We start from the raw sequence: 107968 nt of genomic DNA, 5'->3' as shown, positions 1-107968 counted from the left end.
AAAAACATTTTTATCAGTCTTTCAAAAAACGTTTTTGGCCCAAACACGAATTTGGGTCTGTTCGGTTTGAACCCCCTGTCTGCGACCCACGTCCGTCTGGCCCATATCTGGTTTCGGGTCGAGGACCTCATCCTGGGGATCATTTCATATCGGGTTACTACAACGATCTTGTAGCATTTCAGACAATCATGTTTTCGAAAATAAACAACATCGCAAACTATGATAAAAAAGAGCCAAGGAGATGAGAAAATGACTGTTACCTTTTGCAAAATCTTTTTTTTCTGGTAAACTAGAGATATTGACAATTAACTTCGTTAACAAGACTATTTTTATCACAACAACAGATCAACAGTTTTAATGACTCAATTTTCATCAGTCCATTTCATTTTTCCTCACATGAATACATGTTTTTATTCTCACCCCTTTGGTCAAGTAAGAACAAAAACTGCAAATAACTTAACAAATTCAGTTATCTTATTCCCAGTTTCCGTCCGAGACAGTAAAATTGATTCACCCTTCTCATCCAAGGCGAATGACAAAAAACATTAGAACTCATGGAATGTTTATATACTTTTCATGTTAGAGCCACCCGATTAAAAGTTTGTCAGCCAAAAGGTAGCAAAAAAATCCCTTCGAGTGAAGAAAAAACTTTGTTGATTCCAAAAAAGTAAATTAGAGAAAAAGACGAAAAAAATCGATAAGCAAGAAAAAAAACTAACTTCCTTTCACAAAAATTGCTATTAATATCATCATAATGTTTAATATGTAAGTAGATGCTGTACAGTGGCGCGTTTTCGATTATGTAAAGGAGACTTCTTCACACCAAAGTGATATGAAAAATCTGGTATAAAATTGTACAAAAAATTATCCAAATTGCAATTATTATTAGTGCAAATTCACTTCAATTAGACATTAACAAGCCTCATGTAAAAAAGGACAAAAACTGAACCAAACAACCCATTCGAAATCATTTCAACATGCTTAATTTTTTACTCTGCTTAAAATGCCTTTATTTCCCATGCAAGCAATCTTAGAACATTCTACAATTGTTAGACTACCAAAATGAACTTTTTTGTTTCAATGATTTTGTTTCGAGTTTACTCACTTTGTGTTTCAGACTCCAGAAACAAGGCAAAGTTTAGCTTTTTGGAACAGAAAAGATTACTCAGCTAAAATTCCTTCTGAAACAGAATCCATACACACTTGGGATCTTTCATACCCAGTTCGATTGGATTTAAAAAAACTCCTTGACCTCAGTGAAAAGAGACTTATTAGATCAATTCCGTTTCAATCCCCCAATGATTTTTCCATCTTAAACAATGCCATTTCAACATACGATTTTTCCCAACCCGACATTTACCCCCACGTCGTTTTACCCAAAGCCAACTTCCCCAGTTTTCCCTATAATGACCGGTGGGATTGATATGAATTAAACAACACGTTACTATGTAAAGATATTACACGCGAGCTTAAGGGGCGCAAAAGATATAAGCTCATTTAGCTGAGGAGGGAATGAGAATATATCAGGGATTTCTAAATAAGATTTAAATATTAGATAAGAACGACAAACTAATAACAATCTCCTATCCATAAGCTGATTTTCTATCCAGACTTTGATCCTTTATCAGTAAGCTTTTTTTGTGCTTAATCTGATCCTCTATCCAAGATAGGATCTTCTTTCCCCAATGTTATCATCTATCCATATGCCTTTAATTGATAAGCCTTCGGGAACGAAAAGGCAGCATTTTAAATTAAAATTGAATATAAAAATACCAAAGCTCTTGAACAAAAAACCCAGGAATAACCATTAATTTAAATTAAAATATAAAACAAGTTCATTTTCTATCTTAAAACTGAACTTCTATCCATAAGTAGATCTTCTATTCATCCGCGGATCTTCTGTCTTTATACTGATCATCAAATCTCAAGCCTTTAACGAATTTGATAAGCCTTCAAAAACGGAAAGGCGGCAATCTAATTTGAAATTGCGTTTAAAATTATCGAATATTTTAAGAAACCACGGAAACCAAAAATTAGCATAATAAAAAAGATATAATAGTGTGGCTTTTCCTAGCTTCCTTTTTAACCGATCCAATTTGAAAAACAAAAAATTTTATCGGAGGTAAAGAAATGAATATTTTAGTTTTCATTTAAAAAAAAATGCTACGTTTTTGAGTCTAAACAAGGAAAATTTCAACAATCAATTAAAGTTGCTCAAATTTAGAAATGCTTAAAAAATTCATTGGCCCTGATCAACTTATAAAGATTAACAACTATGTTGGTTGAAGAAAACGCCAGCTACCATCTTTCACAAAAAAATTAGCCGAGGCTTGAACCGCACAATGCAATCCTTTCCAATTTTAAAGAAATAACCGTCCACTTTTAATAGTTTTGAAATGTTTTTTTTTACAAGAAAACCATTTTTGAAGATTTTTTTTACAAGAAAACCACTTTGAAAAACCAGTGAAAATACTATTTCCTATCCAAAAACAACAGTGCCGCAACCTTTTCTTTTGTTATTGATTATTAACCCTGCAACAATTATTGAATAATTTAAGAAAAATTATATTTTGCAAAATTGAACTATTAACAACTTTCATAGACGGTTCTGGTGAAGGTTTTATTATGCTTGCAGCATTTCTTCCAAATAATAAATTTTCACTTTTTTCAGAAAGACGTTGGATCTGAAACATGCTGAAACCAAACAAACTCTCTAGGTACCTTGAGAGACGCCCGCAACCAGCCCACAAATCAGAATTTTAAAAAATTGCGTTTAAAAAAACCAATTTAGTCTCTTGCGTAAGGAAGCAATTAATTTTAATCACAAATACATACGAGATCACTATGATTTTACTATGATTTGAGTAACTGGTTGGTCCAATTGAAAAACAAACATATATGAAAAAGACACTTACAGATCTTACTAATAACAGCATAAAAATTGAACGTTTTTCCTAGAATTCACACCAAAATTTTTTTTAATTCAAACTCATTACACACTGGGGATCTCTCATGCCAAGTTTCCTAAGCAAGCCACTCCCACCTTTCCTCTGATTCTTACTCTATACACAATGGCATTCTCCCTTACCAAGCGTCATTGGATTTGAACAGCTCCTTAACCCCATGAAAAAGACATATTGGATCTATAAATACAAAAAAAAACTTATCCGAGAGCTTATCTTCTATGAATAAGCTGATCTTCTACCAATAAGCTGATCTCTTTCCCATATTCTGATCATCTATCCGTAAGCCTTAAAATGACACAAATTTGGGTGAAGCTAAAGTCCAGAATCAATTTCAGGTCGAACTAAAATTCAGTATCAAATCTGGTGCAAGTTAAAGTCCAGCAGCAAAAATTTTGGTCAAGCTAAATTTGAGCTTAGATCTAAAGATGAGCTAAAGTTCTATCATGGACTATTTGAGTCCAGTAGGGTCTTTTTATACCATTTTTGGTCGAGCATGGTCTTTTCATAAATCGAGACCTACATGTGCGCGGCTCGAAGTGCAAGATCATGTTTTTTTCCAAGTACACTAAATTTTAGACAGTGGTCTGGAAAAGCTTGTGCTATGATCAATCAGTTATCTGGAGAACACTATTGATCTGAATTAATGATTGATCATTTTAATCAAGTTCAGTTTGATCAGAGGTCATTTTCATTTGGAATTTTATCGAACCCCCCTCCCCCTGCTTCATTAGGATCATTATTAAATTCCTATGTTCAGACTGAACTGCAAGTCAAGTTTGAGAATATCATTAGTCTCACTATATTTAAACACAGTCAACAATCAAGCTTTGTGTGATGTAGCCAAGAAGCCATAGGCCGACTGTCGTGTCAAAGGAGCGACGCTCTGCAGGGGGCACTTACTTTTTCCTCTTTGAACTCTAATTCCACTAAACTCCGTATTGTATAGTTTATATAACTATCCCATAAAGATATCTTCCGAAGTTATTGAGTTTTTCTCGAATAACCAAAAGTGTTTAGAACCCAATCTCAAATGCGGTGAGTTGCTATAATAGTTCCGAGAGGAAATTTCGCCATTGATATAGCACAGGCTTGACATTAATCAAAATCGAGGGAAAATATGACGTCATCATTTATTCGAGCTGAGTTTTATGTTTTTGTAAATTTTAGACAACTCAAGTATCTATCAAAGAAAAATTAAAACGTTACAATAGTTGACTGGGCTCGTGAAATTTTTAGTGTAGTTAGGGCAAACAAAGAACAGGTTCTGGAAATTAACGCAAATAAATAAATCATTAGACAAAGTAGTTCACACCTATATAAACGTTGTTTTTTTCTTCACTTTAAATCGTACAAAAAATTGCATTCAAAGTTTTCTGTGGAAAAAATAGCTTTTTCCGTGATAAGAGTGCTAGGATTTATTAATTTTTCATCTCCATTAAGCTTTTTTAAGCTATATATTACATAAATTTTTAGAAGTGGCAATTGTGGATGAGTTAATTGTTACCAAGATGTAATTTAGTTGAGTTGTTTAAGAAGAATTGACTTTAGCATTTCAAAAATGCAATCTTTGGTATCAAATATTGTTCTTATTCAAATATTTATTCAAAAAACGAAATCGCATATTATAGCAAAAGTAAAGCAGAGGTGATCTCGACGCAGCGAGCAAGGCAACTTAAAAAAATTTCCTGCCTGTCAATTGAAACAAGTAGTTCATTGTGAATGAATATCTATGCTAGAGACAAAAAAAATGTTCGTTGCAGAAGCTAAAAATTTACTCTAAGAGAACAACTGGTTTGACAAAATTAGTTTTGAAGACAATTCCCGGTTTAAACACAAAAATCCGGGAGAAATTTTGGTGTGAAAATTTTTGCTTTTCTCGTTTTATTAACTATGTGAGAGTTGTGGGGAAAAGATAACAAAATTAAAAAAACTACAATGTCCATGAATTGAATAAGAAAAACTCTATGAACGCTATGAACAAGGTCAAAGTTATTCTGAGCTGTAGCTGAAAAAAGGTATCAGACCACGCACAAGTGCTGACATTTTTCGAAATGGGCAGATGAAAATAATCAATGAACAATCTTTTCTATTCGACACATCAGGAGTTACATTAAGGAAGCATCACGCGCGACTAGGACAAGATTTTTTGTTTTATGTGTTTTATGTGTGTGGTTATTACACTTATTTATTTATTACTATTGACAAACGGTTCTTATCGCCATTGAAAAATTATCAAACTTCACTGCGAAGCAAAGCTGAGCTGTTGAACAATTGAAGGTTGGCAATGACATTGTGGCCATGTTTTTGATCAACTCTCGTCGTTATTAAAACAGTTGCATAACTTGCGCCACACTGCAATTAATTAGGCTATCTTTTCCCCCACTCTTTCTATAGCAAGAGTGTTGAAAAAAAAGCGGCAGAAAAAAATAATATCTAATAACAAAGCGGGATTTAGTCACTCTTAAAATCTCATCAGCCGTTAAAACGTTACTTTGTCGATATTTTCACCAGAAAAGCTATGTTAGGTTGTCAATTAAATAGCTAATCTTGCAGACCAATTGTTTATTGATGATTAGCAAAAAGTAGTAGTAAAAAACTATTCAATATAGAACAGTTTATGGTTTTCAAATCCGCAATTTCACCGCAAAATCAATGCTGTAAATTTTCTGATTGGTTAATGCTAGTTACCAAATACCTTTGTAACTTTGTAAAAAAAAATCTCGTTGACTCAACAGTTTTTGAAAGTGAAAGTTACAAGGTGTTGAGCAAGAGCTGGATAAATTACCTAAAGAGGCAATTGAGAATTGATGTTGAAAATTGAGAAAATTTTTCTCGAACCATCAAACTGCTAACGCGTCATAAAACTCAAGTATTCAAAACCAAATTTTCAGCAGGCACAAAATTTTTTGCGCTAGAAGACAAGGATTAGGGGGTTGATTTGGAAAGCCGGAAATAGTCTTCATACGTCGAAACAGTGATTCTTTTAACAAAGAGACTGGAGTTGTGTACGGGACATATAAAGTTATAAAGGTATAATTAACAAAACTGTTGTAGTTGTTGAAGGAACGCACGTTCCATATATTTCCGCACCCAAGCGCACGTTTAATATTTTTACATATTTATATACTATGTAATTGCACATGCTCTATAACGGGGGTTGCATAAAATACTGTGTCACAAACGGATAACACCCCAACAATCCTAAATATTAATTTTTTGAAGGAGAACTGGAATTGACATATTTGTGAACTTAAGCCAAAGATCATTTACTCAACCCCGTCGTAATGGAATCTCTAAAAAAAAGCAAACGTCCAAAATCATGGAGATTTCTGTTTCAAGTAAGCTAAATTCTGGACAGCAATCTGGAAAGGTCTGGACCACAATCAATCAATGATCTGGAGAACAGTCTTGAACTGAATTAATCATTGATCATTTTAATCGTGTTCAGTTTGATCAGAAGTCATTTTCATCTGGAATTTAATGGAGTTTCTTCCACTGGAACGAATTTCAAAATGATATGGCTGACCAACGCGTGCTAGTGTTCGAATACAAATTCTTTTTGTTTTACAATTTGGATCAAACAAATTGCAACACAGATTTTTCCCCCGCAGTTTACAGGACAAATCAGAGAAAACGAGCAAGAAAATGATTAGGAGAAACTGCATCGTTGTATTGTGCAAAATCTCATTAGAGAATCAGCGGATATTTTCCGTTTGTGCCCCCACCACCCTATAGCTTAGTGGGCGCATATTATTTGCACCCCCCAGACGCACGTCCCATATTTTTACATAATGGTTTAGTATATAATGGCACGTGCTCTGTAAAACTTGGGGCGCATAGCAAACGTGGGGACACAAACGGAAAAGATCCGAATCAGCACATAATTTTTTTCTAAAGATTGCAATAGATGGAGAATACCTAAAGAGTGCGTGACTTTATCGAAAAAATTAAGAAATTGTTTTCAATGATACATTATTCGAAAATATAGATGCAATCCAAAATTTAATCAATGCTTTCTCAAGTTTGCAACAATAAGGAGACATCAACTCATCGGAAAGTTTTCCTTCGAATTGAAGTAACAAGAAGACGTTATTTGATACAATTAACGTCAAACCTAATTAATACCAAACATTTACCACCGGCTAAAAAACAATCCCTCTTAAAAACAAGTTTTTTGGAAAAAATGGACAATATCAATAGTATCATCAAAATAAACTTGGTTGAACATACCAACTTAAGCAAAACTTTTGCGGACTACAAATGAAATGTTTTTGTGGACACTTATAAATAAACGCTTGAGAAGAAATCTTTGTGCTGTTATATCAAGGTTTTTCGAACAAGATTGAAGGAAATCCATTCCTAGTTTGCTATCATTTGCGCCATTTTTCCAGAAACTAGGGTTCTCTGTTCCACTACGTACTGTCCTTCGTTATCGGAAGATGCAATTGGAACTAACTTTCCGGGAATTTTGAAACATTCACCATTGACTGCAATAGTGCTTGAATTTTGTTGGGGTGATTATTGATTTTTGCACATTACAAAGGTTTTATTAATAAATAGGAGTTTAACAAAGAACAAGTTCCACCAGTGTCTACAGGAAACTGAGTTTCATAACTGTTGTATTTTGTATCGTGCTCGACAGGTAGTTGATACATAACCATGAAAATGGGGGATTTATGAATTTTTGCAGACCGCTCTAGTTTAAATTGAACTCATTCCTGCCTGGGTCCTGAGCTTGCACACGCTCTGATTGTAGATGAACAGTTTTCTGTCCCTACTTGAGCTTCTCGAGTCGTTTAAGCTTTGTCGCGATCACCAAGGGTTATCTACTCTGTTGTGTCGAGGTCGATAATTTTCTCTACTGTTATCTCGATGAACTTCATTTCACCCGTTCGTGGATTCAAAACATTGTTAACGTGATTTCCATTCTGCCATTTTGTGCAACACGATGTTGGTGTCGTGAGTCAGGATATCTTTGAAACAATAGATTTGATGAAGAGCGAGCAGGGTTATGAAAATGTAATTATCATCATTATTGTAAATATTATCCAAAAAAATCTCTGTGTCTGTTTTGTTGGGGATTATTTATTGTATTCCTTTGACCGAGAGCGTCGGTAGTTTTCAGTGAATCCGTCCTATATCCTGGAGGTTGTCTGTTTTGTTCATCACGTCTCTTTTTGTCAAAGTCATAAGCAAAATTGTGCCTTGATCTTCTACAAGAGATTAAAAAAACGTAGTTGAGTTTGCCTACTTCTTGAGCGGTTGGAATCATAAGTTGTCTTTTTTCCATTCATTAACTTTGTCAGCTCTGTCAGCTGAATTTTTAGTGCTTTAATTTCCAGATTGGTAATCAAAACTGGAAGAGCAGGCGCAAGCGTACGCACTCTTAACTGTTTAAGTATCGCCTGAATGCCCAGTTTGTCGATGGCGGGTTTTTTGCTTACAACAGGGGGAAGTAAATCTGCGCACAGAGAATTCCATTTTTTGGTCATCTTTTTTCATATATGAATGTTTCGGGCCATTGTATACACAATGAAAAATCTGTTTTTTTTATTGATTAGGTTTGAAAATCCTCAAGCAACCACCGACGAGTCCAGACCGGTAATTTTCCTTTGCTTAGTCGGGATAAACAACAGCGTTGGCAGTGACAAAGTGTCTTTAGCGAGACAAAAAAGAAAAAGAACTGTTTGTTTTACTTGTTTTCAGACAAATAGTACAAAAATCTGCACGATAAGAATAAGTTAAACGTAAAAATTATAGAGTTATTCATCTTCAGTAATACACCAGAAATTATAGCACAGGCTACGTTAAAGCTTTTTTTATTATTGCAAGGTTTGGATATTTGTTCCATTTTAAGAAATTGATTTTTAACTGAGAGTTAACTATTTGCTGTGAAAAATATGTTTTAATTCCCCAGTGGATATTATTAATTATAGGACAGAGGAAAAAAAATTAGCAAAACCACTATTACTCGATAAACACTGTGAGATTAACCAATATTACTCGAGAAACACTGTAAGAGTGAAAGGCACGCGCAATTTAGTTAGAGGGCAACGAGTAAAATTTTTCAGGCTATAAATGGATGTACGATGGAATTTTCAGTTTGAGATTAGAACACATTTCACAGACGGGAAATTGTCGTGAGCCATGAGCAAACTTGAGGCGTGATTCAAAACAAGGGTTCTGGTTATTCACTGGGGCTGAAGTCACAGAGACGATGTGGAACCTGAACTTTTAGTTTGCAGGGTTCAAGTCCTTGGTTCGAACATCTATATTCTACCACCTAATATTGTGGACTATCTGATTTTAAAGCATTGAAAGATTAGGAGAAAAAAGACTATTAAAGTCAAAGAATGTTTAAAGCCGATTGCATTTTGATCCTAAAATGTGGCTAAAGTTCGTCTGCTGTGGCACCAGATTTATCCGTTGAAAAGTTTTAAGTGTAATATACTGTATGTACTTGAGTTCGCGCAATATTTCTTGTTATATCTACGGGTAAATGGTTTTACTAATATTCGTTAAGCTAGCTATTGATCTTCAAAGTTTAAAAATATAAAGTTCCTTATTCTCGATCAAGTATTATAAAATGGACAAAAATTTGATGTTTATCATTTTAAGCTAAAATATAATCCTAAATGAGATGTCGTATTTCTGGGAAAAAAATTTAAACATAAACAAAGCAATTAACAAGAGTGGGAACTTACCTGGACAGAGAGTAAGATTTTTATGGAAAACGAAACTAAATTTTGTACTTCATGAGAAGTCATAAACTTCAAGTGTTTTTCAGTTTTGCCAATTACGATATTTCAGTTTATTTCGTCAGAGTGGATTTAAAAATTGCAGTTCCGAAGCCCTTCGAAGCAAACCATTATTACTCGAGAAACGCTGTGAGAGTAAAATGCTAGCGCAAGTAGAACAACAACAACTAGGATTTTTTTATAATCAAATTTTTTTAAGTGGATCTAAAATGGAGCTTTTGGTTTCAGATTAGAACACATTTCAAAGACGAAAAATTGTCGTGTGGCAACTCAATAGTTATCTTTTTCTTCTTCCATTTTACCTTTCTCTACCTCGAATTTTTAACCACAACAAAGCTCAGCCATACTTATCTGATTCATCATAACAATTTGTGACACCCCCACGTTTTATCTTACAAGTGATACCCACATTTTATCAAGCAATCAGCTTTCAAGTGTGTAGAACCAGAATTATGCGAATTTTTAACAAACTTATTCTGATTTAAAAATTATTCTTTTCTTTATCTATTTAAAAATTAGATTCCAAGTGACAGTAAATCTGATTTTTCAAAGAAAAGTCCAAAAATCACTTTTCTGTTACTTGGTCGAAACTGTAGTTTTGTTTTATAGCAGTTCTAGTTTCTTTGTTTCGTAAAAAAAAACTTTAAATCAGTCTCTGCCTGTTCTTGGTTTCCTAGTTTAGCGCACGCTTGGTGGTTTTGTTTTACCTATGTACACCACAATTAATAATTTCAGGTTTCATGGTACCCGTTTGAAATCTTCATTGCAAAGTTTTGGTAGTGAGATTATTATTTACTGATTATTTAAAGAAATGGAAACTTTCTTGGAAACTTTTGCGAGCTCTGATAGCAAGATTGGCTTTAAATTATTGCATAAAATACCGAACATTTTCATTTTTACAACCTCTTCTATCGGCAGAAAAAACCATCCATTGTTGACATTTTCAATATTAGATAACAACGACAATGGATAGTTTACCGCCTCGTACGAGGTTAAAGAAATTCAGCCTCTTTTCTGTTTTTGCCCCCGTATATAGGCAATCTGTTTGCACCACCAGATTTCCAATTTTTGTTACTTCTCGATATTTGTGTTCATAACGATAGTATTTCGGCATCAGAGGTAAATCGAACAGAATTTGCTCTCGATTACCAAAAAAATAGTTTGATAAAAGCAACTTTTAGAAAAGATAATCATCGAAATGAAAAAACGCCAATTATTCATTTTACATTATATGCAAATTGAAATTTCAAACATACGCGTTAATTTGAAAACTTAAGCATCAATTTGAAAACAATATGCTATTACATATTCATAAGTTGCGTGAAAAACCTCTAAATCCATTTCACAAATTCAGCTCCATTGCACACAAAAGAAATAATAAATAATGAGAAATAATAAAAAAAAAAGAAATAATAAAAAAATAATAAATCTACCTTTTTCCTCCAGGTAGATCAAAGTTTGCTTTAGAAGACGCCCATAGAGCCAAATGAATGTAGAGCAGAGTGCCGTAGATTAAGATTTATTGTGATATGGACTCAAAAACTCTAAGACAATTTTTATGAAGGATTTGTGGTCGCCATCTCTCCTCTCCTCTTCAAACTCTTAGCTCTTCTAAGCCCAACCTTCTATAGGCGACAAAACCATCTAGGTGTGCCAAAACTAGCATTGGTGTCACACTGTCACAAAAAACATTTCCACCAAAAAATTTAAAAAATGGTCACGGGGAAGTGAAGAGAGCTGCAAAAATAGAACCAAAAAAACGATATAAAAAGTGGAAAAAGGTGTATTGTGGCTCTGTAAATAATATCTTTTTCATAAATACTTAACAACCGGAAAAAAACTCAGTTGAAATGTGAATACTAGACGCACAGCACAGGCTGCTGTCGTATTCGCTATAAAAATAAACTGGTCTTATTTGCGACAACTATCGCCCTCCCACGCTGCCCAAAATCTACTTCATTAGTATATCTCAGAGCCACATTTATAAATATGTATACGGAAATAAATGATCTGCGGGAGTACAAAGAGTTATACTCAGTTCTAAATGATCCTGAAAAAAATTGTTAACCACAAAACTTGAAATTTAATTTTGTAATCCAATTTCTTGATTTTTTGAATATTTGAATTTTCTTGCCAGGATTGAATTTTTTTTGCCGGGAATATATGCGTTTCAACAAAAAGCAGACCTCCGTAAGCCTAATGACAAATTAATAATAGTTCATTTGTATTTTTCGTGGGTTTTTTTTTATAAATTATCACAACTGTCGGATTTTTTGCTCTTTTTTTAATTTATCTTTTTCACAGCCTGCAGGAGAATAGTAGTCAATTAAAACAGATAAATTTATTTGATGAGTTCGAAAAACAATTTTTTTTCTAAATTGCTGAAAAGTATTGAAGTCAAAATAATGCCATCGATATCAAAGAAGGTTGTAATTGACTAAAATTAAGCTGAATTGATCACATACGAGAAATTTGTAACATGAAAAACAGAAAGATGCAGTGATTTGAGTAAAATAAAGAATACAGTTCTTTTCCCCACCACACAGCTCTTCTCAACGCATGGTTGGTTTATTTCAAAACAAATTTTCTCCAATTACCTCAGAACTTCATAATCTTTTTATAGAGTTTTCAAGCAAGCAATGACAATATATTTTCTGTTTTCTGTCCAGATCATAAAATTGTCCCAATATAAGACAGTTGAACTAAACATAACTTGAAATAAACTTCTTGCCAAACAAATAATAATTCGGCATTAGAATTCACTCTTCACTCTATTTTTTAATGATTTTTGCATGCGGTGAATTTTTTAGGCAAATATTTGATTGAACCATGAGTCAAACTGATTAATTAAGGTTTTATCATTTTGTCATATTTTTCACTGAGAAACAGATGAAGAAAATTGAAAAAGCAACTTTTACATGTGATTCTAACTTTTAGCCTGCTATTGAGTTGTTTTGCTAACTATCAAGATCGTGTCATGTGTTGGATGATTTTTTCAGAGTGTTCACTGATCGCAATTTGTTAGGAAAATAAACATTTGATCAATTTGCTTTCCGACTGAATGCTCGTGTTGACCTTTAAGCTTGAGCGAATAGTTTTATATTGCAAAATTTTACATATGTATGTGGTTTTTACATCTGGTAACATTACATTTATATGAGGTTCCTGAATATTTTAATTTTCAAAATAAAGAAAATCATACTTAAGTTTGACGCACAAATGGCTTTAGTTTGACCGGCGCAAAACTGGTAGCCAAAAGACTTTTCCCTCACAGAACACAGAAAAGTTTTTTAGAAACTGGGAACGCATGTTTGAACATTCTGTCCTACGCACTGTCTCGCACGAGCAGTCTTGATACTCATCTCTAATTGGTTCGCTCGCTTACTTATTTTGAAGAATTGCTGGGGGGGGGGGGGGGTGCTAAAAATCACAGCGTAAAACAATATTGTTGTAATTTTGTGCCGGTTATAAGGATGCCAATATTACATTAAGTTTTTCATCCTATAAGTTCCCAAAGCAATCACTTTAACTGAAATAAGAGTAAAATTTTTGAACCAATCACAATGAAATGGTGAGATCTTGGGTTTTATCTTTCATTAGGACAATATAATTGGAGGAGAGAAACCTAAAGCAAACAATGATCATATTGCACCCTGACCATGCGTGAGCAGCCCATGGGACTTGATATGAATCTTTTACAACCGAACTAGTGGTCAGCGTCTCCCAGTTGCATTGAAAATCATTTCAGCAGTGTTTAAACCCGGGTTGAAGTTTCCTTGATTTCATACAAGGATCATATATATGATTTCATACTGTCCATACTTTATTTCTTAGTATGATCCTTGTATGAAACCAAAGAAATCATACATGATCCTTGTATGATTACCCAGAAATCATATATGATCCTAGTACGAATACCAAGAATCACATATATATTTTTTGAAAATCTTTAACCATTTCTGTTTTTTTTTGTTTTTATTCGGAGGGGCATTACCTATATGATACCCCGGCATCACATTGTGATCCGCCAAAAGACCCCAACGTACAATATCAATTGCAAGTTGCGCACAAAATAAAAGAGTAATTCCAAACAGATAACAAAATTTTTGACATACTCTGAAGCCAGTTTATACACACAAATGCTCTTTTATAAAAAAAATTAATCAGGAATAAAAAACTGCATATCACGTCAAATTCGTTTTCTGAATATGTTTAAACCACAAAGTTATTCTTTTAGCGCACACAAAGAATCAAATGTGGTTTGCACATAAGATTTAATAATTTAATAAGTCCTCTGACTACATTATGCGGGAATTTGTGGCACCAGTCAATGTATTATGTGTCATATATGACCTTGTATGAAATCCAAGAAATTTTTTCAACTTCAATGGAAAATCAAAATTAAACAGTTTTTTGTCTTTGAATTTTTTTGCATGATCCTTGTATGATTTCTAGGAAATCATATATGGTCATTGTATGACTACCAAGAATTCATACAAATCATATATGACCTAGTATGATAACTAAGAATCATATATGACCTAGTACGAAATCAAAGAAAGTTGTATGATCGTTGACCCGGGAAAATAATTGATATTGTCAGTTTCGGCACTTTCAATATCAGTGCCACTTTCGGCCTACTATTACGTCGGCCTAGTTGTACGTAATCGTTGAAAATATGCGCCTTACTTTAACGTCGGCTTTCCTTCCATTTGCACAAAGATGATGTTTTCTTTCGACAACTGTAAATCGTTTTCGTTGCATTGTTTCCTGAGCTTTAAAAACAAACTAAGTGAAACGACGCTAGGAAAATCGGCCGACAGGGCGTTTAGCCGACAAGAAATTGAAGCCGACAGTTTGAGGCCGACTGAGAAACTAAGCCGTTTTGACATAACGGACGCAAAATCTTAACGGACGATAAATCAGCAGTCCGATGGACCATCATTGGTGTGCCTTCGGGTGTCGCACTACTCGGTCTCCTTGGCCGCACCTCTGGCGGGGGAGGGGTGTGGGTGCAACCACAGAAAAACCTCCTTCGTTACACCTGTTGATAAAGTGTGCCCTATTTGCCCGTTTACGAAATACCGTCGGCCAATCGCACCTTCAGAATTACTAGCGCATTTTACGTAAATTTTCGGCTAAATTTCTCATTTTTGGTTGTCGGCTAAACGCCCTGTTGGCCAATACGGTGTCCACTATGTGAAACCTATAGAAACAACACAATTGTTCCATAAATTTTGGTGTTATATTACATCTGCTCGCTTTAATTTGGCTTGCTAAAAAAACTGCAGGCTCAATTCTTCTGTTGATGTGGTTGCTTTAGAGTTAGCAATTTTAGCCGAATGAGCTTTTTGTAGAATGAGCTAAACTGAAATTCTAAAAAAATACTGTCGATAACGCACAATTTCCGGCTGTCAGAAACTTCGGCTTTCTCAGCGCACACCGAATAACCTAATTGGTTCATATTAAAGTACAAGTGTACGAAATGGAGAACAAAACTATTGTCGCTTGATTAAGGGTTGCGTACTTTTCGACTTGTACGCGACAGAGTAACATAGATTCTATATTGAAAGCTTTCTGCTACACTCTCATTCGACTAAGTCAACGTGCCACGGTTTTCTTGTCCAATCAATTTGCATAATTCTGCGTTCAAGCCGTGTATATATTGGTATATCGACGCAACATCAAGTCGACAACAAAAATAGCCGAACAAAGAAAAGCGCTGAAGACTTCGAAATTATGATGTCAAAGGGGCCACGGTACCTTTCATTCTCACGCGTACGATTAAAGATTGAAGGCCTTCCAACTATCTTTTCAATCAGCGAATAAAAAATGACGTGTGCTATATTTGAATATTAGCCATAATTTTACAGTACTAAGAACTGGACTCAAAAGGGCGTAAAGCCAAATGAGTAAATTTGAATTGATGATCGAGTAATTGCGGATAAAATTTGCGTTTAAAATAATGTATTTAAAGGCGACTGAGAGCTGGACTGTGTTAGTCTTAGTATGAATTCTGCTGTAAGCACGTTCGGCTTATCCGCCATTATAGCTCTCACTTTGGCGTATCATTTTGCTATTTCTGAGAAATAGAACGCGTATGTCGAACACACTTTAAACCGTGCCATAAGAAAATATCATTTTTGAAAACAATTGCAGGTGGATATGTGTACATAAAAAAACCTCTGAATTCCATTCAAAAACTGAGCTCCATTGCACACAACAGGGTAAGTAAAATATTTTTCGTTAAATATATTTAATTATGTTGACATTGCCGCCGTGGGAACTATTCTATTTAATCTGAAAAATACAATTAGATTTAGGTGAATATACTTCTAGTCATACTTTTGCAAGCAACCCCCCCCCCCCCTATCCACTTGCACACTCCATTTATACATGTTATAGCATATTCTCTGCATTTCATACAGTTACATATTGTTTGCATTTCATACACTCTAAAAAATGTCTAGGTAAATTTACCTGCAACGTTTGCAGGTAAGCAAAATTGCAGGTAACATTACCTGCAAAATTACCTGCAAAAAAATGATGCGTGCAAGTTACCTAGAATACGTTACCTAGAATTTACCTGCAAACTCAAACAACAAAATTATATTAAGTATGTAGCTATAAGTGAAAAAAACATCTTAAAAAATATTATTGAAGTTTAGATAATATTCCTCAATGGAAGATTAGAAGGAAACAAAGTCAGTCCGAGCAGAAAACTAGAAAAATTCAGCAAAAACTAAAATGCCCTATATCATCTATAATCCTTGCTGTCGGTAACCAGTTTTTGGCGTGCTCCTCTTGAATTTTCATTTTGTGTTTACATGGCTAAAACTGAGTGTTCAGATAATAAGGGGTGGGAAAGTATTGTATGAAATTGTGACCACATATCCATTATCTTCCTCTGTATTTTCTCTTGCGGTTTTAAAAAAGACCATTTTGCGATCTTCAAAAAGCTATCCATCGACCCCAAAAACATCTCTGTCATAATTGACAACAAGGTTAGTAGCTATCGGTAACCCATCAGACTAAGTGAAGGACCATCAGATATTGTCCAACGACTCCACAACCAAACTTTATATGTTCAATGTCGAGAATCGTTATTCAAAGCAATCCGATTCGCAAAACGCAAAAATAAATGTTTATAAGCACAAAATCAAACAGAAAAACCTTCAAATGAAAAACAAGAGACAGTTTTGGGCCATGAAATCAGTTTTGAGATGAATAGAATGTATCCGCTTAGCAAAACTTTTTCGAAGCACAAAATTGGTTTTTGGGGAAACTTGGATCATTTAGGTAAACGTCTACTCTCTAATGCGTTAAATAGGGATAACTTGCCACGTAAACAAAACTATTAATGTGTTTATGAATCTCGTTGTTTGAACTTGAGGTTTGAAAAGGTGTCAAACCACAAAAAACGTTGAAAAATAAAATCAGTCTGATTGAAATCTACGAACAGTTTCCATTAGTTTCAACTCATGTATTATGCATGTAAAACATGTAACTCAGCTTGTAACAAATTGTGCTTTGCCTAATTATAATTGTTTGTGCTTCAAAATGGCCATCCTTGATCCTAGTGTCGAAATCCTGTGGGCGCCTTCCCGTTGGTGGTTTTGTATAAGTCGTGTACTATGTACATGGCGAGCTGAGACCCACGTAAAAATTAAAATATAATGGGAAATGCAAAACTGATAATCTGGTCATACCAGGTTTTTTTGCACACCCGACAGAAGCTGCTTACTTATGTCTTTTCAGCCTAATTTTTGCATGTAAATTGATTATGATTTGCAGGTAAATTTACCTAGATTTTGCAAGTAAATTGTTCTTTAATGCAATTCACCTAGAATCTACCTGCAAACGCATTACATTACCTGCAATTGTAGGTAAAATTTCCTGCAAGTTACCTAGAATTTGCAGTTATACCCTCCTAGAATTTTACCTGCAAAAAAAATTTTCTAGGTAAATTTACCGGCAAAAAACACGCGCAAATTGCAGGTAAATTTGCCTAGAATTTCATTTTTGCAGGTAAAATTCTAGGTAAATTTAAATGCAATCTACCTAGAATTTGCAGGTAAAAACACCTAGAATTTTACCTGCAAAAAAGTTTTTTTAGGTAAATTTACCTGCAAAAAGCACGCGCAAATTGCAGGTAAATTTACCTAGAACATTTTTTGCAGGTAAAATTCTAGGTGTTTTTACCTGCAAATTCTAGGTAGATTGCATTTAAATTTACCTAGAATTTTACCTGCAAAAATGAAATTCTAGGTAAATTTACCTGCAATTTGCGCGTGTTTTTTGCCGGTAAATTTACCTAGAAAATTTTTTTTGCAGGTAAAATTCTAGGAGGGTATAACTGCAAATTCTAGGTAACTTTCAGGAAATTTTACCTAGAATTGCAGGTAATGTAATGTGTTTGCAGGTAGATTCTAGGTGAATTGCATTAAAGAACAATTTACTTGCAAAATCTAGGTAAATTTACCTGCAATTTATAATCAATTTACCTGCAATTTTTTTAGTGTGTATACTTACATAAACGGGTTATACAATTTAATGATGCAGCGAAGTTTTGAAACCAACACATATAAAGTAATACAATTTTGCTTATAATATAAGCAGACAACGAAAAATGCGGTGTTGTTTACTATTTTTGCGCTTATTTCGCAGAATAGCTTTATGGCACTAATTTATTCGACAACCGGTAACGAAAATCCATCCAATCCTGTAGCGAGGCCGGCAATTTTTTCTGACTGACATAAAGGATCTCTAAGGACCATGAAGTGCATATTGGGGGTGCAAACAGCCTGGTTACAAAGGACTGGGGGCAGAAAGATTCCCCATTTCTACATGTTTACCCGTACCTTAAGTTCAGTGACAATCAGTACTGATTCAGAACCGTTTCAGAACTAACTGCGAAGTAATTTCTGATGTATAATTTTGTGTTTTTATCATTAGAGGTTTCTAGCTGGGGATTGGCTGGTGCCCAAAAACCCAAAAAAGTTCGTCTGACAATTAAGTATAGACTGTTGTCCCCCCGTTGCTTTCTCAAAGCTGTATGTAAAAGATATTTTATGCGCGCAATATTTAATTTCTTTTCAAGGTAATGAAAGTAATACTTCACTGAAAAATAGCTCTTAAAATAACCAAGTATATACTGGTTCTTTGAATCAATGAATTGAAGCTAAGGATTATCCCAGAATGAGTAATTACGGAGCATATAATTAATGAACACAATCAATTATTATCATGTTAATCAAACTAACACTTAAATATAACTTGCAACAATTGAAGGAATCCCGATACCACTAAGTCAGCGTAATTTAACTTAATCAGGAAAGTCGATTATGCACTTTTTCAACACACATTTTTTTCCTAAACAAGTTGAATTCACGTGTCAAATTCGTCTCTCAAACTATCACTAACTTGTTCAACGAACCACATCTTTTCAGATTCGCAAATCGCTCTCTCAGACACGCTCTCAAGCGTCTGAGGGTTTTTCTTGTGCTTAAGGGTACTCAACCTTATCAACTCTTTATCAGCAAAATTTAACGTGTCGTTCTTTTTAGAACAATTTGACCTAACGTATAAGTGTAAGAGTGGGCGTAGAAGTTTGGTCACGCGTTGCAGTTGATCTTATATAAATGTTTGCTTAATATGACAGAAATTTTGTGGACAACTCGTTTTGCTAAGTTCAGGATCCAACAAATTTATTTTTCATGTTCAACAGTTCGTATTCAAAAACAGGCATTCTGTTTTTGTCTTTTTCCTCTTACTGATACTTGTCTGATGTTGCCTTTTAATACTTTTGCTCTCCTGTGGACCTATGTTTGTTTTAACCGACTTTCAACTATTTTCTTATAAACAAAAGGATGGAAAAATCAAGGAAAACTTAGATGTTTCCGCATTTTTTAACGAGTATTCTTCATCGTTATTAGTTGGAAACTGAACGATAACTAATTTGCTAATTTGCGTTCACAAAGTTTAAATGTGGTTTCGGGTGTATGTTTTGACTCTGGTAAAAGCATTGCTTTTTTCGTGGAAGTACATAAAACAATCAGTTATCGCCCCTTTTTTGTTTGCTTTAAAAGCAAAATAAACAGCTCGTTCTTTTTCTCAATGCATATGCAGTTACCCAAAGAGTTTTCAGTTAAAGTTTGAGGTCAATCGAACTTGAAGTAGGGTATTAAAGACTTATGGGGGGTTGGTGAAATTATGGACGCTTAATTTTCTAGCATTTGATTTTCTCTCTATCAGAATTTCCTTCACACAGCCCGTATATACTTTCGTTCGCTTCAATTAGGTCTCAGGAAGAGTTCCATCTGGCAATTTGTCCATTCTTTTTTTATCAATTATCAAATTTATATCATAAATCATTATTACTACTAAAAACTCCTGTTTAACATTTTTTGAACTTCAAAAATTTTAAATGCTGTGACAATACTGAGTCCATGCACTGTACAATTACCAAAATTGTTTAAGAGTTACTCCTTCCTAGGTTAAGTTTCAATAAGACACGTTGATCGTCCCAAGTACTCCCTAATAAATTCTACTTGACCGTTAAAATTTGAATATAGGAACTCAAACAACTAATTTCGTTAAATGCCAAAATCTATATCAATTTTCTTCTGCAAAAACAAAATTGCTTGTGGAATATTACTCAAACTAGTTCACCTTATTACGAATTACCGGGCTGGGTTCCAAAAAGCTATTGCAATAAAAAAGAACATTTTTGCGTTTCATTTTCTTTTTTTTTTCCATTTCTCCATGCATGTCCCTCCAACCACCCTTCTTTTCTTCTTAAAATTGTTATGGGACCAAGCCCATCTAGTTGTTGTGCCTATAAGCCAAATATCTTTTGAATTAGACCATTAAATTATCAGGTCTTAATCATTAAAAGCCCTTGCTCCGACCATTCGTAAAATAAAAACAATTAGTAAGTGCGATTTTTTCCGTACAGTACGCTTTATTATTGACACAATAAAAATAGTGAAAATACGTTCATCTGTGTTTCTTTTTTTCCTACTCCTCTTGCTGTGGGTAATCATTAGTGGCAAACAATCATCCCTTTTCTCATTCCAAAAATGAAAAAAAATAGCCGTTAAGTCCCTCAAAGCACAATTTTTCCCCGTTTTTATGCAGCATTTTGCCCTAGTTAACATAACCATTATATCCCTCTTGAAAACACTAAACAGTTACCTTAAAATTGAGGCAATTTATTGGGAGTACCTACTCAATTTTCATCATAAAAAAGGCTTTTAGGGGTGCATTTTGGGGTTTGGGGGAATTTATAAGTAAACATCATTGTTTTTTCCAAGCTCTTCCCTTTTTTTTCTGCTGTAATCATACTTGGTTCCTTTAGTTCATTGGCCTCCGCGTTTCATTTTGACTATTTCTGACAACTTCATCACTATGCGAAGCTAGTCTCTTCTTTGTTTACTTAACAATTAAAGACAAATTCCAATACAAGTTACATCGCTCATGGTTGTTCCTTTTGTTTACATAGTCAATACGCTCAAGATTAGGTCTTGAACACTGCAAACTAATTAACCACCCAATATTGAATGTTGGGCTTCGTTGTCATGTGAGTTCACGGTTCTGAAGTAGAAATTCCACATCTGAATTTTTCTGGATCAGAGCAAAATTCAGGGAAAGTATTCTGTATTCTTCTGAATCAGAAGATAATTCGGAATGGATCACTGAAGTAGCTCTGACTCAGACAAATTCAGGGCGAAATTTGATCTGAAATAGAATCTGACTCAGTACTGAATTCCGCTGTAAACATACCGTTGAAGATAGTATACAATTTAGTATCAAGTTTAGTTCATACATACAAATATGTACAAAATATTTCGGTTCTATATGATCTTAAAAAGATTCGTAAAACTAAATTTGTAATTGTAATTCAGGAAACCATATTAATTTGCAGAAATGAAGTTTTTATTCACATTTTATGCACATTTTTATGCAAGTTTTAACAAAAAGCAGACCTCTGTAGCCTCAATGATGAAGTAGTATAGGGACTTTCGTATAGTGTATCAGAGTTTTTAATGTTCTCAGAACTGTCGCAAAGTTGTGTGTTAATTGTTTTTGGATTGTATTTAAAAGGTGTCTAAAAAAATTTGGTGCAGCTTAGTTACAAAAATAATCTTTTTCCGGCTCATCAATTCCGGGGTCGAGAAAAATCAGAAAAATATGCAAGATAAGCGAAAAGTTGTTTTTTTTTCATTTCGTAAATAATTTTTGCGGTGAATGCGGTAAAATAATGTGTTTTCTCCACTAGAGTAAGCGGCGAACTTACTAAAATTCACCACATTGCACCGCTCACTACATGTTACCGTCCCTGCACGGATTCGAACCTCTTACCTCCTGCATCTCAGCCACTTCTTCTTCCACTTCGCAACGTCTCACTGCAATATAGCATATTTGTTTTGATTTTAATTCAAATTCACTGTACTTTTTGTAAAACATACGCGTTGAATTGTTGTAAGATAAGCGGTGAAATTACAAATTTTAGCGGTGAAATGTGGTGATTTTTTGTAAGTTCACCGTTACTCTAGTGGTGAAATTACATAAATTCACCGATGAAAAAATGTTTCAAAAAGATGTATAATTTTTCGTGGGTAAACTTTCCGAGCGTCTTTTAATAAAGGTATCTTAACTTCGTTGAACAAAAGACAATTCGAGGCGTTTTTTCAGCGGTGAAATTGTGTAATTTCATTGCATTCAATCCTGATCTCACACAATTTTAGATGCTTTTTCTAAGCGGTGAATTTATGTAAGTTCACTACTAAGTTAAGCGGTGAAATTTTGTAATTTCACCGCCTGATTTATGTAATTTCACCGCGTATCTTGCAAAAATTTCCGCATTCACCGCTTATCTTACATAATTTTGCGTTGAATGGCGGTGACACCTCGAACCGGTTTTCACCGTCTGCCGAAAAACGGTCCCCTTCAAACTCCCATTTTGTGGTAAATGATTCAATCACAATGTCCTAAATTACTTTTGATACAAGATTGCAACAAAACAAGATTAATTTGACTCATCGCACTTCTGGTTATTGCTCGGCATTAATCATTCAAAAAAATTTAGTTTTTTTTTGGCCAAAGATGGAGAAGTTTTTGCATTTCGAGGGCATAACAGAGCAATCTAAACACTAGAGGTACACAATTTATTATTTTGGGTGCAAAACTCAAAACTTTGAAAAAAGTTTTTCAATTGCCAATTTTTTGAAGCTTTGAAGACCAGAATCTATCAGTGGTTTTCCTCTGTTTTTATATCGTAACTCTTGTCGAAAAATTTTCTTTTCAATCTACCAGGGTTGAGGCGTCAGAGACGTTTGAGCTCAACTTAACAGGAAATGCGTTGAAAATATGTAAAAAATGCGCTTCCTTTTTATTAAATTTAGCCTCCAATCTTTACATAATAATGCGCTGACACTTTCTAAAGAAGTGCGTTGAATTTGTAGCGTTTAAAACTAGTTCTAATGCGTTTAAGCGCTATCAAACTTGACTGTGTCTATCCGATATGCTGCAAAATGATTAATAGAAGCAAAATAAATCGAAGTACCAAATTAGGGCCGCAATAAGGACTGCGCAGATAGGGATTCTTTTTCATGTTTACAATCGCAAAGATTCTTACACAATCCCGTCATAGCTATTTGAGCAATTGGGTATCTGAAGTGACTTATCTACTAAAAACTGTGAAAATTGATAACAAAATGCTTACAGTATAAGCTATATCTATTTCTGATTTATTTTTTGAACTGATAATGCTTGTCATTATTTCGTGATTTTTCCACAAAATACAAAGTTTTGTAATATCTATGCCAAATTTTGTACAAGTTGTTCCTGATGGCTTTTGTGATGGTTTTTTGAGGAAAAAAACGATATTATAAGAACTCATAGGTGTCGAGACCGATGTAAACAAAGGCGTAGAAGGCAACGTTAGATAAAAAAAAGTGGGCTAAACAGCTTGCACAAAAAATTATTGAATTTTGAATATGCAAATTGCACTCGAGATATTTTTTTAATATTTTTTTTCTTGTCAGGTATTTGGGAGACAATTACCTGATTCGGGAAATTCAGAGAATGAAAAATCTCCTTGTATTGGGTTTTAATGCGGATTTTTGTGTAAAATCTTAATTTTCCACATTAAAAATTGTTTTTTTTTTCAAACTTTATTTGCATTACCGTTACCATTTTTTTGACGTTAACAAACAAATTTTAATTCCGGTTATCAGCAGAAAAGTCTTGAAACCTCTGAGGCAAACGATTTTGAGATTTTGAAAAACTATGGCTTACTGTGACCTAAAACGTACAGGTCTTCTTCTCTTTTCTATGTATTGGTATAGCTAATTAAAATGTTCACCTGAAAATCCGTTTACCGAAATATTATCAGCCAATAGTTAACAAAATATTCTGAATATAAGCTCTAAAGAGTGTTCTACGGTCCCGAATAGGCCAAATTGTTTTTGGATGTCTTCCAGCTAACAAAAATTCTGAATGGAGAGTTCTTAGCAAAATTGATGCCATGCTAGAAAAAATAGGGACTGTTTTTACCTCAGAATAAAATTGTCGACTCAAAAACTAAAAACAAACCACTACTATCCCCTGGAGTTTTTTACATGAGATTTTCCTGGTAAAACATTCATTTGCAAATTTTTGCTCAAACTGTGGAATCGTAATTTCTATAAGATAGTGTGGCAGTTCAGAAAACTCATGTCTTATCAAAACATTTTTTGTCAAACGAGATAAAAATGCTTTTCTCTGTTCTATAGTAGTTCAATCTTGATCAAATTCATAAAACAGCTGTTAAATTTTTTTTCTCCACGTGAAGATAAGTTCCATAGGGCATCGCCAACTAGCCAAAAAACGAAAGCAGTTTTTCTCACTATATGATCCTAACATAACAATATTGTCAGGGCTACCTTCGTTGTCGTTTTTCGATCGAAATTGTCAATGTTTGTATATGGTTCTTAAAAAAAAGTATGTGGTTCTTAAAAAAAAGTTCGTATATGGTTCTTACTACTTTTACAAAGATCATGTATGACTCTTAGAAAATATCGAGAGATAAAGAATGAAAAAAGTGGCAGAGAGGGATACTAAGATAGTGATTTTTTATGTTTCCGATCATAAACTAACAGAATTCCCGTAAAACTGTTTAGGCATATTTAGGTATCGTTTTTACGACATCTCAAGACTGTATTCTATTTAAAAAATACCGTAAAAATTGATTAACAAGGCTAACGGTATACCTCTGATCTTTTTTTGACAGAGGTTTTGATCTGATAAAGGTAAATGTTTCACTGACATCTGCATAAATCAAAAATTTTCAATTACGTGTGCCAAAACTCATTCAAGTTGTTCCTGAATGCTTTTGTCAATGCGTTTTTTGTGAACAGCAATATTAAAAGTACTGATAAGTTTCGAGACCAAGGGCGACAAAAAACAACGGTACATAAAAAAGCAGGCTAGATAGCAAAACAAGAAATTTTCTATTTTTAAGATATAAATTGCCCCCTGGAGATTGATTTAATCATTTATTTCTGGTCGGAAATTTGGAAGACATTTACATGAATCGGGCAATTCAGGCGATGCAAGCATTCCTTATTCAGGATTTTAGTCCCGATTTTGTCTTTATTTCTAGTTTTGCCCATAAAAAAAGGTTTTTTCGCTGAATTTCATTTGCGTTAACTTTTAGAAACAAATTTTAAATCTGGTTATGAGCAGAAACGTTTTGCTGCCTCCGAAGAAAACGATTTGGAGATTTTGAAAATCTTTTGCTAAATGTAACCTGAAAAATTGAGCTTTTCGTGCCTTGAAAAATTGTGCCTTTGCTCTAAAAAATTGTTTTCTAGTCTGTTTCTGGGTATCCGACGGCGGGCTCGCCAAATATACAAAATGCAGTTTTTTTAAGCAAAATTGGGACATTTTGTTCACCAGAATAAAACTATTCCCTCGCAGAATGTCAGCCTCTACTTTCCCTGTTGCAGTTTTTTATTGAACTCTTTAGCAAACGCGAGTTTCGTAAGTGGATTAACGCAATTTGAGCTCGAAATCATTAAAGCAATGCAAAAATATCTTTGCCATGAGGTTCACCATAATGCAGTCGGCAATAGCTGACCTGAAAAACCGATCAACATCTCGGCCTAATATTAGGGGCAATCTAGATACTGGCGAAATTGATAAGAGCGATAATTTGAACTACTCTAGACCTCAATAGTGAGCTGACAACAAATCAGTAATTTGAAAGTAATAATTTAACGTTGTGCACTGTCGCCGTTTTTTTGTTTTAAAAAAACATGTAAATTGACTTTGGTTTCTTACTGTTCACCGTTATTTGCTCAGCGTCTCTCCAAATTCCTATCTTTGAACAATTTTTTAAAGGAATTCAGCACCCACGGTCATACAACATATTTTAATTTTATGAAGAAATTAAAAAAACTGCATTTTTTAACTAGCGCTGTTGATCCAGCTTTCTTAAAAAGATAATGTTCAATAATTTTATGAAATTGATGTTGAAATGAACCACTACCAACACTCAATAAACAAAATTATGAGGTTTTGTGAGACAAATATGTATTTGAGACAACTATGGATCTCGCTTTCGAAACTGGCAGAAAATGATGAAAGAAAGGTGACGTGATTACGCAGAATTGTTTGGATCACGCTTTGTACAAAACGTTTTCAAATTAAAGGTCAGAAACCAAAAAATTGTATCAAGTGAATGAATTAACCTTGAAAATGAAAAAGGCAAAAATACACAGATTCTAGTTGCTTCCTGTTTTTTTTATTTTGGAATGCGTGATTTTATTCTTGCGTTTTTTGCCCTTAGTTATTTGATAGCGTTTCATTATTTTATAGATTTTTGAAATCTCAACTGATCTTGAAATTGTTTTTTCGTCATTCTTCGTACCATAATTTTTCCCCTGCTAAACAAAAAAGCTAACCACCGACTTAATTTTTAGGTTGACTATTTCATTGCCCGGGTATACACCTTAAATTAGCAAAGTTGAATTAAACAATTGATACCAAAAATGAACTTCATAGTGAATAAATGAAGTTTTAGTATAAAACGGATCATAAGAAAATTAGCAGAAAAATGAAAATCATGGAAATTTTTTTGTGCCTGCAAGACAAAAAGATTTTCGTATTCAAACTAACTTAAGTCTTTGTGCTCACAATGGCATCATAGTTGGCATACGGTGGTGGGGAAGTTCAAAAGACTCAGAAAAAAGTCTTATAAAAGCTAATTTTGTCAAACAAAATAACTTCAAAAATGCTTTTCTGTGTTCTAAATTAGATCGATTCCGATCACCTTAGTACGTTTCTCTTTAGTGTTTCTACTTTACGTGGAAATTAGGTGTAAACCGGTATCACCAATTAGCAGAAAATATTGTTAGCTGTTATCTTCGTTTATCATTAACTGTTCCAAACCTTCGGTATACTTAGCGTTCCATGGATAACGCAATTTTGGCACCAACTCCAGACAAAACGATGGGCAATCTATTATTTAAATTTTCCTAGAATCCTGCAAGAAAAAAGTATTATTTATACTTTTATTATCGATTTTGAAATAATACTTTGTCAAGCGCATTTTGACTTTCTTAGCAGTTCTTTACTCTCGGGTAATTTAAATGACGATTAACTTTGCAGGCCTTGGCACAAAATGCAAAAGTTTGCCAATGAAGAGTCTTCATTTAATTTAGTATAACACTTAGCGATTCTTTTCCGTTTGTGCCCCCCAGCTTAGTAAGTGAATATTAGTTGCAACCCCCAGACGCACGTGCCATATTTTTACATAATGATTTTCTAAGTAATGGAACGTGAGCTGTAATTGGGGATGTGTAACGTACTGGGGGGACGCAAACGGAAAAAACCCCACTTAACCTATTAATTTAACTTTTACTTAACTTTTCTGTTAAGGAACGTGCTGTTTGTGGTAATGGATTTGAGCAATTTGGTTGAAAGGGGTCGAGAGTATGGCCAACATGAACCCCTCACTAGACGCATTAAAACTCTTCTCAAGGATTACCCCGATGGACTCCCAGTACCCAAGGAGTTGCTTCAAAATGCGGACGATGCACAAGCTACCAAGGCATGTCTCTTCTTAGACCTCAGATCACACTCTACTGAATGTTTAATCAACTCCGAGTTAGCTCAATTTCAAGGGCCAGCCCTTGTATTTTGGAACAACAAACCGTTCAGGAAGTCAGATTTCGAGAATTTGTGTGAGTTTGGTGGCGGAACAAAGTTGAACGATCGAAAAAAGTTGGGAAAGTTTGGTTTGGGCTTCAATTCCGTTTACAACTTGACTGACGTTCCCCAGTTTGTAAGTGACGGGTACTATTGTATCCTGGATCCACATCAGAAGTTTTTGAATGGACTGCGTGGTGTCCAATTTCCTCTGACTGATTGCGACGACGATGGTGTCTTTTTAGCCGATTTAATTAAAGGACATTTAGAGCCTTTTGATAATCTTTCTGGTTTTCCTCTCGAAAAAGTAAAAAATGGGACGCCTTTTGAAGGAACTATTTTCCGATTGCCTTTACGAACAGTTGAACAAATCAAATGGAGCAAAATTAGTGACAAGGAATACACTTTACAAAGCGCGCGTGAACTGATAGAAATGACTAAGTCATACGCAGATCTGTTTCTTCTATTCCTTCAGTTCGTAAATGAATTTGACATTTCAATCATCCATCAAAGCTTCTCTGTCGAAAAAGTAGCCTGTTTCAAGCGAACTTTTGTTGACGGGTCAGATCCCAGCATGGCTCGAGTGTTGTTCCGAGAAGATGAAATTTTTCGGAGCAGCTATGAAATTGTAATCGAGGAATCGATTGCAGAGAAAACTTTCTTCTGGGATATATTTCTGTCTGTACCTGGACTCAGATCTGAGCTAGATGGTACTCGATGCGTTGGAGCAATTGCATTCCCATCTAATGATCTAAAGTTGGAATCGAATACCAACAACCGTCTCTTGTTCTGTTTTCTGCCCCTTCCCCATCCCCCTTCTACTGGACTTCCATTTCTGGTCAATGGGAGCTTTGCAGTCACTTCGTCCAGACGTCATCTGGAGCTGGATGCTGTTGACGATAAGAGCGATCAAAAGAGAATCGAAGGACAGTGGAATCGAGACATCCTGCAACATGCAGCAGCTCCTGCATTGTGTGATGCTGTTCTCGCTAAATCATTGGCCCACACACAAGATCAGTTGTTCAACCTTTTCCCGAACTATGCCAACGAGACAGACCAGCTAGGCCGGATTCTGTCTCATACATTCTATCAGAAGTTATCGAGTGACCCTGCGATGAAAGTGTTTCAGTCTCGGAAAACAGGAGAGCTCTTGGCATTTACAGATGGACGATTCGTTGTCATTTCAGATGATATTCCTGAGGATATTAGAGCTAGTTTGATGAACTGCGTGGGTTATTCTAGAAGTAGTCATATATGGTTTGCGCTACCAATTAATGTACAGATAGCCTTGAGACATTTTAATGCAGAGCTTCTTAAAGAGAAAGAAAAAAGTTTTCAGTATTTTCTCAACGATCTGATTGTCAATGCTGAGCTGCTGTTTCTTCACAACAGATCTGATTATTTGAAGATCATAAATCATGCATTATTTCTTAGATACCAGAATCTTGAGATAAAGAAAATTTTGACAACAGTTCCCTGGGTCGCAGTTAGTCCGTACAATGATAGCGAAATAGTTATGAAGATACCAAATCAACTAGTCCATCCAAATTCAAAAGTTGCTGAAATTCTTTATTTCAGTTCAAATTTCTTCCCCTCAGAATTGATGAAGTTGACCGAGGAAGAATTGTCGCTAATGTGTCAGTTATTTGGTATGAACAGTACAGTATTGCCCTCTGAAGCTATTCCGCATGTCATAGCCAATTTGAATTCGTTAACAATTGACGAAAACCCTTTTGGCCATTTGAAGCAGTATCTAGAACATTTGAATTTAAACGAGCGGTGCTACAACAGAGATCATGCTTTAGCTGAACTCGTGGTCAAGGATCTACAGATTCCCAAATTGCAGACAAGTGGTTAGTATTTGCTTTCATTTAACTAAATAATAGTTCTTGGATGGTATTTTTTAGAAGTTGTTTCCGATGAGTGGTTTTGAAACTAATCGAAATTTTATTTTGAGCCTCTTAAACGCAAGAAAAGGGAATTTTTATAGATTATGTGAACAAGAGTGAAAACGTCATTGCGAAAGACAAAAGTTGAAATCCCGACGTTCAAATTCTTGCCGAAGACTTTCTGGCAACTTAGTTGATTTTTTCTATAATCTAGTTTTCCCTACTTACTACCTTGATTTGAAAATCGTGTTTTGTCAATGCTTTTCTAATCTATGTCTGGTTTAGACGTTTTCTTTTGAATATTGCATTGTTCTTCGTAAGTTCATGAAAAACTATAAGCGGTATAAAAAAAGTAGTAAATCTGGTTAATCAAATCCGTCCCAATGTTCCATTTTGAGCTTTTCGAGAAATGAAATTAAAGCAGTTGCTGCCTGAGAGAAGTCAGATCGAGTTGAAAAAGCTGAATAATTAATACTTCAAATAGAATGTGGCCTGTTCTGCTATCGACATTAACGTAATTAGTTTGCGCCAATTGAGTGAATTTTTGCGGGAGTCGTTGAGACACTATTGCGGCCAATCATTCTAAGCTATGAGGTTGTCAGGTAACTGTTCTTGGTTGATTTCAACTTGGTGCTTAGGAAACTCAAATTTCATTCCCCAAAACCAAATAATCTCAGAGCTTTTTTGATGTTTTTCAACTTCTTAAACTTCAGCAGAAATGTCAAGTGCGCTTGAATTGAGCGTCTCTGCAAAATGTTGTTGACTGAGGGTACTCCATTGTCTCATTTGTAAAAGTAACAACGTCAACGTTGTTTTTGGTTTCATTTTTATCATAAAATTCAGTATCTGCTGTTGCCAATTCGTATGGGAAATTGAGTTTTTTTCCTGCTTCACGTAACATAATATCTCCCTAAAATCTTACATTTCGGGACTTAGTAATCTTCAAATCCCTCGAAGCTTCACATTTATATGTTACTTGATGATTCAAAATGTCAAACAGTTGTGTTTAGTCTCCCGGATATAGAAGAAGAAATTGTTATCCAACTGTACGTTCCTCACTGAATTTACTCCAATTGAGATCTTTTCTTTATCAAAAAATCATTGTTTTTATGGAAAGGCAGGTCATTTTTGTTTTATTTTCTTCCTTTCACGGAACTTCCAGTTCAACTTTTTGAGGTGTTGTTGATTTGCACTGAGAGATAATATTTTTTATGGAGAGATTCAAATGTGATTTCATTGGAAAGCCGTAGAAATTATGAATCGGTTGTTGGAGAAACATTTTGATTGATTTGATTTCTCGAGTAGATGTCGAGGTTTTATTTTCATTTTTCGTTTTGCCGTTTCTTTTTTCAATATTCAATAAAAAAAACTTATTTTTCTCACCTTTCCACATTCAATGTTCAATATGCTGATCTATTGAAAACCATTTTCAAATTACATTTCTTAAATCAATTTTCTAAAAATTATTTTTTTATGACGATGTGCTAATTTTTCATTTTTCGTTTTTTCTGGACGCCAGACCGCCTGAACTCGAATTAGTTTTCATTGTTCGTTTTTTCTAGACGCCAGACCGCCTGAACTCGAATTAGTTTTCATTGTTCGTTTTTTCTAGACGCCAGACCGCCTGAACTCGAATTAGTTTTCATTTAAACGATCTTTTCTTGGTTTTCTTTAACTTTGATTTAAATGCAAGAATTTTTTTTGAGAATTTCGAGGAGAATAAATAATAAAGATGCTCAAATAATAAAGATGTACAATTTTTTGAAGAACGTTTTAAATTCAATTGAAATTTGAGAGATTTACAAAATGTTAAAAAAAAGCTAAAAGAAATCTCAGCTAAGCTGTCATTCTTGAAAAAAACGCAAGCCTTGCAAATTTCAATTTTCAAATAGCTTGTTGGAATATTGTCTGGCTGTTCTTTCCTCAAAGGTAAGGTATATTTTCCAAAAAAAAACAAATGATTTTGTGTGAACATATTTGTTCGCACGTTATGACTTTGGAAACATTCATTGCTTTCTGTGGATTTAACATCTACCACAAATTTTGTTTATTAGTATTCCAACTAAAGCCGCAGATTATTTGTTAGATGCAAATTATTTGAATGAGATGCTTCCAAGTTTATTTTTGTTTTTAAAACTATCGATTGTCATCAAATAAAAAATTAATCAATGAGAATCAAAATTTTCACAATGAGTTTTCTTTTTTCGTTCTCTCTCCCTTCCACATATGATTTATTGTCAGAGTTATTGACCTCCTGTTTTTAAAGTTGTCATTGGCATGAAGGTAGCAGGTTGGTTGAAAAAGTTATTTTAGAGAACTTGCAAAATGAAAAAGAATTTTTTAAAAAAAAAGTTCTTTTGTCAATGAGGGCAAAAACTTTGTCCAAGCGTCACCAACCTTTACCTAGAGGAAAAAATGTTTTGTCTTGTTTTGGCTATCAACGTGTTTTCAAATCCTCCTACTAGGCATCAATTCCCAATTTTGCTCAGCGGAAAACCATGAAAGATTATTTTGCAATAAGTTTTGAGATTTTTTTGGGAATTTTTTGAGCTTTAGTTTTTTGGAAAGTGGAATGCAACAATTATTCTGACGTATAATGAGCAATTTTATTACTGGAGACGCATAACTATGGACGAAATGCATACATGCATAAATAAAGATGCACATTTTCGATAAACAGTTTTCGGCTAACATGTTTATGCCAGTTCGGTAAATGTATGTGACATTCAGTGGTATCCGCTTTGGCAATTCCAATGGGGTCCTATTTTGACGTTACGATATATCGCCTGGTAATGACGCTGACTAAAATAAGTGACTCTGACCTATATTTCTCTCAATTTGTTTCGAATAATAATATAGTTTTATAATAGAATAATTTTTGGAACCTCACAAAATTTTGTTTAAATCGCCGATTTTGTCGAATTTTATCCGTACAAATTTTTTAAGGAGGCGGTTCCCTTTTAAATAGTTTTTTGTTCGACAGCCAAAAATCTATTACGGATTGGTTACATGGCAATTTACCCAATGCCGTTATACCCAATGCACTGTGCGATATTTTCGTTCAATAATCCGAATACAAATTAACGGTCGCTCTTACATATTTTAACACTGTTTAACTTACTCGTTTTACTATATATATTGGCCACGTAATGAAAACTTAGAGCTCATTTTTTTCGATGTAGCACAATTTCTAAGACTTGTTTTTGTTTGTGCAATCTTGTGTGCGATTTAGGCGAACTGACAAAAGTTGAAGCAAATCGAGTCTATCCGATAGAACTGGAGCCAATCATTGGTTACATCTACCCTGCGTGTGACTTTTCCCAGCTGGGAGTTTATCAAAATTCTTTCGTGGATAGACAATTGAAGTTGTACAAGAATGCATCGTTGCAGGATGTGTTGCAGAACTGGCGAATGTTGATTGCAGATAGTTCTAAGTTATTCAGCACAAAATGTGAGCAAATTGCAACAATTGTTGACTACATTGCTAAATCTTGCTTGAGCCTCATAAATCAAAAAGCAGTTAGAAAAGTTCTGAGTGAAGAAGCGTTGATCCCGGCATCTGTCAATGATATCTTTTGTACCCTTAATGAGGTGTGCATCGATCATAAAGCCCCCGTTCTCGATGGGCATCTCTATCGTATTAATGTTTGTCTGACACTAACATCTAATACCTCAAGTTTCTTCAAACAACTAGGTGCTGTGGGTTTTTTCAACTCAAACAAGTATGTGGAGGTCATAAATAACATTCAAGCTCTTGAAACTGAAACCCATGTTGAGCAATTTTGTAAAATTATAAAGTTTTTAAAAGAGAAAAATATTACGTGTTCGAAGCTCCCCGATGAAACAGGCGCAATGCAGAACAATGATAAACTGTGCCTGAATGATTTCCATTTAGCTGAAGAGCTGTGTGATCTCAAACCACTCTATTGTCACAAAATTGTACCTCATTATCTAGCGACATTCTCCGGAGTGAGAACAAAACGAGCAATGTTAGAAGTATTAAGTAGCGATCCATCTTTCGAAGCGTTCTCACAGGAAGAAACTCTTTGCAATCGCTTGAGACGCATTGCTGAGAATTATTCAAGTAATATGGATGTTTTCAAGGAATTGATTCAGAATGCGGATGACGCCAAAGCTTCTCAAATTCATTTTATCCTGGACGAAAGAGTTCTGGAAAAAGCCAGAGTTGTGAACGATAACTGGGAGAAGTTGCTAGATCCAGCGTTGCTAGTGTTCAATGATTCCTGCTTTACAACTGAAGACATCGAGGGAATCAAAGATCTTGGGAAAGGTTCGAAGGCTGACAAAAAGGAAAAAATTGGACAGTTTGGTATAGGGTTCAGTTGTGTTTACACATTGACTGACTTCCCTTGTCTGTTGACGCAAGTTGACGGGAAGGGAATGGGCAACTTGTGTCTGTTTGATCCCACCCGTCAGATTACCCAAAGGCGTGGTGGAAAACTCAACCTCAACAAGGACAATTTGAATAACTTCCCAGACACGTTTAACTGCTTTCTAAAAGAAATTCCTGATTTTGACGCTACAGATGGCAAGACTATGTTTAGGTTGCCCCTGCGACAAAAATCGTCTCCGTTGAGGAAACAAGCGATCACGATTGATCAATTTAAGGCGACTCTCTATCAACTTTCAAGCCAGATTCCAAATTACCTCCTATTTCTCCAAAACATCAACAAGATAAGCATCTCTCATGTTCAGCTAGCGGGTCAAATGTACCTTCTGAGATCTGTAACAAAACAAACAGAGATTCTGTCGGGAGCTGAACAAATATCAATCTTCAATGATGGAGCAGACAATCAGTTGTTAGGCAAGTGGATTGTTTGTGAAGAGAAACACTCCCCACAGAATTTGCCCTTAATTGTGAGGCAAAACTCGATTGATCGTAAGTTGCCATGCTGTGCTTCCGTTGCCTACCCGTTGTATTTGGATTCCAGTCTCCGCAAACAGTTATTAGCAGTGCCTGGCGTGTGGTGTTTTCTCCCTTTGGACGGTGTAAGTTCTCAGATCAGAGGTAGCAGCTCAAAAGTATGGCAAGAGGGAACGGGATCTGCTCTTCCAGTAGCTGTAAACGCTTCTTTTCTCCTGGACGAGTCCCGAAAACGTTTGTCTTTGGATATAGCTGAGACCAGGGGCGCCTGGAATGCATACTTGTTGGAATATTTTGTGGGCGCAGCGTACGCTTCATTGGTAAAGTTTTTTATTAGCACAATCCAGAAAAACACAAAAATTGACAGCTTTAATTCAATATTGCCTCAGCAAAAATTTTCTGCAGTCACGGCACAGAACTCACTGCCTCGTTTGGTCTGCAAGGGTTTTCTGAGGTGTCTTTCAGTTTATCCGTGGATTCCAAACGTTTCTCTCGACAAAACAATTGTCAGTTTTGAAAGTTCCAATTCGGTTCTAAATTTTGTCGTCGGAACACCAACGGATAAAATCATTTACAACATTTGTTCCAAGCTTGATATTCATCTAACTCAGTTTGAGGCCAGGTTCACTGATTACTGGAAGCAATGTGGCCTAGCTTTGAACCGTCTTAATGCTGCCAGCCCTCTGCATAAATTAACGCAACACCCGCATTCAGAAACCAAAAGGATCGAAAATTCTGTTTTTGGATCTCGCGAAAACCTAGTTGTGTTTTTGAACTGGAGCGCCAACTTTTTGTCAAAATACGAGAACCCTAACAGTCTGCCTATCTTTCTGTCTTCAGATGGAATCTTGCAGCAAAATACATGGAAAAAACTGTACAGCAGTCAAATGCATATTGCCGACATTTTCCCCCGACTTCGCCATCAAATTCTCGACTCAGAGGTTGAAAAGTCTCTTAGATCTTTGAAGATAACGTGCGATTTGACAATTGATGAATTTCTTGAATTAATCAAAACTGATTTTGAATACCTCGTGCGTGGCGAGAAGTTGAAATTTAGCGATGTTGATGCTATTGACGCTAATTGGATCAAGTTAGTTTGGGAATTCTTAACTTTACACGAGAAGATTTTGCTGTCCAAATGCAAAAATGTGTTGGCTAATTTTTCAATCTTAATGTGTCACAACAATAGCGGGGAGGTGTTTTTACTTCCTCTGAACTTGGGAAAATGTGAAGTATTCCAAACCCTAGAAAGTGTGAACATTGGGCCTGTGAGTTTGAATTTGAATGGTTACAGCTCTTTCTACGAGATAGACGGATGTTTAAAGGAAAACAGAACCAAGAGAGCCGCGTTTGTGAAACAATTTATTCTTTCTGCTAATCTCACTGTCACTGATCACATCAACATTTTATACTTAGCGAGCAAAGAGTGTAACTTTGAATCGTTTGATGAAAATCTTCGAAAACAGTTGTACACTTACTTCAGAGACTCCTTTGTTAACAATGAAGCCCTCTTTGACGATAAACTTCTAGAGAAATTGAAAACCCTTCCAATTTTTACTTTAATTTCGGGAGGAACAAAATCACTGAGAGGCGAAATTGATTTAGTAGCAATTCCGAGTGATATACCAAAAGGAGGTGTCAATTTCTCTTCACATCCGAACTTTGTTTATCAAGAGATCGGACGCGGACTCAACTTACAGCGTAAAATTGGTTTTGCTGTCCAAATTAAAGCCGAATTCTACAGCAATTTTCTGATACCTGAGCAATTCCCTTCGATGTCAGAAATTCAACTCAAAACGCATCTGATGCACCTTGAAACAGAATTGAAGTCAATGAACGGCACCGAAAGACAACAAATTGCAGATGCGTTGAAAGCATCTAAATTTCTACTCGACTGTACTGGTAAGCAGCAACTTCCCGCTGATGTATACCAAGATGAGTTGCGAAATGTGATTGGGTACCAACATCCAACATGCAATTTCTGGATAATCGGAATTACAGAAACCAGTATTTTGAACAATATTGTTAAGTTCTATAAAACTGCCTCATTCGACGATATAATGAGCAACTGGCGAACTTTGATCGCAGATGATTCGAAAACATTCGATCGCAAGTGTTCACAGATAGGAGAAATTATTACGTATTTAAAAAGACTTGATTTGCAGGCGGTGAAGAGCGTTTTCGTAGACTTTCTCAGAAATTCAAATTTGCTACCTGCGAACAATGTTGAAAGGTTTTGTTCAACGTCTTTGCTTTGTCTCAGTGACTCTGCTCCCGTTTATAATGGACAATTCTACCGTTTGAATGCTCATCTAGCGAAAAACCCGACCATTAAAAGTTTCCTCCAAGATTGTGGAATTGTGGAGTCATTCGAAGATGCGGATTACGTAAATTTTATTAATGAATTGCCTGAAGTGGAATCAGAAATCCAAATGGAACAAATTTTGACTATGTTGCAATCTTTGGGGAAAAACAGTGATGTTAAAAAGCTCCCCGATACCACTATGGTTATGCGGCCTGTTACGGATCTGTGTTTAAATGATTTTGAATTAGGTCCAGGTCTGTTGGAAAGTTCGCTTATTTTTAGCCACGAGAAATTGCCCCACAAACTATGCAAACAGATTGGGGTCAAAACTAAGAGAAGCAAGTTGCAAGAATTGAACAGTTTTTCCGGCTTTGAACCCTTTTTCCAACGTGAAGACCTCATTCGACGACTGGCGAGAATCGCTGAAAATTACTCAAACCCTATGGACATTTTCAAAGAGCTCATTCAAAATGCTGACGACGCAGGAGCTTCAGAAATACATTTCATTTTAGACGAGCGAAAGCATAAAAAGAAGTTTGTCATTGGAGATCGCTGGGAGCAGTTGTTGGATCCGGGGTTGTTGGTGTTCAACAACACCTTCTTCAGATCCTCAGATGTAGAAGGAATACAAGACCTTGGGCACGGGTCCAAAACTGACGAGGCTGATAAAATTGGACAGTTCGGTGTTGGGTTCAATTGTGTCTACAGCTTGACAGATTTTCCATCAATTCTGACCCAGGTAGATGGCAAAGGACTCGGAGATCTGTTTATGTTGGATCCTTTGAGAAATATTGACAAGAAAGGTGGAGCCCGAATTAGATTAAGTCAAGACTACCTGCAAGGCGTTCCAGATAGCTTTAAGGGTTATCTGAGAGAAATTTTGGATATGGATGCCGCTATTGGCCGAACAATGTTCCGGTTTCCTTTTCGCACACAGAAGTCCAAACTGGGAGTCAGTGCCCCCTCAATTTTGGTTTTTAAAGACACTCTGCACGAATTGGCGAGAAAAGTTCCCAACTTTTTGGTGTTCCTTAATACTATCCGAAAAATTCGCGTCTCAGAGATTGATATTTCTGGAACTTTCATAAATATCAGTTCCCATATTAAAAGAATGAACTTATCAGATGAGCAAAAACTCAACAGCTTCATGAAGCGCTCTCTCTCAAAGCTCACTTCTGCATGCGAGCGGAACTTAATTTACAGAGTTAACATTATTGATGATTCCAATAGCACCGAACATGTTGTCTCCTCATGGATAATAAGTCAGCAGAACGGCTCTGATTATCACATACCAAATTTATTGGCAAATCGACAATACTCGACAATCATCAAAATCAATCAGAGTGCGGCTGTTGCCCTACCAATTGAGTCATCGGAAGCTGGTCTCAAAAACAATCAGTTTGATAATTATAATCCTGGAGTCTGGTGCTTTTTACCATTAGAGGAAGTATCGGCTCAGGTGAGAGCAAATTCGAAAATTGTTCTACCTGTGGCTTTGAATGCTCATTTTCTGCTTGATGAGTCTAGACGAATGATTTCACTTGCGACTAATGAACCCAAAGGTGCCTGGAACCAACATGCACTAGAGCACTTAGTTGCACCTGCTTACAAATACCTGATAATGGATCGGGTCAGACTTTGGGACAGCTCAAAGACCTCCTTCAGTCTTTCAAACTTCGAACAACTTTTTCCGAGCTCATTTGCCGCTTCTAAAGCGGACACCGATTCCCCGTCCATTGCATTTCACGTGATCAGAGGTCTTTTGAACGAACTGAGTAACAAAAATTGGCTCCCAGTGCTAACGTTTGAATCTGAATTGATCATGTTCTGCTCAGAAACTCAAGTTAAAAATTTTGTGCCTCCATTCCCGGACAATGAACAAAATAAAGCAATCTATGAAATATCAAATAACTTGGCATTCAATTTGACTCAAATTTCGCCCAGTGTGAGAAATGTTTGTGTGGAAAACGGACTACAGCTGAAAAATCTTGAACCTATTGATCTGGTGACTCAGCTTCATCGGCTAAAATTTAACACAACTTCAATTGACCAATCCGTATTTCGATCTGTGGAGAACTTGGTAATTTTTCTGGTGTGGTGCGTAAAAGCTATTATCGAATTTCCATTCCCAAAACAACTTCCAATTTATCTCACCGCAAATAACTACCTCACAAAGGCCAGCGAGGTTAATTTTTACAGTAGCTGTTTAAGTGTTGCTTCTATTTTCCCACCACTGCAGAATCAGATTATGCACCCTGAAATTGAGTCGCGATTGACAGAACTGGCTGATATAACAAAATTAATGAGTGTTAAGGAATTCCTATCTCATTTGAAGACGCACTTCCCGCAGTTATGCGAGGGACGAACAATAGAGCTAAGCGAAACTGAATTTGGTGGCTTTTGTTTGTGGGTTCAACATGTATGGGACTTCCTTGCCCATTATTCTGCAGAAATCTTCGAAAATTATGCAAAAATTCATTTCAACGATTTGACGATATTGCTGTGTCAGGACAAACATGGCAACAATAACATGAAGCCTATATCTTGCGGAGAAAACGAAGTTTTTGTCAATTTTTCTACACTAAAAATTGGGTCTGTCGGAATAAACATTTCAGACTTCACGAGTTTCTACAAACTTCATTCCTGTTTGAAAGAAAAGCTAATGCCTCGGTCTGATCTCGCTGCCGGGTTTGTACTCTCGGATAACTTAACTGTCGACCAGCAAATCAATGTTGTTCATAAAATCAAAGACGACATGACAAAAATACAGGAATTTCACAAAGTGCAACTTTACGAGCACTTCAGAAATTCGTTCACCAACGACGATCAATCAGTCAGCCTTTCATCTTTCAACAAATTGAGAGAGGTTCCAATTTTTGAGATAATTCCAGACAGCTTGGAAAATCTTTTGGGAGTCATGAGAGTTTATTCTATACCTTCTAACTTGCCAAAAGCTGGATTGAAGTTGACCAAAACTTTAGCTGACAAGTACGTTATTGAAGAAAATTGTCCGAGTGGTTGCGAGTTTCAGAAGCGTCTTGGAATTATTGCGAAAACAGTGGAGCAGTTGTATGTGGAAACCCTTATACCGGTAATGTTTCCGAGGTTTGAGTTTGAGGACCTTTCCTTGCATTTAGAGTTCTTGGCCTCTCATTTGAACACTTTGAGCCAGAACGAGCAATTGTCACAGGCCATTCTGCAGTCTTTGAAAAGCAGTGCATTTATCGAAGATGATACAGGTGAAAAACACATAGCAGGTTATTTCTTTGACCCTTATTGTGTATTATTCACCATCTTTAAGGAGAGGCAATTACTTTTAGAAAAATATTGGCATTTTAAACCTTTACTAAAGCAGTTTGGGCTGAAAACTGTAGTCAGTGAAGACAATTTTTGGAACTTCATCACTCTTTATTCGGCAAACGAGGTGACTATGAAGGAACAGGTGTTTGAAGAGTTTTTAAAGGCGTTCAGGATCTTAGGTTCTAACAGTTCACAATTTTGTAAGATTGGGACGTTGCCCATATTTGAGACAATAAATCATGAGTATCGGAAACTTAGTGATGTATTTCTGAACCATAATGGAGCTCTGGTGGAATTTATGGCGCCAGTTCTTACAGATTCATACAGCCAATTACTCACAGCCAAACCGGATGGTGGTCAGCTTAGCTTTTGGCAAATGTGGTCTCAACAAAACAACAACACAAAACCAAGTCCGGAACTGGTCATGAGCAACATTGAACAAATTCTTGCACGAAAAGATCCCACCTTTGATGCTAAAATTTCAAAATGTTTGAACTATATTGTCAAAGAAGCATCAAATAACGCATCAGTTGATAGAAATATCTTGCAGAAACTGTCAAAACTTCCATGTGTCCGAGCTAAAAATGGAACTCTACTGCCTCCTAAGCAAATTTGTTTGGTTTTCAAATGCCCATTGCACTCAAATGAAGACAAGAACGCCAATACAAAACCATTGTGCGAACTGGAATCTTATGTTTGCGAACCTACGGACACTTTCGTTACAAGTTTACCTCAATTGGAAATCTTGGGAGCAACTAAAATGGTGTCTCTGCAGCAAACTGTTTTTGCATTGGAACAGTTTTACAAAGAGTCTGTTGGGGCTGTTTGGGAAGGAAATCCAAACTTGAAAGGGTTCAAATATCATAACCTTTATCGCCATTTCAGGTTCTTTGCCCTCAAATCATCGAGGGAAGTTGCAGAATTAAGCCGAGAATGCCCGTTATACCTTAAAACACAGGACGGAAATCTCCATAACACAAATGAATGTGTTATCATTGATGATGATAAACTATTTGGTACAATCAGGAAAACTGCTGATGCTGGTGAACGACCTCAGGTGGAAATTTTTTCCCATTCCCAGATTCTAGATTTAAAAGCTCATGACTCGGTATTAAATGTGATGAAACGCTTGCCATTGCGACTGCGGCCTCGATTCTTGAAAGATATTTGCGATTTTACGATTGATGAAAGGACCTTCGAACCCCAAAATTTGACATCAGAAGCCTTCCAAGTTCAACGAATTGAATCCAAATTGGCAGACGATGAGATCTTGTCAAAGATTGCACATATCATTTCAAACGAGCGCCAAATCATTTCGACATTTTTTGAAAGGTGTATGACACGTGAGAGAGAATCAGTTGACAAAAATGTTCTGAATAAACTCAGAAACTTCAGCTTCATTCCTGTAAAAACAATATTCTATCGATACAGTCTGGATGTCAATGGATCTCAAATTCAAGGAACATTTGAGAAAAGTTTCGAATACATTGAAAACTTTGAGCGACCCACATTCATTTTCCACTACGAAGAAAATTTCGACGAACAGGCAAAAACCAGTTTGCGTACCGAGTTAGTTAGTGAGATGTTTTTGAAAATAAATTTCAAGCAAGATTCGAAAGTTATCGAAGTTATTACTAAACTTTTATTCTTGGATTCTGACGATACAGGCGCTGCTGAAAATTTGCTAATTTTGAGTTATCATCTCCCACCTTTTGCCTTGGACGAAACTTTCTCAAACCAAAACGAGAAACTAGTAGGATCTATCGTACCTTTCTCTGTTTATGCATTGATCGACCGTGACCCGAAACGCAAGTTCAGAAAAGGCGAAATAGTTGTAATCGAATCTATGGGTACAGACAACGACCCTGTGTACAAGTACGGGATGTTTGTTTCTACGAGACTTGAATCAAACGATAATGTTGACACAAACATACCTCCAGTTCTTATTATTCGAATTAGTCAATATTCACCCAAAATTACAGAGAAGCCGAGTGAAGTTGTTTTTGGTTTGAAAGAGAAGTTCGAAAGTGAGATGGAAAGTGGAAATGATCAATTATTGGCTGAACAGGAATTTGAGCGGGATGTGGAAGAACTGAAGCAGTTGATATGGGTCGCAGTTACTTCACAGAGAGCAGGCGATACTTTAGAAAGTAACATGAATAAATTAGAGAACCGTTTATTGCAGAGTATTCTGCAAAAATATCCTGACAAAGAGAAGCAGAAAATTCTCACCCGAACAGTCAAACAATCAATTGAAAGTGAGATGGAAACGAAAAGAAACAGAGCGACATCGAATGGCGAAGATAACAATGTGCACGGTCCTCACATTCAAAGTGATTGTAATGCGGTCGAGGAACTCATTTTAGAAAACTTTGAAAGAATGAATCTAGAAATTGAGACACATCAGCAACAACTGGCTACCACGTGTGAACGCCAGACAGGCTTTTCTAAAACTTCCAGAGAGAAGCTGGCTCTGCACAAACAGATTCTGCAGCAACCCCAGCCACACCCGCCCCTTGCAAGACTGTGGCTGAAACAAGCACAAGAACACGTGTATATGCTTGACAACTGGCCTACTGCTTCTCAAATTCCACCTTCATGTCGTAATTGGGCGCTGGATATATCAATGAAGGTTAGAATTACAGAAACTAAACTTAGTTTCCACTGTGATTACGTTGCAAAAATGCATTTGCTCGAGTAAGTTTAGTCGAGTTTCTTACTCTTATTCACAACCAACTTTTAAGAATAGGGTTACAATGCGCATGCGGGCATTTTTGCAGTGTCTAATAACTACGATAGTGCCAACTAGACCGAAATGAAAGGAATCCTAATTGCTGATTAATTTCACAAATGTCCCTAGCAATACTAATTGTGGATCCAGAAGAGAATTAGTGGTTTTGAAACTAGCCATATTACAGTTCAAACGAATAAATAAACCTGAATTGGGTGCCAGGTAGTTACTAACAGAATTCGATCATTAAATGTCACGCTAATTATATAGTCAAAGTCATGAAAAATGGTTACATTTACCCGTGAATACAAGTGACAAAATTAATGATTTTATTGTGAATAAATATGACCAACTATTTTCAGCATGTATAAATACGACCCATAGTGAAAATTGATTACGATGTATTCTCACTGCTGTCCCAGAAACTCCGAGCAAAATGCTGCTTTGCCCCGTAATGGTTAATTTCGTGCAAAATGGCAAAAATTTTTAAACTGGGAATTATAATTTCACCTGTTTTGAATGTTTCAGTTATTTTTTCTCAAAAAAGTTTAGGAATATTATGACTTCGCTTTTATGGTGACTTAAAAATCAAATGCAATTAAATTTCAAACCAAAAACAAGTTTCTCCGATAACGTTCCCGTCAGGCATACATTCTCTCTACGGATCCGATTATAGTGAAAAATGTGAATTGAAAAACAAGTTGTATTTTTACAATTAAGTTGAATTAAATATGTTGATTGAATTGATTTCAATTGATTTTTGTAGTAAGAATTGAGAAATGTAAATACTGAAAAAATGATGTTCAATATACAGGGGTGAATATTTTAATTTAAAAAAATGACGCGTGCAATATTTCGTATTAAGCTGACAGACAGTCGCTTTCAATTTTTGTACCCAATTGCTGTCCAACAGTACAATTTTTACTGTACAAATTGAAATTTGGTCTGCTACACAAAAATACAGAAACTGAGGGTTCGTCTATTATAGAAAACTATTGTCAGCCAAACATTACTTTTCTCCAGAATTTTGTCCGTTAACCTTCAGTATGCATCTTTATTGTTCCAACATTTTTTAGAAAGGGGGAGTATATATGCCAGTCTGTCTTTTTCTTTCTTCAGTAAAGTTAACAGCGCCTGTTAAATTTTGAAAAGATAAGGGTGGTTAGTAGTAAGAGAATCTGCCATATGCTTGTAGGGGGGGGGGGGGTTCGGACCCCCCCCCACAAGACTTTTTACCACCGAAAAACTGATTTTCTCTTTGTGAAATAAAGTTTTTTGGCTAAGCTTTGCCAGCTTGTGAGAAGTTCATGGGTTAAGCAGTCTGACGAACTTTATCCAAAAAACTTTATTTCACAAAGAGAAAATAAGCTTTTCGGTGGTAAAAAGTCTTCTAGGGGGTCGGGGTCCGAACCACCGCCCCAACAAGCAAATGGCAGATTTCCGCTGTAGCATTGTTTGCTGTGTATAGAATAAGGTGTTACTTAAGTTCTAGACTCTCATCAAATGTTTTTGGTGAAAATTTAAAATATCCAATATAAGACATCAGAAGCTCAAAATTTTCAAAAATTTCAAAATTTTTTTCGAAAATTTTTCAAAGTTTTTCAAAGTCCTAAAATGGTCTGAAATGGATTTTGCGCTATGACAGAGCACTCAAAAATTATTTTTTGTTCACTTGAAAATTTTTTCAGTTGAAGTCTCTACTATAAAACATAGAAAAATTTTCTTAAAAAGTCAATTTGTTAACTTGAATATTTTCATACATAAAAAAGCAACTTTTGTTCATTTATTTATTTCTCTGTTTGAAAATCAGCATGAAAACAATTGCGACCATAGATTTAATGAACATTCATGAAATTTATGAACACAAAAAAAAGTTGACTATCCGGATTATAGTGAACGGTTTGTATACTTTTTGGCAGCATGTCTTTATCTGTACCCGGACATTAACTTGGAAATAGTTCTCAAGTTCAGACCATATGGTGGCCTTATTGGTATAGACAACTCCTCGTTAGACACTTACATTAAATCCTATAAATTCCTTCGATTACTTGCAATACTTCATGACGCTTCAGGGTTTATTGCAGAGCATAGTCAAAAAGGCCCTGGATATTCACACGTTTTACCATGTCCAATCACAAACGCTTATATTGGTCACATGTCAGGCTTACTGTTTTGTCTTTTTGTGAAAACGTTTTAAAGGAATTTGTTTAATTTGCTGGAATGTAGAATTCTGAAGTTATTGTCTTAGATTTTGAAGGTTTTCGTCACAAAAAGACCGGTTTTATAATTAAAGAGTTATCGATTTCCTCAAACAATTATTCAGACACAATCTTGTTCCTATTACCAGTTTCATACAACTCACTATCCGCCAGTGAGAGAAAATCTCATCAGTGTGTTAGCAAGTTTTTGTACGGCTTGTCGTGGAATAGTGGCAATTATCTTTACTGGTTTCTATCTCAAATTTTTATTGCAATTAAATTTCGATTTCCTTCAGGAAAGTTTTATGCAAAAAGAAAAGAGAAAACAGAATCACTGCAAACAATTTTACAGAAAGAAGTGATAGATTTGGATACCCTTTTATGCCCTAAAGTTGAGGAAACTGCTACCCCAATTAGACATTTTACTTGTGCTCTATACTCTCTTTACTTGCCTGAGAAACAAAAGAAAAGACATTGCTCTAAAAAAACACAGTTATAATTCTATTGGCTAACATTGCCTGCCAATGAACCGTTGAGTGGAGAAGGTAGCTCCTTCAGTTCTTCAAGTGAATTTATCTCCAAGTTTGACAGTATGCAATTGCATAACGAATGATAATCAAATAACACTATCTTTGGTCAGAGAGGAAACAATAGAATCACGGAGGCAATCTATTCTGAGGAAACAACAAATTCTTTGCAATCTAGCTGAGATTGAGATGTTGAAAAATATCTTTCATTGCTTGAATATTTTCAAATGTACCACGTCTTTACAAGAGAAAAATGAAAAGACTGAAACTAACCCCTTTACCTATGCACAAGTCGCCAACCCCAGTTCAAGTGAGCCTGGAGGAAAGTTTCTCTGATGAAATCAAAGAAGTAGTCAGCGAAGGCAATGTGGAGTCAATTCATTACTATGCGATTGGTGGTGGTATGCAGGGACACTACAAAATGACATACAAAAAGGACGAAAAAGACTCTAGATATATTACTTATGACTTTTTTATGACTGAGAGAGTGACTAACAAAATAATGAGCTAACATTAAATTTGAAAAAAATAATTTCATTTTTATGAAAACTTCTTTTCAAATGAGTAATAAAGAAGATGAGATAGATTCCGCTGGTGGAGTGGTTTGAATGATTTAGTTTTCAATGAAGAAAATCAAGAGAGACGGTCTTGGAAATTATGTAACCCTAGACTACCACGATCAGAAGTAGTATACTTTACTCAAATCATAATAATACTCTTTCTTATTGGTGTGTCTTTGATCAAACTTGTTTTTTCATCTTTTTTGTGAAGAGTCAACATTTTGGTTTTCACTGCTTTCATGCACAGTTGGCTACGCGCTTCCTAATCCGAAGCTATAAACAAAATAATTTCAACAAGCGATAGACTATTCATGGCTGTTTGCGGGCCGTCATGCTGTGGTAAAACTGAGCTCATCTTCCAAATGTTACTGAGAAACACATTTTACCCAAAATTTAAATCCATTTATTACTTCTATCAACATGAGCAACCAAAAATCAGCTCTATAGAGCGTAACTTGAACATTTTTTCACAACGTTTTCTGGATTTGAATTCATTTCACAGCTGGAAAACTGTCTACTGGTTTTTGGCGATTCTTGTGAGGAAATTTTCCAACATGAGGAGTTTTCTAAAATTGCAACTGCTGGACGTCATAGAAATATTAGCGTCATTTACGTGAATTATAACTTATTCCAACAGAGTAAATGGTCAAGAACAATTGATCTGAACACAACCCACATCATTTTGTTCAAATCACTTAGAGACATACAGCAGATTAACTTCAATTGGAGACTAAGTTGAAAAAAGAAAAACAAACCAAGTTTTCAGATTTTAATAAAAGAAGCAATTTTTAATTGAAATATTGACAAAATCAAGATTACATGTAAAAACTTTAAAATCAAAAATTTATTAAGAAAATTTTTGCTTTGGATTTAAAAAAATTTTTTGCAATTGGTACACAATCTGCTTTTGATATAGGTTACAAAATCAAAAATCGTATTTCCAGTTTTAGAGTGAAAAGCAAAAATATCATGAAATTTTGGTTTTTTTTCTAAGTTTTTTCTAAGTTTTACCATTCAGTTCATCGGCTTTCAAATTACGCTTGAAAAATTGAGACAAAATTGTTTAAAATTTCTGATATCAAAAATTTTTGCAAAAACAGGAATATATGTAAAAATTTTGAAAAGTGAAAATTTTGTTAAGAAAATTAATTCTGTTGAATCTTAAAAAATGCTTATTGGTGCTTGCCGCACATTATTCTTTTAGTTCCGGCTAAAGAATCAACAATCGTTAATCAAGTTTTAGAGTTTACGACAAAAATCTGCTCAAAAAATTTTTTTTTGGGTTTTTTGTTCAAAAGTTTTTGATAACTTAAAAATGTTTTAGCGATGCCTTCGTTTTTTCCTGGTTGAATCCTTAAATTTAGTTCAACTGCTTTCATAGTATGCTTAATAATTTGAGATGATTTTGAGAAAATATTACAAAATCGGTTTTTCTCAGTTCTAAACACAATTTTCTTTTCAAAAATATTCCTTGAAACTTAGCTTTATTAGACATTGAAAAAACTGTAATATGATTTTTCGTTTTAACTTTTAAGCACTGCTTTCCCATATAACTCTCACCTCTAAAAAGTGGTACAAAATTTGTCCGTGCTTCTAAAGAAAAATTTGTTTTTTGTTTCTTTCTATGTCTTCGTAGTCAAAAAGGCTATCTAGAAAAGTATAAATTACAAAGAAATAAAATCAATTTCAGAAATTCAAATGTTAGAAACATGCAGCGAAAGATAAAGAGCACTGTTAAAGGACTGCTTTTATAACAGTTTAATATTCACTTCAATAAAAAAGTTATCCAGATTTGTCAAAGAGTTCTCGCATTGCTGAAATTTGTCTCTTTTTCGGAGCGTTGACAACAGAGGGGGTTTCTGTGTTCTAAGGCGTTTTTGGGAAATTTTTGGTCGGAGTATCTTCCTGCTCTTGGTTTCTGGCGCCGTGTAGAGGAGTTTCAAAATTGTCGCCAGATAGGTTGCACAGTAGATTATCGCTCACAGTTTGTGAGCTGTCATCAAAGTTGATCCACAAATTGTTGTTTTTTCAACTTGAGAAAAGAGATGGGCTTGGCTGTGGGCTGTCTGGGCTCAACGCGGGGCTAGGGTCTGCCCTAGGAGTGCATACTGGAGATGGATTGATGGGTGATTCTGGAGGTTTTGGAAGCCCCCAAAGATCTGCTAAGTTGTCACACTCTGGCAAAACACCGAGCTGGTTTTCATAGAAAGGAACACAGGTGCAATCGTATTTATAATTAATTTGCTTTGATCCCTTTGGTAAATTCGATATATCGTAAGTTTGCAGAGGGTCAGAGAGTATTGAAGGTGGTACAATACACCCTGATGTAATGAAACCCCCGAGTGGTTGATTGAGGTTTGTCTGGCAACTGAGCAATGAAATTCAAAAATTTTTGGAAGCATACAATGATCCTTCGTTGTCCAGTCCTCTTGTTCGCTTAAATGTTTCTGTTGTACGATCACAACAAAGTTTTCGTGCATTGTTTGGTAAACGATTGTGCGTTCAAATGAGTTTTCTGTTTCTGATAAAATATGGTAAGACATTGAGAAACACTAAAGAAAAAGAAGATAAAATGTGAATGTGTTTAAGTTAAAACAAACAATATATAGAAATTTTGATTAAAAATTTGAAGTTGATATTTTGGAATATGTTTTTTGGAAACTTGATTAACTTTGAAGTAAAACTTGAAGCGGTCAGTGAACGTACATTTATTTTGCAAAAAGCAACTATTTAAAGTATTTTGAGCAAGATCTTGAATATACAACTGTATTTCAACAAGTAGGTACGTTGTTCAAAATTTTAAATTGGAAAGGGTTTGGCTCACAGTGTAGCGCACTTTTATGAGCAAATGTCTATCGACACACCCAGGGTCACACATGTAGTCTTCTAGTTGGTGTTATGTATTAAACCAACACTACAGGTTATAGTGTTTACACACAAATCCCCTCAGGTAAAGCCTACATAGCAATTTCATTGTATACATAATACAAAAGTGTCTGCCTACAAAATTTATGTACAACTACTGTTCCCTCAACCAACTCACTTGTTTCTATGCTACTAACAAAATACACTGTTTTTCTTATCAGTACATTAATTCTATTTTTAGTGTCCATGTTTCTCATTTCTATGTACTGAATGCAAAAAAACGTTGACACACATATTCTCGAAGCAAAACAGTTAGTTGAATATATATTGAATCAGAAAAGTAAATGCCTTCTACTGCAGATAAAGACGCAGAGTTCGGAGACGCTCATTTCGACGTTTCCAGAAATGAAAAACGTTTGATCAGAGTGACTGTCAAAACTTATGAAAAGACGGGAACCTATATTTTTCTCAAACTTTTCAAAAAAACTGAAAATGAATTTGAGTTTCAACAGCGATTAACGCTGACATTAGAAGAATTTGAAAACCTGACAAAAAAATCAAAAATTTGATCGGCTGCCGCCAACAATAATTCAAACGGTTCAACAAGTAACCCACCCTCTGCAAAGAAATTTAGATTGAAACAAAAAGAAGACGAACACGAAGTTTCTGATTGACCGAGCGCTGTATTAAAGAATGGTTGAAGCTATGTACGAGCGGTCCCCCGCTTACTTTAAACAATATCAAAAGAATTTCAGGTTCTTCGTCACAGAAGAGAAACCATCTTCAATGTTTGCTAGGAATTACGCTGTATGCATGCATTTTGAAAACGGCTATTGTAAAGTGTTACCCTCTAACCATTATCATGTGTTGTTTGATGTGTCTGACGTTTCTACGGAAATATTAGAACGAAATAAGCTTTATGCAGTTCCTTGTTTGTACACAACCTTCAAAACTTTTTTCTCAAACGGAGCCACAGTGGAGACAACTGGAGAGATTTTTGAAAAACTCAAACTAGCTGTAGAATACAACGGTTCAGCACCGCCGAAAAAAGGAGAAGCAACCACCATTCAGAAGCGCTTACCCAATTTGAGCAATGCCCTGAGCAAAAATCACCGTCAAAATGGAATTGTTGCTTACAAATCTCTGGATAATGCTGAGAAAACATTGAATCAGCAATTGCAAACTGACAGGTTATCAACTGAAACTCTAAAGAGATTTGAAAACATTTTTTATGGTCCTCATGCTGGTGCTTTTTGTCAAATAATGGATATATTTGTAAGTGGCTATGGGAAATTAGATATTGACAAAGATGTTTTGTGTGTACGCTTAATTTTTGAAGAGAAAATAAAATTTTCAAAAAAAATTTATTCCACCAAATCATGTTAGTAGTGTTAGAGCATCATATGAAGCGCAAAACGTATCAAATCAACATCACTCATCTTTACAATTTTTTTTCACCAAAAAGGTAGTGAGCAATATAAATACAAAATAAGCCACACAATAAAGAGTTTGGTTTTTGAATAGGCTGGTATCTTAGCAATTCATACACAGTTTGAATATTATCAGCAGAGGAAGCAAATCTATTATGTAAATGTTTGTATGAAGCTAAGTTTTGTCCAAGTGGATCAGCAAAAACATATTTTCCCTTTCTGCGAAAAAAAGTTGTCCAATGTGTTCCAATTGACTGAAAGGTTGAAACATTCACTATGATGAAACTGTTGTGAGATAGATTAACAGGGAAGTTGTCAGCTGCGAAAACACCTCGGAACTTGTGTTTCAAAAGTTTACATGCTTGAACAAGGTTGTTTATTTCATCTTCATCCATCAGTTTGTATGAATGATTTTTTGAAACTCTTCGGGCAGAATCGATGAAGATAGTGCTTGCTTTTTCCTCAATAATAAAAATTTCTATATTGTTTGGTAATGCCGCTGAAAATTTAAGTTCAATTGAAATTGAAAAATTTGTAAGTTCAGGATGAATAAAATCATGTGAAGCCTGCTGAGTGCTGGTGAGATCAAACACCATAATAAAATGGTTGGGGTATTCAGACAAGCTAATTCCATGCCCATTATCGATATAGGCTAAATCTGACATTGTGTTGAAGTACAAGCGTTTTACGTCAGCTGTATTTATGGGGCTGTCAGCAACGGAAAGTCCATTTCGATAAATACAAATCTGCTCCAGATTAAATTTACGAAAGTGAAAAGGATTGAGTTGTTTGCTTCCTAAGAAGGCTTCGTTTGTGTTAAGACAAATGGCAAGACGTCGAATAGGCTCCCTGCTAAAATTATCTTCTTGTTTCCAACTTTGCAAACCAGTGGAAGCCAAAAATGTTTTAGTTATAGTTTCCAAGTAAGGATAGGACGCTGGACTTGATAGTAAAGTTTTTTCTATTGCAGAGACCACGTCATCGTTCAGCGTCATTTTTCTCACATACAAATTAGCTTCAATAATTTTAACCTTGTATGATTTTCCAGCATCGGTAGAAATTATAACAAAATCATCTATTGATCGTCGAAACGAAATTCGCAGAGTGACTCCACTAAAAAGACGACCACATGTAAAAAAAATCTACTGCCACTTTTCCATAAAACGTACATTCGGCAGATTGTCTAACCAAAGCTTTTCGTCTGTTAACTTCAGCTGTTGCTATTGCTCCAGGATTATCCTCGTAAGAATAACCTTGGCAAGCCAACCAAGTAGCTTTTGCATCCTTGCTGTGAGAAAATTTGGTTTCAATGAAACTTTTGTGAGCATAAATTCCATTTGCATTTGAAATTTTTAATCCGTTGGCTGATACTGTACAGTCAGAAAAGAGTGAATGTAAAACATTATTACAAAAGTAAGGGGCATCTGTTTTGGTTAAATCTGCTGCAGCTCCAGCATCATATTTTAAATCAGCTTCAGATGCCTGAACTATCTTGCATTTGATTTCATGGAAAATTTTTTGCAGATCAATAAAATTCATTCTGTCTCCGGCAACCTCAAACGCAAGCATGGGTCCGTTAGGACTGTAAACTGGTCCTACTTTTTAACAAAAGCTGCCATCAAAAGTTACTAGAAGCGCTGGTTTTTCAAATAAATCCAAGGAACTATGTGTTGCCTTTGTTGGTAACATATTACCGATCATCTTTAACTTTAGCAAAGAAATCCGACCGACTTCTCTTTGGCTGTTTGTGTTTTGAAATTACAACCTTTCTTTTTTTTCTACCTTTTCTCGCTTTTGAACCTGAACGTTTAGATAGTCTACGATTCACTCGTTTTTGTCTCATTCGCAGTGCCAATGAGCCTCCTGTTTGCTTTTTGACTGTATTTGATATCGTGTTTTTCAGCGCTTATTTTGGATATTTTTTTTACTGACAACGTCCATTAACTCTGGTACGCTCTGTAACAGAAGTTCTTTTCCAACACGTTTTGATGCTGGTATAACAAATTTTCTTGCAAGAGGTAGAGCGATTCTTCCAAGACCACTAGCTAAGGCTCCAGAGCCGCTACCTCTTTGCCTATAATGCCCCGAAAAATAAGGCAATGCAGATGCTTGATTGGTATAGTATGATTCCATTGCTTTTACTCACCACATTTTTTTGAATTGTAACGTCAGACTGACTTTACAGGTCTCTTAAAAGGGGACTAATTGACCTGTTTCGGTGCGTAGTTCTACAGAAATTGACTGAATCGTATTTGAAAGAAGTCTTTTGTAGTCCAAATTCGAAAAAACTATTCCATGTGTTGGTTCAAGCTCGCAGACGCTACCGTTTTTCAACCGTTGTTTTGAATCAATGACTCGTAGTAAAGGTGCTTTTGCATCGCCAATGTATTGATACTCAATAATGTTTGTACAAATGTACAAATGAATATCAAATGTTTCCCGGCGCAAAGATCAGCTGGAAAGTCCCCCATAAAAGCCTTGGTATCATCTTTTTTCATCAGTTTGTTTGCGGTTGTGTCCATTTCCAATTTATAACCAATGTGTGTTCCTCGTCCATCAGGGACGCCCTTGAAACCAATAATACTTGGAATTTCATCGCTCGGAAAGGTAATTCCCTCATATTTTCCAAAGACAATTTCAAATTTACTGGAACTTATAATTTCTCTGAATGAGAAATTTGGCAAACCAACAGTTCTTTTAATGGTAGCTAACAACTGTGGCACAGTATCAAACGTTCCTGGCATGAAAGCTAATCGCTCACCGTTGTATGGACGTGATATGACATTGGCTCCAGAACTATTCCGTTGGTGATCTTCTAAACCACCTAAACTGTAAGAAGTTAGGACCCCGTTTGTGATGTGTTCTATTTTAGTTGGAAAAATAATTTCACTCAAAGCTACTCTCCAGTCTCCCGACAGTTGTATTTCATCATTGAAAAAATTTCTGACTGAAGCCAATGTGTTTTGATCGGAGATCTCCATTGAAGCGGAGGAGATTACATGTACCGTAAATTCATCTTCAAAACGTTTACTTATCATTTTGCAAAGGAGATTCTCGTACTAATTCGAGCTCGGGTTGATAGAATTTACCCTGAATAATTTCCTTATTCGTATCAATAAGAGAGTAAGTTGGAGGGTTGAACGTTGGGATAGACGAAATTTCAAATATCTCGTCTGTAAAATACTGTTTGTAACCCTTTCCGAACGGCTCCCGTTTTTTCAGTATTCATACAATATCACCAACATAAAATTTTGGTTTGTGAGAAAATGGTGTATTCGCAATCAACGATACAAGCCGCGGAACGTCTTTTTTTGTGACTTTGTTTGGAGCAAGTTTGATTGTTCGATTAATTCTAGTATTGATAGTTTTAACAAATGAATCCAGTTTATCTAGATATGAATAGGTCCATTTTCTTCTTCTAAGTATCTGTGTATTATATTTTTGAGGGAACGTATATTTCTTTCAGCAAAAGCAGACTTTTTCTTACTGAACGTACTGTATAAATGAATTCCGCCTTTGTTGCAAAGGTCTTTGAAAGCACCGAGGAACTCTGTGCCATCATCGACCCAAACTTTTTTAGGTTGCTTATGTTTGATCATCTTTTTGAAAGCCTCTGCAGTTTCTGTAGCATATTTTGTTTTTAGTGGTTCAACCCGGAGATATCTTGAGAGACAGTCAACTGCAACAAGAAGATATTTTACACCACGGTTGTACTTTGCAAGTTTATCAACCAATTCTAGATCTACGGACCAGATCTCATTTAGGTTGTTAACAATTACTTTAAGCCCTGGAAATCTGAGGCGACGTGAACGATATTTGGTAAAGGATGGTTTCGTTTCCAGATACAATTTTACTTTTTTCTTTGAAAATTTACTCAAAGTTTGCAGTCTTTTTGCGTTTCCAAAAGACGCAGGTCCTTTTAAATAGAGGTTGTCAAGTTTCTTCACATCATCTATAGACAGTCCACTCTTTTCTACTCGTGTCTTCGTCTGTCTTCTTTTTCCTCTCATCGACTTTTGGTTTTGCGTTTTTTTCTTTTGTTTCAGATCTTCTTCTTGGTTGTTTTTGTTGCTGCTGCTGTTTTTGTTTTCGAGTCGGTTGCTCTTCCTCTTCTTCGCTGTAAAACTCATCGAGAACTCTTTTTGCATGAGTATTGTAAACCAAATGGGCTGCTATATCAAGTTCACTCAATATTTTAGAATAGTTTTGCACGTCAATTTTTTTGGTAGGTTGTTGTAAATTGTACAAGAAAATTGTCACCTTCACTCCTTGAGGTTCATCTTCAATATGGAGGACGTTATTCTCTACACTAATAGAAACAGTATCGGAATCAAAAATTTTTTTCAGGATAATTGCAGCTCTTTTTGTTTTATTTTCATCCATTAGTTTTAGTTCTAGCATTATTGAGTCAAACGCTGAATCCTTCCGTTTTTTCACTACGAGTTCGATTTCACTGTCATCACTAACAAATAATTCTGATTTTACGTCATCTGGATCACTTGTTCCATCACTGGTACTCTTCGTTCTCGTGATCAATCTATCAGCGCTTGTGTCAGCATCTTTTAATTTGTTCCACTGCTTTGCTCAAAATTTGGATTAGCTCTTTGTAGTAGGGATAACTGAGTGGCTTTTTGTTGATATATTGGATTATCAAAACTTTCTTCCTTTCTTGGATTTTTTGACATGAACATTCTCTTGGGTATCAAAACAAATTCTTCTGCATGCATTATTTGACTTTTAAGTAAAGATAGCACGAGAATCCTATTGCCTTGATAAGTTCTGATTTTCTTCCCAAAATATATCGCTTTTTCTTCAGACTTGTTTTCTTTGATAATAACTGCTGAAATGAATCCTCTTGATTTTTAAGTAACTGCTTTCTGTCTGGAACATTGCCATTGATTACATTCAGCAAGCACTCACATAAAAAGTTTATAAAACTATTTGGTGCTTCTTTGAGGAACTCTCTAAAATTAATCTCAGACAGCTCGAGCATTTGCTTTAGCATACATAACTCTTTCTCTCTCATCTGTCAAATTAGGTATAACTGTTTTGGAGGATGGTAGATAAAAAATTGTTGGACCTGGTTGTACAATATTTGAACAATAACGCAAAGAGTCTGAAGTTTTCGGATCCAAATTGATGAGTAAGTGTCCAAAGGCTAATTTTGTTGCTAATTCGTAGCTTTCTCTTAAAAAAAATTGTGTTCTTTAACTGTTTGCCAATATAGGTAATCTGCTGTATGTCTCTAGGTGATTTGAACAAAATGATGTGGGTTGTGTTCAGATCAATTGTTCTTGACCATTTACTCTGTTGGAATAAGTTATAATTAACGTAAATGACGCTAATATTTCTATGACGTCCAGCAGTTGCAAGTTTAGAAAACTCCTCATGTTTGAAAATTACCTCACAAGAATCGTCAAAAACCAGTAGACAGTTTTCCAGCTGTGAAATGAATTCAAATCCAGAAAACTGTGAAAAAAATGTTTAAGTAACGCTCTATGGAGCTGAATTTTGGTTGCTGATGTTGATAGAAGTAATAAATGGATTTAAATTTTGAGTAAAACGTGTTTCTCAGTAACATTTGGAAGATGAGCTCAGTTTTACCACAGCATGACGGCCCACAAACAACCATGAATAGTCTATCGCTTGTTGAAATTATTTTGTTCATAGCTTCGGATTAGGAAGCGCGTAGCCAACTGTGCATGAAAGCAGTGAAAACCAAAAAGTTGACTCTTCATAATCAAGATGAAAAAACACAAGTTTGATCAAAGACACACCAATAAGAAACAGTATTATTATGATTTTAGTAAAATATATTACTTCTGATCGTGGTAGTCTAGAGTTATATAATTTCCAAGACCGTCTCTCTTGATTTTCTTAATTGAAAACTAAATCATTCAAACCCACTCCACCAGCGGAATCTATCTCATCTTCTTTATTACTCATTTGAAAAGAAGTTTTCATAAAAAATGAAATTATTTTCAAATTTAATGGTAGCTCATTATTTTGTTAGTCACTCTCTCAGTCATAAAAAAGTCATAAGTAATATATCTAGAGTCTTTTTCGTCCTTTATGTATGTCACTTTGTAGTTTGCCTGCATACCACCACCAATCGCATAGTGGACAATTGACTCCACATTGCCTTCGCTGACTACTTCTTTGATTTCATCAGGGAGACTTTCGTCGTCCAGGCTCACTTGAACTGGGGTTGGCGTCTTGTGCATAGGTAAAGGGGTTAGTTTCAGTCTTTTCATTTTTCTCTTGTAAAGACGTGGTACATTTGAAAATATTCAAGCAATGAAAGATATTTTTCAACGTCTCAATCTCAGCTAGGTTGCAAAGAATTTGTTGTTTCCTCAGAATAGATTGCCTCCGTGATTCTATTTTTTCTTCTCTGACCAAAGATAGCGTTATTTGATTATCATTCGTTATGCAATTGCATACTGTCAAACTTGGAGATAAATTCACTTGAAGAACTGAAGGAGCTACCTTCTCCACTCGACGGTTCATTGGCAGGCAATGTTAGCCAATAGAATTATAACTGTGTTTTTTTAGAGCAATGTCTTTTCTTTTGTTTCTCAGGCAAGTAAAGAGAGTATAGAGCACAAGTAAAATGTCTAATTGGGGTAGCAGTTTCCTCAACTTTAGGGCATAAAAGGGTATCCAAATCTATCACTTCTTTCTGTAAAATTGTTTGCAGTGATTCTGTTTTCTCTTTTCTTTTTGCATAAAACTTTCCTGAAGGAAATCGAAATTTAATTGCAATAAAAATTTGAGATAGAAACCAGTAAAGATAATTGCCACTATTCCACGACAAGCCGTACAAAAACTTGCTAACCCACTGATGAGATTTTCTCTCACTGGCGGATAGTGAGTTGTATGAAACTGGTAATAGGAACAAGATTGTGTCTGAATAATTGTTTGAGGAAATCGATAACTCTTTAATTATAAAACCGGTCTTTTTGTGACGAAAACCTTCAAAATCTAAGACAATAACTTCAGAATTCTACATTCCAGCAAATTAAACAAATTCCTTTAAAACGTTTTCACAAAAAGACAAAACAGTAAGCCTGTCATGTGACCAATATAAGCGTTTGTGATTGGACATGGTAAAACGTGTGAATATCCAGGGCCTTTCTGACTATGCTCTGCAATAAACCCTGAAGCGTCATGAAGTATTGCATGTAATCGAAGGAATTTATACGATTTAAGGTAAGTGTCTAACGAGGAGTTGTCTATACCAATAAGGCGACCATATGGTCTCAACTTGAGAACTATTTCCAAGTTAATGTCCGGGTCCAGATAAAGACATGCTGCCAAAAAGTATACAAACCGTTCACTATAATCCGGATAGTCAACTTTTATTTGTTTATAATTTTCATGAATGTTCATTAAATCTATGGTCGCAATTGTTGTCATGCTGGTTTTCAAACAGAGAAATAAAAAAATGAAGAAAAGTTGCTTTTTTATGTATGCAAATATTCAAGTTAACAAATTGACTTTTCAAGAAAATTTTTCTATGTTTTATAGTAGAGACTTCATCTGAAAAATTTTCAAGTGAACAAAAATCACTTTTGAGTGCTCTGTCATAGCGCAAAATCCATTTCAGAGCATTTTAAGACTTTGAAAAACTTCTTTTTTGTTTCGATACCATACTGCATACGTGAAAAAAGTGAAGTCAACAAAAAATCACTTTTGAGTGCTCTTTCATAGCGCAAAATCCGTTTCAAACCATTTTAGGACTTTGAAAAACTTTGAAAAATTTTCGAAAAAAATTTTGAAATTTTTGAAAATTTTAAGCTTCTGATGTCTTATATTGGATTTTTTTAAATTTTCACCAAAAACATTTGATGAGAGTCTAGAACTTAAGTAACACCTTATTCTATATACAGCAAACATTGCTACAGCGGAAATCTGCCATTTGCTTGTTGGGGCGGGGGTTCGGACCCCACCCCCCTACAAGACTTTTTACCACCGAAAAACTTATTTTCTCTTTGTGAAATAAAGTTTTTTGGATAAGTTTCGCCAGACTGCTTAGCCCAAGAACTTCTCACAGGCTGGTGAAACTTAGCCAAAAAACTTTATTTCACAAAGAGAAAATAAGTTTTTCGGTGGTAAAAAGTCTTGTAGGGGGGGTCCGAACCCCCCCCCCCTTACAAGCATATGGCAGATTCTCTTACTACTGTGTTTACTTCTTAACGCTTTTTGAGAGTAGATAACAATTGCAAAACGCAAAATGCGACATTTTAGTCCAATTCGGGCTAGTTCTTGTATAGATTTCCAAGAACTATTTCCAGAGTTTATAAATAATGCATTTAATCAATCTTTAAAAAGTAAATAGTCAGAGTTAAATAGTTAGTAAATTGTAAATAGTTATATAATTAGTCTTGCATCGTTTAAGTTCTTGGTCCAATTTTTAAAATTGAGTCAAAGGAGAGAGATACTAGCGCATTTTTAAGCTGAAATTATTCTACTTTCAGTCAAGGTGTTCCCTAAAAACTTATCTGAATCAATCTGATGATTTGATCAGTAGGAGCACTCTAAGTGCAGCAGAATCGTGATACTCTGCTCTGTTTGTTTTAGAACCAAAAGAGTTGAGCTTGAGGGTGCTGTTTTTTAATGAGATGTGTTCACACTTTTTTTGTCAATTAGTGGTTAAACATGTATTTTGATCTTTATTCGCGCTGGAGTGTTCAAAACAGAATATTGATTAGTTTGAGAGCGTGAGCTTAATTTTTTTTGCCCTAGAGTTTGAAAAATTATTTTTGGTGGTTTAGAGAAATTTTGCTGTGTGGGGCCATTTGACTTCTGTTTTCAATGCTTTCCTCTCAAATTTTTTTTTTTGCGAATTTTCATATAGGTGATATTTTTGCTCTAATGTTGCATAAATTGTAATGCTTTGAATTTTCTAAGGGCAATCAATGGTTAATATGACATCGACACCATTTGTTTTCTGGAAATATGGTTTAATTTTTGTATTTTGGCCTGTGTTTTTATAAAATAGGTTGAACACGTTTAAGAAGATGATACTCTCCTTCCTTCTTCTAAATTCATCAACACGATCATGAGAAATGCATGTTGATTTATGGATTTTAACAGTTGTTTTCTACATATTTTAAAATTGGATCTATGTCCCACAATTGTCATTGTGACCTGCTTTCGAGGAATAAATGTTGCAAGTTTTTAAGTTAAAGATTTGTACACAAAGATAGCGGGTCAATATGATCAAAAGAATGCTCTAGTGGTGCGATTCCCCATTCGATTAAATTCGAATAAAATTAGTTACTTGATTTGTTTACAAGAAAAGGTTGCTATTCTTTTGCAGGTGTTGGAGAGTTCTCTGGCGTCTCTAGTTTTTATGCAAGATGGGAACTCAAACATTCCAATTGGAAACAGACACAACAATATGCCCTCATTCAAAACTGCCCTGGAGGTTCTTGGCACACTTCGGAGCAAGACAACTCACTTCAACAATCAGCTCAACGAAGTAGAAGCTACTGTGAATAAACTGAAGAGCCCAAAAGAGCTTCACAGACCAGATCAAGGTCAAATGTTGACATCCGGACCCCAAATTGATCCCGAGATATTGCAAGAGTGCGTGTTATGCGTGTTGAAAGTGTTTAAGCTGGCTCAAAACTCAGTACCCAAGCGATAACGAGCTCATATTTTGGTGCCAAAGTTGCCATAGATTTCGTGTTCAAAACTAAAATTAACTAATAAAATAGCTGTTGTAATGATCAGTATACTATAGGACTCATCAGGGTAATTATTGTATAGTTATTGTTTTATTTATTACAATAATTATGCTGAAAAGATAGATAAGAAATTTTGTTGGTAAATTTTGTCTAAATTTGAGGGAAAGTTTACTGACTAAGCAAGTTCTATCCTAAACTAATGTTAATTCCTAGACGAAAACTAGGAAGACGACTCTAACTTGTAGAGAGCAATTTATGCCGAATAGCAACTGAATAAGCCCAATTACTTGTATATGAATAGCACTCTGAAACTTCGTTTTTATCGTATGTCTCAAATACAATTTTTTAAAAATAAATTGTTGGATTTCACATTTTTTGGACTTTTCGATTTTTTTAGTGTGATGTGATAATCAATTACACGATTTCGTGCAACCAAAATAATAAGGAAGATGACTGGTGTTACTTAAAATTGCTGCGTTGTATGGCCATCTTGAATTGATGCAACATCAACACTGGCCGACGTCTTGAATTTTTCGAGTTCCTGAGTTGCTGAATTACACGGGAATTCGTGTTAATTTAAAAGATTTTTTTCTATCTCATTCTGTTTTATCGTTTGAGTCACACGGAAAACTATGTTGAAAGTAATGCAAGTTTATCTGTGAAAAAAACTGAAATTTCATGTAAAATTAGCAAGAACTCTGTTAACACTCAAGAAGTCAATCATATACATTCAACGTGATTTTTTGGGTTTGTTCGAACGAAAGTATTGTGTGTTACAAGAAATTTCAACTCTCATATTAAATTAATGCATAATTTTGCATTGTATAGTCAGTCCCATAAAGTTGCAACGCTATCAGACATTTCAAAGTTCAAATTTAAAACGCACAGAGATCAGTTCTTTGTTGTTCACTTGCATGTTGAGAGTTTTCCGAACGTTCGCTTGCGTTGCAACTTTATGGGACTTACTATAAACCGCAGTATTACATGGCCCTAGTGAAAATGGGAGACGTACCAAAGTATAGAAATTCTATTGCTGGCCAATCACAATTGAGAAAATTGGAGTGTTGTTTTCTGATTGGCTGATTGCTGAAAAAATTCTCCGTGTTTCAAAATAGGATAAGAATGTTAACGTAAAGTTGCTCAGAAATCGCGATAAGCCCAAAGAGAAAAAATAATTTGTTTTGGGGGAAATTGGTCTCAAGTTCGGTTGTGATAGTTTCATATCAAGTCCCACGGGCCGCTGAGTCATGGCCAGATGCGGTAAAAGATATCATCTAGAATTAGGCTATGTCCAACTTAGGCTAATTGAACGCATAAAGATATAGTGTTTTAAATTTGTCAACCAATCACATCCGTTGAAAATTCTATATTTTGGTACGTCTATTTGTTAAGACGTCACCAACAAAACCATGGGACTTTTTCTTTGTCGAATAAGCGCATTGTAGAATGTTTCAAGTCATTTTACTAGGCTATGGAGAGGCTGAGCAGTGCGCAGCCCTTAATCAAACGACAACATTTAATTCTACAATTATTACATATGTGGTACTTTCTTTTGAACCAATCAGATTATTCGGTGTAAGCTGAAAAAGCCGAAGCAGCCGGAAATAGTAAAAAGGGATATCTTCAACAATTACCCCCCCCCCCCTTTGGTACTTAGTAGAGAATCACCACCCCCTTTGTGCTATATTTTACCACGATATTACTTGGCCTACAGTTTAGATAGCCGAATAATAGTTTAAGCGCATTTGCGGACCGCTGTTCATGGTCATGCCTCTCATGCGCTGTGGGATGTAATCCGGAAATCGTGGTTCAGTTACCGCGCCGACGCGCGCGAAACGCGCCCATCGACCCGCCAGTGGGAAATTCTTTTCGCTTTGTATTCCGGTTCGGCTAGTTGCCGTACCATGGCGTATTTTATTCTCTTCAATTTAACATATTATGTGCATGCATGGAAAGTTATTAGTCGTCTCTGATTGGTTAAGAAATGGCTCACTTAAATTCTATTCAAGAATAGCTACCCCTTTTGCAAGGGGGGCAATTGTTGAAAAAATCCGTAAAAGTTTATTGAACCAATTTGATTCGGTGGTTTCGCTAATCAATTCTTGTATTTTAAGTATTCAAGATTAAAATGACCATTTTCCACCATTGAAGACTGTATTAGTCTGGAGAATGAAAAAGCAAATCTGTGATATAAAAATATTTGATTTGAGCATCAGCAGAAGTTATCATGAATATTCGGCACGCCTGAAATTCCTGGCAAGCATTTTCTCGCGTGTAAAATGTTGCAATTTTTGTTGAGTGGCAATATAATTAGTAAACTGTTCTGAACCTCGGCTAAGATTGTTCTGAACCTCGAAATGTTTTTTTTTGGGGGGGGGGGGTTTGAGCATGGTTACAGCTTTATATACAGTTTTCTGCGTCACTTTGCTTTTAACGTGAAATTAGATCCTGAACTTCAAAAAAGAATCGATTGTCACGAGTAGAAAAACATGTTTCAAATCTCCAATCAATCGTCCTGAAACAACTATAGTCTGAGTTTCGCCATTATCAATTTAGAGCGGGCTGCAACAGATCACAATACAAGATATTTTTGTGTATACCGATATAACTTGACAAAGGATATAAAAAATCGAAGGCAAAGATGCATGCCTAAGACCTGTTTAAACTATAAGTCTCAATTTGAAAATTGGGGCTGAAAGCGAAAGCGATAATTAATGAGAGAAAGAATATAAATTTACACGGTTATTAATTATCTTGTTTATCGGGTTGAGCTGGGGTTCTTATTCTTCCTGTTCGTAGTAGGAATTGTAGTCTTCTATGATCAATTTTCAAAACAAAGCTGGACGCAAAAACTTGTTAGTAATTGAGTTTGAAAATGATGCATTTTTCTAGCTTAAACTAGAGTGTTGTTTATCGGAAAAGGCTAATTTAGAAAAAAGGAAACACTTGTTTGCAGTTTAAAACTATCACAATAAATTATTTTTTCTCACTTCGCTGAGAACAACTTACAGATTATTCTCAGCACCGTTTGGGCCGATAGGGGGTGATAAACCAATGTTCACATTCAAAGTGAAACGGTTTCCTAATTTTCCTATTGGCCGAGAAAGCGAGAGAACTAACTCTGCTCGTCTCAGGAAATTATTTTTGTTCTTCGTTTTAAAAGAAATATTAAAAACCGAGAGATTATGAGCCTGTTTCATCATTGCGTAGGCGCCTTAATTCTTCCCCTGAGTTGCAAATTTCAGTCAAGTAGCAGGGAAATTGAACAATATTACCGGCGCTTACTCATATTTAGTTCTAATTCCAGTTTGAAATTGGTCCTGGATAATCCAGGCCTAAACTGAGGCTCGTTTGTTAATTAGTAATGTAAAGGCTCAAAAGCTAATACATTGTTTGTTTAAGCCCGCGATACTTTGTTGGGCGGGTGTTAAAAGTGGTGGTAACTAACGCTTTAAAGTATGTGGTCGATGTGCGGCATAAATTAATTGTTCATTTCTAGCAGCTAATTTTACAGCATTTGTATTTTTAAATTGCACTGGGTATCAACATTGCATTATCATTTATCTGCTTTCTTTTGGAATTTTAAATTTTTTAGCGTTAGTGAGTTAACATAGTCTTCTTACAATATATAAGAAACCATTGATTTAAAAAAAATGATTATTGGAAAATAAAAAATGTATTGTGACTGATTTATAAGTTCTGGGTTAGGTACTCGTTCACAGGGAACCGACCTTTCATTAAATAAGGTTAAAAGCAGTAGGTAGAATATCAAGCAAACTGTTTTTTGCCGTTTGTTATCTTTGAAATCAAATCTTCTAAATCGATTTGATAATCATGATCGATGAAATACTTAGGTAAGGGATCAAAGTTTGCTCATTGTTGAGGAAAAGGCTCCAACTAGCCTCACTGGTTTTGTGATTGAAACGTGTATAAAAAACAGATAAAAATTAAACATCTGACTTTTTCTAAGCCGCCACATTTTCAATTGATTTGATAGACCTGCTGAATATGAGGACAAAATAATTTTGATATGAGAACAAAATAAAATTGAGGATAAAAAAAGTTTGATACCAAGCCTAACTAGCATTTACAGTGAACAAAATAATAACAAAATGGACTAAAATGTGATTGATGACCGGTTTTTATAAGTTTTATCCAGCTTGTTCCAATTTTGCGCTTAAGACCTTTAACTTGATTACTGTCAAGCGTAAATTTGTTAGAACAATTCTTAATAACCTTCAATTTTGTTACTGACAAGTAGAATACCAAAGTGACATTTGTAAAACAATAAACGAAAAAAATAAAACAAAATACAACAAGTCTAAACTCATGTGAATTAAAGCATAGCCGGCAGATTGCCTGTAAATAACGGCGATAGAAATCCTTGACTTTCTTTGGAGTTGAAAAATCAAATGATAACGGTAAATAATTTTTAACCTGATATTTTTAAGAAGAATTATAAGATTAGATATCGAGTGTAAATATTACATGGAACATGTAGGGAAAGTTATATAAGGATAAAGCTGAAAACTAAGGAAATAGTTGCCAGAATAGTTGATGGAGACGACGATTTCTAAAAACATGGAACAACTTTTCGGATTTCTTATCCAAAAGATTTCATCAACTAACAACCGGACATCATTTCTCTTGCAATATCATGCTATGACAGTCAACGACCTAATCAGTGACCTAATCCTATTTGCGCAAAATTACACGAGAACTCGTTAAATGAATATAATTTTTTTTTAAAATCTAGTTCTAAACACCAGTACAAAAACAACAATTGATTTAGACATTGACACTATGAGTTTTTCGAATGGGCACAAAAAACAAAAAAAATGTGAAATTTATAATCAGAAAAATTAAAAGGGGCGGAGCTGAGAAATGTAGCGAAATTCAGAATTCTTTTAGAAAATTAGTGACGTCAAAAAGTGGGGCCATTTGACTTCTGTTTTCAATGCTTTCCTCTCAAAATTTTTTTGCGAGTTTTCATATAGGTGATATTTTTGTTCTAATATTGCATAAATTTTAATGCATTGAATTTTCTAAGGGCAGTCAATGGTTAATATGACATCAACACATCTTGTTTTCTGGAAATATGGTTGAATTTTTGTGTTTTGACTGTTTTTTAAAAAATAGGTTGGGTTAACACGTTTAAGAAGATGATACTCTCCTTCCTTCTTCTAATTTCATCAAAATGATTATGAGAAAAGCATGTTGACTTATGAATTTTAACAGTTGTTTTCTACATATTTTAAAATTGGATATATGTCCCTCAAATCTCATTGCGACCTGCTTTCGAATAATAAGAATTGCAAGTTTTTAAGTCAAAGGTTTGTACAAAGATTGCGGGTCAATATGATCAAAAAAGAATGCTCTAGTGGTGCGTTGTTTTCCCCACTCGATTAAATTTGAATAAAAATAGTTACTTGATTTGTTTACAAGAAATGAATTGCTATTCTTTTTGCAGGTATTGGAGAGTTCTCTGGCGTCTCTAGTTTTTATGCAAGACGGGAAGTCAAACATTCCAATTGGAAACAGACACAGCAATATGCCCTCATTCAAAACTGGAGGTTCTTGGCACTTCGGAGCAAGACAACTCACTTCAACAATCAGCTCAAAGAAGTAGAAGCTACTGTGATTAAACTCAAGAGCCCAAAAGAGCTTCACAGACCAGATGAAGTCCAAATGATGACATCCGGACCCCAAATTGATCCCGAGATATTGCAAGAGTGCGTGTTATATGTGTTGAAAGTGTTTAAGCTGGCTCAAAACTCAGTACCCAAGCGATAACGAGCTCATATTTTGGTGCCAAAGTTGCTATATATTTCGTGTTCAAAACTGAAATTAACTAATAAAATAGCTGTTGTAATGATCAGTATACTATAGGACTCATCAGGGTAATTATTGTATAGTTATTGTTTTATTTATTACAATAATTATGCTGAAAAGATAGATAAGAAATTTTGTTGGTAAATTTTGTCTAAATTTGAGGGAAAGTTTACTGACTAAGCAAGTTCTATCCTAAACTAATGTTACTTCCTAGACGAAAACTAGCAAGACGACTCTAACTTGTAGAGAGCAATTCATGCCGAATAGCAACTGAATATGCCCAATTACTTGTATATGAATAGCACACTAAAACTTCACGTTTTTATCGTATAAGTCTCAAATACAAGCTCTTTAAAATCAATTGTTGGATTTCACCTTTTTGGACATTTTTTGAAACTTCTAGTGCGATGTGATAATCAATTACACGATCTCGTGCAACCAAAATAATAAAGAATTTGACTGGTGTTAATTAAAATTGCTGCGTTGTTTGGCCATCTCGAATTGATGCATCATCAACACTGGCCGACGTCTTGAATTTTTTGAGTTCCTGAATTGTTCAATTACATGGGAATTCGTGATAAATTAAATGACTTTTTCTATCTCATTCTGTTTTATTGTTTGACTCACACGGAAAACTATGTTGAAAAAAATACAATTTTATCTGTGAAAATCTTGAAATGTCATGTAAAATTAGCAAGAACGTTTATGAATATGAATTTTAACACTCAAGAAATCAATCATAAAAATTTAACGTGACTTTTTAGGTTTGTTCGAACAAAAATATTGTTGTGTGTGTTACAAGAAATTTCAACTCTCATATTAAATAAATGCATAATTTTGCATTGTTTAATCAGTCCCATAAAGTTGCAACGCTATCAGACATTTCAAAGTTCAAATTTAAAACGCACAGAGATCAGTTCTTTGTTGTTCACTTGCATGTCGAGAGTTTTCGAACGTTCGCTTGCGTTGCAACTTTATGGGACTTACTATAAACCGCAGTATTACATGGCGCTAGTGAAAATGGGAGACGTACCAAAATATAGAAATTTTATTGCTGGCCAATCACAATTGAGTAAAAATTGGAGTGTTGTTTTCTGATTGGCTGATTGCTGAACAAATTCTCCGTGTTTCAAAATAGGATAAGAATGTTAACGTAAAGTTGCTCAGAAATTGCGATAAGCCCAAAGAGAAAAAATAATTTGTTTTGGGGGAAATTGGTCTCAAGTTCGGTTGTGATAGTTTCATATCAAGTCCCACGGGCCGCTGAGTCATGGCCAGATGCGGTAAAAGATATCATCTAGAATTAGGCTATGTCCAACTTAGGCTAATTGAACGCATAAAGATATAGTGTTTTAAATTTGTCAACCAATCGCATCCGTTGAAAATTCTATATTTTGGTACGTCTATTTGTTAAGACGTCACCAACAAAACCATGAGACTTTTTCTTTGTCGAATATGCGCATTGTAGAATGTTTCAAGTCATTTTACTAGGCTATGGAGAGGCTGAGCAGTGCGCAGCCCTTAATCAAACGACAACATTTAATTCTACAATTATTACATATGTGGTACTTTCTTTTGAACCAATCAGATTATTCGGTGGAAGCTGAAAAAGCCGAAGCAGCCGGAAATAGTAAAAGTGGATCTCTTCAACAATTACCCCTCCCCCCTTTGGTACTTAGTAGAGAATCACCACCCCCTTTGTGCTAGATTTTACCACGATATTACTTGGCCTACAGTTTAGATAGCCGAATAATAGTTTAAGCGCATTTGCGGACCGTTGTTCATGGTCATGCCTCTCATGCGCTGTGGGATGTAATCCGGAAATCATGGGTCAGTTATCGCGCCGACGCGCGCAAAACGCGCCCATCGAACCGCCAGTGGGAAATTCTTTTCGCTTTGTATTCCGGTTAGGCTAGTTGCCGTACCATGGCGTATTTTATTCTCTTCAATTTAACATATTATGTGCATGCATGGAAAGTTATTAGTCGTCTCTGATTGGTTAAGAAATAGCTCGCTTAAATTCTATTCAAGAATAGCTACCCCTTTTGCAAGGGGGGCAATTGTTGTAAAAAATCCGTAAAAGTTTATTGAATCAATTTGATTCGGTGGTTTCGCTACTCAATTCTTGTATTTTAAGTATTCAAGATAAACATGACCGTTTTCCACCATTGAAGACTGTATTAGTCTGGAGAATGAAAAAGCAAATCTGTGATATGAAAATATTTGATTTGAGCATCAGCAGAAGTTATCATGAACAATCGGCACGCCTGAAATTCCTGGCAAGCTTTTTCTCGCGTGTAAAATGTTGCAATTTTTGTTGAGTGGCAATATAATTAGTAAACTTTTCAGAACCTCGACTGAGATTGTTCTGAACCTCGAAATGTTTTTTTTTGGGGGGGGGGGGGTTGAGCATGGTTACAGCTTTATATACAGTTTTCTGCGTCACTTTGCTTTTAACGTGAAATTAGATCCTGAACTTCAAAAAAGAATCGATTGTCACGAGTAGAAGAACATGTTTCAATTCTCCAATCAATCGTCCTGAAACAACTAAAATCTGAGTTTCGCCATCATCAATTTAGATCGGGCTGTAACAGATCACAATAAAAGATATCTTTGTGTATACCAATCTAACTTGACAAAAGATATAAAAAATCGAAGGCAAAGATGCATGCTTAAGACCTGTTTAAGCTATAAGTCTCAATTCGAAAATTGGGGCTGAAAGTGGTAATTTATGAGAGAAAGTATATAATTACACACGTTTATTAATTATCTTGTTTATCGGGTTGAGCTGGGGTTCTTATTCTTCCTGTTCGTAGTTGGAATTGTAGTCTTCTATGATCAGTTTTCAAAACAAAGTTGGACGCAAAAACTTGTTAGTAATTGAGTTTGAAAATAAAGCATTTTTCTAGCTTAAACTAGAGTGTTGTTTATCGGAGAAGGCTAATTAAGAAAAAGAAAACACTTGTTTGCAGTTTAAAACTATCACAATAAATTACTTTTTCCCACTTCGCTGAAAACAACTTAACGATTATTCTCAGCACCGTTTGGGCCGATAGGGGGTGATAAACCAATGTTCACATTCAAAATGATACGGTTTCCTATTTTTCCTATTGGCCGAGAAATCGACAGAACTAACTCTGCTCGTCTCAGGAAATTATTTTGGTTCTTCGTTTTAAAAGAAATATTAAAAACCGAGAGATTTTGAGCCTGTTTCATCATTGCGTAGGCGCCTTAATTCTTCCCCTGAGTTGCAAATTTCAGTCAAGTAGCAGGGAAATTGAACAATATTACCGGCGCTTACTCATTTTTAGTTCTAATTCCAGTTTGAAATTGATCCTGGATTATCCAGGCCTAAACTGAGACTCGTTTGATAATTAGAAATGTAAAGGCTCAAAAGCCAATACATTTTTTGTTTAAGCCCGCGTTACTTTGTTGGGCGGGTGTTATAAGTGGTGGTAATTAACGCTTTAAAGTATGTGGTCGATTTGCGGGATAAATTATTTGTTCATTTCTAGCAGCTAATTTTACAGCATTTTAATTTTTAAAGTGCACTGGGTATCAACATTGCATTATCATTTATCTGCTTTCTTTAGTAGTTTTAAATTTTTTAGCGTTAGTGAGTTAACATAGTCTTCTTACAATATATAAGAAACCATTGATTTCAAAAAAATGATTATTAGAAAATAAAAAATTCATTTTGACTGGTTTATAAATTCCTGGTTATGTACTCGTTCACAGGGAACCGAAATTTCAATAAATAGGGTTAAAATTAGTAGGTAGAATATCAAGCAACCTATTTTTTGCCGTTTTTTCATCTTTGAAATCAAATTTTTTAAATCGATTTGATACTCATGATCGATGAAATACTTAAGTAAGGGATCAAAGTTTGCTCATTGTTGAGGAAAAAGCTCCAACTATCCTCACTGGTTTTGTTATTGAAACATGTATAAAAAACAGATAAAAATTAAGCTTCTGACTTTTTCTACGCCACCACATTTTCAATTGATTTGATAGACCTGCTGAATATGAGGACAAAATAAATTTGATACCAAGCCTAACTAGCATTTACAGTGAAAAAAATAATAACAAAATGGACTAAAATGTGATTGATGACAGGTTTTTATAAGTTTATCCAGCTTTCTTTAATTTTGCGCTTAAGACCTTTAACTTGATTACTGTCAAGCGTAAATTTGTTAGAACAGTTCTTAATAACATTCATTTTTGTTACTGACAAGTATAGTATCAAAGTGACATTTGTAAAACAATGAACGAAAAAAAAGTAAAACAAAATACAAAAAGTCTAAACTCATGTGAATTAAAGCATAGCCAGCAGATTGCCTGTAAATAGCGACGATAGAGCTCCTTGACTTTCTTTGGAGTTGAAAAATCAAATGATAACGGTAGATAATTTACAACCTGATATATTTAAGAAGAATTCTAAGATTAGATTTTGAGTGTAATTATTAAATGGAACATGTAGGAAAAGATATATAAGGATAAAGCTGAAAACTAAGGAAGTAGTTGCCAGAATAGTTGATGGAGACGACGAATTACAAAAACATGGCACAACTTGTCGGATTTCTTATCCAAAGGATTTCATCAACTAACAACCTGACATCATTTCTCTTGCAATATCATGCTATGACAGTCAACGACCTAATCAGTGACCTAATCCTATTTGCGCAAAATTACACAAGAACTCGTTAAATGAATATAAAATTTTTTTCAAAATCTAGTTCTAAACACCAGTACAAAAACAACAATTGATTTAGACATTGACACTATGAGTTTTTCGATTGGGCACACAAAACGATAAAAATGTGAAATTTATAATCAGAAAATTTAAAAGGGGCGGAGCTGAGAAATGTAGCGAAATTCAGAATTTTTTTAGAAAATTAGTGACGTCAAAATGAGGGGCCATTCGACTTCTGTTTTGAATGCTTTCCTCTCAAAATTTTTTTGCGATTTTTCATATAGGTGATATTTTTGTTCTAATATTGCATAAATTTTAATGCATTGAATTTTCTAAGGGCAGTCAATGGTTAATATGACATCAACACCCCTTATTTTCTGGAAATATGGTTTATTTTTGTGTTTTGACTGTTTTTTATAAAATAGGTTGGGTTAACACGTTTAAGAAGATGATACTCTCCTTCTTTCTTCTAATTTCATCAAAACAATCATGAGAAATGCACGTTGACTTATTGATTTTAACAGTTGTTTTCTACGTATTTTGAAATTGGATATTTGTCATACAATTCTCATTGTGACCTGCTTTCGAAGAATAGGTGTTGCAAGTTTTTAAGTCAAAGTTTTGTACAAAGATTACGGGTCAATATGATCAAAAAAGAATGCTCTAGTGGTGCGTTGTTTTCTCCACTTGATTAAGGTGATAGTTTTGTTCTAAAATTGCATAAATTGTAATGCATTGAATGTTCTAAGGGCAGTCAATGGTTAATATGACATCAACACCCCTTGTTTTCAGGAAATATGGTTTAATTTTGGTGATTTGACTTTTTTTTATACAATAGGTTGGGTTAACACGTTTAAGAAGATGATACTCTCTTTCCTTCTTCTAATTTCATCAAAACCATCATGAGAAAAGCATGTTGACTTACGGATTTTAACAGTTGTTTTCTACATATTTTGAAATTGAATATATGTCCCAGAAGTCTCATTGTGACCTGCTTTCGAAGAATAAGTGTTGCAAGTTTTTAAGTCAAAGGTTTGTACAAGGATTGCGGGTCAATATGATCAAAACAGAATGCTCTAGTGGTGCGTTGTTTTCCCCACTGGATTATATTTGAATAAAAATAGTTACTTGATTTGTTTACAAGAAAAGAATTGCTATCCTTTTTGCAGGTATTGGAGAGTTCTCTGGCGTCTCTAGTTTTTATGCAAGACGGGAAGTCAAACATTCCAATTGGAAAGAGACACAACAATATGCCCTCATTCAAAACTGCCCTGGAGGTTCTTGGCACACTTCGGAGCAAAACAACTCACTTCAACAATCGGCTCAAAGAAGTAGAAGCTACTGTGATTAAACTCAAGAGCCCAAAAGAGCTTCACAGACCAGACCAAGGTCAAATGATGATATCCGGACCCCAAGTTGACCCCGAGATACTGCATGAGTGCGTGTTATATGTGTTGAAAGTGTCTAAGCTGGCTCAAAACTCAGTTCCCAAGCGATAACGAGCTCATATTTTGGTGCCAAAGTTGCCATAGATTTCATGTTCAAAACTGAAATTAACTAACTAAATAGCTCTTGTATTGATCAGTATACTATAGGAATCATCAGGGTATTTATTGTATAGTTTTGTTTTATTTATTACAATAATTATGCTGAAAAGATAGATAAGAAATTTTGTTGGTAAATTTTGTCCTAATTTGAGGGAAAATTTCCTGACTAAGCGAGTTCTATCCTAAACTAATGTTAATTCCTAGACAAAAACTAGGAAGAGGACTCCAACTTGTAGAGAGCAATTTATGCCGAATAGCAACTGAATAAGCCCAATTACTTGTATATGAATAGCACTCTAAAACTTCACGTTTTTATCGTATAAGTCTCAAATACAAGCTCTTTAAAATCAATAGTTGGATTTCACCTTTTTTGGATTTTTTTTCGAAATTTTTATTGTGATGTGATAATCAATTACACGATTTCATGCAACCAAAATAATAAAGAAGTTGACTGGTGTTACCTAAAATTGCTGCGTTGTTTGGCCATCTTGAATTGACGCATCATCAACACTGGCCGACGTCTTGAATTTTTCGAGTTCCTGAGTTGTTGAATTACACGGGAATTCGTGTTGATTTAAATGATTTTTTTCTATCTCAATCTGTTTTATCGTTTGAGTCACACGGAAAACTATGTTGAAAGTAATGCAAGTTTATCTGTGAAAAAAACTGAAATTCCATGTAAAATTAGCAAGAACTCTCGTTTTTGAATATGAATTTTAACACTCAAGAAATCAATCATATACATTCAACGTGATTTTTTGTGTTTGTTCGAACAAATCATTGTTGTGTGTGTTACAAGAAATTTCAACTCTCATATTAAATTAATTCATAATTTTTCATTGTATAGTCAGTCCCATAAAGTTGAAACGCTATCAGACATTTCAAAGTTCAAATTTAAAACGCACAGAGATCAGTTCTTTGTTGTTCACTTGCATGTCGAGAGTTTTCGAACGTTCGCTTGCGTTGCAACTTTATGGGACTTACTATAAACCGCAGTATTACATGGCGCTAGTGAAAATGGGAGACGTACCAAAATATAGAAATTTTATTGCTGGCCAATCACAATTGAGTAAAAATTGGAGTGTTGTTTTCTGATTGGCTGATTGCTGAACAAATTCTCCGTGTTTCAAAATAGGATAAGAATGTTAACGTAAAGTTGCTCAGAAATTGCGATAAGCCCAAAGAGAAAAAATAATTTGTTTTGGGGGAAATTGGTCTCAAGTTCGGTTGTGATAGTTTCATATCAAGTCCCACAGGCCGCTGAGGCATGGCAAGATGCGGTAAAAGATATTATCTAGAATTAGGCTATGTCCAACTTAGGCTAATTGAACGCATAAAGGTATAGTGTTTTAAATTTGTCAACCAATCCCATCCGTTGAAAATTATATATTTTGGTACGTCTATTTGTTAAGACGTCAACAACAAAACCATGGGACGTTTTATTTGTCCAATAAGCCTATTGTAGAATGTTTCCAGTCATTTTACTAGGCTACTAACTTAAATTCTATTCAAGAATAGCTACCCCTTTTGCAAGGGGGGCAATTGTTGAAAAAATCCGTAAAAGTTTATTGAACCAAATTGATTTGGTGGTTTCGCTAAGCAATTCTTGTATTTTAAGTATTCAAGATTAAAATGACCATTTTCCACCATTGAAGACTGTATTAGTCTGGAGAATGAAAAAGCAAATCTGTGATATAAAACTATTTGATTAGAGCATCAGCAGAAGTTATCATGAATATTCGGCACGCCTGAAATTCCTGGCAAGCATTTTCTCGCGTGTAAAATGTTGCAATTTTTGTTGAGTGGCAATATAATTAGTAAACTGTTCTGAACCTCGGCTAAGATTGTTCTGAACCTCGAAATGTTTTTTTGGGGGGGGTTTGAGCATGGTTACAGCTTTATATACAGTTTTCTGCGTCACTTTGCTTTTAACGTGAAATCAGATCCTGAACTTCAAAAAAGAATCGATTGTCACGAGTAGAAGAACATGTTTCAATTCTCCAATCAATCGTCCTGAAACAACTAAAATCTGAGTTTCGCCATGATCAAATTAGAGCGGGCTGCTACAGATCATAATACAAGATGTCTTTGTGTATGCCGATCTAACTTGAAAAAAATATATAACAAATCGAAGGCAAAGATACTTGCCTAAGACCTGCTTAAGCTATAAGTCTCAATTTAAAAAGAAAAAGATATATGCCTAATACTTGTTTAAGTTATAAGTCTCAATTTGAAAATTGGGGCTGAAAGCGTTAATTTTTGAGAGAAAGAATATGAATACACACGGTTATTAATTATCTTGTTTATCGGATTGAGCTGGGGTTCTTATTCTTCCTGTTCGCAGTTGGAATTGTAGTCTTCTATGACCAGTTTTCAAAACAAAGCTGGACGGAAAAACTTGTGAGTAATTGAGTTCGAAAATGTTGGATTTTTTCTAGCTTAAACTATAGTGTTGTTTATCGGAAAAGGCTTATTTAGAAAAAGAAAACACTTGTTTGCAGTTTAAAACTATCACAATAAATTATTTTTTCCCACTTCGCTGAGAACAACTTAAAGATTATTCTCAGCACCGTTTGGGCCGATAGGGGGTGATAAACCAATGTTCACATTCAAAGTGAAACGGTTTTCTAATCGAGAGAACTAACTCTGCTCATTTCAGGAAATTTTTATTGTTCTTCGTTTTAAAAGAAATACTAAGAACCGAGAGACTTTGAGCCTGTTTCATCATTGCGTAGGCGCCTTAATTCGACCCCTTCTGCTCATATTACATTGGAGTTTGTGGGGAAATTAATTGCTTTTCTTCAGATACATCTGCTTTGCTTTTAGTAGTGTCCCTGTGTTGCAAATTTCAGTCAAGTAGCAGTGAAATTGAACAATGTTAACGGCGCTTACTCATATTTAGTTCTAGTTCCAGTTTGAAATTGGTCCTGGATAATCCAGGCCTAAACTGAGGCTCATTTGTTAAATAGAAATGTAAAGGCTCAAATGCTAATATATTGTTTGTTTAAGCCCGCGTTACTTTGTTGGGCGGGTGTTAAGAGTGGTGGTAATTAACGCTTTAAAGTATGTGGTCTATGTGCAGGATAAATTATTTGTTCATTTCTAGCAGCTAATTTTACAGCGTTTTTATTTTTAAAGTGCACACTGGTTATCAACATTGCATTATCATTTATCTGCTTTCTTTCGGAATTTTAAATTTCTTAGCGTTAGTGAGTTAACATAGTCTTCTTACAATATATAAGAAACCATTGATTTCAAAAAAATGATTATTAGAAAATAAAAAATTCATTTTGACTGGTTTATAAGTTCCTGGTTATGTACTCGTTCACAGGGAACCAAAATTTCAATAAATAGGGTTAAAATTAGTAGGTAGAATATCAAGCAACTTATTTTTTGCCGTTTTTTCATCTTTGAAATCAAATCTTTTAAATCGATATGATACTCATGATCGTTGAAATACTTAAGTAAGGGATCAAATTTTGCTCATGGTTGAGTAAAAAGCTGCAACTGGCTTCACTGGTTTTGTGATTGAAACATGAATAAAAAAACAGATAAAAATTAAACGTCTGACTTTTTCTAAGCTGCCACCTTTTCAATTGATTTGATAGACCTGCTGAATATGAGGACAAAATAATTTTTATACCAAGCCTAACTAGCATTTACAGTGAACAAAATAATAACAAAATGGACTAAAATGTGATTGATGACCGGTTTTTATAAGTTTATCCAGCTTATTTTAATTTTGCGCTTAAGACCTTTAACTTGATTACTGTCAAGCGTAAATTTGTTAGAACAGTTCTTAATAACGTTCAATTTTGTTACTGACAAGTAGAAAATCAAAGTGAGCTTTGTAAAACAATAAACGAAAAAAAAAATAAAACAAAATACAAAAAGTCTAAAATCATGTGAATTAAAGCATAGTCGGCAGATTGCCTGTAAATAGCTACGATAGAGCTCCTTGACTTTCTTTGGAGTTGAAAAAAGCAAATGATAACGGTAGAAAATTTACAACCTGCTATTTTTTAAGAAGAATTCTAAGATTAGATTTTGAGTGTAATTATTATATGGAACATGTAGGAAAAGATATATAAATATAAAGCTGAAAACTAAGGAAATATTTGCCAGAATAGTTGGTGGAGACGACGAATTATAAAAACATGGCACAACTTGTCGGATTTCTTATCCAAAGGATTTCATTAACTAACAACCTGACATCATTTCTCTTGCAATATCATGCTATGACACTCAATGACCTAATCAGTGACCTAATCCTATTTGCGCAAAAATATACGAGAACTCGTTAAATGAATATGAAGTTTTTTTTCAAAATCTAGTTCTAAATACCAGTACAAAAACAACAATTGATTTAGACACTGACACAATGAGTTTTTCGATTGGGCACAAAAAACAATAAAAATGTGAAATTTATAATCAGAAAATTTAAAAGGGGCGGAGCTGAGAAATGTAGCGAAATTCAGAATTCTTCTGGAAAATTAGTGACGTCAAAATGAGAGAAACCGCAAAAACTAAATGCTAAAATCCCTAATCTTAGCTTAATTTAAGCTCTAGAAGTCATAAATCAACCCTTAGCAATACTATTGGGCAAAGAAGCATCAAAGAGAGAGACAAATTAGGGCAAGATTCAAAAGGACACCAAAATTTTTAAATGATGAATTCAATTGAATGACATTTACACAGTACTGGAAAGTCAATAAGAACTAAATTTTTCAGTCCATATAAAACAACTATTGGAAAACGACAAAAACAGGGATGACTTAGAACTCCTATATCTTAAAAAACAGTTTAAACTAATCAAAACCACTGCTATGAAATCAAGTCAATAGTAAGTTTTAATTATGCCTCATTAACAGCTGATGACAATTGTCATCAATAGGACCAAATACCTAAAATAAAATACAGAAAATGTAGTAGGCGAAAACTCAGAAAATTGTAAACATTTTTATAAAACTTTATAGAAAGCATTAGCTATGAACTGAATTAAATCATTCGACTATTTGAGCTTCACTAGCACCGATGATTGATCCCTATATTTGACCCTATGATCAATCAGATTAACGGAAATAATTTAAAAAATGCGAAACAAAAACTGAAACTTAAAGGGGCAAACGATGAGAAGTGCCATTAATGAGAGTAAGTGCTAACACAGCAAAATTAACTTCAAAAATGAGCACTGATATGTTTTGAAAACACGCTTTAAAATATAAAACCTAAATGTACATTATATTGATAATAATAATAATAATAATAATAATAATAATAATAATAATAATAATAATAATAATAATAATAATAATAATAATAATAATAATAATAATAATAATAATAATATTAATAATAATAATAATAATAATAATAATAATAATAATAATAATAATAATAATAATAATAATAATAATAATAATAATTATTATTATTATTATTATTATTATTATTATTATTATTATTATTTTTATATTGAATTAAATGATAAATTGGAATGCGATGTAATACCAATTTGTTGCCCCACTTTGAAGGTAATTTAAGAAAACATCACGCTTGAGACCAATCTCAGTTCTTGTCTTTGACATTAAAAAAGTCGAAAAAAGTGTAAACAGATCCTTAAAAGAAAAAGGAAGCGCGCAAATACGATCCGCATTTTTTATTGTTAAAAAACAACGAAATCAATCATAGCCAGGTCGCAGCTTTCAAAACCGTTTAAAATAGAGCGGAAAACATTAAATGTTGCAAGAACCTTAAATTTGGACGTAAGTTTAGCTTTTTTGTGAAGCAAATTATGTAGGATTGAGTAATTTTGTGTCATCTACTAATTGACTGCGTCCTTTTGATGTGCTATAATAATAAGCAAACAAGCTCTTTCATTACCCTGCCCAACAGTAAACAGCAACAAAAAACAACAAAGTCATCAAAAGTTTTGTCAAAAATTCTTTCCATGACGTCAATTCCCTTAGCTAGTTAATCGAACCCTTAGACAGTTAAATTAACACATGCTTTTTGGGAGTCAAAACCAATTGTTTATTGATGTAATTAATTGATAATTTGAAAAATTGAACAAAAAATGGGCACTAAGCCAGTACACAAAAGTTCTCTTTCGAAGTATTTTTTCGAATATAAATTATGCGAAAGCAGTATGAACAAATAGTCGTATGCCAGGGACTTTTGATGTTTCATTTTTTGAGTACGGATAAAACTTTTCATCAGTGAAACTACATCACGATATAAGTAACAAAAAAAAACAAAAAAGCGAGTGAGCTCAGAAAATCAATTTTTTAAAGCAACGGTAAAAATAGCTGTAAGTGAAAAAGTTTAGAGCTTATTACGTTTTTCCTTGAAGGAATGTACTGTTTAGCATTCATCTGATTAGCAATTAAACCTATAAGAGTGAAAAAGAAAACTGCAGCGAGAATTAAAGAAATCGTTGAATTTTTTGGCCTGAAAAAAATGCTGTCTCAGAAAAAAACTATTGGCTGATCAATCCATCTTATAAAAAGATCTGAAAATTCTCAAAAATGCGCTTTTTTGACAGAGTAGTTTTAAAAATGCCCTCAAAAACTGAAATGCTCCTACACAATTTTCGAAAACGTATAGTTGCAGGTCAATCAAAAAAATTAACTCTATATGGACGCAGATGCTACCATTTTCAACTTTTTTTTACGACATCTCGTTTAAGTCATTACGTGAGGAAGTGAAATTTTCAAAAAATTACCAGTTTTTTTAAACTTAAATGCTGTCGGCAACATGAACGCAATAAGCTCTTAATATCTTTATTTCAAGGTTACCAAGCAAAACTAGAAGACTGATGGCGACAAAAGCTATCAAATTTTTCTGTTTTGCAGCCCACATGATGCAATTGCGGGTGTTTTTGCTAAGCAACAAAATTTAAACATTCAATAACAGTTTTTGCGTAACAAAGAAAATTATATTCGTTTTTACTATATTCTGAACGTGAAACAAAAATTTCATACCTTAAAGTTAACTAAATAAAAATTAACCTTTTAAAAATTACCTATTACTGGTACATGTTTTTTGATAATCAAAAAATGGTTTGATATAAGTGTTTTTTCGGCTGTAAAATTGGGTGAGCAGTGTCAAGATAACAATGCTATGTATTTACAGCTCTATCTTGATAATATCTCCATTTTTTTTATTCCAAATAAGACTAATTTTCAAAGCCGTTTTCTGTACTTCATTCGTCTATGACTCCCTCGTATAACAACTGGTATTGTAATTTTTCTTTTTCATAACCCATTGGAAACAAACCAATGTGTTTCGTGTTGGTTTTTTGTTTAGTCGTTCTTGTTAATTTTTCGTTTCCACTTCAAATATTTTTCACCGTTCGTTAGATTGTTAATTTTGTTTGAACTTTTGAAAAGTTTTTAATATAAAGTTCCTGATTATGTTCATTTGAAATTTAATTTTCAACTCAATTTTTTAAATGAGTGTCTTGAATTGCCCGTTATTTTTAATACCAAAATGTTAAGTTTTCTTACTCGTTTTACCAACTGTTTTCAAGATTTTAAACTTACAGGATATCAAGAGCAAAATAGCTGCATTTCGTCTGTTTCCTTGAAAAATATGATGATATTTTTTTTGTGATAAACTATGAAAAATGATATCATTTAGTTGTTAGATAGGGGAAGGTGAAAACCTGCCCAAAACTGCATGTAATCTCATTTGTTTGTTGTATTTTTATGAATTTATTTGTAGATTATGCTCACGCATGATGTCTTTATGCACATATGCACAAATGACTTAATTTTTCTTTTTTTGTGCATTCAAACTTTGTTTAAATTAAAAATTTCTATCTATGAAACTATGCTGCATTTGTGATAATAAAATATACGACCCTAACAGATGCGATTTTAAACCAAATTAGTCGTGCGTCAATAAATTTCGCTCTTAACCACTTTTTATTGTCCTGGCTCAATGTCTGCCCACTTTAGTGAAATTTTACCAGTCGGTATTTATAGCAACTTTTTGATTTGAGTGTTAAAGTTTATATTGTGTTGAAGATCATAGTTTCCATTTCAACTGCAAATGTTTTAGAAAATGGAAAAAAAACCAAAATATTTGTCAACATGTGTGTTTCTTTTGTCAACGGATGAAGCGAAAGGGAAACAGAGAGGGCTACTCGTGTTCTGCGCGATAAAAATTCATCAAATTGCTCTATCTATTTTATATGCCAAATAGATGTAAACTGTATGGTTGATTGTAACAACGATACTCTTAAATAGCACAGCAAAATTGTTTTCCTGTATTGGCAGTATTAATAGGGTGAGCAAGGCTCCACGGGGAGGGTGTATACCCCGTGTATTAAGATAGGGTTTAGAGGAAATTTTGACAAAGGGTCTACCCTAACAAATTAATATAGGGTACAAATCTAGGAACGCCTACACGTATTAAGGTTATTTATATTTCCCATGTGTTAAGATTATGAATAGCCACCGCAACGTATTAAGATTAGGAATAGCCGCAGTAGTGTAGTGTGAGCAGATCAGGCCCCATTTTCGGATCCGGTGAATAACGATTCCGCGAAGGGAAGTGTAAAGGCAGCGCTCAAGGGAATTGTACAGGCGGAGAATTGTACAGGCAGCGCGAACGGGAATTGTACAAGCGGGGAATTGTACAGACAGCGGATAACTCCCTTCGCAGTTAATTTCAACATTTTTATTGGTATAACCAGCGCAATGTATTAAGATTAGATAAACCCGCTAAAATGTGAAAAAATTGAAAAATTTTTAGACAATGAATTATAAAGGTAGAAAAATACAGACACAGTATAAATCAAGTACATTATAAGTAATTTTAAACAAAACAGAGAAGAAAAGCAACAGTATGAAAAGCAATTAAGTAGCTTACTAGTTCAAGGGTACAGTATGAATTTCATCAGATAACACTTTTCGTTTAGGATAAAAATATGAAAGTCCTTTCTTTGTTTGTTCATAGGTAGCGACGCAGTGGTTGATTGCCCGAAATCCTCTAATTGTAGATGTCAAATTGATAATTGCTTCCATCACTCGCCGATAATTTTCCAATATTCCATCTTTGGTCTCTTCCAATGTTCGTTTATTTAGTCCTTTGCTGCTGAATTTGTACTTATCCGATTTGGCATCGTAGCATCAATAAGTTTTGTTACAATGACAAATCATTTCAGTACATCTAAACACTTCCTTGAACAAAGCCTGTTCACGCTTATCATGCTTTTTATGTTTATCATGCGTTGCGGTTGCTTGAGTAAATCGTTATCAATCGTTATATTCCCTCATATAATAACCAATATCTGCTCGACCAACATTAAGTTTTTTAAAAATTGGTGGAAAATTCGAGAACTTGTATTTCAACCCATCTGGAACTTCGAAACCACACTGAACGAAACCAAAAAATTCATCTTCTCTTATCTTAGCAAGTAGAGATTCTTTAGTCAGAGGTAGCTTGAATGGGAAATTGTTTTTCACATGAATTTTTACAGATTCACTGCCTTTGAGATTTTCCCACCAGTTAGATTCCCATATCTCAACAACTTTATATCCTTTGTTCCGCAACAACAAGTTTCGTCTCAGTTCATCGTATTCCCTATTTTTTGAGTCCTATCTGGGTCTCTTCCTCTGACATGCTTGCTCTTTCTTCCTGACATGCACAAAAGTGAATGTACCAACCCATTGCTTCAAATAAAGTTTTACATTGAGCACAAAATCCGTCTACATTAAAACAATCAATCTTTTTCTGAGTTCCAGTTGTGTAGTAAATTGTAATAGTGCAGTTAGGACGCAGAGATTGTAGGTACGACATAACCATGTTATCAAATTTCCTCGATTTATTTTGCCTAGCTCTAAACTTCTGAGAGTCTTTAAAGCCCAGTGGGCATTTCTTGACATTTTGAGATTTGGTAAACTGACTGGCGTCTATTTATTTGGAAAAGTTTTCTGAGTTTGGAATATATGCTTGATCCACAACCGCTTTTCTAGTAAAGACAATAGAGGGACCAACAGTCAGTTCCTCGCGTATTTTATCATGTAAATCTTTGTCTGCTTCAAAGAAAGGATAGAATTTGTTATTAGATGATTTTGTGTATACAAATGTTTGTCATATTAGGTAGTATGCAACCAAGTTTCAACATATCAATCCCTTTGTTATGATGGAATTCCATCATTTTCTGCATCGCTTCTGCATTTTCTGTGTCGGGACACCATCCTTGTTGTTATACCACCTAACAGGGTCTTGAAAAGTTGTCATTTGTTCCTGCTCCCACACACTTTTCAAGTAATTGTAGTTGTCAACTCCCGAGGGGGCCAACTACCTTCAACCAAATTTTTTTCTGTTTGGAAAGGCCGCTAATCAATAATTTTGTGAAATCCGTAATTTCTTCCTCCAAGAGATTGTGATCTCTAAACTTACTATAGAAACGTTCGTGAAGGGGATGGAAAGTTTCATCCATTTTTATTGGTGAGTCGAACCATTCATAGGTGAAAAATCCTTTGGTCTCATTTGTCTTGTAAGCTTTGAGGAACGAATGTAGTGATGTTGCTCCGCCAAGAAATTTAGAACATCGAGAAACTGTATATCACCAAATTTAAACGATACAAAATGATTAGCTTTTTTAATAACGGTTGGTTGAAAATCGTGCTCGTGAATGAGGTATGATAGTAAATAAGACTTGATAAGATTCAGATCCCATTTCCCGCTGTTCAATCCAAATACAGGTGAAGTGTTGACATAACATTCAAAATGTTGTTGTAGTTCGAGAAATTGATTTTTCTGAATTTGGAGGAATTGAGTTGACATATCGATTTCTTCTTCTTCGATAAATTGAAATTCAAACATTGTAGTACTCCCATTTTTCCTTCCATTCAATTTCTCGAAAACAGAATTTACTCTGGTTTTAATTGCATTTTCAACGGAGGAAAGGTTTTGCAACCTTTGTCCTTAAATTTTGCTATCTAGTTCTTCTAGTGCTTCAACAAAAGATACAATCATTGTCTTGGGGTCTTTGTTGCATAGGAAAATAGGTTCTTGTAATCAATTAGAGGAAATTGACACATAGAATGGTTCATGTTTTCCTATCCAAGTGGTTGTATTAGTATCTTTTAGTTCTTTAGATGTAACGCAGATTGATTCGAAATCAAATGCAGCCAAGTTTTCGAACAAACTTTGATCTTCCTCATGTCTAATTCCAAAAACGTCAAGTTTATCGGACAAAGTATCTCTGAAAGTGTAAACAGTCTTCGGATAAACGTGCTGTATCCTATCTTTACAATATCCTATCCTACCTATTTCACCCGACGGTGGAACTGACCAGCACGCTTAATAAAAGTATCATTGTTAGGACAGCGGAATCACTTGAAGAACGTGTTGATATCATCAGCACAGCAATTGTGGTTGTTGTATTGCAGTAGATTAATGCTGTTCTTGTACATCTCAATACTTCTTCTTGCAAGTTCACCTACAAAATCTCCTTCCTCAATGTTAATGTCATAAATGAAATTGTTGTGTTTTATAGCGTTTTCAACAAACACAAGCTGATCCATCGACACTCCTCTAAAGTTAATTGCTTCATGACTATACTCGTGGAGAAAGTCAATGAACAACTTAGCTGCGTTTGCTTCCAGCTCAGCTGATCCACACAGGTGTACAGCTACAGCTCTAATCAAGCAAATGTAGTCCTTGTGGGTTTCTCCATGTTCATGCGTAACAACACATATTACATCTGATCTTCTCAACAACTGTTCAGGTATAAGCGCATCTGAACATCCAATTGGGATATTGTTGAGAAGAGCACAAAAAATTTTAACATTCGTAGTTAGTGCATACCGCCAGTTTGTATTTGTCCTTTCTTGAGCACAAGTCTCAACCAAACCCATTTTCTCTACTCAGTCCTGAAGTGAGACTAAGTCCTCCTTAGAGCAAAGTAAAAAAGAGTTCTCAAAGAAAGCTTGGTTCTCATGAGCATAAAAGTATCGGTATCCGTCTGTGTCCACACTTCGTAAAAAATATCCAAGAGCTAAATCGAATTTTGCAGCGCAGTTAAACTTTTCAAACAACTTCCTTCAGTTTTCCTTTGATTTTGCTGGGATCAAGTTTCGACAACTTAAAATTGAATACTCTATGTCTCCCATTCTCCATCTCAGTATTGTCAAAGAAGTGTTAACAGGCACTAAGTTCCTGCTGTAACTGTTCGTTGTTCTTATCCAGTTCTTCCCATTCTAGTACTTTTTTCAAGCTTTCGCTGGATATGGTTCCAACTTTGGTCGATGTTCGAGTGTTTCCGTCTTTTATGTTGTTGAAGAGAATAAAATCTTGGAAATTCCTCCAAGCATATAGTGCACACTGTACTAAGCTTCTTATCTTGAGGAGCGTGATGCTTGGCGAGGTTGTGGTTCAAGTCCTCTTTCCTCTTTGTATAGAATTGTGGACACTTGGAACAATTTGAGTCCCACTGTCACAAGATTTTTTGTGTCGAGTTATTTGCTGCTTGACAACCATTTTCTCGCATTTTGTGCATTTGACAGGTAGATCTCTATCAAGAGAAGGTGTTGTTTTGTTTTAATAATTTGAATAAAACTCAGGTAAAGGGCCGAGCAAATGTATCTGAAAACAAAGTGAGATTGAATACAATTTTTGGTTTGTTAGTTAAAATTACTCGTAAGTCTCACTATTTCAATTAAGGAAATGACGTAATTTCTATATTTAGTAATGTGTAATTTTAATCCATGGATTATTTAATCCGAGGGTTTTATTTAGTTGTCAATTTGCTGATTTGGGTTATTTTTATACAAAACAAAACTTTTCATCCCAAAACAGATTTTTTTAACAAAATCTACCTGTCAGATTCTTGCTCACATAAAGAATACAAATGTTATTGTAAACGACCTAATTTTGTCATTTTATTGATAGTACACTAAATGTGTTTTTACAATAACATTAAAACATTAGAGAAGAAAACTCCGACTATAATTGAAGATAACTTATATACAACCAACCTTTACTTCATTTTATTACAAAGGACAAACCAAACAAATTTTAATATTAAGAAACTTGTTGTAAAAGTTAACAATATCATTTTGTTCATCTCGTTTTCTTTTTTAACATTTTTACATTTTCATAGATTAATACGTGAAGTTTTGCTCATTTGTGAAACATGCTGATCAAAAACCACTTAAAATTTCTGGAGAAGAATTACAAGAGAAAAGAAGGTATACCTGATGCATACAAAATTGACGAAATCGATTTAGATTCACACTTTTTTTACAATCTCTTTGACATTTTCACAAAATCCAACAGAATAATCCGATTTAGTAAAGATCTTGCGTATGCGACGTTCTCTATTAAAAGAATTGAATATGAAGATTTTATTGCGAAACAGTCTTTCCATTTATCCTCAGAATTGCATGTAAGCAAATAGGAATTGTTGCTCATTTTGAACTCCGTCTCTGATATATTGGAGCAGTACATAAATATTTCACAAACAAATTTTGTTCCTCTCCCAGACCCAATAACAAAAACTTCTTCACTACAGAGTGCTTTGTATTTCCATTATTACAACAAATACAATGTAGTGGGAAAACGGATCAGGCTCGGAAATCGTTTCCCTAACGCATATATACAAAAATTTGATTCCCAAATGGAACTTCTTCCGAGATTGATCTGAAATTTGACGAATTGGAAAAAATTTATCAACGCTTGAATTTTTTTGGTAATTTATGAAACGTCATTTCAACTAAAATAGACCATTTTAGATAAAAACATAGTCGGAAAATTGTACGTATCCTTCAATTCCTACCCTGTTAAAAATTTTACCCCCGGTTTGGATTTGAATTTCAGTTCTTCCAGAATTTTCAAGCTCAGCGTCTCTTTTTCTCATAAAATCTTCCATCTTTGGTTACTATGCTCTGATTGGATAAAGTACACTTTATATAGAAGTTGTTGATTTAGACATTATAATTTGGTCCCAACTACTCTGAAAACATCATCGCTACTGTTTCTCACCAGTATACTAACTACTCGTCAACACTTTATCTTGCCATCGAGCTCCAACATTCACATTTTTTCACATTTTTTTTACAAAAATTTACTTAGTTCTAAATTTTGTTCAAATCTAATTTAGGTAATCTGTTTTCTTCCTAAAAGCTAAATTTTGCTACCTTCTAACTTACTCTCCATTGATCACTTTTATCTCATTCCCAACTAGCATCTATTGTTCCAATCTCACTACTTTGTCACAAAAAATCTCATCTATCATTTAATCCAAAATAGGGTTCACTGTTCAAAACAATAGCCTTCTGTACTCAGTTTTTCTGGATAGGAGTTCGAGATTTATCAGACGGACCGTATGAGTCTGTGATCACTTTACCCATTACTTTGTGGCACATTTTTGAGCACCGGCGACAGCAGTTTGATACACATCATCAGGGACTGATTCCAATCACAGAGAATTAGATTAAAATACAAGCGATATGATAACAAGTTGCTGTTGCTAGTAGACACCAATATCCTAACGTTAATGGATCTGATTTTCCCGGTAATTACGTAAATGGAAGCATTCAGTACACGTTTCCTTGGGGGAAGGCCAAATTCCAAACAGCTGGTTCACTACACCGAAGGTATGTTATGTATCAAGCCCCTAGCTGGAAAAAAGTCTTCTCCAAATAGATTCAAGAGCTCATAGTAGAGAACAAAGCGAGCTTTGTATCGATTCTAGTACCACCTCGTCATTTAACGATCTGGAAAATTTTGATCCAGCCCAGTACCATGATCTACTGATATGTCAACTACACCTTCGATGACAACTTCTTCGACTGAGGAAGGAACAGGTCACAACCCTATCTTTTTGAGTGACATACTTAATATCCCAGTCACTGTTCAACCAACACAACTACCTGGAAGAATTGAGCGACAAAGAGGTTTCGGTAATTAATTTCAGAATCTGCCACAATATGTTATTGAAACTCCTTTTGATTGATTTCTATGTTCAATTTTGTAAACTACTTTGTATTTGTTCATAAAAATAATAAAGTTGTTGAACACCTTTTAGGTGTTTCGTTTTAAATTTACTTTTTCAATTATATAACTTCTATAATCCTTTTTCAAGTTTTCAGAATAAAGATTAACTGGAGAAGTTAGTTGATAATTTAGGTGTTTGGTTATTATTAAAAACTTTGTTTTTCCACAATTACAAAAAATGGCGAATTTATTTTTGATATTTTACAAAAAATGTCGAGAATAAATCGGACTTCTAAGAAAAAATGTTTTTTTTTCAACTAAAATAGACCATTTTAGATAAAAACATAGTCGGAAAATTGTACGTATCCTTCAATTCCTACCCTGTTAAAAATTTTACCCCCGGTTTGGATTTGAATTTCAGTTCTTCCGGAATTTTCAAGCTCAGCGTCTCTTTTTCTCATAAAATCTTCCATCTTTGGTTACTATGCTCTGATTGGATAAAGTACACTTTATATAGAAGTTGTTGATTTTGACATTATAATTTGGTCCCAACTACTCTGAAAACATCATCGCTACTGTTTCTCACCAGTATACTAACTACTCGTCAACACTTTATCTTGCCATCGAGCTCCAACATTCACATTTTTTCAAATTTTTTTACAAAAATTTACTTAGTTCTAAATTTTGTTCAAATCTAATTTAGGTAATCTGTTTTCTTCCTAAAAGGTAAATTTTGCTACCTTCTAACTTACTCTCCATTGATCACTTTTATCTCATTCCCAACTAGCATCTATTGTTCCAATCTCACTACTTTGTCACAAAAAATCTCATCTATCATTTAATCCAAAATAGGGTTCACTGTTCAAAACAATAGCCTTCTGTACTCAGTTTTTCTGGATAGGAGTTCGAGATTTATCAAACGGACCGTATGAGTCTGTGATCACTTTACCCATTACTTTGTGGCACATTTTTGAGCACCGGCGACAGCAGTTTGATACACATCATCAGGGACTGATTCCAATCACAGAGAATTAGATTAAAATACAAGCGATATGATAACAAGTTGCTGTTGCTAGTAGACACCAATATCCTAACGTTAATGGATCTGATTTTCCCGGTAATTACGTAAATGGAAGCATTCAGTACACGTTTCCTTGGGGGAAGGCCAAATTCCAAACAGCTGGTTCACTACACCGAAGGTATGTTATGTATCAAGCCCCTAGCTGGAAAAAAGTCTTCTCCAAATAGATTCAAGAGCTCATAGTAGAGAACAAAGCGAGCTTTGTATCGATTCTAGTACCACCTCGTCATTTAACGATCTGGAAAATTTTGATCCAGCCCAGTACCATGATCTACTGATATGTCAACTACACCTTCGATGACAACTTCTTCGACTGAGGAAGGAACAGGTCACAACCCTATCTTTTTGAGTGACGTACTTAATATCCCAGTCACTGTTCAACCAACACAACTACCTGGAAGAATTGAGCGACAAAGAGGTTTCGGTAATTAATTTCAGAATCTGCCAGAATATGTTATTGAAACTCCTTTTGAATGATTTCTATGTTCAATTTTGTAAACTACTTTGTATTTGTTCATAAAAATAATAAAGTTGTTGAACACCTTTTAGGTGTTTCGTTTTAAATTTACTTTTTCAATTATATAACTTCTATAATCCTTTTTCAAGTTTTCAGAATAAAGATTAACTGGAGAAGTTAGTTGATAATTTAGGTGTTTGGTTATTATTAAAAACTTTGTTTTTCCACAATTACAAAAAATGGCGAATTTATTTTTGATATTTTACAAAAAATGTCGAGAATAAATCGGACTTCTAAGAAAAAATGTTTTTTTTTCAACTAAAATAGACCATTTTAGATAAAAACATAGTCGGAAAATTGTACGTATCCTTCAATTCCTACCCTGTTAAAAATTTTACCCCCGGTTTGGATTTGAATTTCAGTTCTTCCAGAATTTTCAAGCTCAGCGTCTCTTTTTCTCATAAAATCTTCCATCTTTGGTTACTATGCTCTGATTGGATAAAGTACACTTTATATAGAAGTTGTTGATTTAGACATTAAAATTTGGTCCCAACTACTCTGAAAACATCATCGCTACTGTTTCTCACCAGTATACTAACTACTCGTCAACACTTTATCTTGCCATCGAGCTCCAACATTCACATTTTTTCACATTTTTTTTACAAAAATTTACTTAGTTCTAAATTTTGTTCAAATCTAATTTAGGTAATCTGTTTTCTTCCTAAAAGCTAAATTTTGCTACCTTCTAACTTACTCTCCATTGATCACTTTTATCTCATTCCCAACTAGCATCTATTGTTCCAATCTCACTACTTTGTCACAAAAAATCTCATCTATCATTTAATCCAAAATAGGGTTCACTGTTCAAAACAATAGCCTTCTGTACTCAGTTTTTCTGGATAGGAGTTCGAGATTTATCAGACGGACCGTATGAGTCTGTGATCACTTTACCCATTACTTTGTGGCACATTTTTGAGCACCGGCGACAGCAGTTTGATACACATCATCAGGGACTGATTCCAATCACAGAGAATTAGATTAAAATACAAGCGATATGATAACAAGTTGCTGTTGCTAGTAGACACCAATATCCTAACGTTAATGGATCTGATTTTCCCGGTAATTACGTAAATGGAAGCATTCAGTACACGTTTCCTTGGGGGAAGGCCAAATTCCAAACAGCTGGTTCACTACACCGAAGGTATGTTATGTATCAAGCCCCTAGCTGGAAAAAAGTCTTCTCCAAATAGATTCAAGAGCTCATAGTAGAGAAAAAAGCGAGCTTTGTATCGATTCTAGTACCACCTCGTCATTTAACGATCTGGAAAATTTTGATCCAGCCCAGTACCATGATCTACTGATATGTCAACTACACCTTCGATGACAACTTCTTCGACTGAGGAAGGAACAGGTCACAACCCTATCTTTTTGAGTAACGTACTTAATATCCCAGTCACTGTTCAACCAACACAACTACCTGGAAGAATTGAGCGACAAAGAGGTTTCGGTAATTAATTTCAGAATCTGCCAGAATATGTTATTGAAACTCCTTTTGAATGATTTCTATGTTCAATTTTGTAAACTACTTTGTATTTGTTCATAAAAATAATAAAGTTGTTGAACACCTTTTAGGTGTTTCGTTTTAAATTTACTTTTTCAATTATATAACTTCTATAATCCTTTTTCAAGTTTTCAGAATAAAGATTAACTGGAGAAGTTAGTTGATAATTTAGGTGTTTGGTTATTATTAAAAACTTTGTTTTTCCACAATTACAAAAAATGGCGAATTTATTTTTGATATTTTACAAAAAATGTCGAGAATAAATCGGACTTCTAAGAAAAAATGTTTTTTTTTTACAAATCCGATCCTTAAGCTGCAAGAACAGACTCACAATTCGTCATTTTAAAAATTATTAAAATTTTTCTTTTTGCTTAAAATCATACCGTAAAACTAATAAAAAACGAGGAAAAATTTGCACATTTTGTACGCATAATTTGGTATCATTTTTGATTTTTAACGAAAAAACTGAGGTTCTATTTTTGGTTTTTAACAAAAAATAATGTTTGAAAATTCGACATTTAACGAATAAAAAGAGTTCAAATTTCGACTTTTAGAATATCCACTACATTTCAAACATAATATGAAAGCTGATAAAAGTTTGATATTTTTAAACAAAGACTGTTTTATTACAAACACATTATTGCTTTCTAACTTCAAAGAACAACATGGGGTTATCAATTATTCCATGACCATCTAGTAAACAATCAACAAGTTTTACTAATTCACTCTTATACATTGAGTTCTTAAGTGTCTGAATTGGGTCGAAGAAGGATGATCTCGATGTTTGTGTGCTTGCATTTTTTTGCTCAGTTCTCAGTAGATGTCTCTTGAACTTCTTTCTACTCAATCTCTTCTTGGACACGCTGGGTAATTTTTCAACAAATTTTTTTTTACGAATTATCTTGTACCGCTCTCCTCAATTGAGTAAAAACAATTCCTGATTCGTCCATCGTGTGACCAAAAATCTGATGTTTGTATAAGGTGTATAAGCAGTCCACTCTCTGATATTGAAAAGATAAATCATACATTTTTTGGAGTAATTCATTAATGGAAGATGATTTGAGAATTTTGTGATGAGAACAATTTTCCAGAGGACAAAAAGTATAATTGTGAGACGCAACATAGTATTCACTAGTAAGCAATTAAGGTTTATAAACCTTAATCGATACGCAAGTGAACAAAGCTTTCTCGCAAAATTTTTTGTAAAAGTCAGGTCACACTTGACAAATAACTGCTGCCATTCTGTAACCAAACTGATTTCGGATTGATTTTTTTAAACTACCGTATAAGGAAGTAAAGCAATTCATTTCACACAAAACGAAATTTTTATTTGAAAAATGACACAATTTGAGAGACAGCAGCTCAGAAAAATCCGTTGTTTTACTTTTTCTAAATATTTCAAACACTATTACTCGCTAATGCAACACAGACGCGCTAAACGTCAAGATAAATATGCTGCTCTAGTTCAAATGTTTGCTGAACTTTAAATTTCTGACTAAGTTTCTTTATAAAGGAACTGCTGCAAAATGACGCAATTTAATTTGCCATATTTGGAAATGGAAGAAGGATAAAAACATCATTACCAAAAAAAGTTGCTCTGAAACAAAGAGGAAATTAAATTACATTTCAAATCATTCAAATAATTTCTCTCTGTCAGATCAAGTTGATATAATGTCTTTCTCTGAAGTCTCTCCGTTTAATCTAGCAAACTCGAGTGCTCCTTCTATGTTTACCGATTCCAAAAAAAACGAAGAGTACGAGAATTTACTAGAGCATCTCCCTACATTTTTATTTTTTATTAAAAAGTTTCAGGAAACTTGCATTGACTTGGACGAAGGAACGCAAAGTTGATGGCTATTGTCATTCTTGTCAACATATTCAATTGCCACAGAAGCTTACTTTCAATAATTTTCGAAAATGAAAAACGCGAAAACTGTTTTTTAGCAGCCTGTAACATTTGGGACGAAAATATAAATTTGGAGGAAATTTATCAAAAATTTTCTCATGGAGGACTTACTGGCTATGGAAATTCATTTTTAGACTTTTTCATTGCTAGATTAAAAGTTTTTCGATTACATGCGATACTACACGATTCTGCTGGAGCTGTTAAGGCAATTACAAACAAGGGTCCAGGATACTGTTACATGTTACCACATTTTCCAAGGTCATGTTTCTTGGGACATTTAACTGGGTTAATCTTTTGTGTTTTTAATAAAATTTTTTATCCTCAAATTTTCAAAATGCTAGACTGCTAATCATTTTTGTAATATTCTAATCTAAAAAAAGAATGTCTCTGTATTTAATATTGAGTGCTTGGAGGGAAAAATCTTTAAGGAGTTGGGTATTTTCAGTGATGGAATTGTATTGAGATACAGTTTCATCCCTCCCAAAGACTATAAACCAACTTTTCAAGCAAAGTGCAGCACTTAAAATTTACATGGGATTAATTGGAATCCTTCACCAGCATTGTTAACCTACAACATAGTACTTTGCAAAAAAGGGTTAGAGAAGTGTAATCTCCTCTCGAATGACTTGTGTAAGGATGTGGAGAATCTAGATAATCTTAGTTGTCCGAAAGTTTTCAAACTCCTCAACAATTTGGATACTGACTGGGTTTGTAGCAACTATCCGTATCGACACAAAAACGCATTTCACTGTGCAGAGAAGAAATCTTATGCTTACGGAACTTGGACTCTTGATTTTTCGATAACGTATAATATTTGTAATTTCTAATTGTATTTGTGATCGTTGTGTAATTAATTCTTTTTATTTTACAACATTTGAAATCAGAGAAAAGTTGCATTCACAGTTGGAAAAATTGATTTTCCCATTAAAAAAGTGAAAATGACCGAGAATACAGATAACGGTTTAAACAGTTTTTTTGTCTCAACTTTTTGTTGTATTGTAAATATTAGCGTGCTGTATAGTAAAAATAACTCTTCCCAAATTCTTGAAGAAACCACAGTTTGAATTGCAATCTTATCTAGTACAGTTGGTTATATTTTACCTTCTCCTAAACTATGAACAAAATAATTCCCACTAAAGAATGCATTTTTATTATCATTGGTGGGAGCAAGCAGGTCTGGAAAATTTCATCTTATCTTTGATTGGTTAATTATTGGAACTTTTCAAACCGATTTTGATAAAGTGTACTATTTTTATCAACCTTATCAATCACTTTACAGACTAATCTCCAAAAACATTAAGAACTTTCATTTTATTCAAGGAGGTGATTTTGAGTTCATTCAAAGTCTACACAATAATGGAACAAAGTGTTTGCCAATTTTTGATGCTTTTTGTGAGAAAATGTCAAGCTCGAAAGATTTTGTCAAAATTGCAACTGCTGGAAGGCACAAAGGACTTAGTACAATATATATAAAGCATAATCTTTTTCATCAGAGTAGGTTGGGAAGAGATATTGAGTTACAAAATACACATATAGTTTTATTCAAGTCACCTAGAGATGTTCTCCAGATTAACACTCTTAGTCGACAGCTCGGTTTAGGATCACAATTAAAAGATTGGTATACAAAAGCTACTTCGATACCGTATGGTCATTTACTCAATGATCTGACTCCGAAAACAGTCGGTTCTCTTAGATTCTGCACGAACAGTGGTTCTAATCCCATTTTTTCTTCCTATAACGAAACAAGAGATTACTTTTTTGGACGATGAAAACACAACATCTCTCCACCTTGATAACGTTAATGTATTCCAAAACCTCAAAAAAACTTTGCCAAGAAATTGTCCAAAAGACTTCATTCAGTTTCTAAATGAATGCATAGTAAATCTTCTCGGAGTACAACTACAGGGAATCCCAAAACAATACTCAAAAAAGTACAGAGACAAAACTCATCAACTCGTGCTAAAAAGAAGCGGAATAAATAAAACAAGAGGAATTTTAAGTTCACGAAAAGAAATAGAGCTCATATCAATTTTGACACCATCTATCATTATTCGATTGTCTTAAAGTTGAACAGTTTTTTTTATTGCTCAACACCTTTACGAACAAAAATTTAAAATAGAAGTTAAAAAGTTGAACAACTTTGAGCAGAAACCAGTTTCTTTCCCAACACATTTGAACCCTAATTACAAGGAAATCAGCAACAGAACCAGATCATCAAAGAACGAATCAATTGTAGATCAAATTTTGAATATGCCGCGAGTCAAACTATCTCTCACCGACACAATTTTATTAGATGGAAGAGATACAGATGTAGCTTTCGCAGATTTTATTTTGGCCTTAAGAAGAAAGAACGCTGATTTTCGTGATATATATTACACAATAATTGATGCTACCGGAATAAGCAAAAATTAATAAACAAAGATGCCAAAAACAAAGACAGAGGGAGCTGGATTCCTTTCAAAATCTGAAAAAGCCAAGCTACAAAGACTGTATAGAGATGGAAAAGCCGCATATGGGTCAACTCAAAATCTACAAAAAGCAAGTGGGTTATCCAAAAAAAGGTTACCTACTTTCTGCACAGTAAAGATTCCTACACAAAGTATTGTCATGCAACATTTCAACAGATTACCAGCATTTGCTAAGCGAATCAATGAGATCTGGTGTCTCGATCTGGCTTTTATAGATAAATTATCGGACTGTAATAATGGAGTGATGTATTTATTAGTATGTGTTGACGTATTTTTTTGCTTTGTTCGTGTGCAACCAATGAAGTCGAAGTACTCAACCCATGCAGTTGTAGCTTTCAAAAAAATGTTGAGTAAAAAGAGTATGCCAACAAAAATATGGGTTGATCAGGGAACAGAGTTTAGTGGTGAGTTCCGAAAATTTTGTTCGGACAAGAAAATTCAAATTTACTCTACTAGAAGTGAAACAAAAGCTGCTGTAGCAGAATGAGCTATAAAATCTCTGAAAAACATTATTTTTTTGCTATATGGAAGAAAATGGTGACAAATACATGAGGAAAATGGATTCCTTTCTCAAAACTATGAACACAAGAGTTAATCGATCAACAGGTAAAGCTCCAAAAAAGGTAACAAACAAAGATTTTTGTCCATTTTTCATTTTTCACAGAAACTCAATTAACCAATATAAGCGACAACGTTTTACCGTTTTAAAGTTGGTAAAAAGTTTCGTATATCAAAAAGAGACATTCCGTTCAAAAACTGTTACAAATCTCAGTTCACAAATGAAATCTTCAAGATTGTTAAAATTGCTACTTATAAACCACCAACCTATAACCTTCGCGGAGAACAAGGTGATTAAATTTTAGGTAATTTTTATGAACAACAGCTTTCAAAGCGTATCATTTAAAGATGAGTTCCTTCAATGTTGAGTTGGTTTCCAACGCGTCGTTTGATTGTTACCCAAACAATACAATAAATTCTTTCACAAATTTTTATCGGATTATTACACACTTGATGCAGTTCTATACCCCTCGATCTCTGATATTGTCAATGAAAGGAACAAAAAACTTGAGGAACGTATAAGGTATGAAAAAATCCCAATCAAGTAACACGTTAACAAAATTACACAAACAATTTCTTTGAGTCTTCTCAATGAAAACCCTTTACTTATCATTTTTAGTTTAGATATTTGTCATGTCTTTGGATTCGAAGAAGCTATTTATGGTATGGGTGTTTTCATGAGTGGCGTTGGTCCACATTTTACCAGGTTCCCTTATGGCATTGTACGAATACACACCTTAATGATATATTGTGAAAGTGTTGAATACAAAATTGTGGGTGATACAAAACCTGCTCTTTTACGATGCATTCCCCTTATATCAAAAGTTAAGACAGCATCTCAACGAAACGATACACGAATGATCAAAATTTTCCTTACTTACAATTCAAAGAAATTCTAAAAAACTCATTCCACAGCATAAAACTCGCGCTCCTGGACTCTTATGGTGAAAAAATTACTTTCAACTCTGTTGGTGTAACCAGAGCAGTACCAATGTTTAGAAAAACTTCTGACTATTAATTTTAGATTTAAAATTGTATAAAATGGTGGCTGATAGTGATTTACCGTATTTTCGTGGTTATTCAAGACAGAGGTGAAGAAGACTCGGAGCGTTAGCGCAAACAATTGGGAGGACCGCTACTCCATTCTTGAGGAGATAGGTTGTCCCAGCAGCAAAAAAAATGGTGCTGATTTGCTGGATATAGCTGCATCAGAAATTGGAAATGTTCTAACTGGAAAAAATTTCAAATCTGTGGCTGCAGATGTTGGAAAGAAAACAGCTAGGTGGTAGAAAACATGGGAAACGTCGCATTATTCCCCTAAATTTCTCCCAAAAACCAGTCGACGTCGTCGAATTAGAAGAGATATTTCTTCTAAGCTAAAATGAACATTAGATCAACAGATGATATCATATTTCGTTATGGTCACTTTACAAATTCTTGCTGGGAGATTTTTGACAAAATTCATGTTTCGGAACCAATTGAATCTTCTTACGTTCTAGAAGTTTGTCCCAGTACTTCATTTGATAAAAACAAGCATTAAATTCGAGTTTGAAACAGATCGAAGAATATATCTTGATATAAGGGACATCCACCTTCAAACCAAAGTTGGTTTACAAAAGGGAAGATTGTTTGATGACTCTATGAAAAAAGACGAACATGGAAAAGCAGCTATGGGAATGTCTTTCACAGATGATAATTTACACTATCTAACCCACGTCAACAATTTATTACACTCGCTCTTCCGCAACTGTGAAGTTTATCTTATCAATCAACAGGTTTACAATTCAAATGGTCTGTATGGACACAAGGTTTTAATTTCCAATGAATTTATTGCTTCCACAAAAAAATGAAGGTATTTTGGCCTGCAATTGTTACGAATTTGAAAAAGAGCCTAGCGACTTTGAAAAAAACCCTTTATAGATCGAGAAGAACAACTTTTGCTGAAAATGGAACTACTTATTACGATAAATTAGCAATTGGTTTGTTTCGATGTGAAAAGTTACTGCTTCCAAACACGAAAGTTAGACTGAAATTGATTAGTGCAAGCCCCAAGTTTTACATGATCTCCTACAATCCTCAGGTCTCCCTTTAAAGTTCTTGACTGTTCCCCGTTTACAAGACGTGTTGTTGTTAATGAAGTGTATCACCAGACCATCAAATATCGATTAACTCATCAACCTGCTCGTTACAACTTTATGGAAACAATTGCACGTACTTTTATTATTCCTTCAGGACAGAACCATGTTATTCAGGAAAATGTTTTTAAAAAAATAGCTATTGCTATGAACACAAATTCAGCATTCACAGGATATTTTCAAGAAAATACTTTCCATTATCAGAAATTCGGTTTACGGGAACTAAGAAATGTTCAAGGAGGTAGAGCTATAGTATAAGTTGATACAATCAATGACTGTAGGGCATATGTAATATCAATGAAAGCAATGAATTTTAACGAAGAGATTCCTGCGTTACCAAATAGTCTATTTGAGAGCCATTACGTACTTGTGTTTGATCTCACTTGACTTCAAGATGCTGGAGTCATTATCCTGAACTCAGCGGTGAAAGTACCCAATTAGAAACGTTTCTCGACCGTCCGCTAGAAAACGTGACAGAATTAATTGTTCTAGGAAAAAGAATGTCCACTGTTAAAACTGATCAAATGTCTGAAAATTTTTGCGTTAACGAAAAGTTTTTCATTTTTTTTAATATTTGATGGGTTTTACATTATTGCTTTCTGCATTGGAACATTTGTGGCTGACACATTATCGTCACCAAGTTGCCATTCTCTTCACCTAACAATTTCTTAAAATGGGCGTTAAACTGGGGGAGAAGTATTTCTAACTTTTTTGTTTACGTTCCTCTTCTAAGTTTTCTGGAACTTTTTTATATAACTATTTTTTTCTACCCTAAGTGAAAATGACCGAGAATACAGATAACTCTTGCCAAATTCTTGAAGAAACCACAGTTTGAATTGCAATCTTATCTAGTACAGTTGGTTATATTTTACCTTCTCCTAAACTATGTACAAAATAATTCCCACTAAAGAATGCATTTTTATTATCATTGGTGGGAGCAAGCAGGTCTGGAAAATTTCATCTTATCTTTGATTGGTTAATTGTTGGAACTTTTCAACCCGATTTTGATAAATTCTACTATTTTTATCAACCTTATCAATCACTTTACGGACTAATCTCCAAAAACATTAAGAACTTTCATTTTATTCAAGGAGGTGATTTTGAGTTCATTCAAAGTCTACACAATAATGGAACAAAGTGTTTGCCAATTTTTGATGCTTCTTGTGAGAAAATGTCAAGCTCGAACGATTTTGTCAAAATTGCAACTGCTGGAAGGCACAAAAAACTTAGTACAATATATATAAAGCATAATCTTTTTCATCAGAGTAGGTTGGGAAGAGATATTGAGTTACAAAATACACATATAGTTTCATTCAAGTCACCTAGAGATGTTCTCCAGATTAACACTCTTAGTCAACAGCTCGGTTTAGGATCACAATTAAAAGATTGGTATACAAAAGCTACTTCGATCCCGTATGGTCATTTACTCAATGATCTGACTCCGAAAGCAGTCGGCTCTCTTAGATTCTGCACGAACAGTGGTTCTATTCCCATTTTTTTCCTCCTAAAACGAAACAAGAGATTACTTTTTTTGGACGATGAAAACACAAATTCTCTCCACCTTGATAACGTTCCGAATGTATTCCAAAACCTCAAAAAAACTTTGCCAAGAAATTGTCCAAAAGACTTCATTCAGTTTCTAAATGAATGCATAGTAAATCTTCTCGGAGTACAACTACAGGGAATCCCAAAACAAGACTCAAAAAAGTACAGAGACGAAACTCATCAACTCGTGCTAAAAAGAAGCGGAATAAATAAAACAAGAGGAATTTTAAGTTCACGAAAAGAAATAGAGCTCATATCAATTTTGACACCATCTATCATTATTCGATTGTCTTAAAGTTGAACAGTTTTTTTTATTGCTCAACACCTTTACGAACAAAAATTTAAAATAGAAGTTAAAAAGTTGAACAACTTTGAGCAGAAACCAGTTTCTTTCCCAACACATTTGAACCCTAATTACAAGGAAATCAGCAACAGAACCAGATCATCAATAAACGAATCAATTGTAGATCAAGTTTTGAATATGCCGCGAGTCAAACTATCTCTCACCGAAACAATTTTATTAGATGGAAGAGATACAGATGTAGCTTTCGCAGATTTTATTTTGGCCTTAAGAAGAAAGAACGCTGATTTTCGTGATATATATTACACAATAATTGATGCTACCGGAATAAGCAAAAATTAATAAACAAAGATGCCAAAAACAAAGACAGAGGGAGCTGGATTCCTTTCAAAATCTGAAAAAGCCAAGCTACAAAGACTGTATAGAGATGGAAAAGCCGCATATGTGTCAACTCAAAATCTACAAAAAGCAAGTGGGTTATCCAAAAAGAAGGTAACCTACTTTCTGCACAGTAAAGATTCCTACACAAAGTATTGTCATGCAACATTTCAAAAGATTACCAGCATTTGCTAAGCGAATCAATGAGATCTGGTGTCTCGATCTGGCTTTTATAGATAAACTATCGGACTGTAATAATGGAGTGATGTATTTATTAGTATGTGTTGACGTATTTTTTCGCTTTGTTCGTGTGCAACCAATGAAGTCGAAGTACTCAACCCATGCAGTTGTAGCTTTCAAAAAAATGTTGAGTAAAAAGAGTATGCCAACAAAATTATGGGTTGATCAGGGAACAGAGTTTAGTGGTGAGTTTCGAAAATTTTGTTCGGACAAGAAAATTAAAATTTACTTTACTGGAAGTGAAACAAAAGCTGCTGTAGCAGAACGAGCTATAAAATCTCTGAAAAACATTATTTTTTGCTATATGGAAGAAAATGGTGACAAATACATGAGGAATATGGATTCCTTTCTCAAAACTATGAACACAAGAGTTAATCGATCAAGAGGTAAAGCTCCAAAAAAGGTAACAAACAAAGATTTTTGTCCATTTTTCACAGAAACTCAATTAACCAATATAAGCGACAACGTTTTATCGTTTTAAAGTTGGTAAAAAGTTTCGTATATCAAAAAGAGACATTCCGTTCAAAAACTGTTACAAATCTCAGTTCACAAATGAAATCTTCAAGATTGTTAAAATTGCTACTTATAAACCACCAACCTATAACCTTCGCGGAGAACAATGTGATTAAATTTTAGGTAATTTTTATGAACAACAGCTTTCAAAGCGTATCATTTAAAGATGAGTTCCTTCAATGTTGAGTTGGTTTCCAACGCGTCGTTTGATTGTTACCCAAACAATACAATAAATTCTTTCACAAATTTTTATCGGATTATTACACACTTGATGCAGTTCTATACCCCTCGATCTCTGATATTGTCAATGAAAGGAACAAAAAACTTGAGGAACGTATAAGGTATGAAAAAACCCCAATCAAGTAACACGTTAACAAAATTACACAAACAATTTCTTTGAGTCTTCTCAATGAAAACCCTTTACTTATCATTTTTAGTTTAGATATTTGTCATGTCTTTGGATTCGAAGAAGCTATTTATGGTATGGGTGTTTTCATGAGTGGCGTTGGTCCACATTTTACCAGGTTCCCTTATGGCATTGTACGAATACACACCTTAATGATATATTGTGAAAGTGTTGAATACAAAATTGTGGGTGATACAAAACCTGCTCTTTTACGATGCATTCCCCTTATATCAAAAGTTAAGACAGCATCTCAACGAAACGATACACGAATGATCAAAATTTTCCTTACTTACAATTCAAAGAAACTCTAAAAAACTCATTCCACAGCATAAAACTCGCGCTCCTGGACTCTTATGGTGAAAAAATTACTTTCAACTCTGTTGGTGTAACCAGAGCAGTACCAATGTTTAGAAAAACTTCTGCCTATTAATTTTAGATTTAAAATTATATAAAATGGTGGCTGATAGTGATTTACCGTATTTTCGTGGTTATTCAAGACAGAGGTGAAGAAGACTCGGAGCGTTAGCGCAAACAATTGGGAGGACCGCTATTCCATTCTTGAGGAGATAGGTTGTCCCAGCAGCAAAAAAAAATATGTGCTGATTTGCTGGATATAGCTGCATTAGAAATTGGAAAAGTTCTAACCGGAAAAAATTTCAAATCTGTGGCTGCAGATGTTGGAAAGAAAACATTACGTAAACAGCTAGGTGGTAGAAAACTTAGGAAACGTCGCATTATTCCCCTAAATTTCTCCCAAAAACCAGTCGACGTCGTCGAACTAGAAGAGATATTTTTTCTAAGCTAAACACTAGATCAACAGATGATAGCATATTTTGTTATGGTCACTTTACAAATTCTTGCTGGGAGATTTTTGACAAAATTCATGTTTCGGAACCAATTGAATCTTCTTACGTTCTAGAAGTTTGTCCCAGTACTTCATTTGATAAAAACAGCATTGAATTCGAGTTTGAAATAGATCGAAGAATATATCTTGATATAAGGGACATCCACCTTCAAATCAAAGTTGGTTTACAAAAGGGAAGATTGTTTGATGACTCTATGAAAAAAGACGAACATGGAAAAGCAGCTATGGGAATGTCTTTCACAGATGATAATTTACACTATCTAACCCACGTCAACAATTTATTACACTCGCTCTTCCGCAATTGTGAAGTTTATCTTATCAATCAACAGGTTTACAATTCAAATGGTCAGTATGGACACAAGGTTTTAATTTCCAATGAATTTATTGCTTCCACAAAAAAATGAATGTATTTTGGCCTGCCATTGTTACGAATTTGAAAAAGAGCCTAGCGACTTTGAAAAAAACCCTTTATAGATCGAGAGGAACAACTTTTGCTGAAAATGGAACTACTTATTACGATAAATTAGCAATTGGTTTGTTTCGATGTGAAAAGTTACTGCTTCCAAACACGAAAGTTAGACTGAAATTGATTATTGCAAGCCCCAAGTTTTACATGATCTCCTACAATCCTCAGGTCTCCCTTTAGAGTTCTTGACTGTTCCCCGTTTACAAGACGTGTTGTTGTTAATGAAGTGTATCACCAGACCATCAAATATCGATTAACTCATCAACCTGCTCGTTACAACTTTATGGAAACAATTGCACGTACTTTTATTATTCCTTCCGGACAGAACCATGTTATTCAAGAAAATGTTCTTAAAAAAATAGCTATTGCTATGAACACAAATTCAGCATTCACAGGATATTTTCGAGAAAATACTTTCCATTATTAGAAATTCGGTTTACGAGAACTAAGAAATTTTCAAGGAGGTAGAGCTATAGTATAAGTTGATACAATCAATGACTGTTGGGCATATGTAATATCAATGAAAGCAATGAATTTTAACGAAGAGATTCCTGCGTTACCAAATAGTCTATTTGAGAGCCATTACGTACTTGTGTTTGATCTCACTTGACTTCAAGATGCTGGAGTAAATATTCATTATCCTGAACTCAGCGGTGAAAGTACCCAATTAGAAACGTTTCTCGACCGTCCGCTAGAAAGCGTGACAGAATTAATTGTTCTAGGAAAAAGAATGCCCACTGTTAAAACTGATCAAATGTCTGAAAATTTTTGCGTTAACGAAAAGTTTTTCATTTTTTTTTCAATATTTGATGGGGTTACATTATTGCTTTCTGCATTGGAACATTTGTGGCTGACACATTATCGTCACCAAGTTGCCATTCTCTTCACCTAACAATTTCTTAAAATGGGCGTTAAACTGGGGGAGAAGTATTTCTAACTTTTTTGTTTACGTTCCTCTTCTAATTTTTCTGGAACTTTTTTATATAACTATTTTTTTCTACCCTAACTCCCATAACAATTCTGTTGACAAAATTAAAAAATCAAGCAAAATGTTATTAGAGCAAGGTAAAAAGTCCAATGTTTGTTGCTTTTTTGAAGAGAATGAGTCTGTTCAACTTGACTGTATAGTTAGAAATCCGTGTTAATGGTACTTGCGAATTAAAGCAGAGAAAAATTGTTTGTCATGGATAACACTTCCCTGACACAGATTATTGAACGAATCCCAGAACTCAAATAGCGGTATATTGGATCATTTCCAGCAGATCTTTTTCCAAGTCTACTCACATTTAGCTTTGCTATCAACAACACTTCTCCGAGCACTGAAGCTGGAGAGCATTGGATAATGATTGCTCGACTCAATTGAACTTATTACTATGCTGATTCGTTGGCTCATCCACTCACCAAAAAAAGTTTTTGAATAAAAAGTATCAGAAAATGATACAACATCCGGCTCAGAAAACTGATAATATGTGTAGATTTTACACAACTTTTGCAGCATTTCAACTGTTTAAATTTTTTCAAACAAAACTGAGAAATGTTTATGATGTTCAAGTTTTAAACTTTATAAGTAATTATATGTGAATTAGATAAATTTAATGTAAAATAAGCCGAAATCTAATACAGTCGAGAGTAATTTTGTCCTAAACTCCTAAATTCGTCGTTAGTTACTAAAAAATTTTTTGTCGACTTTATTAACTACTCGGCTAAATGTACTTTGATGCCCTTTCCTTTTGTACTCTCATCATGTAAAGGTTTGATTAATTTTGTATTTGCATGTACTCAATTTGTACTTTGTCTGTTATTTTGTACTTTTCAATTCAATTTTTTTCTTTTGTTTAAATTTTTTCCATTTGTACTATCATCATGTAAAAGTTTTTTTAATTTTGTATTTGCATGTACTTAATTTGTACTTTGTCTGTTTTTTTGTACTTTTCAATTCAATTTTTTTCTTTTGTTTAAATTTTTTCCAAGTTATGAGCGCGTAAAATTCTACTAATACTATGACACTGCCAGATTAGTAAGAGGTAGTTTCGATAACCGACCTCTGAGTTATCAGCCCAGCACGCTGCCACTGCGCCATCTTGCTATTTAGGGTCAGCTGTACCGATTCAAAATACATTGCGGCGGCTATACCTAATCTTAATACATTGCGGCGGCTATACCTAATCTTAATAAATTGCGGTGGCTATACCTAATCTTAAAATTATGCGGCAGCTATAACTAATCTTAATACATTGCTCTGGTTTTACCAATAAAAATGTTGAAAATTACTGCGAAGGGAATTATCCGCTGTCTGTACAATTCCCCGCCTGTAAAATTCCCGTGCTCGCTGTCTGTACAATTCCCCACCTGCGCAATTCCCTGAGCGGAAAGGTTAATGACCGATACCGAAAATGGGGCCTGATCTGCTTACACTATACTACTGCGGCTATCCTTATTCTTAATACGTTGCGGCGGCTATTCCTAATCTTAACACATTGCGGCGGCTATTCCCAATCGTAATACGTTGCGGCATCTATTCCTAATCTTAATCCCTTGCGGCGGCTATTCTTAATTTTAAAACGTGGCGGCGGCTATTCTTAATCTTGATACGTGGCGGCAGCTATTTATAATCTTAAATCATGGGAAATATTCGAAATCTTAATACATGTAGGCGGCCCTGGATATAAACCCTATCTTAATACAGTAGGGTTGACCCTTTCTCAAAATTACCTCTATACCCTATCATAAAACATGGGTTCTACACACACAGACACAAACAAAAAAACATTCTAATAGCAAGTTGGCATAGCAGTGTACAATCTTGCAATGTATTTCAGTATTTATCAAAGATATTTTATCAGTTAGAGTTATTCCTTGCATAAAACAAGGGAAATACATCAGAACTAAGTCCATGTTTTCGGTCGTTTCGTGAATGAGCTTTTAGTCGTTTCTTGAAAACCTTCAGACTAGTTTTGTTGCATTTTAGCTTTGATTTAAGTATTATATTGTTGCATACATAACAAATATTTCGAAAAATTGAGTTAAGTTTCAAATCTGCGGAGGTAACATATTTGCGTGTGTCGCAGCTTGTTTTAACAGCCAAACTTAGTTGTTTTTCTAAAGATATTATCACGTTTTTTGATACACCGCTAAGTAAAGTAGACGCAAAATGGAGGTGACTAAAAACCAGAGCACTCAAAAGTTTACTTCTCGTTTTTTTTTGGCAAACCATGCTTAATGGCCGATATAATTTTTATACTACATACCATTTTCTTCACTATGAATTGACCTCTTCTTGAAAACAAAGATTCTGGTCTTAAAGCACTTACAGATATTTCAACGATGTTTTAGCTTGAATCGTTTCGTTTTGAACTTTGTTTGACGGCTTCTGAGTTAATTGGTTTTGTTGTTTGCGATAAAAAACTAAGTACACGTTTTTTATCATTTAAATTTAGTTTATGCTGATCAAAGTAATTTGAGACCTCATGGATTGCTTTTTCTAGTTTTTTCGACGCTTTCTTTCACACTGTGATCACAACATAGAATGACTGTGTCGTCTGTATTTTGTAAACCATACTAGGTCTTCATGTCTTCGGATGTCTTTATCCGTTAGATATCTTTTGTGTTTAAAATGAACAATAGCGGTCCTAAAACAGTCGCCTGTGGAACACCTTTATAAAGAGAAATCTAATCTGATTCAACGTTATTTACAATTGTTTTCTGTATTCGGACCTGTTAAAACGCTTAATTAGAGGAATTGCATTTTCATTTAACCCGATATAGTTTAGCTTGGAATATAGAAGTTCATACCTGATAGAGTCAAAAACTTTGGAGAGATCTAAAAAAGCTGGAGACACAATTTTCTAGTCGTTTATTTCCTTTCAAATTTTTTTCGTTGCAATATATCAGTGCTTCAGTAGTTGACGTTTTTTTCTGAAGCAAAACTGTAATTCGTTCTAAACTTTTTCATTAAGCATATGTTCCTCTATTTGATTTTATAAACATAGCTCGAATACTTGGGATAAAGCACATGTTATCGATATTGGCCTGTAAATTTTTGGTTCTTCAGGACTCCCGTTTTTGTAGAGCGGTACAGCAATAGCTCGTTTTAAATCAGTGGGGAATCTCATAAGTGGCTTTCATAAAAAAATCTGTTGATTAAAAACACACACACACACACACACACACACACACACAAACACACACACACACACAAAATTAGGCTAAAAAGAACGTTCATATGCAAAAATTGACATATACTCTACGCCCATTGTAGCTCGGTGGGATTGAAATAGCTTAGATGCCGAAAAAGTTCTGAGAATATGGTTTTAATGATTGAAAATTCAAATAATTTATACGCACGGGTGTAGCTTTTCCGACACTTTTAGATTCAACAATTAGGTACACCAGGACTGTTCAAATGAAATGAGCAGTAGACGGCAATTATGATGCCTCGGATCACTTCCAGTTCAGCCGTGAGGTTATAGGCAGTGCCTATTAACCTCTCGATTGTTGTTTCACGGTTTTAGTCAGTTTAAAATGTGCACACAGCTGTGTCAGCTGGCCTGATATGTCGGGTGGTAGCAACTCACCAGGTTGTCCACTAGAAAACACAGCTAAGGAAGACCGACATAAGTGAGAGAGAGTGAGAGAGAGCTATATATATATATATATATATATATATATATATATATATATAAATATATATATATATATATATATATATATATATATATAGCTCTCTATATAAATTTTTTACAGCTAAGAATGCCTATTTCGGTAAACCTACGCATTTAGATTTGCTTCAACATATTAAATATTGCAACGAATAAAAAAAAGTAAAAAAAAGAAACCAAAATGACCATCTGCTGTCACTTTAACAATTCTGGGCCACAGGGAATTTTCCTGAAAATCTAAAAGAGTCATCGTTACCCAAAAAAGTTGATAGTTGATAAACTGAGAACCATACACCTGTTTCTATAACTGATTCTTGTTCAATTTTTTTTTGAGTGCCTTCACAGAAACAAGCCGTAGAAATCGCAATTGCGATCGTAATTGCATTCGCATATACAATTTGTTTTCGAAGAAATCAGTAAACATTTATTTTTTGTGCAGAGACTCATGTCGACGTCAAAAAACGTTTTACTGCAACTTCATTAGTCTCGAAAATTTTAATCATATTTTGTCGCATATCGAGATAGAAACAATTGCAACCTTGTGCCCAATCCATTCAATATGCAGATGATGCTATCATATTAACTCATGAAAGAGATCTGAAAAAAGCGGCGCAAATCTTTGACTGGTCACTGGTCACTAAGCACCATGGAAACCAAGGCAAAACTTCTGATCACTGAAAATTTGAGATCAAAACTATTGGAAAAAGAAGTGACAAAAATTGAAGCAAACAAAAAATACAAAATTTTGGTCGGTATGGTTGAATTTAAAATAAAAAAAAAATCAAATCAAATATAAATATCTCGGAGTATATATTGATTCCCTTCTACGTTTTTAAGAGCAACCGAAGCAGGCACTGCCCATAGGTGCCGCCTAATTCAAAAGACAAGGTGGGAGTCTTTTTCCACCATTTATTAATAATAATTGCAAGATAACATCGAAGAAACAGCTGAGTTCGGTTGTAAAGACTTGTTTCAATTGCAAAGAAGGACAGCTCACCTAATCTTTTGTTGGAACATTAAGTTCATCCAAACTAACGAATGTAATTTTTTCTGAAGTTTACAAGCCATTAATTTTCAATTTTTAAAAATTGAATAAACC

At 34.6% G+C, this 107968-nt stretch overlaps 1 protein-coding gene across 2 annotated transcripts; it reads left to right on the top strand.

Moving 5' to 3' along the window:
* The first annotated feature begins 15825 nt into the window (after nucleotides 1-15825).
* LOC142336439 (uncharacterized) lies at nucleotides 15826-60349 on the top strand. Of its 2 annotated transcripts, none has more exons than XM_075385274.1 (4): nucleotides 15826-15951; nucleotides 27650-29772; nucleotides 33041-42930; nucleotides 59935-60349. In XM_075385274.1, the coding sequence occupies exons 2-4, from the start codon at nucleotides 27669-27671 to the stop codon at nucleotides 60262-60264; spliced, it is 12324 nt and encodes a 4107-aa protein (XP_075241389.1). In that variant the 5' UTR covers nucleotides 15826-15951; nucleotides 27650-27668; the 3' UTR covers nucleotides 60265-60349. The 2 variants fall into 2 exon arrangements, with proteins under 2 accessions (XP_075241389.1, XP_075241390.1); XM_075385275.1 differs by lacking the exon at nucleotides 15826-15951 and adding an exon at nucleotides 26354-26421.
* Nucleotides 60350-107968: the final 47619 nt, after the last annotated feature.

This window comes from Convolutriloba macropyga, chromosome 3 (assembly GCF_964194025.1).
Source record: "Convolutriloba macropyga chromosome 3, txConMacr16.3, whole genome shotgun sequence".
Taxonomy (NCBI): domain Eukaryota; kingdom Metazoa; phylum Xenacoelomorpha; order Acoela; family Convolutidae; genus Convolutriloba; species Convolutriloba macropyga.
Note: the sequence above shows the minus strand (reverse complement) of the source record. Positions and strands in the feature narration are given on the sequence as shown.

Coding starts and splice junctions, on each gene's coding strand:
- LOC142336439 (XM_075385274.1), top strand. CDS start 27,669: ATGGATTTGAGCAATTTGGTTGAAAGGGGTCGAGAGTATGGCCAACAT. Junction 29,773..33,040: donor TCCCAAATTGCAGACAAGTG/GTTAGTATTTGC, acceptor TGTGCGATTTAG/GCGAACTGACAAAAGTTGAA. Junction 42,931..59,934: donor CGCTGGATATATCAATGAAG/GTTAGAATTACA, acceptor ATTCTTTTGCAG/GTGTTGGAGAGTTCTCTGGC.